The following is a 111,952-nucleotide window of genomic DNA, read 5'->3' as shown; positions in this document are numbered from 1 at the left end:
GGGCAGGGCAGAGACCGGGTGTTTGATCCTCTCGGGAATCCTCAGGTTCTGACTGACCAGTGGGTGTTTCAGCAGGGCCAGAAGCAGGGAGAAGCAGTTGGACGTCAACCAGTACGTAAACACCGCCTGGGAGAGACACACAAATGGGAGATTACTAGACTAGCTCTGATGCTCAGACAGGGTCATACTGCTACAAGCGTGTCTGCTGTTTAAAAATATATACTTTTTAAAATGTTCACTTCGACGGTTTGAAACAGAGGGAGAGAAGAGTAGGAAGGGTGTACATGGGGATAAAACCCAGGTCTTTGGTGGGGAGGAGTAGCTACTGTGCCTTCAGAAAGTATTCACACCCCTGGACTTAGTCCACATTGTTGTGTACAGCCTGAAGTCAAATGGATTAAATATCAACAATTCTCACCTATCTACACACAATACCATAATGACAAAGTTAAAATGCTTTTAGATATTTCTGCTAATGTATTGAAAATGAAATGCAGAAATATCTAATTTCCACCAGTATTCACACTGCTGACTCGATACTTGTTAGAATGACCTTTGGCAGCGATTACAGCTGTGAGTCTATCTGGGTCTCTTAGGAGCTTTCCACACCTGGATTATGCAACATTTGCACATTATTCTTCAAGCTCTGTCAAGTTGGTTGTTAATTATTGCTAGACAACCATTTTCGCATCTTGCCACAGATTTTCAAGTAGATTGAAGTTAACTTTAAACTCAGCCACTCAGGAACATTCACTGTCTTCTTGGTAAGCAACTCCACAGTGTAGATGTGGCCTTGTGTTTTAGGTTATTGTCCTGCTGAAAGGTGAATTCATCTCCCAGTGTCTGGTGGAAATCAGACTGAACCAGGTTTTCCTCTAGTATTTTGCCCGTGGATAGCTCCATTCGGTTTCTTTTTTAATCCTGAAATATAGGTGTTATTCTGTACAGGCTTCCATTTCACTCTGTCAGGGTTAGTATTGTGGAGTAACTACAATGTTGTTAATCTATCCTCAGTTCTATCACAGCCATTCAACTCGGTTTTAAAGTCACCATTGGCCTCATGGTGAAATCCCTGAGCAGCTTCCTTCCTCTCCAGAAACTGAGTTAGGTAGGACGTCTGTATCTTTGTAGTGACTGGGTGTATTGATACACCATCCAAAGTGTAACTAATAACTTCACCCTTGCTCAAAGGGGTAATCAATCTCAGATTTTTTTGTGTGCCATTTACCAACAGGTGCCCTTCTTTGCGAAGCATTGGAAAACCTCCCTGGTCTTTGGGGTTCAATCTGTGTTTGAAGTTCACTGCTGGACTAAGGGACCTTACAGATAATTGTATGTGTGGGGTACAGAGATGAGGTAGTCATCAAAAATCATGCTAAACACCATTATTTCAAACAGAGTGAGTCCATGCAACTTATTATCAAACTTAAGCACATTTTTACTCCGGATAGAACACGGGCCCTGCATAACCCAGCTGTTTTTATCTCAATGAGACTAACCTTGAGGAATAAAGGTTGAATAACAAGGAAATAAAGTTTCCTCATACTGCTGAAAGCATTGTCAACCACACTACCTCGTTATTCTTTTGAGAGAAACAGGTTAACAGACTGGCTCCATAATGCCAAGCCAGACAGATACACTTGTAACATTGCAGTTTTTAATCTCAACACGACTAACCTGGAAAAATATTAAAGATTAACGAAATGAACAGAACTATCCCAGAGCTACTGCACACTTGTTGTTTGCGGAAGACGCATGTCATAATATGATATTGCCACAGGGGGGTGCAAGAAATAAGAGCGCGACCGACCGTGGGGAAGTTGATGGAAGCGCGTAATTCTGAACACTGTCTTCATGGCTTTCAGGTTAGTGTTATCCACACCAGACTCTGCCCCCAACTGAGAAGACAGAGACAGACAGGTGGCTGTTATTCAGGCTCAATACTCAACACTACGCAAATATTATTCATACTATTACATTCAAATATTTCAGTATAACATTTATAAAACAAATGTATAGTTTAATTTAAAAAAAGCTATTCTTCCAGGCTCAACACAGCTGAATAATATTGTCCCCAGACACGTCTTCTTCCCAATAGCCTGGGGACAGAGTTATGACCTGACTAAACTTACCTCCAGGATGGCAAACCTTGTTCCGGTCACAGCGATGGGGAGGATGCAGAAGGGGTCTAAGAACCACAAGCACCCTCCTGTCTGCATACTGGGGACGGGGAGGTAGGACATCTTTCTGAGAGCAATGATGTAAACAAATTTGTGCACAAAATTTAAGATAAATAAGGTTTTGTGCGTATAGAAGATTTCTGGGATCTTTTATTTCAGTTCATGAAACATGGAACCAACACTTTACATGTTGCATTCATATTTTTTGTTCAGTGTACATTGAAAAATAGCTCTGGTAAATATCTCTGGTAGCCTGTCAAATGAAGGACTCGGAGGGATCAAAATAGATTTTAGAATCATTAGGCCTATATTTGTTTAAGTAGGCCTTACACCAATCACAGATGTCAACCAAGATTCTGATGTCATAATGTTTGCAGTGTAGTTTACAATCGTCTGGAATATATTTCAACTTCTGAATGCAAAATGCATTAAGGGGGATATCTACTTAGTTGTACAATTGAATGCCTTCAACTGAAATGTGTCTTTCGCATTTAACCCAACCCCTCTGAATCAGAGAGGTGCAGGGGGCTGCAATTGACATCCACCACGCTTGCTCAGGAGCTGAACAACTTATTTTTACCTGGTCAGCTCTGGGATTCGATCCAGCAACCTTTTGGTTACTGGCCCAACGCTACCTGCAGCCCATTAAGCCATATAGACTAGCCTAATTATGGCACATTCAATGCCGTCTCATAATTTAGATTTTTTTTTTTGCCAACATAAGTACTGCACTGGCTTTAGTTGTTTGTATACTTTTTGGCTTAAGGGAAATTTGAGTGCTGTGTTTCAAGCGCTCATTGACAATGAAAAACATCAACGACTTCGCACCTGGCTGTGCTTCTTATATCAGGTTTCAAGCAAGACATCTGTCAAACATAGACCCAACTGTAAACAGACCGAAGGAAATGAAAGCTGAAGGAAACAAACCATACGTAAACACAATTAAGGATAGGCAACACTATTCATTGGATAGGCAACACTACTCATTGGATAGGCAACACTATTCATTGGATAGGCAACACTATTCATTGGATAGGCAACACTACTCATTGGATAGGCAACACTATTCATTGGATAGGCAACACTACTCATTGGATAGGCAACACTACTCATTTGATAGGCAACACTACTCATTGGATAGGTAACACTACTCATTGGATAGGCAACACTACTCATTGGATAGGCAACACTACTCATTGGATAGGCAACACTACTCATTGGATAGGCAACACTACTCATTGGATAGGCTACACTACTCATTGGATAGGCAACACTACTCATTGGATAGGCAACACTACTCATTGGATAGGCAACACTACTCATTGGATAGGCAACACTACTCATTGGATAGGCAACACTACTCATTGGATAGGCAACACTACTCATTGGATAGGCAACACTACTCATTGGATAGGCAACACTACTCATTGGATAGGCTACACTACTCATTGGATAGGCAACACTACTCATTGGATAGGCAACACTACTCATTGGATAGGCAACACTACTCATTGGATAGGCAACACTACTCATTGGATAGGCAACACTACTCATTGGATAGGCAACACTACTCATTGGATAGGCAACACTACTCATTGGATAGGCAACACTACTCATTGGATAGGCAACACTACTCATTGGATAGGCAACACTACTCATTGGATAGGAAACACTACTCAATGGATAGGCAACACTACTCATTGGATAGGCAACACTACTCATTGGATAGGCAACACTACTCATTGGATAGGCAACACTACTCATTGGATAGGCAACACTACTCATTGGATAGGCAACACTACTCATTGGATAGGCAACACTACTCATTGGATAGGCCACACTACTCATTGGATAGGCTACATTCAATATCCAAAAAGTAATATATATATATTCAGGCTGCAGTCGAACACAGCACAGTAGGTCACAATAAACAATGTCACTGGGCATTCACCGTTTCCCAATAATAAATGTACATGAAGATTCACCAATTGCTCCTTATTTCACTCACCTTTGACAAATCTTGACCAGACCAACAGAGCAATGGCATGGTACTACAAAAGGTATGCAACTCTGAGAGCTGGAGTTTCATTTAATTCCTATAGAAAGGTTGAAAGGTTGAGCTGCGGTTATATTAATGAGGTTATATTAATCTGACTTTACAAATACTTCAGGAAACATGTCAATTTGATTTGATTGTAAAAGGGTTTTAACATACATCTTCCATCAGTTATATTCAACATTGGTTATGGGGTGTGCCTACCATGGGGTGTGAATACCATGGTGTGTGCCTACCATGGGGTCAAATCAAATCAAATTTTACAAATACTTCAGGAAACATGTCAATTTGATTTGATTGTAAAAGGGTTTTAACATACATCTTCCATCAGTTATATTCAACATTGGTTATGGGGTGTGCCTACCATGGGGTGTGAATACCATGGTGTGTGCCTACCATGGGGTCAAATCAAATCAAATTTTATTTGTCACATACACATGGTTAGCAGATGTTAATGCGAGTGTAGCGAAATGCTTGTGCTTCTAGTTCCGACAATGCAGTAATAACCAACAAGCAATCTAACTAACAATTCCTAAACTACTGTCTTATACACAGTGTAAGGGGATAAAGAATATGTACATAAGGATATATGAATGAGTGATGGTACAGAGCAGCATAGGCAAGATACAGTAGATGGTATCGAGTACAGTATATACATATGAGATGAGTATGTAAACAAAGTGGCATAGTTAAAGTGGCTAGTGATACATGTATTACATAAGGATGCAGTCGATGATATAGAGTACAGTATATACGTATGCAAATGAGATGAATAGTGTAGGGTAAGTAACATTATATAAGGTAGCATTGTTTAAAGTGGCTAGTGATATATTTACATCATTTCCCATCAATTCCCATTATTAAAGTGGCTGGAGTTGAGTCAGTGTCAGTGTGTTGGCAGCAGCCACTCAATGTTAGTGGTGGCTGTTTAACAGTCTGATGGCCTTGAGATAGAAGCTGTTTTTCAGTCTCTCGGTCCCAGCTTTGATGCACCTGTACTGACCTCGCCTTCTGGATGATAGCGGGGTGAACAGGCAGTGGCTCGGGTGGTTGATGTCCTTGATGATCTTTATGGCCTTCCTGTAACATCGGGTGGTGTAGGTGTCTTGGAGGGCAGGTAGTTTGCCCCCGGTGATGCGTTGTGCAGACCTCACTACCCTCTGGAGAGCCTTACGGTTGAGGGCGGAGCAGTTGCCGTACCAGGCGGTGATACAGCCCGCCAGGATGCTCTCGATTGTGCATCTATAGAAGTTTGTGAGTGCTTTTGGTGACAAGCCGAATTTCTTCAGCCTCCTGAGGTTGAAGAGGCGCTGCTGCGCCTTCTTCACGATGCTGTCTGTGTGAGTGGACCAATTCAGTTTGTCTGTGATGTGTATGCCGAGGAACTTAAAACTTGCTACTCTCTCCACTACTGTTCCATCGATGTGGATAGGGGGGTGTTCCCTCTGCTGTTTCCTGAAGTCCCGGGTGTGAATACCATGGTGTGTGCCTACCATGGGGTGTGAATACCATGGTGTGTGCCTACCATGACTGGAATGAGAGCTATGTAGCTCTTAGTTTCTGTGCCAGATGGGTGTAAAAGTATTCCTACACTCTTAAAAAAGGGTTCCTCGCCTGTCCCCATAGGAGAACTCTTTATGGTTCCAGGTAGAACCCTCTGGGGAAAGGATTCTGCATTGAACCCAATAGGGTTCTACCTGGAACTAAAGGGGTTCTAACTGGAACCAAAAATGGTTCTTCAAAGGGTTCTCCTATTGGGACAATCGAATAACCCTTTTAGGTTCTAGATAGCACCTTTTTTCTACGAGTGTTGGAGCTACTCCCTCAGAGCAGGTTATGTAATATGAGCTGGAAGTCATCAGGCAATCAGGTTTGAGCATCAGGCACACAAAGCATACTTTTTTAATGCAGAGAACATTCTTGCAGCCGGTCTTGTCGTGCTCCACCCGTTGGCCACAGGTAGGGCAGGCACGAATGGCGGGACAGTCGGAGACCTCCTGTACCTGGTGCAGAGTGGTGGTCTTGCGTTCCAGGTCCTGGTTGATGCAGCCATCGTTGTCAGAGCCGGGGGTGGGACCTTTCCACTGCTTTGCATGGAGATGAATTAATATATAGAGATTAATATTTGGTATGGCTACTGATATAAACTAAGCCTACATAGCTAAAACTATGTAAAAACACTGAAAGACCACTGAATAAAACTAAGCTGAATGTAATGAATCCAAGATTACTTATTTTATTGCAGACTCTCTCTGTCTGCTCTCATGTCCTTAAGCAGTGTTTGGAGATACTTTTTTCTCACTTCACATCATTCTTTCCCATCTCTATTCTCTTTGTAACAGACTGAAACTAGTTGGCTAATGTAGCTGTTAGTGGCCATTGTTGATTTCACTTTCCATGAGATCTAACGTTCCATTGGCAATTCGTTTTGAGTGACTTCGTGTCCCCAATGGGACGTTACAGACTCAGTCACATGTTCAATTCCTCTAATATAATTGACAATGTTTCTTCTATACTCTTGAATTCCTCTTCTACATTATTGAATTCCTATTCTATACTCTCCAATTCCTCTTCTATACTCTCCAATTCCTCTTCTATGATTTTCAATTTCTCTCCTATTGTCATCGCTGCCTCTTCCAATGTTGTCTACCCATGTCTACAATTCCTCATGTACTCTCTTCCATTCCATTTGGATGATTTTCTTCAATTCCTCCTCTATTCTCTTCCATACACTTCAATTCCTCTTCTTTTTTGTTAAATTCCCCTTCTATTGGTTCATCTGGAGCACATGCTTAGGAATACAGGGGAAAGGGATTCATACATTTGACTGTAAATTGGTCAAAAAGAGTAGTAGATGAAGGAAGCATATTTCAATTTAGCCAAGGAGAATAAACATTTAGGGCCACAAATCAACATTGATCAAACTGGAGCTGTTGATGCCAGGATAACTGAAGACATCGATACCAGGATCCTTTAAGATAAGTGATGTTACTGTAAGGGCTGACTGTATGACAGTTATTTTAAAAAGCAAAACATAGTCAACTTACATTTATTGTACATAAGCAGATATGCTCTCTGGGATCTAGTTGAAATTGAAAAAATAATATTAGAATTGTAATTTGACAAAGAAGAGGGCATGGGAGTTTGGCATGCCGTTCTCTGGAAATGTGGTAGGTTTAGCAAAGGAAACACACCCAAACACAACCTGAAGAAATAGAAAAACACCGACATGTTACCTTTCATTATTCCTGAGACTGATTGATTGTGGGTTGGGCTGAAAAGGAGGTGAAGTATATATGACAAATAGTAAACAAATACGGTATATATATATATATGGCCTCGGATGGGTATGGAACTACTGTATATTGAGGAAGTGGGGTCTATGGGTGGTGTTTTATTACATTCTGATCTTACCTGTCTGACTTTAGTATCATCAAAGACATACCAGTTGTGATCATCATGGGACTTGATTGTAGCTGTGTAATAACCATCTATTAGACTCCCCACACGGTCCACAACCGCATAGAGTTCATAGTCACAATTCTGTTCAGAGACATTGGATACATCAAAAGGACCAATAAGAAGGAGAGTAATAACGGAACCTTCTGGTTTCCTTTTATACTGCTGCTGTTCTCTTAGCCTAACCTGAATGAATTAATATACAAATGTGTTGGCTATTTGAGAATGTGTGTTATGAAGGCACGTGTCAAATAAAGAAAGCACCTCTAAATACCTTTTGTCTGTAACGTGTGAGGAATGTCCACACAGCAGTCCTTTTTGACATGTGACTTACTGTGGTCGTCAAACTCCAACCTCTTGAGTAGCGGAGTTCTCTGGGTGATGTACCATCTTACACACCCGCAGACACAAAACAAACACTTACTAGTCCTGATTCATATAACCACTAGAGGGAGACAGTGTTATACAGTACTACTACATTACATAGTGAAAAGTTCTTAGTTAACATAGTTATCTTTTGGTACAATTATTAAGGATATTGAATGAGTATTCCAAATATCACAACTCACAATGTTTGCATGTGTATTCTCATCACATTGGTCACAGTACATCCCACTGATGTTAGAACACTTGAAAAACTCCTCAAATCCTTCCCTCTGAAACACAACACACACAGTTTCCAATCATTCCCTGCTCCATCAAAAACGTTAGAAATGACTAAAATACTTGTAAGTGTATTTACCCTACCACACTGTAGTTCCCTTCCAGTGAAAGGGGCAGTAACCAAAATGGACCAGTTTCATCGCTGGTCATATGACCTTTAAAACACGTGGTAGTTCATCCTAAATGTCCTTTGAAGATCTAAAGCCAAAAATATGTAATATATAACATTTCACCTTGTCATGTCAAACATGTTCGGTTGCAGGTTTTTGTCCAAAATCATCTCAGTATAATACATGATAAAAAGTACCTGAGACACATAAGGATTGACCATGCTTGAAATCTCCAAATCGTCAGCAGCATCACGTTGCTCAAACACTGGGTGGAAAAAGATATGGCGAGTCAAAACACTCTCGCGGTAGGTCATATTACAAAGGATATACGTTTGAATAAATTCATATAATTACTTCAATGCTATGAGAGCACCTGTATATTTATCAACGTTACATACAATACAATTCTCAGCAGGATATCTACAGTGACCTCACCATTTCCAATACCCAGTAAGGATGCCATGTCTTTTGTGTGAGGTTCACTTAAGAGTATAGAGAAAATCAAAATCAAATTTTATTTGTCACATACACATGGTTAGCAGATGTTAATGCGAGTGTAGCGAAATGCTTGTGCTTCTAGTTCCGACAATGCAGTAATAACCAACAAGTAATCTAACTAACAATTCCTAAACTATTGTCTTATACACAGTGTAAGGGGATAAAGAATATGTACATAAGGATATATGAATGAGTGATGGTACAGAGCAGCATAGGCAAGATACAGTAGATGGTATCGAGTACAGTATATACATATGAGATGAGTATGTAAACAAAGTGGCATAGTTAAAGTGGCTAGTGATACATGTATTACATAGGGATGCAGTCGATGATATAGAGTACAGTATATACGTATGCATATGAGATGAATAGTGTAGGGTAAGTAACATTATATAAGGTAGCATTGTTTAAAGTGGCTAGTGATATATTTACATAATTTCCCATCAATTCCCATTATTAAAGTGGCTGGAGTTGAGTCAGTGTCAGTGTGTTGGCAGCAGCCACTCAATGTTAGTGGTGGTTGTTTAACAGTCTGATGGCCTTGAGATAGAAGCTGTTTTTCAGTCTCTCGGTCCCAGCTTTGATGCACCTGTACTGACCTCGCCTTCTGGATGATAGCGGGGTGAACAGGCAGTGGCTCGGGTGGTTGATGTCCTTGATGATCTTTATGGCCTTCCTGTAACATCGGGTGGTGTAGGTGTCCTGGAGGGCAGGTAGTTTGCCCCCGGTGATGCGTTGTGCAGACCTCACTACCCTCTGGAGAGCCTTACGGTTGAGGGCGGAGCAGTTGCCGTACCAGGCGGTGATACAGCCCGCCAGGATGCTCTCGATTGTGCATCTGTAGAAGTTTGTGAGTGCTTTTGGTGACAAGCCGAATTTCTTCAGCCTCCTGAGGTTGAAGAGGCGCTGCTGCGCCTTCTTCACGATGCTGTCTGTGTGAGTGGACCAATTCAGTTTGTCTGTGATGTGTATGCCGAGGAACTTAAAACTTGCTACTCTCTCCACTACTGTTCCATCGATGTGGATAGGGGGTGTTCCCTCTGCTGTTTCCTGAAGTCCACAATCATCTCCTTAGTTTTGTTGACGTTGAGTGTGAGGTTATTTTCCTGACACCACACTCCGAGGGCCCTCACCTCCTCCCTGTAGGCCGTCTCGTCGTTGTTGGTAATCAAGCCTACCACTGTTGTGTCGTCCGCAAACTTGATGATTGAGTTGGAGTCGTGCGTGGCCACGCAGTCGTGGGTGAACAGGGAGTACAGGAGAGGGCTCAGAATGCACCCTTGTGGGGCCCCAGTGTTGAGGATCAGCGGGGAGGAGATGTTGTTACCTACCCTCACCACCTGGGGCGGCCCGTCAGGAAGTCCAGTACCCAGTTGCACAGGGCGGGGTCGAGACCCAGGGTCTCGAGCTTGATGACGAGCTTGGAGGGTACTATGGTGTTGAATGCCGAGCTGTAGTCGATGAACAGCATTCTCACATAGGTATTCCTCTTGTCCAGATGGGTTAGGGCAGTGTGCAGTGTGGTTGAGATTGCATCGTCTGTGGACCTATTTGAGCGGTAAGCAAATTGGAGTGGGTCTAGGGTGTCAGGTAGGGTGGAGGTGATATGGTCCTTGACTAGTCTCTCAAAGCACTTCATGATGACGGAAGTGAGTGCTACGGGGCGGTAGTCGTTTAGCTTAGTTACCTTAGCTTTCTTGGGAAGAGGAACAATGGTGGTCCTCTTGAAGCATGTGGGAACAGCAGACTGGTATAGGGATTGATTGAATATGTCCGTAAACACACCAGCCAGCTGGTCTGTGCATTCTCTGAGGGCGCGGCTGGGGATGCCGTCTGGGCCTGCAGCCTTGCGAGGGTTAACACGTTTAAATGTTTTACTCACCTCGGCTGCAGTGAAGGAGAGACCACATTTTTCCGTTGCAGGCAGTGTCAGTGGCACTGTATTGTCCTCAAAGCGGGCAAAAAAGTTGTTTAGTCTGCCTGGGAGCAAGACATCCTGGTCCGTGACTGGGCTGGATTTCTTCCTGTAGTCCGTGATTGACTGTAGACCCTGCCACATGCCTCTTGTGTCTGAGCCGTTGAATTGGGATTCTACTTTGTCTCTGTACTGACGCTTAGCTTGTTTGATAGCCTTACGGAGGGAATAGCTGCATTGTTTGTATTCAGTCATGTTACCAGACACCTTGCCCTGATTGAAAGCAGTGGTTCGCGCTTTCAGTTTCACGCGAATGCTGCCATCAATCCAAGGTTTCTGGTTAGGGAATGTTTTAATCGTTGCTATGGGAACGACATCTTCAACGCACGTTCTAATGAACTCGCACACCGAATCAGCGTATTCGTCAATGTTGTTATTTGACGCAATACGAAACATGTCCCAGTCCACGTGATGGAAGCAGTCTTGGAGTGTGGAGTCAGCTTGGTCGGACCAGCATTGGACAGACCTCAGCGTGGGAGCTTCTTTTTTTTGCTTTTGTCTGTAGGCAGGTATCAGCAAAATGGAGTCGTGGTCAGCTTTTCCGAAAGGGGGGCGGGGCAGGGCCTTATATGCGTCGCGGAAGTTAGAGTAACAGTGATCCAAGGTTTTTCCACCCCTGGTTGCGCAATCGATATGCTGATAAAATTTAGGGAGTCTTGTTTTCAGATTAGCCTTGTTAAAATCCCCAACAACGATGAATGCAGCCTCCGGATAAATGGTTTCCAGTTTGCAAAGAGTTAAATAAAGTTTGTTCAGAGCCATCGATGTGTCTGCTTGGGGGGGATATATACGGCTGTGATTATAATCGAAGATAATTCTCTTGGTAGATAATGCGGTCTACATTTGATTGTGAGGAATTCTAAATCAGGTGAACAGAAGGATTTGAGTTCCTGTATGTTTCTTTCATCGCACCATGCCTCGTTAGCCATAAGGCATACACCCCCACCCCTCTTCTTACCAGAAAGGTGTTTGTTTCTGTCGGCGCGATGCGTGGAGAAACCCGTTGGCTGCACCGCTTCGGATAGCGTCTCTCCAGTGAGCCATGTTTCCGTGAAGCACAGAACGTTACAGTCTCTGATGTCCCTCTGGAATGCTACCCTTGCTCGGATTTCATCAACCTTGTTGTCAAGAGACTGGACATTGGCAAGAAGAATGCTAGGAAGTGGGGCACGATGTGCCCGTCTCCGTAGTCTGACCAGAAGACCGCCACGTTTCCCTCTTTTTTGGAGTCGTTTTTTGGGTCGCTGCATGCGATCCATTCCGTTGTCCTGTTTGTAAGGCAGAACACAGGATCCGCGTCGTGAAAAACATATTCTTGGTCGTACTGATGGTGAGTTGACTCTGATCTTATATACAGTAGTTCTTCTCGGCTGTATGTAATGAAACCTAAGATGACCTGGGGTACTAATGTAAGAAATAACACGTAAAAAAACAAAAAACTGCATAGTTTCCTAGGAACGCGAAGCGAGGCGGCCATCTCTGTCGGCGCCAGAAGTAACTGTTTGTAGCATGTAGCGAATGCATTGCTGAAAAAAATGTCTGACAAAAAGATAGCTCAGATTAAGTCAAGTCTTGATAAAAATGCATGAAAAATAAAATGACAGAGGAGGAGAGAGAGTAAAGAAAATTCAAATCAGCCTTCTAGTCACTGTAACGACGTTCTTCGTTTGTCGAAAGAGAGTCGGACCAAAATTCAGCGTGTTTGTTACTCATGTTTATTAGTGAAAACAAATATCGAAACTATACATGAAATAACGAATAAATACAAAACAACAAAACGGAACGTGAAACCTATTACAGCTTGACTGGTGAAACTAACACAGAGACAGGAACAATCACCCACGAAATACAAAGCGAAACCCAGGCTACCTAAATACGGTTCCCAATCAGAGACAACGAGAATCACCTGACTCTGATTGAGAACCGCCTCAGGCAGCCAAACCTATGAAACACACACCCCTAATCAGCTACAATCCCAATAACTAAAAAACCCCACTAAATACAACAAACAATAAACCCATGTCACACCATGGCCTGACCAACTAATTAACTAAAACACAAAATACTAAGACCAAGGCATGACAGTCACACACAGTAAATTCCCCATTGTTATTTTGAGAATTACATATAAACAACATTATCTTTTCATCCTTTGGTTTGGAGATCAGAACTAGATTGCAAAATCAACCTTTGGCAGTAGGTCTATATCAGAAATATACATTGGTTATCATCAGAAATCCAGTAGGCTAGGTAGTAGGCTAGGTAGTAGAAGCAGCAGGTGGTTTCATTCTGCCCATTCTTCAGCCCCTCCATCCCCAAGCCAGTTGCCTCATCACCAGCTGAATGACAGATTGGTTCTGGTAGTTTTATGTGCCTTGGGGATGAGCTCTCAGATATATTCTTAGTAATTATGAGATTCAGCTGCAGTACTGTCATGTTGTGTATATGTTATTCTGTGTTGCTCACATCAATCGTAATTTTCTCACCTCCCAGTCCAATCACTGTGACCTGGTAGATCGTCCCCTTGTCACTAAGTGTGGCTGTGAGCTACTGAACTATGTCTTTGTTGATGTTTATATACCTGTAAGGACAGCCAAATGCTTTTACTTTCCCGCCTCATTTGATAAGGGTCCAGTGGCATTGCCATTCTACCTTGTGGATCATACTCTTCATTACCACTCGTGATTTGTGATGAATCTTTATAAACCCACAGGTCTTAAATAATCCCCCTCCTCACCTCAACACGTGTTGTTGATTCATCAGAATGTGACTTAAAACCATCTCATGGACAGTTCATCCACAACATAAAGTTAGATTGCTCTTTACCTTGAAATAAGTTTGTTTTGTTTAAATAGCTTGTTACAAATTGTCTTTCAATTTGTGCAAATAAACTAAACTAATAGCTACCCACTGCTAATTTATGGCCAAATCCTTATCAGTGTCACGACTTCCGCTTGGTCCCCCCTTTGCTGCTATAACACTCTTCCGGGAAGGCTTTCCACTAGATGTTGGAACATTGATGTGGGGACTTGCTTCCATTCATCCACAAGAGCCTTAGTGAGGTTGGGCACTGATGTTGGGCGATTAGGCCTGGCTCGCAGTAGGCGCTCCAAATCATCCCAAAGATGTTCGATGGGGTTGAGGTCAGGGTTCTGCGCAGGTCAGTCAAGTTCCTCCACACGGATCTCGACAAGCCATTTCTGTATGGAACTCGCTTTGTGCACAGGGGCATTGTCATGCTGAAAATAAAAATAAAAGAGAGCCGCACACTCTTGGAGCTCAGATGCAAACATTTAATACCAACGTTTCGACAGCCAAGCTGTCTTCATCAGGGTATAATTAAAACATTGCCATGCTGAAACAGGAAAAAGCTTTCCCAAAACTGTTGCCACGAAGTTGGAAGCACATAATCGTCTAGAATGTCATTGCATGCTGTAGCGATAAAATTTCCCTTCACTGAAAATAAGGGGCCTAGCCCAAACCATGATAAACAGCCCCAGATCATTATTCCTCATCCAACAAACTTTACAGTGGACACTTTGCAATGGGGTAGGTAGCGTTCTCCTGGCATCTGCCAAACCCAGATTTGTCCGTCGAGATTGCCAGATGTTGAAGCGTGATTCATTATTCCAGAGAACGCGTTTCGACTGCTCCAGAGTCCAATGGCGGCGAGCCTAACACCACTCCTGTAGACTCTTGGCATTGTGCGTGGTGATCTTAGGCTTGTGTGATATTGCTTTCAGGGGCAGTTTAGAACTCGGTAGTGAGTGTTGCAACCGAGGACAGACAATTTTTACACGTTACATGCTTCGACAGCCTGGTGGTCCCATTCTGTGGGCATGTATGGCCTTATAGATTATCATAGAAAATGATGCATTACACACAGATTTATACACAAAGCCCACAGACCGCAATAATTTGCTATGTTCGGATAGTATGCATCCCCTTCCCGACAAGAATGGTCTACCATATATCCAGTTATGCAGGGTAAAACGGATCTGTGGCCACCAGACAGACTTTGACAGCAATGCTAAAAAAATACAGATCATTTCAAAATGAGAGGCTACAAGGACAAAACTCTTGATGCTGCAATGCAATCTCAAAAACCAAGAGAGGAATTACTAAAAACTCAACCAAAGAAGAAAAACAACGCAAGCATCTTTTGCACCAAGTACACCAAGTGTTCGGAGAAAATGAAAGCAATTCTGAAAAAGCACTGGCATATTCTGCAAACAGACAAAAACATCGCACACCTCTTCAAGGAACCCCCACTGGTGGTCTTTAAGCGTGGTCGCAATTTTGGAGACAGCTTGGTGAGATCTGACATGCCCCCTGAGCCCACTCAGACACTCTTGACACTCATTCTAAATGAGAACTACAAAATTGGCTCATGCGCACAGTGCAATAGCACTATAAAAACATCCTTCTTCAGACACTCACATACAGGTCAAAAAATCCCTTTTAGGGGTATCATCTCATGCAAGACCAAGGGAGTAATCTATCTCATCACCTGTTTATGTGGAAAAGCCAATGTAGGACAAACGAAAATACAATGAAAACAACACATAGCTGAACACCGCAGCTCAATCAGGTGTAAGAACATTGACTATCCAGTCACTTTGTTGAAGCAAACCATCAAATCTCCTCCCTCAAATACACAGGCATTGAGCATGTTGCTCTACCAATGAGAGGAGGTAACATGGAGATTCTACTACTACAAAGGGAGCGTTACTGGATATCCCATCTTAACACATTGACCCCTAATGGTCTGAATATTACTTTGATCACAGGCCCTTCTTATGAACAATTATCTCTTTTATGAAGTCTTATAAATTGATATATTCTTTCAATAGCTTATTAGCGTACTCCTAATATGTTCCCCCTGTTGATGATGCTTATTATGCATTAAGGTTGAACCAAAATACTACATGTAACAAATATAAATTAATTAGGAAGCAATTAAATATGTGTAATTAAACAATAATGTATGTTGATGCTAATATTATGTTCAATATTCAATTATGTTTGCATATGATAACAATAGCCTAATATATTTAATATGCCATAAACTATTGTTTTTTAACAGTTTCACTCAATTAATTCTAATTAACTTCATTATGACACACTCCTCACTATTGTCATTGGTTGCTCTAATTGCACTGTTTTTCTACATAACCTGGTTCAAGTATTCATGACATTACCCTGAAGAAGGCACATTGATGCCGAAACGTTGGTGATTTACCAAATAAATTACTGGAAGTTTATATATGGAGTGTACGACTCTCTTTATTTTTATAGTTTATTCGCCGTTAGTCAGAACCTCCACACAAAATAATTTTTCTGGGTGTGTTTTTTTTTATTGCTGGTGTGACCTACCATTTCGTGGCTGAGCAGTTGCTCCTAGATGTTTCCTGTCACGACTTCCACCAAAGTTGGTGCCTCTCCTTGTTCGGGCGACGTTCGACGTTCGACATCACCGGCTTTCTAGCCTCCACGATCTATATTTCTTTTTCCATTTGTTTTGTCTTGATTATACACGCCTGGTTCCCACTACGTTTGAATTATTTCCCTATTCAACCCTCTGGAGCCATCATGGTTTCCTGCGTGTTTATTGTTGTCAGTTGTCTCGTTTCTGTGATTCTAGATTTTCATTCTCATTGTTGGAAGATTATTTTTGAGCAAAGTTACTTTTATTACTCATCTCTGTGTCCTGCGCCTGACGCCGCTTTACCCACATCACCTAGACACTACAGCTTCCACAACAAACCATACCGCTGTACACCCCTCCTTCACCTGGATCCAGTGGGATTCGTCCTGCGCTCCCGAGGGTATACGATGGAACGGCTGCCAGGTGCCAGGGGTTCCTACTCCAACTGGGGCTCTACCTGGAAACCATTCACCCAGCTCCTTTGGGACGCTAGAGTGTGAACGCCCTCATCTCCTGTTTGACTGGTAGAGCACTCGAATGGGCCAATGCAGTCTAAGGGAAAGACCGACGTTGGACAATTATGAGGATTTTACCCGCCGCTGGCGCAGGATGGAATGAGCGGGCCCTGATCAACCACTACAGGTGTAGTCAACATGAGGACGTTCGTAGGGAGCTAAACTGCAGGGACACCACGCTACCTTTGACCAGCTGGTGGATCTATCCATCAGGCTGGATAACCTGTTGGCCTCCCGCGGACGTCTGGATCGGGGTCCATCAGTTACATCCCCCAGCACCTCAGAACCGACACCGATGGAGCTAGGAGGTGCTGCTATGAGGGGGACCGGAGGGGGGGACATTCCCTGCACCACCTGTGGCCGCAGAGGGCACACTGCTGGTCGGTGCTGGGGAGGTTCTCCAGGGAGTCGAGGCAGCAGGCAGGGCAGTGGTGGATCATCCCAGGTGAGTAGGCACCCGACTCACCCAGAGCTTCCTGTTTCGCACATGTGTGTATGTATAGAACTTCCTGAGTTTTCCTTGCATTCCCAGCATAAGGCGCTATGGAAATTAGATGAGGGATCCCTATTGTTCCTGTTGATGTGCCCTTCCCTGTACATGCCTTAGATAGTCGTCCTTTAGGGTCGGGACTGATCAGGGAGGTCACAGCTCCACTATGTATGATAACACAGGAAGATCATAAGGATAAATTATTCTCTTTCTGATTGATTCACCTGCGTTTCCTGTGGTGTTGGGGCGTCCCTGGTTGGCCGATCATGACCCCACTATTTTGTGGAAACGGGGCTCTCAAGGGATGGTCTCGTCAGTGCTCAGGGAGGTGTGTAGGTGTTTCCATAGGTGCAACTACGGTGGAGAGTCCAAACCAGGTCTCCACCATGCACATCCCCCTGAATATGCCAATTTGGTATATTCAGTAAAAAGAAGACGACTCAATTACCACCCCATTAACAGGGGGATTGTGCGATAAATCTCATGGTAGACGCAGCACTTCCCAGGACTCACGTGTATCCTTTGTCACAGGAGGAGACGGTGGCTATGGAAACATATGTCTCCGAATCTCTGGGACACATTCGGCCTTCCACTTCACCTGCTTCCTCGAGTTTCTTTTTTTGTGAAGAAGAAGGACGGAGGTTTACGCCAGTCTTTTTCCATTTGTTTTGTCTTGATTGTAAACACCTGGTTCCCATTACGTTTTTTTCCCTATTTTACCCTCTGGAGCCATCATGGTTTTGTGCGTGTTTATTGTTGTCAGTTGTCTTGTTTATGTGATTCTGGATTTTTGTTCTCCGTGTTGGAAGATTATTTTTCATTTAAGTTACTATTATTACTCACCTCTGTGTCCTGCGCCTGACTCCGCCTTACACACATCACCTAGACTCTGATATTTCAACTTCAAAATAGAAGCATTTACAGTTGACCGGGGCAGCTCGAGCAGTGCAGAAATCTGACAAACTGACTTGTTGTAAAGGTGAAATCATACGACAGTGCCACGTTGTAAGTCACTGAACTCTTCAGTAAGGCCATTCTACTGCCAATGTTTGTCTAAATCAAATAACATTTTATTGGTCACATACACATTCAGACGATGTTATTGCGGGTGTAGCGAAATGCTTGTCTATGGAGATTGCATGGCTGTGTGCGCAATTCTATACACCTGTCAGCAATGGGTGTGGCTGAAATAGCCGAATCCACCAACTCACATACTTTTCTATTAATAATGTATAAGCCAGGCTGAGAGATGTTTTGGGAACAATGCTTGATAATGAAATATCTAAGTTCAAGATATTTCATATACCACTGCTTGAAAGCACCAAACTTTTCTACTATAAATGTCTATTTTACAACTAGACAAAGAGTAGAAATGTCAGTGTTTGTCATTCATCAAGGCTGCGAACCAGTCAGTTTAGCTAACACATTCCACTCCTTGTACTCTGTGTCATATGCCAAAGAGCACGACAGGAGTGTCAAGGATGGGAATGATAGCTAACCAGACTGGTAACCATGGTACCACAGTCAGCTGTGCCTGTACGTGTGTAAAGGGACATGAGGGTGTGCCTGTGTGCTGACATGAGGAAGGAATTCCAGTGCCTGGGTACAGGAAAGCAGAAGAGGTTGGACTTCTTGTAAATGCTATAAAGCGAAAGTCAAACGTACTGATGTTGACAAACAAGGCCAAGGGACTTTCCAGTGAAAGCAAGCCTGCCTCCCTTAGTCATATCTCATAGTCTGTCCTGTGTGTATGAGGCAGTGACAGAGAGAGACAAAGAGACGAGAAGAGCTATGACCCGGTGACAGGACACTCAAGTTTGTCAACAGACAGGATGACAATTGTAAGGCTTCTTTATGCCTCTCTTATGATTAAAAGGCAATGCTTTGAAAAATATATGAACTGTATAGTCAACTGTGGCCAGACAGTGTAGATTGTATCTTGAAAGTACCTCATATAAAGGCATTAGGAACATATCTATCATGTTGACTATTATCTAATTAAAATGAAATTAAATGTAATTTATCATCTGGAATGGAATGTTGAAGGGAACATAATCACATACTGTATATGCTTGGTCTCTGTGTCGTAAATAATTTGGCCGCATTCATTGAAACTGGATTCCATTCATGTAGGTTTGTCCCGTTCTGTTCCCGTGTCATTTGTACATTCTCATGCACCACTTGTCCCAAGGATACATTTTTATCACTGTTTTCGTTGTTGTTGTGTCTCAGCTTTGGATGATATTCCTGAAACCTTGAGGGCAGAGATGTCCTTTGGTTACGCGGCCATCCCAAAGTCACTGTCCAAATTGTTTAAAAACCTGAACCAGTTAAAATGTCCGGGGCCACACTCTGACCAGAGGCTGCATCTGCTGCAGAACTGTCCAACTGTTGCCTTGCCTCAGGTACATGGGGTCACTGCCTGCCCCTCCATGCGTGCCTGTCCCACCTGTGGTGCACTATTGGAGCATGACATGACCGCTTGTAAGAATTTACTCTGCCCGCGTTGCGAGAAAGAGTTCTGTTTTGTGTGCCTTAAGCTCAAATCTGAGTGCATGAAGACCAGCTCACCATACAAAGCCTGCTCTGCTGGTGTTGCCCCCAGGCAGACCTCCATACCCACCTGGAGTGGTAATTGAAGACTTTATGCATATATATTTTTCACTTTCCTTCCCATGAGCCATCTGATCCAATACACTTCTCACAAGATATGTTAAGATAGTAATACAGTAATCAACAAAAATCGATTCAAGATATTTCAGAAATGTATTGTTGAGAATGATGAATGAGGTAATTGTATAAGTGGCATAATATTATTTTGTAGTATCTTTATTATCAAATTGTTACTTTACTTTTATCAACGTTCTAAAGTCCTACTGCTAATGTCCATCTATGTCCATCTAAGTCTGTTGGTGTAATAACATTTATATCTTATATTAAATGATGTGTTTATGTCTGAGTATTTGTTAACATTGTACAATGAATATGAATTATAGACCAACTTTGCATTCATAGAAGGAAACAGAAGTTCCTGTTTAACCCCCTGGGCAGATTGACATGCTATGATAAAGTACATGATGCTACCATATGAAACCTGGTTCACTGAGGTCTGGTCCTCACATAGGGATAGATAGAGGACTCTAGTGGCCAAAAGCTTGTTTTAGCATGGGAAGCACCATTGAGGACCTTTCCCATTTTGGAGGAGTCATCTGGGTGGGACTTCTTATGGGTTCAGGAAGGACCCCATGATTCCACCCGGGTCATCAGGTGGGATCAGCCAATTAATTATATTTGTGAGCAAACATTCCATAACCTTGACTTTATACTGTACCTGTTCAAATAACACCCTCCAGGTGGCAGTATGCACCCTTTCAGTTTGTTTACCAACTCATAGAAGTAGTAAAATAAGAAAATGGACTACTTCAAAATGGAGATGGCCTCAATGGCACTGCCCGTGCTCTCACAGATGCTATGAGATACAATGATGCAATGTCCATCTATTAGTCTATTGGTCCTCATAAGACGACACAAGTTCTTTACTAATGGGGCTGAAGTCAGATAAGACTGGGTACAAGGTCATCAAAAGAGTTCATGTTTTTACAAACACATTTAATGAAATATTGATGTTAATGATGCAATAGTTTTGATATACAAAGGGATAAAGTTTTGGTTTGTTCTCAAATTTAGGGGCCCATTTGATTGCTATGGAATCCCGGCATTCTCCATCATGGCTCAGTATGAGGTAAGGATCATTTGTAGATTGTTCGTAAGAGTCATTGTTACTGTAAGATATCTTAATAAAGAGTTGTTTTATTGGTGTGGCAACCAGGTAATGAGCACTATTTCTCTTTGATGTATTTTCATCTGTGTGTAACTCATGATAAATCCGAGAACAAAGAGGACGGATGGAAAGCTAAAATAGGTCAACTGATAGGGGAGGGAGCATGCGCCAACCAGGGAAATGCCAGCTACAGCAGCATATGGCCAGGTATCCGGTGTAGTCAATCACATGATCAGATATTACCCCACTCAGAGATTTTTGTACAATCAGTAACTGATTTCTCTGTAGATTGCCTTTCAGATTTGATCACGTATTTATATATTTTCAACAAGAAAACAGCTTTTAATTTTGATGTTTTGTCTTACCATTTTGTGTTCCATTGTCACACCAGCCTTCGCTTTGGCTCCCCCTCCTGTTCAGCTCAGGCATTTGGAGTCGTCGGCCTACTCGCTGCCGAACCAGCTGCTGGCAAACGCCCTAAACTCATCAACCCTGGACTTGTCTCGTCATCATTACACACACCTGGCTCCAATCCCCACTCTATCACTCTATATATACTCCCTTTGTCATTTGTCTTTGTCTGTCATTGTTGTTTGTTTTCCTGAGATGAATCGCTGCCACTAATTCCTGAGTACCTTGTTATTTTGCACTTTGGGTTTCTTCACACTTTTTATAGAGATATATATATATATATATTAGTGCTGTAATGAATTCAGCAATTCTAAACCTGGGACTACCTCCTGCCTACACTTGTGACATCTATTGCCATGGTGATAGTCAAAGGAATGGGATCCCAGGTCAGTGTACCTTGGTCTCAGCACTCTGTGGTTATAAACCTCTAGTCAGCCTGAGAGAATAGCGATCATTAGTTAGTGCCATTACCATTATTTCATTATAAAAACTGATGCACACTAGTTCTGTTCAAATCTATAAACACAACACAAACAAAATTCCAAGCAATGCCAGCTTGGTGAAATTAGAAGAGTGATGCATCCCAGCTGTCACACATCCCAGCTGTCACACATCCCAGCTGTCACACATCACAACTGTCACACATCCCAGCTGTCACACATCAAAGCTGTCACACTAATCCTTTATTTGGATTAGTGATGACTACATTAAAAGGAATGTCTATCATCTGTGAAAACATATAGAAGATAGTATAGTTTCTGTGAATAGTGTAGACAATATCTAAAACCAACAGGCTAAAATTACACAGTAATACAACCCGTCAGGATGCTCTCAATGGTGCAGCTGTAGAACCTTTTGAGGATCTAAGGACCCATGCCAAATATTTTCAGTCTCCTGAGGGGGAATAGGTTTTGTCGTGCCCTCTTCAAGACTGTCTTGGTGTGCTTGGACCATGTTAGTTTGTTGGTGATGTCTAGACACCAAGGAACTTGAAGCTCTCAACTTGCTCCACTGCAGCACCGTCAATGATAATGGGGGTGTGCTCAATCCTCTTTTTCCTGTAGTCCACAATCATCTCCTTTCTCTTGATCACGTTGAGAGTTGTTGTCCTGGCACCACACGGCCAGGTCTCTGACCTCCTCCCTATAGGCTGTCTCGTCGTTGTCAGTGATCAGGCCTACCAATGTTGTGTCATCTGCAAACTTGATGATGGTGTTGGAGTCATGCCTGGCCGTGTTGTCATGAGTGAACAGGGAGTACAGGAGGGGACTGAGCAAGCACACCTCAGGGGCCCCTGTGTTGAGAATCAGCATGGTGGATGTTTGTTATCTACCCTTACTACCTGGGGTGGCCCATCAGGAAGTCCAGTATACAGTTGCAGAGGGAGGTGTTTAGTTCCATGGTCCTTAGCTTATTGATGAGCTTTGAAGGCACTATTGAATGCTGAGCTGTAGTCAATGAGCAGCATTCTCACATAGGTGTTCCTTTTGTCCAGGTGGGAAAAGGCAGTGTGGAGTGCAATAGAGATTGCATCATCTGTGGATCTGTTGGGGCAGTGTGTATATTGGATCATTAAAGGGTCATTAAAGATCCCATTGCACTTCTCGTAAGAGTAGGGGTGTTAACCCCGGTGTCCTGGCTAAATTCCCTATCTGGCCCTCAAACCATCAATCACGGTCACCTAATAATCCCCAGTTTACAATTGGCTCATTCATCCCCTCCTCTCTCCTGTAACTATTCCGCAGGTCATTGCTGCAAATGAGAATGTGTTCTCAGTCAACTTACCTGGTAAAATAACGGATAAATAAAAACTGGAGTGGGTCTAGGGTTTCTGGGATAATGGTGTTGATGTGAGCCATGACCAGCCTTTCAAAGCACTTCATGGCTACAGACGTGAGTCCTACAGGTTGGTAGTCAATTAGGGAGGTTACCTTAGTTTTATTGGGCACAGTCACTGTGGTGGTCTGCTTAAAACATGTTGGTATTATAGACTCGGACAGGGAGAGGTTGAAAATGTCAGTGAAGACACTTGCCAGTCGGTCAGTGCGTGCACGTCTTGGTTATTGGTTATTTCTTTCCTTCTTAATGTGTTTGAGCCAATCAGTTGTGTTGTGACAAGGTAGGGGTGGTGTTGTTGGTCCATGACAAGTCCTCGGTGATGTGGATGCCGAGGAACTTAGAATTCGTCACTCTCTCTATGGCAGTCCTGTTGATGTGGATTTGGGCATGTTCTCTCCTCTGCTTCCTGAAGTCAAGTTTTGCTGATGTTGAAGGAGAGGTTGTGTTCATAATACCACAATGCCAGTTCACTTACCTCCTTCCTATAGGCTGATTCGTCGTTGTTGGTTATCAGGCCTTCAACCGTGGTGTTGTCAGCAAACTTGTGCAAAGTCATGGGGTGGCGCCAGATATAAATATTTTCAAGGAACACAAATCTACATCTCTTCCAAATTTGGTGCTTTTATCAAAAATGTATGCGCGAACGATACATATCTTGTTGACAGTCTCAACAATTTCTGAGCATGCATGAAATTAATTTTAAGTTCAGACAATAAACAAACAAAAAAATCCCTAATGGATTCTGAATTTCCATCAGCAGTCATTCACATCACATTGAGTCAAGTGCAACTGCACGACACTGGGGGCCTCAGGGACAGCTTGCACCGTGACTCTGGAGGAGTCGTACCTCCTGTAGTCCACCATCAGGGCAGCCAGGAGACAGACAGCAGAATTGACCCTCAGGACTGCAGCCACAGTGGGGTCTGTACTGACCCCTGGTACTGGAGAGGGAGGGGTAGGGTCAAAGGCCAGGCGTTGTCAGGTGTTCTGATGTAAGAGGCAATTACTGACACCTAGCAAGTCATTCAATATGGAGCAGCATTATATATAATCTGGCGACCTCTTCTTCCTTCTGTTGTGGAAAGAGTGTTTCTTATTTACTCAGTGGTAGACTAGCCTGGTACCAGATATGTTTGTGTGTTTAGCCATGTGTTCATTGTCATGTCAAAACTGGTATTTCAGATCAAGGTGTACATCAAATGGCAGTACTGGATGTATGGGATGTAGTAATACTGTAACAGGAAGCTGGCTGAAATGTGTCTCATGCTTAAAGTAGACCTCTAAACAATGTAGAAATACAGAGCCATTGACTGTATGACATTCATATTCTTCTCAGTGATAATAATCAGCTAAAAATTTTAAAGTTTATTAGGAAGTTTAATTAACGTAACAAAAAGGAATTTGTTGCGGCAAACTTTGGTAGGTAGCGTGCTAGATAACTTGGTTTCCATTTTCCAAACTATTTTTGTAAACCCCATGATTGGTCATCAACGATTCCTGGTCTTGGAACTCGTGTGCTCACCCGAAATGGCTTCTGGTAAACTGTTTGCCACTAGTGGCAAGGCAATAAATATTGTTGCCACATGTTTGCCACAGAATCAAATAGAATCTTAAGAGAATTGTTTGCAAGAAAATAAACTGTGGCGAACTGTTTGCTACTAGTGGCAATACATATTACCGGTGCCAAAGGTTTGCCGCAGATTCACCACTAGTGGCAAACATTTCCAAACTTCTGGCAACATTTTGTGTCACATTATTGAGTTTGTCTAAAATTTTCCACAAAACTGCAGAAAGTTTCCCCCAAAAAGACCTCTTATCTTCTCCTCTGTTTCCACCTGACCTCTTATCCTCTTCATTACTGTTTCCACCTGACCTCTAAACCCCTTCTCCCCCATCAGTTTCCACCGGAACTCTTATCACCTTCTTCTCTACTGTTTCCACCTGACATAATATCATCTTCTCCTCTGTTTCCAGCTGACCACTTATCATCTTCTCATCTGTTTCCACCTGACCTCTCATTATCTTCTTCACTGTTTCCACCTGACCTCTTATCCTATGTCTTACTGTTTCCACCGGACCTGTCATCATCCTCACTACTGTTTCCATCTGACCTTGTATCATCTTCTCCTCCGTTTCCACCTGACCTCTTATCATCTCCTCCACTGTTTCCACCTGGCCTCTTATCCTCTTCCTCAGTGTTTCCACCTTACCTCTTATTATCTTCTCCTCTGTTTCCACATGACCTCTAATCCTCTTCCTGACTGTTTCCACCTGACCTCTTATCACCTTCTCCTCTTCTGTGTCCACCGGACCTGTCATCACACCTGTTTCCACCTGACCTTGTATCAACTTCTACACTGTTTCCACCTGACCTCTTACCTTCTCCTCTTAAGTTTCCAGAGGACCTGTCATCATCCTCACTACCGTTTCCACCTGACATTGTATCATCCTCTACACTGTTTCCACCTGACCTCTTATTATCTTCTCCACTGTTTCCACCTGGCCTCTTACCATCTTCTCCACTGTGTCCACCTGGCCTCTTACCATCTTCTCCACTGTTTCCACCTGGCCTCTTACCATCTTATTCACTGTTTCCACCTGACCTCTTATCCTCTACCTCACTGTTTCCACCTGACCTCTTATAACCTTCTCCACTGTTTCCACCTGGCCTCTTATCCTCTACCTCACTGTTTCCACCTGACCTCTTATCACCTTCTCCTCTTCTGTGTCCACCGGACCTGTCATCAACTTCTACACTGTTTCCACCTGACCTCTTACCATTTTCTCAACTGTTTCCACCTTACCTCTTATCCTTTTCCTCACTGTTTCCACCTGGCCTGTTATCCTCTTCCTCACTGTTTCCACCTGGCCTCTTACCATCTTATTCACTGTTTCCACCTGACCTCTTATCCTCTACCTCACTGTTTCCACCTGACCTCTTATAACCTTCTCCACTGTTTCCAACTGGCCTCTTATCCTCTACCTCACTGTTTCCACCTGACCTCTTATCACCTTCTCCTCTTCTGTTTCCACCTCTGTGTCCACTGGACCTGTCATCAACTTCTACACTGTTTCCACCTGAGCTCTTATCACCTTCTCCTCTTATGTTTCCACCGGACCTGTCATCATCCTCACTACTGGTTCCACCTGACCTTGTATCATCCTCTACACTGTTTCCACCTGACCTCTTATTATCTTCTCCACTGTTTCCACCTGGACTCTTATCCTCTACCTTACTGTTTACACCTGACCTCTTATCACCTTCTCCTCTTCTGTATCCACCAGACCTGTAATCAACTTCTACACTGTTTCCACCTGACCTCTTATAACCTTCTCCCTTTCTGTTTCCACCTGACCTCTTACCATCTTCTCCACTGTTTCCACCTGACCTCTTATCCTTTTCCTCACTGTTTCCACCTGGCCTCTTATCCTCCTCCTCACTGTTTCCACCTGACCTCTTATCACCTTCTCCTCTTCTGTGTCCACCGGACCTGTCATCATCCTCACTACTGTTTCCACCTGACCTTGTATCAACTTCTACACTGTTTCCACCTAACCTCTTATCATCTTCTTCTCTGTTTCCACCTGACTTCTTATCCTCTTCCCTACTGTTTCCACCTGGCCTCTTATCCTCTTCCTCACTGTTTCCACCTGGCCTCTTACCATCTTCTCCACTGTTTCCACCTGACCTCTTATCCTTTTACTCACTGTTTCCATCTGGCCTTGTATCATCTTCTCCTCTGTTTCCACTTGGCCTCTTGTCCTCTTCCTCAGTGTTTCCACCTGACCTCTTATCACCTTCTCCACTTCTGTGTCCACCGGACCTGTCATCACACGTGTTTCCACCTGACCTTGTATCAACTTCTACACTGTTTCCACCTGACCTCTTATAACCTTCTCCTCCTCTGTTTCCACCTGACCTCTTACCTCCTCCTCTTATGTTTCCACCGGACCTGTCATCATCCTCACTACTGTTTCCACCTGACCTTGTATCATCCTCTACACTGTTTCCACCTAACCTCTTATCATCTTCTTCTCTGTTTCCACCTGACTTCTTATCCTCTTCCCTACTGTTTCCACCTGGCCTCTTATCCTCTTCCTCACTGTTTCCACCTGGCCTCTTACCATCTTCTCCACTGTTTCCACCTGACCTCTTATCCTTTTTCTCACTGTTTCCATCTGGCCTTGTATCATCTTCTCCTCTGTTTCCACTTGGCCTCTTGTCCTCTTCCTCAGTGTTTCCACCTGACCTCTTATCACCTTCTCCACTTCTGTGTCCACCGGACCTGTCATCACACGTGTTTCCACCTGACCTTGTATCAACTTCTACACTGTTTCCACCTGACCTCTTATAACCTTCTCCTCCTCTGTTTCCACCTGACCTCTTACCTCCTCCTCTTATGTTTCCACCGGACCTGTCATCATCCTCACTACTGTTTCCACCTGACCTTGTATCATCCTCTACACTGTTTCCACCTGACCTCTTATTATCTTCTCCACTGTTTCCACCTGGCCTCTTATCTTCTACCTTACTGTTTCCACCTGACCTCTTATCACCATCTCCTCTTCTGTGTCCACCGGACCTGTCATCAACTTCTACACTGTTTCCACCTGACCTCTTATAACCTTTTCCTCCTCTGTTTCCACCTGACCTTGTATCATTTCTCCCCTGTTTCCACCTGACCTCTGATCCTCTTCTTTACTGTTTCCACCTGACCTCTCAACACCTTCTCCTCCTCTGTTTCCACCGGACCTGTTATCATCCTCTCTACCATTTCCACCGGACCTCTTTTCTTCTTCAATGTTTCCACCAGACCTATTTTCATCCTCACTACTGTTTCCACCTGACCTCTTATCCTTTTCCTCACTGTTTCCACGTGGCCTCTTATCCTCTTCCTCACTGTTTCCACCTGACCTCTTATCACCTTCTCCTTTTCTGTGTCCACCGGGCCTGTCATCATCCTCACTACTGTTTCCACCTGACCTTGTATCAACTTCTACACTGTTTCCACCTAACCTCTTCTCATCTTCGTCTCTGTTTCCACCTGACTTCTTATCCTCTTCCCTACTGTTTCCACCTGGCCTCTTATCCTCTTCCTCACTGTTTCCACCTGACCTCTTACCATCTTCTCCACTGTTTCCACCTGACCTCTTATCCTTTTCCTCACTGTTTACACCTGACCTCTTATCATCTTCTCCTCTTCTGTTTCCACTGGACCTGTCATCATCCTCACTACTGTTTCCATCTGACCTTGTATCATCTTCTCCTCTATTTCCACCTGACCTCTTATCACCTTCTCCACTTCTGTGTCCACCGGACCTGACATCACACCTGTTTCCACCTGACCTTGTATCAACTTCAACACTGTTTCCACCTGACCTCTTACCATCTTCTCCACTGTTTCCACCTGGCCTCTTATCCTCTACCTTACTGTTTCCACCTGACCTCTTATAACCTTCTCCTCCTCTGTTTCCACCTGACCTCTTACCATCTTCTCCACTGTTTCCACCTGATCTCTTATCCTTTTCCCTACTGTTTCCACCTGGCCTCTTATCCTCTTCATCACTGTTTCCACCTGACCTCTTATCCTTTTCCCTACTGTTTCCACCTGGCCTCTTATCCTCTTCCTCACTGTTTCCACCTGACCTCTTATCACCTTCTCCTCTTCTGTGTCCACCGGACCTGTCATCATCCTCACTACTGTTTCCACCTGACCTGTCATCATCCTCACTACTGTTTGCACCTGACCTTGTATCAACTTCTCCTCTGTTTCCACCTGACCTCTTATCATCTTCTCCTCTGTTTCCACCTGACTTCTTATCCTCTTCCTTACTGTTTCCACCTGGCCTCTTATCCTCTTCCTTACTGTTTCCACCTGGCCTCTTATTATATTCTCCGCTGTTTCCACCTGGCCTCTTATCCTCTACCTCACTGTTTCCACCTGACCTCTTATCACCATCTCCTCTTCTGTGTCCACCTGACCTGTCATCATCCTCACTACTGTTTCCACCTGACCTCTTACCATTTTCTCCACTGTTTCCACCTGACCTTGTATCAACTTCTACACTGTTTCCACCTGACCTCTTATAACCTTCTCCTCCTCTGTTTCCACCTGACCTGTCATCATCCTCACTACTGTTTCCACCTGACCTCTTACCATCTTCTACACTGTTTCCACCTGACCTTGTATCAACTTCTACACTGTTTCCACCTGACCTCTTATAACCTTCTCCTCCTCTGTTTCCACCTGACCTGTCATCATCCTCACTACTGTTTCCACCAGACCTGTTATCATCTTCTCCTCTGTTTCCACCCGACTTCTTATCCTCTTCTTTACTGTTTCCACCTGACCTCTGATCCTCTTCCTTACTGTTTCCACCTGACATCTTATCATCTTTTTCTCTGTTTCCACCTGACCTCTCAACACCTTCTTCTCCTCTGTTTCCACCGGACCTGTTATCATCCTCTCTATTGTTTCCACCTGACCTCCGATCCTCTTCCTTACTTTTTCACCTGACATCTTATCATCTTCTCCTCTGTTTCCACCTGACTTCTTATCCTCTTCTTTACTGTTTCCACCTGACCTCTGATCCTCTTCCTTACTGTTTCCACCTGACATCTTATCATCTTTTTCTTTGTTTCCACCTGACCTCTCCTTCCCTCCATCTCCATTCTCTCCATCTGTACTTTTGCCCCCATCTCCTTTCTTTTCATCTGCATCAATTTTATATTCTCCTCTTTTTCTCCATGGTCCAAATGTTGATACGAATGAGTAAATACAATTTACAATCCATGGTCTCTTTTTAGCTGCATCCTTTTCATTTCCTCTTCTCTTTGACCATGAGCTCCCCTCCTCGTCTCCTCTGTTTCCACCTGACAACTTCTTCTCCCCCTCTTTTTCTTTCTTTCCACATACACTCTTTCCATCTTCCTCTCTGTTTCCACCTGACCTCTTATCCTCTTCTTGTCTGTATCCACCTGCAATATGTGTCACAGTTTTACAGTAATTGATACTACAGAACTAGAACTAAAAATGATGTTGTATTTAGGGCTACAGATGTAAATAGATCATGGAAGAATGGGAAGACAACAATAAGAAAATAATTGAAGAATATTGATATTTTAGGTTGTATGACAAGAGGAGTAAAACATATCAAAAAGGTAATATTTGATAACTTACATGTCCTATAAATAAGCAGATAAGCACTTTGTGATCTAAAGTGAGAAAAAATCATATTGGGCATTATTATATGATTTAAGATCATAACTTTGGCAAGTATATCTAATTTTATGGACACACACACGCACACACACACAAAATGATGAAAAGGGGTGCATTTTACCTTAAGTTTGGTTCCAATGCAATCTATATGGAAGAGGGGGGCAGGGCGGGGGAGAAATTAAAAGTGCAGCTGCATTACATATTGAGTGTTGCATTTGTGTTGGTGAATATATTCAACATTAAAATATATTCTATTTTTTCTCATCACACCTGCATTTGGATACATTTGAGTAAATTAACTTCAATAGTTTCATTCCAAAACGCATACAGTGCCTTGCGAGAGTATTCGGCCCCCTAGAACTTTGCGACCTTTTGCCACATTTCAGGCTTCAAACAGAAAGATATAAAACTGTATTTTTTTGTGAAGAATCAACAACAAGTGGGACACAATCATGAAGTGGAACGACATTTATTGGATATTTCAAACTTTTTTAACAAATCAAAAACTGAAAAATTGGGCGTGCAAAATTATTCAGCCCCCTTTAAGTTAATACTTTGTAGCGCCACCTTTTGCTGCGATTACAGCTGTAAGTCGCTTGGAGTATGTCTCTATCAGTTTTGCACATCGAGAGACTGAAATTTTTTCCCATTCCTCCTTGCATAACAGCTCGAGCTCAGTGAGGTTGGATGGAGAGCATTTGTGAACAGCAGTTTTCAGTTCTTTCCACAGATTCTCGATTGGATTCAGGTCTGGACTTTGACTTGGCCATTCTAACACCTGGATATGTTTATTTTTAAACCATTCTATTGTAGATTTTGCTTTATGTTTTGGATCATTGTCTTGTTGGAAGACAAATCTCCGTCCCAGTCTCAGGTCTATGGAGATTGCATGGCTGTGTGCGCAATTCTATACACCTGTCAGCAATGGGTGTGGCTGAAATAGCCGAATCCACCAACTCACATACTTTTCTATTAATAATGTATAAGCCAGGCTGAGAGATGTTTTGGGAACAATGCTTGATAATGAAATATCTAAGTTCAAGATATTTCATATACCACTGCTTGAAAGCACCAAACTTTTCTACTATAAATGTCTATTTTACAACTAGACAAAGAGTAGAAATGTCAGTGTTTGTCATTCATCAAGGCTGCGAACCAGTCAGTTTAGCTAACACATTCCACTCCTTGTACTCTGTGTCATATGCCAAAGAGCACGACAGGAGTGTCAAGGATGGGAATGATAGCTAACCAGACTGGTAACCATGGTACCACAGTCAGCTGTGCCTGTACGTGTGTAAAGGGACATGAGGGTGTGCCTGTGTGCTGACATGAGGAAGGAATTCCAGTGCCTGGGTACAGGAAAGCAGAAGAGGTTGGACTTCTTGTAAATGCTATAAAGCGAAAGTCAAACGTACTGATGTTGACAAACAAGGCCAAGGGACTTTCCAGTGAAAGCAAGCCTGCCTCCCTTAGTCATATCTCATAGTCTGTCCTGTGTGTATGAGGCAGTGACAGAGAGAGACAAAGAGACGAGAAGAGCTATGACCCCGGTGACAGGACACTCAAGTTTGTCAACAGACAGGATGACAATTGTAAGGCTTCTTTATGCCTCTCTTATGATTAAAAGGCAATGCTTTGAAAAATATATGAACTGTATAGTCAACTGTGGCCAGACAGTGTAGATTGTATCTTGAAAGTACCTCATATAAAGGCATTAGGAACATATCTATCATGTTGACTATTATCTAATTAAAATGAAATTAAATGTAATTTATCATCTGGAATGGAATGTTGAAGGGAACATAATCACATACTGTATATGCTTGGTCTCTGTGTCGTAAATAATTTGGCCGCATTCATTGAAACTGGATTCCATTCATGTAGGTTTGTCCCGTTCTGTTCCCGTGTCATTTGTACATTCTCATGCACCACTTGTCCCAAGGATACATTTTTATCACTGTTTTCGTTGTTGTTGTGTCTCAGCTTTGGATGATATTCCTGAAACCTTGAGGGCAGAGATGTCCTTTGGTTACGCGGCCATCCCAAAGTCACTGTCCAAATTGTTTAAAAACCTGAACCAGTTAAAATGTCCGGGGCCACACTCTGACCAGAGGCTGCATCTGCTGCAGAACTGTCCAACTGTTGCCTTGCCTCAGGTACATGGGGTCACTGCCTGCCCCTCCATGCGTGCCTGTCCCACCTGTGGTGCACTATTGGAGCATGACATGACCGCTTGTAAGAATTTACTCTGCCCGCGTTGCGAGAAAGAGTTCTGTTTTGTGTGCCTTAAGCTCAAATCTGAGTGCATGAAGACCAGCTCACCATACAAAGCCTGCTCTGCTGGTGTTGCCCCCAGGCAGACCTCCATACCCACCTGGAGTGGTAATTGAAGACTTTATGCATATATATTTTTCACTTTCCTTCCCATGAGCCATCTGATCCAATACACTTCTCACAAGATATGTTAAGATAGTAATACAGTAATCAACAAAAATCGATTCAAGATATTTCAGAAATGTATTGTTGAGAATGATGAATGAGGTAATTGTATAAGTGGCATAATATTATTTTGTAGTATCTTTATTATCAAATTGTTACTTTACTTTTATCAACGTTCTAAAGTCCTACTGCTAATGTCCATCTATGTCCATCTAAGTCTGTTGGTGTAATAACATTTATATCTTATATTAAATGATGTGTTTATGTCTGAGTATTTGTTAACATTGTACAATGAATATGAATTATAGACCAACTTTGCATTCATAGAAGGAAACAGAAGTTCCTGTTTAACCCCTGGGCAGATTGACATGCTATGATAAAGTACATGATGCTACCATATGAAACCTGGTTCACTGAGGTCTGGTCCTCACATAGGGATAGATAGAGGACTCTAGTGGCCAAAAGCTTGTTTTAGCATGGGAAGCACCATTGAGGACCTTTCCCATTTTGGAGGAGTCATCTGGGTGGGACTTCTTATGGGTTCAGGAAGGACCCCATGATTCCACCCGGGTCATCAGGTGGGATCAGCCAATTAATTATATTTGTGAGCAAACATTCCATAACCTTGACTTTATACTGTACCTGTTCAAATAACACCCTCCAGGTGGCAGTATGCACCCTTTCAGTTTGTTTACCAACTCATAGAAGTAGTAAAATAAGAAAATGGACTACTTCAAAATGGAGATGGCCTCAATGGCACTGCCCGTGCTCTCACAGATGCTATGAGATACAATGATGCAATGTCCATCTATTAGTCTATTGGTCCTCATAAGACGACACAAGTTCTTTACTAATGGGGCTGAAGTCAGATAAGACTGGGTACAAGGTCATCAAAAGAGTTCATGTTTTTACAAACACATTTAATGAAATATTGATGTTAATGATGCAATAGTTTTGATATACAAAGGGATAAAGTTTTGGTTTGTTCTCAAATTTAGGGGCCCATTTGATTGCTATGGAATCCCGGCATTCTCCATCATGGCTCAGTATGAGGTAAGGATCATTTGTAGATTGTTCGTAAGAGTCATTGTTACTGTAAGATATCTTAATAAAGAGTTGTTTTATTGGTGTGGCAACCAGGTAATGAGCACTATTTCTCTTTGATGTATTTTCATCTGTGTGTAACTCATGATAAATCCGAGAACAAAGAGGACGGATGGAAAGCTAAAATAGGTCAACTGATAGGGGAGGGAGCATGCGCCAACCAGGGAAATGCCAGCTACAGCAGCATATGGCCAGGTATCCGGTGTAGTCAATCACATGATCAGATATTACCCCACTCAGAGATTTTTGTACAATCAGTAACTGATTTCTCTGTAGATTGCCTTTCAGATTTGATCACATATTTATATATTTTCAACAAGAAAACAGCTTTTAATTTTGATGTTTTGTCTTACCATTTTGTGTTCCATTGTCACACCAGCCTTCGCTTTGGCTCCCCCTCCTGTTCAGCTCAGGCATTTGGAGTCGTCGGCCTACTCGCTGCCGAACCAGCTGCTGGCAAACGCCCTAAACTCATCAACCCTGGACTTGTCTCGTCATCATTACACACACCTGGCTCCAATCCCCACTCTATCACTCTATATATACTCCCTTTGTCATTTGTCTTTGTCTGTCATTGTTGTTTGTTTTCCTGAGATGAATCGCTGCCACTAATTCCTGAGTACCTTGTTATTTTGCACTTTGGGTTTCTTCACACTTTTTATAGAGATATATATATATATATATATTAGTGCTGTAATGAATTCAGCAATTCTAAACCTGGGACTACCTCCTGCCTACACTTGTGACATCTATTGCCATGGTGATAGTCAAAGGAATGGGATCCCAGGTCAGTGTACCTTGGTCTCAGCACTCTGTGGTTATAAACCTCTAGTCAGCCTGAGAGAATAGCGATCATTAGTTAGTGCCATTACCATTATTTCATTATAAAAACTGATGCACACTAGTTCTGTTCAAATCTATAAACACAACACAAACAAAATTCCAAGCAATGCCAGCTTGGTGAAATTAGAAGAGTGATGCATCCCAGCTGTCACACATCCCAGCTGTCACACATCCCAGCTGTCACACATCACAACTGTCACACATCCCAGCTGTCACACATCAAAGCTGTCACACTAATCCTTTATTTGGATTAGTGATGACTACATTAAAAGGAATGTCTATCATCTGTGAAAACATATAGAAGATAGTATAGTTTCTGTGAATAGTGTAGACAATATCTAAAACCAACAGGCTAAAATTACACAGTAATACAACCCGTCAGGATGCTCTCAATGGTGCAGCTGTAGAACCTTTTGAGGATCTAAGGACCCATGCCAAATATTTTCAGTCTCCTGAGGGGGAATAGGTTTTGTCGTGCCCTCTTCAAGACTGTCTTGGTGTGCTTGGACCATGTTAGTTTGTTGGTGATGTCTAGACACCAAGGAACTTGAAGCTCTCAACTTGCTCCACTGCAGCACCGTCAATGATAATGGGGGTGTGCTCAATCCTCTTTTTCCTGTAGTCCACAATCATCTCCTTTCTCTTGATCACGTTGAGAGTTGTTGTCCTGGCACCACACGGCCAGGTCTCTGACCTCCTCCCTATAGGCTGTCTCGTCGTTGTCAGTGATCAGGCCTACCAATGTTGTGTCATCTGCAAACTTGATGATGGTGTTGGAGTCATGCCTGGCCGTGTTGTCATGAGTGAACAGGGAGTACAGGAGGGGACTGAGCAAGCACACCTCAGGGGCCCCTGTGTTGAGAATCAGCATGGTGGATGTTTGTTAGCTACCCTTACTACCTGGGGTGGCCCATCAGGAAGTCCAGTATACAGTTGCAGAGGGAGGTGTTTAGTTCCATGGTCCTTAGCTTATTGATGAGCTTTGAAGGCACTATTGAATGCTGAGCTGTAGTCAATGAGCAGCATTCTCACATAGGTGTTCCTTTTGTCCAGGTGGGAAAAGGCAGTGTGGAGTGCAATAGAGATTGCATCATCTGTGGATCTGTTGGGGCAGTGTGTATATTGGATCATTAAAGGGTCATTAAAGATCCCATTGCACTTCTCGTAAGAGTAGGGGTGTTAACCCCGGTGTCCTGGCTAAATTCCCTATCTGGCCCTCAAACCATCAATCACGGTCACCTAATAATCCCCAGTTTACAATTGGCTCATTCATCCCCCTCCTCTCTCCTGTAACTATTCCGCAGGTCATTGCTGCAAATGAGAATGTGTTCTCAGTCAACTTACCTGGTAAAATAACGGATAAATAAAAACTGGAGTGGGTCTAGGGTTTCTGGGATAATGGTGTTGATGTGAGCCATGACCAGCCTTTCAAAGCACTTCATGGCTACAGACGTGAGTCCTACAGGTTGGTAGTCAATTAGGGAGGTTACCTTAGTTTTATTGGGCACAGTCACTGTGGTGGTCTGCTTAAAACATGTTGGTATTATAGACTCGGACAGGGAGAGGTTGAAAATGTCAGTGAAGACACTTGCCAGTCGGTCAGTGCGTGCACGTCTTGGTTATTGGTTATTTCTTTCCTTCTTAATGTGTTTGAGCCAATCAGTTGTGTTGTGACAAGGTAGGGGTGGTGTTGTTGGTCCATGACAAGTCCTCGGTGATGTGGATGCCGAGGAACTTAGAATTCGTCACTCTCTCTATGGCAGTCCTGTTGATGTGGATTTGGGCATGTTCTCTCCTCTGCTTCCTGAAGTCAAGTTTTGCTGATGTTGAAGGAGAGGTTGTGTTCATAATACCACAATGCCAGTTCACTTACCTCCTTCCTATAGGCTGATTCGTCGTTGTTGGTTATCAGGCCTTCAACCGTGGTGTTGTCAGCAAACTTGTGCAAAGTCATGGGGTGGCGCCAGATATAAATATTTTCAAGGAACACAAATCTACATCTCTTCCAAATTTGGTGCTTTTATCAAAAATGTATGCGCGAACGATACATATCTTGTTGACAGTCTCAACAATTTCTGAGCATGCATGAAATTAATTTTAAGTTCAGACAATAAACAAACAAAAAAATCCCTAATGGATTCTGAATTTCCATCAGCAGTCATTCACATCACATTGAGTCAAGTGCAACTGCACGACACTGGGGGCCTCAGGGACAGCTTGCACCGTGACTCTGGAGGAGTCGTACCTCCTGTAGTCCACCATCAGGGCAGCCAGGAGACAGACAGCAGAATTGACCCTCAGGACTGCAGCCACAGTGGGGTCTGTACTGACCCCTGGTACTGGAGAGGGAGGGGTAGGGTCAAAGGCCAGGCGTTGTCAGGTGTTCTGATGTAAGAGGCAATTACTGACACCTAGCAAGTCATTCAATATGGAGCAGCATTATATATAATCTGGCGACCTCTTCTTCCTTCTGTTGTGGAAAGAGTGTTTCTTATTTACTCAGTGGTAGACTAGCCTGGTACCAGATATGTTTGTGTGTTTAGCCATGTGTTCATTGTCATGTCAAAACTGGTATTTCAGATCAAGGTGTACATCAAATGGCAGTACTGGATGTATGGGATGTAGTAATACTGTAACAGGAAGCTGGCTGAAATGTGTCTCATGCTTAAAGTAGACCTCTAAACAATGTAGAAATACAGAGCCATTGACTGTATGACATTCATATTCTTCTCAGTGATAATAATCAGCTAAAAATTTTAAAGTTTATTAGGAAGTTTAATTAACGTAACAAAAAGGAATTTGTTGCGGCAAACTTTGGTAGGTAGCGTGCTAGATAACTTGGTTTCCATTTTCCAAACTATTTTTGTAAACCCCATGATTGGTCATCAACGATTCCTGGTCTTGGAACTCGTGTGCTCACCCGAAATGGCTTCTGGTAAACTGTTTGCCACTAGTGGCAAGGCAATAAATATTGTTGCCACATGTTTGCCACAGAATCAAATAGAATCTTAAGAGAATTGTTTGCAAGAAAATAAACTGTGGCGAACTGTTTGCTACTAGTGGCAATACATATTACCGGTGCCAAAGGTTTGCCGCAGATTCACCACTAGTGGCAAACATTTCCAAACTTCTGGCAACATTTTGTGTCACATTATTGAGTTTGTCTAAAATTTTCCACAAAACTGCAGAAAGTTTCCCCCAAAAAGACCTCTTATCTTCTCCTCTGTTTCCACCTGACCTCTTATCCTCTTCATTACTGTTTCCACCTGACCTCTAAACCCCTTCTCCCCCATCAGTTTCCACCGGAACTCTTATCACCTTCTTCTCTACTGTTTCCACCTGACATAATATCATCTTCTCCTCTGTTTCCAGCTGACCACTTATCATCTTCTCATCTGTTTCCACCTGACCTCTCATTATCTTCTTCACTGTTTCCACCTGACCTCTTATCCTATGTCTTACTGTTTCCACCGGACCTGTCATCATCCTCACTACTGTTTCCATCTGACCTTGTATCATCTTCTCCTCCGTTTCCACCTGACCTCTTATCATCTCCTCCACTGTTTCCACCTGGCCTCTTATCCTCTTCCTCAGTGTTTCCACCTTACCTCTTATTATCTTCTCCTCTGTTTCCACATGACCTCTAATCCTCTTCCTGACTGTTTCCACCTGACCTCTTATCACCTTCTCCTCTTCTGTGTCCACCGGACCTGTCATCACACCTGTTTCCACCTGACCTTGTATCAACTTCTACACTGTTTCCACCTGACCTCTTACCTTCTCCTCTTAAGTTTCCAGAGGACCTGTCATCATCCTCACTACCGTTTCCACCTGACATTGTATCATCCTCTACACTGTTTCCACCTGACCTCTTATTATCTTCTCCACTGTTTCCACCTGGCCTCTTACCATCTTCTCCACTGTGTCCACCTGGCCTCTTACCATCTTCTCCACTGTTTCCACCTGGCCTCTTACCATCTTATTCACTGTTTCCACCTGACCTCTTATCCTCTACCTCACTGTTTCCACCTGACCTCTTATAACCTTCTCCACTGTTTCCACCTGGCCTCTTATCCTCTACCTCACTGTTTCCACCTGACCTCTTATCACCTTCTCCTCTTCTGTGTCCACCGGACCTGTCATCAACTTCTACACTGTTTCCACCTGACCTCTTACCATTTTCTCAACTGTTTCCACCTTACCTCTTATCCTTTTCCTCACTGTTTCCACCTGGCCTGTTATCCTCTTCCTCACTGTTTCCACCTGGCCTCTTACCATCTTATTCACTGTTTCCACCTGACCTCTTATCCTCTACCTCACTGTTTCCACCTGACCTCTTATAACCTTCTCCACTGTTTCCAACTGGCCTCTTATCCTCTACCTCACTGTTTCCACCTGACCTCTTATCACCTTCTCCTCTTCTGTTTCCACCTCTGTGTCCACTGGACCTGTCATCAACTTCTACACTGTTTCCACCTGAGCTCTTATCACCTTCTCCTCTTATGTTTCCACCGGACCTGTCATCATCCTCACTACTGGTTCCACCTGACCTTGTATCATCCTCTACACTGTTTCCACCTGACCTCTTATTATCTTCTCCACTGTTTCCACCTGGACTCTTATCCTCTACCTTACTGTTTACACCTGACCTCTTATCACCTTCTCCTCTTCTGTATCCACCAGACCTGTAATCAACTTCTACACTGTTTCCACCTGACCTCTTATAACCTTCTCCCTTTCTGTTTCCACCTGACCTCTTACCATCTTCTCCACTGTTTCCACCTGACCTCTTATCCTTTTCCTCACTGTTTCCACCTGGCCTCTTATCCTCCTCCTCACTGTTTCCACCTGACCTCTTATCACCTTCTCCTCTTCTGTGTCCACCGGACCTGTCATCATCCTCACTACTGTTTCCACCTGACCTTGTATCAACTTCTACACTGTTTCCACCTAACCTCTTATCATCTTCTTCTCTGTTTCCACCTGACTTCTTATCCTCTTCCCTACTGTTTCCACCTGGCCTCTTATCCTCTTCCTCACTGTTTCCACCTGGCCTCTTACCATCTTCTCCACTGTTTCCACCTGACCTCTTATCCTTTTACTCACTGTTTCCATCTGGCCTTGTATCATCTTCTCCTCTGTTTCCACTTGGCCTCTTGTCCTCTTCCTCAGTGTTTCCACCTGACCTCTTATCACCTTCTCCACTTCTGTGTCCACCGGACCTGTCATCACACGTGTTTCCACCTGACCTTGTATCAACTTCTACACTGTTTCCACCTGACCTCTTATAACCTTCTCCTCCTCTGTTTCCACCTGACCTCTTACCTCCTCCTCTTATGTTTCCACCGGACCTGTCATCATCCTCACTACTGTTTCCACCTGACCTTGTATCATCCTCTACACTGTTTCCACCTAACCTCTTATCATCTTCTTCTCTGTTTCCACCTGACTTCTTATCCTCTTCCCTACTGTTTCCACCTGGCCTCTTATCCTCTTCCTCACTGTTTCCACCTGGCCTCTTACCATCTTCTACACTGTTTCCACCTGACCTCTTATCCTTTTTCTCACTGTTTCCATCTGGCCTTGTATCATCTTCTCCTCTGTTTCCACTTGGCCTCTTGTCCTCTTCCTCAGTGTTTCCACCTGACCTCTTATCACCTTCTCCACTTCTGTGTCCACCGGACCTGTCATCACACGTGTTTCCACCTGACCTTGTATCAACTTCTACACTGTTTCCACCTGACCTCTTATAACCTTCTCCTCCTCTGTTTCCACCTGACCTCTTACCTCCTCCTCTTATGTTTCCACCGGACCTGTCATCATCCTCACTACTGTTTCCACCTGACCTTGTATCATCCTCTACACTGTTTCCACCTGACCTCTTATTATCTTCTCCACTGTTTCCACCTGGCCTCTTATCTTCTACCTTACTGTTTCCACCTGACCTCTTATCACCATCTCCTCTTCTGTGTCCACCGGACCTGTCATCAACTTCTACACTGTTTCCACCTGACCTCTTATAACCTTTTCCTCCTCTGTTTCCACCTGACCTTGTATCATTTCTCCCCTGTTTCCACCTGACCTCTGATCCTCTTCTTTACTGTTTCCACCTGACCTCTCAACACCTTCTCCTCCTCTGTTTCCACCGGACCTGTTATCATCCTCTCTACCATTTCCACCGGACCTCTTTTCTTCTTCAATGTTTCCACCAGACCTATTTTCATCCTCACTACTGTTTCCACCTGACCTCTTATCCTTTTCCTCACTGTTTCCACGTGGCCTCTTATCCTCTTCCTCACTGTTTCCACCTGACCTCTTATCACCTTCTCCTTTTCTGTGTCCACCGGGCCTGTCATCATCCTCACTACTGTTTCCACCTGACCTTGTATCAACTTCTACACTGTTTCCACCTAACCTCTTCTCATCTTCGTCTCTGTTTCCACCTGACTTCTTATCCTCTTCCCTACTGTTTCCACCTGGCCTCTTATCCTCTTCCTCACTGTTTCCACCTGACCTCTTACCATCTTCTCCACTGTTTCCACCTGACCTCTTATCCTTTTCCTCACTGTTTACACCTGACCTCTTATCATCTTCTCCTCTTCTGTTTCCACTGGACCTGTCATCATCCTCACTACTGTTTCCATCTGACCTTGTATCATCTTCTCCTCTATTTCCACCTGACCTCTTATCACCTTCTCCACTTCTGTGTCCACCGGACCTGACATCACACCTGTTTCCACCTGACCTTGTATCAACTTCAACACTGTTTCCACCTGACCTCTTACCATCTTCTCCACTGTTTCCACCTGGCCTCTTATCCTCTACCTTACTGTTTCCACCTGACCTCTTATAACCTTCTCCTCCTCTGTTTCCACCTGACCTCTTACCATCTTCTCCACTGTTTCCACCTGATCTCTTATCCTTTTCCCTACTGTTTCCACCTGGCCTCTTATCCTCTTCATCACTGTTTCCACCTGACCTCTTATCCTTTTCCCTACTGTTTCCACCTGGCCTCTTATCCTCTTCCTCACTGTTTCCACCTGACCTCTTATCACCTTCTCCTCTTCTGTGTCCACCGGACCTGTCATCATCCTCACTACTGTTTCCACCTGACCTGTCATCATCCTCACTACTGTTTGCACCTGACCTTGTATCAACTTCTCCTCTGTTTCCACCTGACCTCTTATCATCTTCTCCTCTGTTTCCACCTGACTTCTTATCCTCTTCCTTACTGTTTCCACCTGGCCTCTTATCCTCTTCCTTACTGTTTCCACCTGGCCTCTTATTATATTCTCCGCTGTTTCCACCTGGCCTCTTATCCTCTACCTCACTGTTTCCACCTGACCTCTTATCACCATCTCCTCTTCTGTGTCCACCTGACCTGTCATCATCCTCACTACTGTTTCCACCTGACCTCTTACCATTTTCTCCACTGTTTCCACCTGACCTTGTATCAACTTCTACACTGTTTCCACCTGACCTCTTATAACCTTCTCCTCCTCTGTTTCCACCTGACCTGTCATCATCCTCACTACTGTTTCCACCTGACCTCTTACCATCTTCTACACTGTTTCCACCTGACCTTGTATCAACTTCTACACTGTTTCCACCTGACCTCTTATAACCTTCTCCTCCTCTGTTTCCACCTGACCTGTCATCATCCTCACTACTGTTTCCACCAGACCTGTTATCATCTTCTCCTCTGTTTCCACCCGACTTCTTATCCTCTTCTTTACTGTTTCCACCTGACCTCTGATCCTCTTCCTTACTGTTTCCACCTGACATCTTATCATCTTTTTCTCTGTTTCCACCTGACCTCTCAACACCTTCTTCTCCTCTGTTTCCACCGGACCTGTTATCATCCTCTCTATTGTTTCCACCTGACCTCCGATCCTCTTCCTTACTTTTTTCACCTGACATCTTATCATCTTCTCCTCTGTTTCCACCTGACTTCTTATCCTCTTCTTTACTGTTTCCACCTGACCTCTGATCCTCTTCCTTACTGTTTCCACCTGACATCTTATCATCTTTTTCTTTGTTTCCACCTGACCTCTCCTTCCCTCCATCTCCATTCTCTCCATCTGTACTTTTGCCCCATCTCCTTTCTTTTCATCTGCATCAATTTTATATTCTCCTCTTTTTCTCCATGGTCCAAATGTTGATACGAATGAGTAAATACAATTTACAATCCATGGTCTCTTTTTAGCTGCATCCTTTTCATTTCCTCTTCTCTTTGACCATGAGCTCCCCTCCTCGTCTCCTCTGTTTCCACCTGACAACTTCTTCTCCCCCTCTTTTTCTTTCTTTCCACATACACTCTTTCCATCTTCCTCTCTGTTTCCACCTGACCTCTTATCCTCTTCTTGTCTGTATCCACCTGCAATATGTGTCACAGTTTTACAGTAATTGATACTACAGAACTAGAACTAAAAATGATGTTGTATTTAGGGCTACAGATGTAAATAGATCATGGAAGAATGGGAAGACAACAATAAGAAAATAATTGAAGAATATTGATATTTTAGGTTGTATGACAAGAGGAGTAAAACATATCAAAAAGGTAATATTTGATAACTTACATGTCCTATAAATAAGCAGATAAGCACTTTGTGATCTAAAGTGAGAAAAAATCATATTGGGCATTATTATATGATTTAAGATCATAACTTTGGCAAGTATATCTAATTTTATGGACACACACACGCACACACACACAAAATGATGAAAAGGGGTGCATTTTACCTTAAGTTTGGTTCCAATGCAATCTATATGGAAGAGGGGGGCAGGGCGGGGGAGAAATTAAAAGTGCAGCTGCATTACATATTGAGTGTTGCATTTGTGTTGGTGAATATATTCAACATTAAAATATATTCTATTTTTTCTCATCACACCTGCATTTGGATACATTTGAGTAAATTAACTTCAATAGTTTCATTCCAAAACGCATACAGTGCCTTGCGAGAGTATTCGGCCCCCTAGAACTTTGCGACCTTTTGCCACATTTCAGGCTTCAAACAGAAAGATATAAAACTGTATTTTTTTGTGAAGAATCAACAACAAGTGGGACACAATCATGAAGTGGAACGACATTTATTGGATATTTCAAACTTTTTTAACAAATCAAAAACTGAAAAATTGGGCGTGCAAAATTATTCAGCCCCCTTTAAGTTAATACTTTGTAGCGCCACCTTTTGCTGCGATTACAGCTGTAAGTCGCTTGGAGTATGTCTCTATCAGTTTTGCACATCGAGAGACTGAAATTTTTTCCCATTCCTCCTTGCATAACAGCTCGAGCTCAGTGAGGTTGGATGGAGAGCATTTGTGAACAGCAGTTTTCAGTTCTTTCCACAGATTCTCGATTGGATTCAGGTCTGGACTTTGACTTGGCCATTCTAACACCTGGATATGTTTATTTTTAAACCATTCTATTGTAGATTTTGCTTTATGTTTTGGATCATTGTCTTGTTGGAAGACAAATCTCCGTCCCAGTCTCAGGTCTATGGAGATTGCATGGCTGTGTGCGCAATTCTATACACCTGTCAGCAATGGGTGTGGCTGAAATAGCCGAATCCACCAACTCACATACTTTTCTATTAATAATGTATAAGCCAGGCTGAGAGATGTTTTGGGAACAATGCTTGATAATGAAATATCTAAGTTCAAGATATTTCATATACCACTGCTTGAAAGCACCAAACTTTTCTACTATAAATGTCTATTTTACAACTAGACAAAGAGTAGAAATGTCAGTGTTTGTCATTCATCAAGGCTGCGAACCAGTCAGTTTAGCTAACACATTCCACTCCTTGTACTCTGTGTCATATGCCAAAGAGCACGACAGGAGTGTCAAGGATGGGAATGATAGCTAACCAGACTGGTAACCATGGTACCACAGTCAGCTGTGCCTGTACGTGTGTAAAGGGACATGAGGGTGTGCCTGTGTGCTGACATGAGGAAGGAATTCCAGTGCCTGGGTACAGGAAAGCAGAAGAGGTTGGACTTCTTGTAAATGCTATAAAGCGAAAGTCAAACGTACTGATGTTGACAAACAAGGCCAAGGGACTTTCCAGTGAAAGCAAGCCTGCCTCCCTTAGTCATATCTCATAGTCTGTCCTGTGTGTATGAGGCAGTGACAGAGAGAGACAAAGAGACGAGAAGAGCTATGACCCCGGTGACAGGACACTCAAGTTTGTCAACAGACAGGATGACAATTGTAAGGCTTCTTTATGCCTCTCTTATGATTAAAAGGCAATGCTTTGAAAAATATATGAACTGTATAGTCAACTGTGGCCAGACAGTGTAGATTGTATCTTGAAAGTACCTCATATAAAGGCATTAGGAACATATCTATCATGTTGACTATTATCTAATTAAAATGAAATTAAATGTAATTTATCATCTGGAATGGAATGTTGAAGGGAACATAATCACATACTGTATATGCTTGGTCTCTGTGTCGTAAATAATTTGGCCGCATTCATTGAAACTGGATTCCATTCATGTAGGTTTGTCCCGTTCTGTTCCCGTGTCATTTGTACATTCTCATGCACCACTTGTCCCAAGGATACATTTTTATCACTGTTTTCGTTGTTGTTGTGTCTCAGCTTTGGATGATATTCCTGAAACCTTGAGGGCAGAGATGTCCTTTGGTTACGCGGCCATCCCAAAGTCACTGTCCAAATTGTTTAAAAACCTGAACCAGTTAAAATGTCCGGGGCCACACTCTGACCAGAGGCTGCATCTGCTGCAGAACTGTCCAACTGTTGCCTTGCCTCAGGTACATGGGGTCACTGCCTGCCCCTCCATGCGTGCCTGTCCCACCTGTGGTGCACTATTGGAGCATGACATGACCGCTTGTAAGAATTTACTCTGCCCGCGTTGCGAGAAAGAGTTCTGTTTTGTGTGCCTTAAGCTCAAATCTGAGTGCATGAAGACCAGCTCACCATACAAAGCCTGCTCTGCTGGTGTTGCCCCCAGGCAGACCTCCATACCCACCTGGAGTGGTAATTGAAGACTTTATGCATATATATTTTTCACTTTCCTTCCCATGAGCCATCTGATCCAATACACTTCTCACAAGATATGTTAAGATAGTAATACAGTAATCAACAAAAATCGATTCAAGATATTTCAGAAATGTATTGTTGAGAATGATGAATGAGGTAATTGTATAAGTGGCATAATATTATTTTGTAGTATCTTTATTATCAAATTGTTACTTTACTTTTATCAACGTTCTAAAGTCCTACTGCTAATGTCCATCTATGTCCATCTAAGTCTGTTGGTGTAATAACATTTATATCTTATATTAAATGATGTGTTTATGTCTGAGTATTTGTTAACATTGTACAATGAATATGAATTATAGACCAACTTTGCATTCATAGAAGGAAACAGAAGTTCCTGTTTAACCCCTGGGCAGATTGACATGCTATGATAAAGTACATGATGCTACCATATGAAACCTGGTTCACTGAGGTCTGGTCCTCACATAGGGATAGATAGAGGACTCTAGTGGCCAAAAGCTTGTTTTAGCATGGGAAGCACCATTGAGGACCTTTCCCATTTTGGAGGAGTCATCTGGGTGGGACTTCTTATGGGTTCAGGAAGGACCCCATGATTCCACCCGGGTCATCAGGTGGGATCAGCCAATTAATTATATTTGTGAGCAAACATTCCATAACCTTGACTTTATACTGTACCTGTTCAAATAACACCCTCCAGGTGGCAGTATGCACCCTTTCAGTTTGTTTACCAACTCATAGAAGTAGTAAAATAAGAAAATGGACTACTTCAAAATGGAGATGGCCTCAATGGCACTGCCCGTGCTCTCACAGATGCTATGAGATACAATGATGCAATGTCCATCTATTAGTCTATTGGTCCTCATAAGACGACACAAGTTCTTTACTAATGGGGCTGAAGTCAGATAAGACTGGGTACAAGGTCATCAAAAGAGTTCATGTTTTTACAAACACATTTAATGAAATATTGATGTTAATGATGCAATAGTTTTGATATACAAAGGGATAAAGTTTTGGTTTGTTCTCAAATTTAGGGGCCCATTTGATTGCTATGGAATCCCGGCATTCTCCATCATGGCTCAGTATGAGGTAAGGATCATTTGTAGATTGTTCGTAAGAGTCATTGTTACTGTAAGATATCTTAATAAAGAGTTGTTTTATTGGTGTGGCAACCAGGTAATGAGCACTATTTCTCTTTGATGTATTTTCATCTGTGTGTAACTCATGATAAATCCGAGAACAAAGAGGACGGATGGAAAGCTAAAATAGGTCAACTGATAGGGGAGGGAGCATGCGCCAACCAGGGAAATGCCAGCTACAGCAGCATATGGCCAGGTATCCGGTGTAGTCAATCACATGATCAGATATTACCCCACTCAGAGATTTTTGTACAATCAGTAACTGATTTCTCTGTAGATTGCCTTTCAGATTTGATCACGTATTTATATATTTTCAACAAGAAAACAGCTTTTAATTTTGATGTTTTGTCTTACCATTTTGTGTTCCATTGTCACACCAGCCTTCGCTTTGGCTCCCCCTCCTGTTCAGCTCAGGCATTTGGAGTCGTCGGCCTACTCGCTGCCGAACCAGCTGCTGGCAAACGCCCTAAACTCATCAACCCTGGACTTGTCTCGTCATCATTACACACACCTGGCTCCAATCCCCACTCTATCACTCTATATATACTCCCTTTGTCATTTGTCTTTGTCTGTCATTGTTGTTTGTTTTCCTGAGATGAATCGCTGCCACTAATTCCTGAGTACCTTGTTATTTTGCACTTTGGGTTTCTTCACACTTTTTATAGAGATATATATATATATATATTAGTGCTGTAATGAATTCAGCAATTCTAAACCTGGGACTACCTCCTGCCTACACTTGTGACATCTATTGCCATGGTGATAGTCAAAGGAATGGGATCCCAGGTCAGTGTACCTTGGTCTCAGCACTCTGTGGTTATAAACCTCTAGTCAGCCTGAGAGAATAGCGATCATTAGTTAGTGCCATTACCATTATTTCATTATAAAAACTGATGCACACTAGTTCTGTTCAAATCTATAAACACAACACAAACAAAATTCCAAGCAATGCCAGCTTGGTGAAATTAGAAGAGTGATGCATCCCAGCTGTCACACATCCCAGCTGTCACACATCCCAGCTGTCACACATCACAACTGTCACACATCCCAGCTGTCACACATCAAAGCTGTCACACTAATCCTTTATTTGGATTAGTGATGACTACATTAAAAGGAATGTCTATCATCTGTGAAAACATATAGAAGATAGTATAGTTTCTGTGAATAGTGTAGACAATATCTAAAACCAACAGGCTAAAATTACACAGTAATACAACCCGTCAGGATGCTCTCAATGGTGCAGCTGTAGAACCTTTTGAGGATCTAAGGACCCATGCCAAATATTTTCAGTCTCCTGAGGGGGAATAGGTTTTGTCGTGCCCTCTTCAAGACTGTCTTGGTGTGCTTGGACCATGTTAGTTTGTTGGTGATGTCTAGACACCAAGGAACTTGAAGCTCTCAACTTGCTCCACTGCAGCACCGTCAATGATAATGGGGGTGTGCTCAATCCTCTTTTTCCTGTAGTCCACAATCATCTCCTTTCTCTTGATCACGTTGAGAGTTGTTGTCCTGGCACCACACGGCCAGGTCTCTGACCTCCTCCCTATAGGCTGTCTCGTCGTTGTCAGTGATCAGGCCTACCAATGTTGTGTCATCTGCAAACTTGATGATGGTGTTGGAGTCATGCCTGGCCGTGTTGTCATGAGTGAACAGGGAGTACAGGAGGGGACTGAGCAAGCACACCTCAGGGGCCCCTGTGTTGAGAATCAGCATGGTGGATGTTTGTTAGCTACCCTTACTACCTGGGGTGGCCCATCAGGAAGTCCAGTATACAGTTGCAGAGGGAGGTGTTTAGTTCCATGGTCCTTAGCTTATTGATGAGCTTTGAAGGCACTATTGAATGCTGAGCTGTAGTCAATGAGCAGCATTCTCACATAGGTGTTCCTTTTGTCCAGGTGGGAAAAGGCAGTGTGGAGTGCAATAGAGATTGCATCATCTGTGGATCTGTTGGGGCAGTGTGTATATTGGATCATTAAAGGGTCATTAAAGATCCCATTGCACTTCTCGTAAGAGTAGGGGTGTTAACCCCGGTGTCCTGGCTAAATTCCCTATCTGGCCCTCAAACCATCAATCACGGTCACCTAATAATCCCCAGTTTACAATTGGCTCATTCATCCCCCTCCTCTCTCCTGTAACTATTCCGCAGGTCATTGCTGCAAATGAGAATGTGTTCTCAGTCAACTTACCTGGTAAAATAACGGATAAATAAAAACTGGAGTGGGTCTAGGGTTTCTGGGATAATGGTGTTGATGTGAGCCATGACCAGCCTTTCAAAGCACTTCATGGCTACAGACGTGAGTCCTACAGGTTGGTAGTCAATTAGGGAGGTTACCTTAGTTTTATTGGGCACAGTCACTGTGGTGGTCTGCTTAAAACATGTTGGTATTATAGACTCGGACAGGGAGAGGTTGAAAATGTCAGTGAAGACACTTGCCAGTCGGTCAGTGCGTGCACGTCTTGGTTATTGGTTATTTCTTTCCTTCTTAATGTGTTTGAGCCAATCAGTTGTGTTGTGACAAGGTAGGGGTGGTGTTGTTGGTCCATGACAAGTCCTCGGTGATGTGGATGCCGAGGAACTTAGAATTCGTCACTCTCTCTATGGCAGTCCTGTTGATGTGGATTTGGGCATGTTCTCTCCTCTGCTTCCTGAAGTCAAGTTTTGCTGATGTTGAAGGAGAGGTTGTGTTCATAATACCACAATGCCAGTTCACTTACCTCCTTCCTATAGGCTGATTCGTCGTTGTTGGTTATCAGGCCTTCAACCGTGGTGTTGTCAGCAAACTTGTGCAAAGTCATGGGGTGGCGCCAGATATAAATATTTTCAAGGAACACAAATCTACATCTCTTCCAAATTTGGTGCTTTTATCAAAAATGTATGCGCGAACGATACATATCTTGTTGACAGTCTCAACAATTTCTGAGCATGCATGAAATTAATTTTAAGTTCAGACAATAAACAAACAAAAAAATCCCTAATGGATTCTGAATTTCCATCAGCAGTCATTCACATCACATTGAGTCAAGTGCAACTGCACGACACTGGGGGCCTCAGGGACAGCTTGCACCGTGACTCTGGAGGAGTCGTACCTCCTGTAGTCCACCATCAGGGCAGCCAGGAGACAGACAGCAGAATTGACCCTCAGGACTGCAGCCACAGTGGGGTCTGTACTGACCCCTGGTACTGGAGAGGAGGGGTAGGGTCAAAGGCCAGGCGTTGTCAGGTGTTCTGATGTAAGAGGCAATTACTGACACCTAGCAAGTCATTCAATATGGAGCAGCATTATATATAATCTGGCGACCTCTTCTTCCTTCTGTTGTGGAAAGAGTGTTTCTTATTTACTCAGTGGTAGACTAGCCTGGTACCAGATATGTTTGTGTGTTTAGCCATGTGTTCATTGTCATGTCAAAACTGGTATTTCAGATCAAGGTGTACATCAAATGGCAGTACTGGATGTATGGGATGTAGTAATACTGTAACAGGAAGCTGGCTGAAATGTGTCTCATGCTTAAAGTAGACCTCTAAACAATGTAGAAATACAGAGCCATTGACTGTATGACATTCATATTCTTCTCAGTGATAATAATCAGCTAAAAATTTTAAAGTTTATTAGGAAGTTTAATTAACGTAACAAAAAGGAATTTGTTGCGGCAAACTTTGGTAGGTAGCGTGCTAGATAACTTGGTTTCCATTTTCCAAACTATTTTTGTAAACCCCATGATTGGTCATCAACGATTCCTGGTCTTGGAACTCGTGTGCTCACCCGAAATGGCTTCTGGTAAACTGTTTGCCACTAGTGGCAAGGCAATAAATATTGTTGCCACATGTTTGCCACAGAATCAAATAGAATCTTAAGAGAATTGTTTGCAAGAAAATAAACTGTGGCGAACTGTTTGCTACTAGTGGCAATACATATTACCGGTGCCAAAGGTTTGCCGCAGATTCACCACTAGTGGCAAACATTTCCAAACTTCTGGCAACATTTTGTGTCACATTATTGAGTTTGTCTAAAATTTTCCACAAAACTGCAGAAAGTTTCCCCCAAAAAGACCTCTTATCTTCTCCTCTGTTTCCACCTGACCTCTTATCCTCTTCATTACTGTTTCCACCTGACCTCTAAACCCCTTCTCCCCCATCAGTTTCCACCGGAACTCTTATCACCTTCTTCTCTACTGTTTCCACCTGACATAATATCATCTTCTCCTCTGTTTCCAGCTGACCACTTATCATCTTCTCATCTGTTTCCACCTGACCTCTCATTATCTTCTTCACTGTTTCCACCTGACCTCTTATCCTATGTCTTACTGTTTCCACCGGACCTGTCATCATCCTCACTACTGTTTCCATCTGACCTTGTATCATCTTCTCCTCCGTTTCCACCTGACCTCTTATCATCTCCTCCACTGTTTCCACCTGGCCTCTTATCCTCTTCCTCAGTGTTTCCACCTTACCTCTTATTATCTTCTCCTCTGTTTCCACATGACCTCTAATCCTCTTCCTGACTGTATCCACCTGACCTCTTATCACCTTCTCCTCTTCTGTGTCCACCGGACCTGTCATCACACCTGTTTCCACCTGACCTCTTATAACCTTCTCCACTGTTTCCACCTGGCCTCTTATCCTCTACCTCACTGTTTCCACCTGACCTCTTATCACCTTCTCCTCTTCTGTGTCCACCGGACCTGTCATCAACTTCTACACTGTTTCCACCTGACCTCTTACCATTTTCTCAACTGTTTCCACCTTACCTCTTATCCTTTTCCTCACTGTTTCCACCTGGCCTGTTATCCTCTTCCTCACTGTTTCCACCTGGCCTCTTACCATCTTATTCACTGTTTCCACCTGACCTCTTATCCTCTACCTCACTGTTTCCACCTGACCTCTTATAACCTTCTCCACTGTTTCCAACTGGCCTCTTATCCTCTACCTCACTGTTTCCACCTGACCTCTTATCACCTTCTCCTCTTCTGTTTCCACCTCTGTGTCCACTGGACCTGTCATCAACTTCTACACTGTTTCCACCTGAGCTCTTATCACCTTCTCCTCTTATGTTTCCACCGGACCTGTCATCATCCTCACTACTGGTTCCACCTGACCTTGTATCATCCTCTACACTGTTTCCACCTGACCTCTTATTATCTTCTCCACTGTTTCCACCTGGACTCTTATCCTCTACCTTACTGTTTACACCTGACCTCTTATCACCTTCTCCTCTTCTGTATCCACCAGACCTGTAATCAACTTCTACACTGTTTCCACCTGACCTCTTATAACCTTCTCCCTTTCTGTTTCCACCTGACCTCTTACCATCTTCTCCACTGTTTCCACCTGACCTCTTATCCTTTTCCTCACTGTTTCCACCTGGCCTCTTATCCTCCTCCTCACTGTTTCCACCTGACCTCTTATCACCTTCTCCTCTTCTGTGTCCACCGGACCTGTCATCATCCTCACTACTGTTTCCACCTGACCTTGTATCAACTTCTACACTGTTTCCACCTAACCTCTTATCATCTTCTTCTCTGTTTCCACCTGACTTCTTATCCTCTTCCCTACTGTTTCCACCTGGCCTCTTATCCTCTTCCTCACTGTTTCCACCTGGCCTCTTACCATCTTCTCCACTGTTTCCACCTGACCTCTTATCCTTTTACTCACTGTTTCCATCTGGCCTTGTATCATCTTCTCCTCTGTTTCCACTTGGCCTCTTGTCCTCTTCCTCAGTGTTTCCACCTGACCTCTTATCACCTTCTCCACTTCTGTGTCCACCGGACCTGTCATCACACGTGTTTCCACCTGACCTTGTATCAACTTCTACACTGTTTCCACCTGACCTCTTATAACCTTCTCCTCCTCTGTTTCCACCTGACCTCTTACCTCCTCCTCTTATGTTTCCACCGGACCTGTCATCATCCTCACTACTGTTTCCACCTGACCTTGTATCATCCTCTACACTGTTTCCACCTAACCTCTTATCATCTTCTTCTCTGTTTCCACCTGACTTCTTATCCTCTTCCCTACTGTTTCCACCTGGCCTCTTATCCTCTTCCTCACTGTTTCCACCTGGCCTCTTACCATCTTCTACACTGTTTCCACCTGACCTCTTATCCTTTTTCTCACTGTTTCCATCTGGCCTTGTATCATCTTCTCCTCTGTTTCCACTTGGCCTCTTGTCCTCTTCCTCAGTGTTTCCACCTGACCTCTTATCACCTTCTCCACTTCTGTGTCCACCGGACCTGTCATCACACGTGTTTCCACCTGACCTTGTATCAACTTCTACACTGTTTCCACCTGACCTCTTATAACCTTCTCCTCCTCTGTTTCCACCTGACCTCTTACCTCCTCCTCTTATGTTTCCACCGGACCTGTCATCATCCTCACTACTGTTTCCACCTGACCTTGTATCATCCTCTACACTGTTTCCACCTGACCTCTTATTATCTTCTCCACTGTTTCCACCTGGCCTCTTATCTTCTACCTTACTGTTTCCACCTGACCTCTTATCACCATCTCCTCTTCTGTGTCCACCGGACCTGTCATCAACTTCTACACTGTTTCCACCTGACCTCTTATAACCTTTTCCTCCTCTGTTTCCACCTGACCTTGTATCATTTCTCCCCTGTTTCCACCTGACCTCTGATCCTCTTCTTTACTGTTTCCACCTGACCTCTCAACACCTTCTCCTCCTCTGTTTCCACCGGACCTGTTATCATCCTCTCTACCATTTCCACCGGACCTCTTTTCTTCTTCAATGTTTCCACCAGACCTATTTTCATCCTCACTACTGTTTCCACCTGACCTCTTATCCTTTTCCTCACTGTTTCCACGTGGCCTCTTATCCTCTTCCTCACTGTTTCCACCTGACCTCTTATCACCTTCTCCTTTTCTGTGTCCACCGGGCCTGTCATCATCCTCACTACTGTTTCCACCTGACCTTGTATCAACTTCTACACTGTTTCCACCTAACCTCTTCTCATCTTCGTCTCTGTTTCCACCTGACTTCTTATCCTCTTCCCTACTGTTTCCACCTGGCCTCTTATCCTCTTCCTCACTGTTTCCACCTGACCTCTTACCATCTTCTCCACTGTTTCCACCTGACCTCTTATCCTTTTCCTCACTGTTTACACCTGACCTCTTATCATCTTCTCCTCTTCTGTTTCCACTGGACCTGTCATCATCCTCACTACTGTTTCCATCTGACCTTGTATCATCTTCTCCTCTATTTCCACCTGACCTCTTATCACCTTCTCCACTTCTGTGTCCACCGGACCTGACATCACACCTGTTTCCACCTGACCTTGTATCAACTTCAACACTGTTTCCACCTGACCTCTTACCATCTTCTCCACTGTTTCCACCTGGCCTCTTATCCTCTACCTTACTGTTTCCACCTGACCTCTTATAACCTTCTCCTCCTCTGTTTCCACCTGACCTCTTACCATCTTCTCCACTGTTTCCACCTGATCTCTTATCCTTTTCCCTACTGTTTCCACCTGGCCTCTTATCCTCTTCATCACTGTTTCCACCTGACCTCTTATCCTTTTCCCTACTGTTTCCACCTGGCCTCTTATCCTCTTCCTCACTGTTTCCACCTGACCTCTTATCACCTTCTCCTCTTCTGTGTCCACCGGACCTGTCATCATCCTCACTACTGTTTCCACCTGACCTGTCATCATCCTCACTACTGTTTGCACCTGACCTTGTATCAACTTCTCCTCTGTTTCCACCTGACCTCTTATCATCTTCTCCTCTGTTTCCACCTGACTTCTTATCCTCTTCCTTACTGTTTCCACCTGGCCTCTTATCCTCTTCCTTACTGTTTCCACCTGGCCTCTTATTATATTCTCCGCTGTTTCCACCTGGCCTCTTATCCTCTACCTCACTGTTTCCACCTGACCTCTTATCACCATCTCCTCTTCTGTGTCCACCTGACCTGTCATCATCCTCACTACTGTTTCCACCTGACCTCTTACCATTTTCTCCACTGTTTCCACCTGACCTTGTATCAACTTCTACACTGTTTCCACCTGACCTCTTATAACCTTCTCCTCCTCTGTTTCCACCTGACCTGTCATCATCCTCACTACTGTTTCCACCTGACCTCTTACCATCTTCTACACTGTTTCCACCTGACCTTGTATCAACTTCTACACTGTTTCCACCTGACCTCTTATAACCTTCTCCTCCTCTGTTTCCACCTGACCTGTCATCATCCTCACTACTGTTTCCACCAGACCTGTTATCATCTTCTCCTCTGTTTCCACCCGACTTCTTATCCTCTTCTTTACTGTTTCCACCTGACCTCTGATCCTCTTCCTTACTGTTTCCACCTGACATCTTATCATCTTTTTCTCTGTTTCCACCTGACCTCTCAACACCTTCTTCTCCTCTGTTTCCACCGGACCTGTTATCATCCTCTCTATTGTTTCCACCTGACCTCCGATCCTCTTCCTTACTTTTTTCACCTGACATCTTATCATCTTCTCCTCTGTTTCCACCTGACTTCTTATCCTCTTCTTTACTGTTTCCACCTGACCTCTGATCCTCTTCCTTACTGTTTCCACCTGACATCTTATCATCTTTTTCTTTGTTTCCACCTGACCTCTCCTTCCCTCCATCTCCATTCTCTCCATCTGTACTTTTGCCCCCATCTCCTTTCTTTTCATCTGCATCAATTTTATATTCTCCTCTTTTTCTCCATGGTCCAAATGTTGATACGAATGAGTAAATACAATTTACAATCCATGGTCTCTTTTTAGCTGCATCCTTTTCATTTCCTCTTCTCTTTGACCATGAGCTCCCCTCCTCGTCTCCTCTGTTTCCACCTGACAACTTCTTCTCCCCCTCTTTTCTTTCTTTCCACATACACTCTTTCCATCTTCCTCTCTGTTTCCACCTGACCTCTTATCCTCTTCTTGTCTGTATCCACCTGCAATATGTGTCACAGTTTTACAGTAATTGATACTACAGAACTAGAACTAAAAATGATGTTGTATTTAGGGCTACAGATGTAAATAGATCATGGAAGAATGGGAAGACAACAATAAGAAAATAATTGAAGAATATTGATATTTTAGGTTGTATGACAAGAGGAGTAAAACATATCAAAAAGGTAATATTTGATAACTTACATGTCCTATAAATAAGCAGATAAGCACTTTGTGATCTAAAGTGAGAAAAAATCATATTGGGCATTATTATATGATTTAAGATCATAACTTTGGCAAGTATATCTAATTTTATGGACACACACACGCACACACACACAAAATGATGAAAAGGGGTGCATTTTACCTTAAGTTTGGTTCCAATGCAATCTATATGGAAGAGGGGGCAGGGCGGGGAGAAATTAAAAGTGCAGCTGCATTACATATTGAGTGTTGCATTTGTGTTGGTGAATATATTCAACATTAAAATATATTCTATTTTTTCTCATCACACCTGCATTTGGATACATTTGAGTAAATTAACTTCAATAGTTTCATTCCAAAACGCATACAGTGCCTTGCGAGAGTATTCGGCCCCCTAGAACTTTGCGACCTTTTGCCACATTTCAGGCTTCAAACAGAAAGATATAAAACTGTATTTTTTTGTGAAGAATCAACAACAAGTGGGACACAATCATGAAGTGGAACGACATTTATTGGATATTTCAAACTTTTTAACAAATCAAAAACTGAAAAATTGGGCGTGCAAAATTATTCAGCCCCCTTTAAGTTAATACTTTGTAGCGCCACCTTTTGCTGCGATTACAGCTGTAAGTCGCTTGGAGTATGTCTCTATCAGTTTTGCACATCGAGAGACTGAAATTTTTTCCCATTCCTCCTTGCATAACAGCTCGAGCTCAGTGAGGTTGGATGGAGAGCATTTGTGAACAGCAGTTTTCAGTTCTTTCCACAGATTCTCGATTGGATTCAGGTCTGGACTTTGACTTGGCCATTCTAACACCTGGATATGTTTATTTTTAAACCATTCTATTGTAGATTTTGCTTTATGTTTTGGATCATTGTCTTGTTGGAAGACAAATCTCCGTCCCAGTCTCAGGTCTTTTGCAGACTCCATCAGGTTTTCTTCCAGAATGGTCCTGTATTTGGCTCCATCCATCTTCCCATCAATTTGAACCATCTTCTTTGTCCCTGCTGAAGAAAAGCAGGCCCAAACCATGATGCTGCCACCACCATGTTTGACGGTGGGTATGGTGTGTTCAGGATGATGAGCTGTGTTGCTTTTACCCCAAACATAACGTTTTGCATTGTTGCCAAAAAGTTCAATTTTGGTTTCATCTGACCAGAGCACCTTCTTCCACATGTTTGGTGTGTCTCCCAGGTGGCTTGTGGCAAACTTTAAACGACACGTTTTATGGATATCTTTAAGAAATGGCTTTCTTCTTGCCACTCTTCCATAAAGGCCAGATTTGTGCAATATACGACTGATTGTTGTCCTATGGACAGAGTCTCCCACCTCAGCTGTAGATCTCTGCAGTTCATCCAGAGTGATCATGGGCCTCTTGGCTGCATCTCTGATCAGTCTTCTCCTTGTATGAGCTGAAAGTTTAGAGGGACGGCCAGGTCTTGGTAGATTTGCAGTGGTCTGATACTCCTTCCATTTCAATATTATCGCTTGCACAGTGCTCCTTGGGATGTTTAAAGCTTGGGAAATCTTTTTGTATCCAAATCCGGCTTTAAACTTCTTCACAACAGTATCTCGGACCTGCCTGGTGTGTTCCTTGTTCTTCATGATGCTCTGTGCTTTTAACGGACCTCTGAGACTATCACAGTGCAGGTGCATTTATACGGAGACTTGATTACACACAGGTGGATTGTATTTATCAACATTAGTCATTTAGGTCAACATTGGATCATTCAGAGATCCTCACTGAACTTCTGGAGAGAGTTTGCTGCACTGAAAGTAAAGGGGCTGAATAATTTTGCACGCCCAATTTTTCAGTTTTTGATTTTTATCCAATAAATGTCGTTCCACTTCATGATTTTGTCCCACTTGTTGTTGATTCTCCACACAAAAATACAGTTTTATATCTTTATGTTTGAAGCCTGAAATGTGGCAAAAGGTCGCAAAGTTCAAGGGGGCCGAATACTTTCGCAAGGCACTGTATATTAATTTTCAGAAATGTTTGTAAATGAGCTTTTGTTATTTATAGAAATTAAGAATGAGATTGGTATGTTCTTTCACTATCTAATCATGGCATGGGGTTCTTTAAAATCTGTCACTTGATGGTTTTTCTTTTTCTTTGAGAGACAAATAATCATCTTTTTTTTCTATTTTGCAAAATACTATACATCCAACTCCCACTCAGAGAAATAAGTAGAACTGCTAGGTTTTACACAGTCAAATGTAACTAATACCTACATTTTTATAAAGAAATGTAGAAATAGTAAAATAATTAAATCAGTGTGTAAAACATTTACATTTGTAAATGTATCCATATTGACTTACAGTAAGTGCATTAATCTTAAGATAGCTAGGTAAGACAACAACATATCACAGACAAATATACAAAAATATGAGAACTGTAATATTTTACCCCCCCTTCTTTCCCTGCTGTATTTTTAAATCCCCCTTACCGGGCTTACGTTGCTGTCATTAAACAAATACCACTTCTGATCCTCATAGGACCTGATTGTAGCAGTGTAATGTCCACCTCTTAGACTTCCTTCATGGTCCACAATTGCATAGAGTTCATATGCCCCATTCTGTTCAGAGAAATCAGACAATAACAATATATATTCCATGAACTACAGATGAAAATATAACATTTATGTAGGAGAGAATAAAAATTCTAAAAATTGGTTGTGTCACCTTGTGCTACTTGTCCTTTTGCCTAAATAAAATATTGCAGAAACATTTCAGGAGTACTCCAACTGGGTAGTTGAAGTTCAAACATTTTGGTCTTGAGGTAAGAATGCTAGCCACAGTTCAAGAGATCTATCTAATATAGAAGTGATTGTAGGTCTAACACTTACCAAGGCTTACCTCCATGATACAATCTGTGATAAACAACCTATCAAATAAAGACAGTTTTGTAGTTACCTCTGTCTGTAATTTGTGAGGAACGTCCACAGTGCAGTTGATTTTGACATATGACATCCTATGGTAGTCAAACTCAAACCTCTTGAGTAGCAGAGTCAGAATCTCTGGGTGATGTACCATCTTACATGCCTGGTGGAACAAAACCCACTCTCAGTCATTATTATTACAGTCTCTAAATACAGATACAGTGACATTTGAACCATCAATGTGCTTTGAAAAGCCTGTGACACACTTCCAGAGACTTGTGATACAATCAGTGATTTTAAAAGACAACTTTAAAAGATATTACTCACAGTTGTTGCTTCCACTTCTTCATTGCATTTAGCACAGTACAGCTTGTCCCCAGTGATAGTTGATTTCTCAAAAAACTCCTCAAAACCGTCATTCTGAAAACACATACAAACACATTAGTAAATATTCTCTCTTGCACCTCCTGACATATATTTTCATATTTGCCTTGTTTCCAAACACTGAGCTGCTACAGGTAACTGCAAAAATAATGGAAACACTTTAGTAAATGCGGGATAGCCTACAAAGTATATTGTAAGCAGTTGCTTCCACATAGGTGTGGTTCCCGAGATAATTAAGAAATTAAAATCCCTATTATGCTGAGGGACATGTATAAAAATGCTAGGTAGGCCATTATTCTGGCCATTACTTGGCTACCATGGCTGTGCCCCCATAGAATAACAATGCCCCCATCCACGGGGCACTAGTGGTCAATTAATGGTTGGATGAGCATGAATACTATGTAAACCATATGCCATGGCCATCTCAGTTACCAGTTCTCAACCTGATTGAACACTTATGGGAGATTCTACAGCGACACCCGAGACACCGTTATATAACACCATTAACAAATCACCAAATTATGGAATTTCTTGTGAAAAAAAAAAATGGTGTTGCATCCCTCCAATAGAGTTCCAGACACTTGTAGAATCTATGCCAAGGTGCATTGAAGTTATTCTGGCTGTTCTGGCTCATGGTGGCCCAACACCTGATTAAGACACTTCCTTTATTTTGGCAGTTACCTGTATATCCAGTGTTATATATTTTCCATACCACACTGTAGCTTTGGCCAGGGCCTAGAGTTACGTCCATGGAGAGGGGCAGAACCCAAAATGGACCAGGTTCACTAATGGAAATATGACTATTTGCACAGGTGATAGTGTGCGACAATTGTCCTTCGAAGATCTAAAGTTACAAACATATAATATTCTTATAATGTAAACATTTACATATTTTAATGTTCCCCTTAAAGGTTTTGTACAATATGATCTCAGTAAATGCAGTACCTTAGACACATTATACTTGACCGTGCTTAAAATCTTCTCAAAAAACTCAGCAGCGTCACGTTGCTCATATACTGGGGGAAGAACACAATGATAGATCATGCGATATTCTACAAATAGAACAACGTTTCAATACTCCAGTAATGATATAATTGGAGTTGTGCAATGATGACACCACGACAATTGCAATTGCTCAACCTGTTGTGGACGGATAAAATGCATTTTTTTTCTCAGCAGCTCAGCTTACCGGTTTGAATGTCCAATGTCCAAGAAATGTCCTTTGTGTCAGCTTCTTTTTCTTTTAATTTTTGAAACAGCCTTTTAAGCTTGTGATCAATGGTCTCTTGTTCTTGACTAGTATGAAACACTTGACTGTGGGGAGACAATTGAGATCTGTTACTGACTAATTGTACTATTTTTATTACCATTTATTTAAGATGCATTCATATCAAAGTATAAAAAGTCAGGTTCTGACATTTTCATGGGGAGAAAATATCCTTTGCGCACGAGTGAGCCTAGATCCAAACCTTTCAACAGCCTCTCTGAAGTCCTTGGTCATGAAGAACACCTGCAGCACACTGTTCAAATAACAGGTTGCCCCTTGATTAATCAAACCATGGGGATGGTAGCCTAAATCAAGGACATCAATTAGTCTCATATAAAGCTGAAGGGCTTTTGTGGGATATTGACTTGTTTGTGTTCACAAATTTAACACATTTACTTACAAATATGTAATTTATACCTGTTCAATTAATGATTGTCAGGTATTAGCCAGGTTTTCCTAAGACTCCTCACACCACATATATTTTCAGTAAAATTAAATCTAGGCTATACCAAAGTGTTCTGTTCACAACTTTTAAAATATGGATATTTGCTATACAGTCTTGTCTTGCGTGACTGTACTTTAGAAAAGTGGAAATATTTTGAGAATAAAGTAACAGTATTTATTTTGAGAATAAATTGGAGATATTTTGAGAATAAAGTGGTGTAATGTATATGCAGTGAGGAGAGTTAAATAACAATGATGCAAGGCAAATGAACAAAAGAGGAGATGCGTACTGAACATGTAAACAAACCAATACTGAGGCTACTGAGGGCTAAAGGTAATCAAGGTGATGATAAAGTCCAGGTGTGCTTAATGATGGGGAGTAGGTGTGCTTAATGATGGGGAGTAGGTGTGCTTAATATTGGTTGCCAGGGCCAGTGGTTAGTAGAACGGCGATGTTGAAGGCTGGAGAGAGGGAGCAGGAGTAGAGGTGACAAGTGGCAATGTTTCGGGAATAAATGAAAAATTTGATTGAGAATAAAGTCACAGTTATATTTAAAGATTAAAGTATGGAATTTGGTTAATTGCATGTCTCCCTGGCTCCCTGTCGCTTTGCACGCCACTGTTGAAATGCTTGAGGGAGCTGCCTGGTGAAACTATACTTTAGAATTGTCTTTAATGACAAGGAAATCCTTGCTATTTTAGTACATGATAACCATATTATTATAATTATTAGGACCTGGAGGTTGTGCCACAGATTATTTTCAGGAGGAACAGTGGTTACATACATAGTTAGAGACAAGTTGGTTGTGTGTGTCAAATAAAATAAAATGTTATTTGTCACATACACATGGTTAGCAGATGTTAACGCGAGTGTAGTGAAATGCTTGTGCTTCTAGTTCCGACAGTGCAGTAATATCTAACAAGTAATCTAACAATTTTGTGTATGCAGGTGTGTGTGTGTGTGGGGGGGGGGTGTAAAAGTAGGGGCAAACCAAACAAATGGCCATCAATCTAATGATCTAATACACTAGTTCAAACAGGCGTCACTGTGCACTCACCCTTATCAATCTAATGATCTAACAACTCGCACACACACACCAAATTTTCCCCTGGCAATTTCAACTATGGGCATGCAGTACACTCTTCTAATGGCCTTAGTGCATTATGAGCACAAACTAAAAACTTTCTTGGCACTGTCGCTGAATGAGAGGAGAACTGGGGTTGAGTCCCAGTCAGTCCGCCCTACAAATTCTGCTGCGTAGCTTAAGCGAACACCTAAAAATGGCAACTATTAATGACCTTATCCGTGGTGCTTTACAAACGGTAGTATTTCCCCCATATGGCAACTATCCTTATAATGACCATATGCTAGTAGGCTATGTAAGCATTCTCAAAAAACGAATTATCTTGGGATCCTGGAGACTATGAGTGTGTATGTGTCCCATGTCAAGCTGCTCTCCAAATTCGCAACACTGCAATTTTGCAGCCCATTATAAACCTGTATCGCCCACTAGATTGAGTACCTTAATTGAATACCTTAACCTATAGGCTCATGGTATGGTACAGTGGGCAAGTGAAAGTAAATTATAAGCCTATCCAACGGCTGCGGGAGGAATTAAAAATTAAAATTAAGCAGGGATTTTATGCAAATGTATTTGTGGGATGAGAGACAACTCCTGCTGTGCAAAGCAGCTAATCTGAGGAGCTGTTTGAATACATTCATTTTTAATTTATATTATTTTAATTCAACTTTATTTAACCAGGTGGACTAGTTGAGAACAAGTTCTCATTTACAACTGCGACCTGGCCAAGATAAAGCAAAGCAGTATGACACAAACAACAACAGACTTACACATATAATAAACAAGCATACAGTAAATAAAACAATATAAAAAGTCTATATACAGTGTGTGCAAATGAGGTAGAATAAGGGAGGTAAGCCAATAAATAGGCCATAGTGGCAAAATATTTACAATTTAGCAATTAAACACTGGAGTGATAGATGTGCAGAAGATGTGTGCAAGTTGAGATACTGAGGTGCAAAGGAGCAAAAAAATAAAAATAAAAGAACAGTATGGGGATGAGGTAGTTGGATGGGTTATTTACAGATGGGCTATGTACAGGTGCAGTGATCTGTGAGCTGCTCAGACAGCTGGTGCTCTATCACTCCAGTGCATTCCAGTCATTAGCAGCAAAGAACTGGAAGGAAAGGCGGCCAAAGTAGGATTTGGCTTTGGGGGTGACCAGTGAAATATACCTGCTGGAGCATGTGCTATGGGTGGGTGCTGCTATGGTGACCAGTGAGCTGAGATAAGGCGGGGCTTTACCAAGCAAAGACATATAGATGACCTGGAGCCAGTGGGTTTGACGACGAATATGTAGCGAGGGCCAGTCAACGAGAGCATACAGGTCGCAGTGGTGGGTAGTATATGGGGCTTTGGTGACGAAACGGATGGCACTGTGATAGACTGCATCCAATTTGCTGAGTAGAGTGTTGGAGGCTATTTTGCAAATTACATCACCGAAGTCAAGGATCGGTAGGATAGTAAGTTTTACGAGGGTACAGTGGGGCAAACAAGTATTTAGTCAGCCACCAATTGTGCAAGTTCTCCCAATTAAAAAGATGAGAGAGGCCTGTAATTTTCATCAGAGGCACACTTCAACTATGACAGACAAAATGAGGGAAAAAAAATCCAGAAAATCACATTGTAGGATTTTTTATGAATTTATTTGCAAATTATGGTGGAAAATAAGTATTTGGTCACCTACAAACAAGCAAGATTTTTGGCTCTCACAGACCTGTAACCTCTGTCCTCCACTTACTAACTTAGGCTACCATTTGCTCACCTTAGAGGCTAGAGGCTAGACCTGTTAGGTTATAATAATGGACCGTAAAATTGTGGTCTCAGACGGGGCTTTAGCCTGCCCCGTTGCTATGTAAAGTCCATGACCAGGGTTTACGGGCAGCCCATGAGCCTGACACAGACGCGCTATCCTTCTCCACACAATCTGTGACTTATATTCACAACATAATAAGCATAGACGTATGAGGTTACTTCCTTGTAAGTGTACATAGAACACTATGCCATTACGCACACATTTGTAAGTTAACCTTTCGTTTTAACATATAGGCTGCTGGCCTAGCTGTTACTCTAAAATACTATGCAAGGTGTTGGCCTACGCAGGATATTGAGGATAACATTGTAGCGAATTCGAAGGACACAAAACGAATCTATATTCGCAGTCTAACAACGCACCATGGTGGTTAGAATGGTGTGTATGCACGTACGAATGTAAGTCGCTTTGGTTAAAAACGTCTGCTAAAAATTGCATATATTAGTGCAGTGACGCCTGTTTGAGCGTGTGTGCGTGCGGTGGTGGAAAAAGTACCCACCTGTCATATTTGGGAAAGTCACCCAGTAAAATCATACTTGAGCAAAAGTCTACAAATATTTGGTTTTAATATACTTAAGCATATAAAGTAGAAGTATAAATAATTACAAATTCTTTACGTTAAGCAAAGCAGACGGCACCATGTTCTTGTTTTTTAAATTTACGGATAGCCAGGGGCACACTAACACTCAGACATAATTTACAAACGAAGCATGTGTTTAGTGAGTCCACCAATCAGAGGTAGTAGTGATGACCAGGGATATTCTCTTGATAAATGTGTGAATTAGACAATTGTCAGTTCCTGCTAAGCATTTAAAATGTAACGAGTACTTTTGGGTGCCAGGGAAAACGTATGGAGTAAAAAGTACATCATTTTCTTTAGGAATGTAGGGAAGTAAAAGTTGTCAAAAATATAAATTGTACAGGAAAGTACAGATACCCCCCAAAAACGACTTAAGTAATATTTTCACTTAAGTACTTTACACCACTGCGAGTGTGATACACCTACCAAAGGACACGGATTTGGATGAAATACCTCATCCATGTCTGCGTGGTTCTCCTTCTAAAAAGACCCAAGCTGTGGCACAAACTCTTCCAGGTCTTAATAAAAACATAATAATATGGTTATTATGAGCTAAAAGAGAAAGAAATTCCTTGTTACTAAAGCTAATTCTAAAGTATAGTTTCACCAGTCATCTCTACCTCAGGCATTTCAACAGTGGCATGCACAGCAACAGGGGGCCAGGAGACATGCAATTAATAACCAAATCCCATACTTTAATCTTGAAATATGACGGCAACTTTATATTTTTAAAATGTCGACTTTATTCTCAACATTTTGTCTTTAATCTCGAAAATAATTGTTTTGTTGAATCTCGAAATATTGCTACTTTATTCTCGAAATATTGCAACTATTCTCGAAATAATGTAACTTTTTTAAAGTACATGCAGCAAGTACATGCAACAAATATAAATGTATCGAAGTACCACCAGCAATCGCTGTTTATTTTTTGTTATCTTCACTTGGCACTAATACTCTTAGGTACAAACTATTTCGGCTATTTATATTAATCTAGGACGTTTTCGGTGGTTACAGAGAGAGTGATTAACGTCTTCATTCTATGTTTAGCATAGATTTTCTGCATGTAAAGTGACGCAGGAGGACAGAAGGTAATCTAACGAGGCACAGCTGTTCTACGAGTGGTCTAAGGCAGGCGTTGATTTCAAGTGGTTTTGGGAAACGGCTCGGATATGTAAAGATTCTCTTACGTTCTAATTATGAATTTAGCCTTAAGATGCTTTTGGGAAATCGTGTGCTGGTGTGTCGTATTTAAAGCAGCAGAATTCAGACTAATGTGTGAAACAACGGACTTTGCTGTGTGTGTGTGTGATGTGTTACGGTACCTGTGTCTGTTGTGCATATAGAATCCATGGCATCATAAATCCCTCACTATAAAGTATGTGAAGGAGAGAAATATATTTATATAAAAAATGTCATTTAAATTGTAGACTGGTAGGGTTGGCTACATTAAAATATAAATTTCTAGTAAGTAAATACAATAACGTTTTTAGATATAGGCTAATGCATCGAGCTGAACGCTTCCTAAACAGTGAAAAAAAAATATTCATGAGTTAATCGCCTAACTATATAGACATATCTTGCAGTGGGAAATTAAACACTGAAAGTGAATAATCATATAGGCAAAAATATTTTACTATAATGGGTTGTATCCTTCTTTACAGTTTATTCGAAGCTTACCGTTTTCGTTAACTGTTGAGCAGCTTTCAGTAGAGTGTACATGTATACGAACAGACACTTGACTGCAGAGCTGATACATCTCTCCAAAACTTCACTTTCGATTTAAATAGGCCTAACCTACAAAATAGACACACCTTCAAAATAGACAGAAAGCTGAGTTTTGAAAACCTTGTGAGGTAGACTATTCCGTATGTTGTGTTAGCCTATGCTTCTGTTAAATTTAGGGTTGACGCACAACATCCTGTAAAATAAAGGTAATGCAAAGAAAGAGGTTTTAGAGTTAAAACAGCATATCAAAGTCATTAAAGAACATTGAAAACATATCTAACTACAACATAGTAAAAATTACAGAACATTCATTATGTTTTGTTTAACCAAATGAGATGGCCAATAACAGAGAGATCTGTACTCTATCTTGATTTTGCAAAGTTGCCATTGGCTACACTGGTGTCATAAGGGGGATGGCACCCATGAGGCCATCAGAAAGGTGACTTGGTGTAGTGAAGCATTGGTAGATGCTCTCTCGAACCGAATGGATATTGTAACAGTGTTAATTTTCTTTGTCTTTGTCATTTTGATTCAAATAAAATTCAGTCTTAATCACTTTTTTTATTTGAATAATGATTTTGCCTAGTTATAGTAAAATTACAAAAACATTGAGCCATTTTAGTAAATTAAATGTCCTGTCATGTTAGTCACATCACATTTGCATTGCCTCATTAACCTACAGTAAACATATATCACTGACTTCCATGTGAACAAACATACACATCCTTGTCCTACCAACATATTGTTCTGTATAACATCCTATTCTCTTCGCAACAACAGAAATATGACAAACATACAGTACCAGTCAAAATGTTGGACTCAGGGGCCTCCCGGGTGGCGCACCAGAGATTCTGGGTTCGAGCCCGGGCTCTGTCGCAGCTGGCCGCGACCGGGAGGCCAATGGGGCAACGCACTATTGGCCCAGTGTCGTCCGGGTTAAGGAGGGTTTGGCTGTCAGGGGTATCCTTGTCTCATCGCGCACTAGTGACTCCTGTGGCGGGCCGGGCACAGTGCACGCTGACCAGGTCGCTAGGTGTACGGTGTTTCCTCTGACACATTGGTGCGGCTGAGTTGGATGTGCATTGTGTCAAGAAGCAGTGCGGCTTGTTTGGGTTGTGTTTTGGAGGACGCATGGCTCTCGACCTTTGCCTCTCCCGAGTCCGTACGGGAGTTGCAGCGATGAGACAAGACAGTAACTATAACCATTGGATACCACAAAATTGGGGGTTAAAAAAAAGGCTGTTTTTTTCACCCACTATTTTTGACATTGTAGAAAAATAGTGAAGACATGTTTGGACCATAATAGTTCGTTGGTGATGTGGACAACAAGGAATTTGAAACTCTCGACCCGCTCCACTACAGCCCTGTCGATGTTAATGATAGCCTGTTCGGTCCTCCTCCTGTAGTCCACAATCATCTCCTTTATCTTGATCACGTAGAGGGAATAGGTTGTTATCCTGGCACCACACTGCCAGATCTCTGACCTCCTCCCTATAGGCTGTCTCATCGTTGTCGGTGATCAGGCCTACCACTGTTGTGTATTCAGCAAACTTAATGATGGTGTTGGAGTTGTATTTGGCCATGCAGTCGTGGGTGAACAGGGAGTACAGGAGGGGACTAAGCACACACCCCTGAGGGGCCCGAGTGGGGAGGATCAGCATGGCAGATGTGTTGTTGCCTACTCTCACACCATGGCGGCCCGTCAGGAAGTCCACGATCCAGTTGCAGAGAGAGGTGTTTAGTACCAGGGTCCTTAGCCTAGTGATGAGCTTTGAGGGCACTATGGTGTTGAACGCTGAGCTTCAGTCAATGAACAGCATTCTCACATAGGTGTTCCTTTTGCCGAGGTGGGAAAGGGCAGTGCGGAGTGCGATTGAGATTGCGTCATCTGTTGATCTGTTGTGGCGGTATGCGAATTGGAGTGGGTCTATGGAATCCGGGAGGATGCTGTTGATGTGAGCCGTGACCAGCCTTTCAAAGCACTGCCACCGAGGTGAGTGCTACAGGGCGGTAATCATTTAGGCAGGTTACCTTCACTTCCTTGGGCACAGGGACTATGGTGGTCTGCTTGAAACATGTAGGTATTACAGACTCTGTCAGAGAGAGGTTGAAAATGTCAGTGAAAACACCTGCCAGTTGGTCCACGCATGCTTTGAGTACAAGTCCTGGTAATTAATCTAGCCCTGCGGCTTTGTGAATGTTGACCTGTTTAAAGGTATCCAGCTCTCCCTGGATACAGAGAGCGTTATAACACCGTTGCCTGGAACAGCTTGTGCTCTCATGCATGCTTCAGTGTTGTTTACCTCAAAGCGAGCATAAAAGGCATTTAGCTGGTCTGGTAGGCTCGCGTCAATGGGCAGCTTGCGGTTGGGTTTCCCGTTGCAGTCTGTAATCATTTTCAAGCCCTGCCACATCCGACGAGCGTCAGAGTTGGTGTAATAGGATTCAATCTTAATCCTGTATCGACACTTTGCTTGTTTGATGGTTCGTCTGAGGGCATAGCGGGATTTCTTATAAGCGTCCGGATTAGTTTCCCGCTCCTTGAAAGCGGCAGCTTGATGCGGATGCTATCTGTAATCCATGGCTATGGGGACGACATTGATGAAGCCGATGCCTGAGGTGGTATACTCCTCAATACTATTGAATTAATCCAGGAACATATTCCAGTCTGTGCTAGCAAAACAGTCCTGTAGCGTAGCATCCGTGTTATGTGACCACTTTCGTATAGAGCAAGTCACTGGCACTTCCTGCTTTAGTTGTTGCTTGTAGGCAGGTATCAGGAGGATATAATTATGGCCAGATTTGCCAAATGGAGGGTGAGGGGAGCTCTTTGTATGCATCTCTGTGTGTGGAGTAAAGGTGGTCTAGAGTTTTTTTCCCTGTGGTTGCACATGTGACATGCTGGTGGAAATAAGGTAAAACTGATTTTAGTTTGCCTGCATTAAAGTCCACGGCCACTAGGAGTGCCATTCTGGATGAGCATTTTCTTGTTTGCTTATGGCCTTATACAGCTGGTTGAGTGAGGTCTTAGTACCAGCATCAGTTTGTGGTGGTAAATAGATGGCTACGAATAATAGAGATGAGAACTCTCTTGGTAGATAGTGTGGTCTGCAAGGCACTCTACCTCAGGCGAGCAATACATTGAGACTTCAATCTACCAAGCACTATGATGAAACTGGCTCTCACGAGGACTGCCTCAGGAATGGAAGACCGATGGTTACCTCTGCTGCAGAGGATGCGTTCATTAGAGTTACGTGCACCTCAAATTTCAGCTCAAATATGTGCTTCACGGAGTTCAAGTAGCAGACACATCTCAGCATCAACTGTTCAGAGGAGACAGGCTGAATCAGGCTTTCATGGTCGAATTGCTGCAAAGAAACCACTACTAAAGGACACCAGAAGGAGAATTGCTTGTGCCAAGAAACATGTGCAATGGACATTAGGCCGGTGGAAATCTGTCCTTTGGTTTAATGAGTCCAAATTTGAGATTTTTGGTTCCAACCTCCGTGTCTTTGTGAGACAGAGGTGAACGGATCATCTCTGAATGTGTGGTTCCCACCGTGAAGCATGGATGAGGTGGTGTGGGGGTGCTTTGCTGGTGACACGGTCTGTGATTTATTTACATTTCACGGCACACTTAACCATAAGGGCTACCACAGCATTCTGCAACGATACAACAGGACAATGACCCAAAATGCACCTCCAGGCTGTGAGAGACTATTTGACCAATGACAGTGATGAACTGCTGCGTCAGATGACATGGCCTCCACAATCACTCGACCTCAACCCAATTGAGATGTTTGGGAATAGTTGGACCACAGCTGGTTGAGAGAATGCCAAGAGTGTACAAAGCTGTCATCAAGGCAAAGGGTGGCTACTTTGAAGAATCTGAAATATAAAATATTTTGTGATTTGTTTAACACTTTTTTGGTAACTACATTATTCCATATGTGTTATTTCATTGTTTTGTTGTCTTCACTAATATCCTACAATGTAGAAAATAGTAAAAATAAAGAAAAACCCTTGAATAAGTAGGTGTGTCCAAACTTTTGACTGGTACTGTGTTTAAGAATAATATTATATTATAAACTCAGCAAGAAAATAAACGTCCTCTCACTGTCATCTGCGTTTATTTGCAGCAAACCTATTAACATGTGTAAATATTTGTATGAATATAACAAGATTCAACAACTCAGACATAAACTGAACAAATTCCACAGACATGTGACAAACAGAAATGTAATATTGTGTCCCTGAACAAAAGGGGGTGGGTCAAAATCAAAAGTAACAGTCAGTATCTGGTGTGGCCACCAGCTGCATTAAGTTCTGCAGTGCTTCTCCTCCTCATGGACTGCACCAGATTTGCCAGTTCTTGCTGTGAGATGTTACCCCATTCTTCCACCAAGGCACCTGAAAGTTCCCAGACATTTCTGGGGGGAATAGCCCTCACCCTCCAATCCTACAGGTCTCAGGCGTGCTCAATGGGATTAAGATCCGGGCTCTTTGCTAGCCATGGCAGAACACTGACATTCCTGTCTTGCAGGAAATCACGCACAGCATGAGCAGTATGGCTGGTGGCATTGTCATGCTGTAGGGTCATGTCAAGATGAGCCTACAGGAAGGGTAACCACATGAGGGAGGAGGATGTCTTCCCTGTAACTGTCACGACTTCTGCCGAAGTCGTTGCCTCTCCTTGTTCGGGCGGTGCTCGGCGTTCGACATCACCGGTCTTCTAGCCATCATTGATCCATTTTTCATTTTCCATTGTTTTTGTCTTGTCTTCCCACACACCTTTCAATTCCATTCATTACCTGTTGTGTATTTTACCCTCTGTTTCCCCTCATGTATTTTATTGGCAGTGTAGTTTTATGTTGTATAGGTGCGCGTCGGGTCCTCATACCCATGTTTGTTTATGTATGTACCTTTTAGTGTAAGCATGTTACGTGGACTTTATTTAAAAGACTCAATTTTACACTCCGTTTGACTCTCCTGCGCCTGACTTCCCTGCCGCCTATACACCTATGCTTGACAGTAACGCACAGCATTGAGATTGCCTGCAATGACAACAAACTCAGTCCGATGATGCTGTGACACACCGCCCCAGACCATAACGGACCCTCCACCTCCAAATTGATCCCGCTCCAGAGTACAGGCCTCAACTCTCATTCCTTCCACGTTAAACGCAAATCCAACCATCACCCTTGGTGAGACAAAACCACGACTCGTCAGTGAAGAGGACATTTTGCCAGTTCTGTCTGGTCCAGCGACGGTGGGTTTGTGCCCATAGGTGACGTTGTTGCCGGTGATGTCTGGTGAGGACCTGCCTTACAACAGGCCTACAAGCCCTCAGTCCAGCCTTTCTCAGCCTATTGCAGACAGTCTAGGCACTGATGGAGGGATTGTGCGTTCCTGGTGTAACTTGGGCAGTTGTTACCATCCTGTACCTGTCCTGCAGGTGTGATGTTCTGCTGTACCGATCCTGTGCAGGTGTTATTACACGTGGTCTGCCACTGCGAGGACGATCAGCTGTCCATCCTGTCTCCCTGTAGCACTGTCTTAGGTGTCTCACAGTATGGACATTGCAATTTATTGCCCTGGCCACATCTGCAGTCCTCATGCCTCCTTGCAGCATGCCTAAGGCACGTACACACAGATGAGCAGGGACCCTGGGCATCTTTCTTTTGGTGTTTTTCAGAGTCAGTAGAAAGGCCTCTTTAGTGTCCTAAGTTTTCATAACTGTGACCTTAATTGCCTACCGTCTGTAAGCTGTTAGTGTCTTAACAACTGTTTCACAGGTGCATGGTCATTAATTGTTTATGGTTCATTGAACAAGCATGAGAAAAAGTGTTTAAACCCTTTACAATGAAAGATCTGTGAAGTTATTTGGATTTTTATTAATTATCTTTGAAAGACAGAGTCCTGAAAAAATGATGTTTCTTTTTTTCTGAGTTTATAAGATTTATCTGGCTTTGTAAATTTCTAATTAATTCCACAATTAAAGGTTTTCCTCATCAATCTACACACAATACCCCATAATGACAAAGCAAACGTTTTTTAGAATATTTTACAAATGTATCAACATTTTACAAATGTATCTATTGATCATCCATGTTTCTACAACTTGGTTGGAGTCCACCTGTGGTAAATTCAATTAATTGGACATGATTTGGAACAGCACAAAACTGCCTATATAAGGTCCCACAGTTGACAGTGCATGTCAGAAAAAAACCAAGCCATGAGGTCTTTCTTTGCATGTGTCAGGACCCGGTTACGAACCTGGGTCTCCGGAGTGAGAAACAGTCACTTAACCAACTGAGCCACGAATAGTCAGCAGAACCCAGAAGATGAGGCAGACACAGCAGTACTTAAGACGGTGTATTTAATAAAGTAAAAAGGAGAAGTCCTTCAATACAAAAATGGCAAATCCAAAAGGTGGTAGGAATAGCACAAAAAAGCCTCAAGAGATACTCAAAAACAAAAACAGAATTCCACAAGAGCATCCACCGGAATCGACAAGAATACACAGAACACTGGGGCTGGGTGCTAACATACAAACACAGAGCACAGAACTGAGGGAAACTAAGGGTTTAAATACAATCAGGGGAAACGAGGCACAGGTGCAAATAATAATGGGGAACAAGGGAAAAAACATAAGGTCAAAAAGCACAATGGGGGCATCTAGTGACCAAAACCCGGAACAACCCTGGCCAAATCCTGACAGCATGTCCTTAGAGCTCAGAGACAGGATTGTGTTGAAGCACAGATCTGTGGAAGGGTACCAAAAAAATGTCTTCAGCATTGAAGGTCCCCAAGAAGACCTCCGTTATTCTTAAATGGAAGAAGTTTGGAACCACCAAGACTCTTCCTACAGCTGGCCGACTGGTCAAACTGAGCAATCAGGGGAGAAGGGCCTTGGTCAGGGAGGTGATCAAGAACCCGATGGTCACTCTGACAGAGCTCCATAGTTCCTCTGTGGAGGTGGGAGAACCTTCTGAATTGACAAACATCTCTGCAGCACTCCACCAATCAGGGCTTTATGGTAGTGGCCAGACGGAAGCCACTCCTCAGTAAAACTGCACATGACAGCCCGCTTAGAGTTTGCCAAAAGGCACCTAAAGGACTCTCAGACCATGAGGAACAAGATTCTCTGGTCTGATGAAACCAAGATTAAACTATTTTGCCTGAATGCTAAACATCATGTCTCGAGGAAACCTGGCACCATCCCTATGGTGAAGCATGGTGGTGAGAGCATCATGCTGTGGGGATGTTTTTCAGTGGCAGGGACTTCGTTCGTGAAATTCTATGAATATAACGTTATTTCTTATTCCACATGTCAGAGAGGCATGTTTGTTTACTGTGGCACCAAATGTTTGCATACAGGCTACTAGTAGTTTTACCAGAGCCACATTCAGTTGAAAAACGTTCTTCAGTTTGAAATTCTATGAATATAACGTTATTTCTTATTCCACGTGTCAGAGAGGCATGTTTGTTTAACATGGCATATTTATATCTGAACTTTCCAAAGTGTTCTGTCCTGCTGAACGCGACCCAGGTTATTAGCTATAGCTAGCCAATGAGTTAACGTGATGGAACAAGTTGTAGCCTAAACAAATGGTTAATGGTCCGTTACTCAAATAGCCTGATTTTAGAACTGCCCGCGATATGCTTTATGGATGTAAAATGCAGCCTCCCAATGCAGAAAGAAAGAAATAACGTAGGACTGGTATTTTGGGTCATGACGTTTGAATGGTAGAATCAAGCCGTTTGATTTGGCAAAAGTGGGAGAGTTGAGGGAGATAACATTCAAAGATAGACATATTCTCTATAACCTGCTCAAGGGAGAAAAAAACATTGCTAGACTTTTGTTGTACTATTAAACATAATGCTGCTATTGTTTTTATTTTGAAATAAAATCAGTCAAATTTGATTTGTCACATGCTTTGTAAACAGGTGTAGACAAACAGTGAAATGCTTACTACTGCCCTTCCCAAAAATGCAGAGGGGACATTTAAATAATAGATGTGCAGGTGTACGAGGTAATTCAGGTAGATATGTACATATAGGTTGGGATAAAGTGATAACAACTGGATGGATTATGAAAAGTAACAGCAGCTTACGTGATGAGTGCATAAAGGGTCAATGTAGATAACCTGGGTAGCTATTGCTTAACTATTTAACTATTTAAGCAGTCTCATGGCTTGTGGGTAGAAGCTGTTCAGAGTCCTGTTGGTTCCAGACTTGGTGCATCACACAGCATCTTGTGTTTCTCAACCAGGCCAAGGGTTGCTAACTAAAAGGCTGGTGGTGTAGCAAGAGAGTTGCCTGCACAACGTGTAGGCTATAATTGGAGGCTGAGCCAGAGCAAAGCTTGTCTTCCTGTTTGCCCACTCCAGTCGCTTGTGTCCCTGCAGCTCACCAGCTGATGTAGGCTGTGTTTACCGGACACATCCTTCAGGCTGCTGAGCAGAACTGAAAAGCTCTCAATTTCCCCAAAAAACTATTGTCCAGTCCACGTAGTAGTCAGATTTTAGTCAGAGATAATTTTGTCTCCTCTTGTCTTAGTCAACTGAAACCATGTTTTTCTTACAGTTTCTTTCTGTCTATATAGCTAGTTATAGTCTGGTCAATTGCCAATGAAGAATAGGTGTTTGACTATTATTTTAGTCACTATTTTTGATGATGAAATTAATACTGTAGTGTAATGATCTTTGCCTAGGTAGGCATGTTAGTATCTAATTTCATTGGGTTATTAGTGGATGCTTGATAATAAACTTTGTCAAATTAATCATGAATAAAAATGTCAAAAGGCTAAAAAGCAAGACATTTGTAAAAATGTGCTTGAAATGTCAGTGATAACTATATTGGACTAAGAATAGGTCACGTACATTTTTTATTAAAAGAAGAATCCGATTTAATTTGTTGACAACAATCCATATTATGCAATATACATGTGTCAAACCACATTTCACGCCTCAAGGGGTCAATTAATCAATATTCATACTAAACTTCTTCCACAGTAGTAATAGAAATAGGGCAACTAGCATCCTGAGTTAACTGCCCCCCGTAACTTCGTATTAAGACCACAAATGTGACCGAATTATTTCCCCAAAACTTTCCCTGGCTGCCACTGCTGTTGCTCAACAGAAAATGTCCTCTGTGTCATCACAACTTTTGGAGATATTTCAACAAAAGATTTTGTGGAAAGATGATCGAATTTTTTTACATTAAAAAAAAGTTGAATTCAAATCAAATGAAGTTTAATTGGTCACATACACATGGTTAGCAGATGTTATTGTGAGTGTAGGGAAATGCTTATGCTTCTAGATCCGACAGTGCAGCAGTATCTAACAGGTAATATCTAACAATTCCACAACAAAACCTAATATCTAACAAATTCCACAACAAAACCTAATATACACAATCTAGTAAAGGAATGGGATAAGAATATATGATTATGGATGAGCAATAGATGCAATAGATACTAAAGAATAGAGAGTGAAGGATACAGTATATACATATGAGATGTATCAAGGCACAAGGCGAGACCCAGATGCAGACACAGGAGGCAGATGGTTGGAGTCTTACAATGTTTATTAATCCAAAGGGGTAGGCAAGAGAATGGTTGTGGACAGGCAAAAAGGTCCAAACCAGATCAGAGTCCAGGAGGTACAGAGTGGCAGACAGGCTCGTGGTCAAGGCAGGCAGAATGATCAGGCAGGAGGGTACAGAGTCCAGGAGGTACAGAGTGGCAGACAGGCTCGTGGTCAACGCAGGCAGAATGATCAGGCAGGTGGGTACAGAGTGGCAGACAGGCTCGTGGTCAACGCAGGCAGAATGGTCAGGCAGGCGGGTACAGAGTGGCAGACAGGCTCGTGGTAAACGCAGGCAGAATGGTCAGGCAGGCGGGTACAGAGTGGCAGACAGGCTCGTGGTCAAGGCAGGCAGAATGATCAGGCAGGCGGGTACAAAGTGGCAGTCAGGCTCGTGGTCAAGGCAGGCAGAATGATCAGGCAGGCGGGTACAGAGTCCAGGAGGTACAGAGTGGCAGTCAGGCTCGTGGTCAAGGCAGTCAGAATGGTCAGGCAGGCGGGTACAGAGTGGCAGACAGGCTTGTGGTCAACGCAGGCAGAATGGTCAGGCAGGCGGGTACAGAGTGGCAGTCAGGCTCGTGATCAACGCAGGCAGAAGGATCAGGCAGGCGGGTACAGAGTGGCAGACAGGCTCGTGGTCAACACAGGCAGAATGGTCAGGCAGGCGGGTACAGAGTGGCAGACAGGCTCGTAGTCAACACAGGCAGAATGGTCAGGCAGGCGGGTACAGAGTGGCAGACAGGCTCGTGGTCAACGCAGGCAGAATGGTCAGGCAGGCGGGTACAGAGTGGCAGACAGGCTCGTGGTCAAGGCAGGCAGAATGATCAGGCAGGCGGGTACAGAGTGGCAGACAGGCTCGTGGTCAAGGCAGGCAGAATGGTCAGGCAGGCGGGTACAGAGTGGCAGTCAGGCTCGTGGTCAAGGCAGACAGAATGATCAGGCAGGCGGGTAAAAAGTCCAGAAACAGGCCAGGGTCAAATTCGGGGAGGACTAGAAAAAGGAAAATGTAAAAAGCAGGAGAACGGGGAAACCGCTGGTTGACTTGGAAACATACAAGACGAACTGGCACATAAAGACAGGAAACACAGGGATAAATACAGTGGTGAAAACAAGCGACACCTGGAGGGGGTGGCGACAATAACGAGGACAGGTGAAACAGATCAGGGTGTGACAAGATGAGTAATGCGAGATATGTAAACATTCTTAACGTGTCATTATCAAAGTGACTAGTGTTCCATTTATTAAAGTGGCCAATGATATCAAGACTATAGGTAGGCAGCCACCTCTCTGTGCTAGTGGTGGCTGTTTAACAAGCTCTTTTTCAATCTCTCTGTCTCATTTTTCCCCAAACGTTGCTTTTTTGTGTCAGCAATTAGACATGGTTTTTAAGTGGAGCTAGTTACCCCTTAGTACTCTACTGCACTTAGTCAGATATTATCTCAAAGTGTTGCCTGAACATGTGGGAAACATGGTGGAAGAACCAAGATCATTTGGTATTTAAGAAATCCATTTTGGGGAACATCTTCAGTTCAGAGTTCTGACTGGGAAATGTTTAATTTCCCAAGTCTCAATTACAAGTGGGAAAAATGTTGTTGCCTGAGTTGCCAAGTTGTGACGTCTCACCACTGACCTTTCACATTTTTAATCAACAGATGACAACAAATCAGTTTTCGACAATTACAAACTTATCAATGTGGACAGTGTAGCTAGTGTGACCATATTGTCAATGTTAAGCAAGCTAACTAAGTGCATTATTAGCAACATTTAATATATCAAATTTTATTTGTTGAAGAATTGGTCCGACTTCAAAAGCATGTGGGCACAGTGATGTCTGACTTACCACTTCATCCTTCACACCCTTAAGGAAAAACCACATGAATTTCACATGATCTTATGTGAAGTTAATGTGATAACCAGTGGTGGAAAAAGTACTCAAGTGCCATAATTGAGTTAAAGTAAAGATACCTTAACAGAAAACGACTCAAGTGAAAGTCAACCAGTAAAATACTACTTGCGTAAAAGTCTAAAAGTATTTGCTTTTAAATTTACTCAAGTATCAAAAGTAAATGGAATTGCTAAAAAAGTTAAACTATTAATTTCACATTCCTTATAGGGGCACACTCCAATACAAAGACACTAATTTACAAACAAAGCATTTCAGTTTAGTGAGTCTGCCAGATCAGAGGCAGTAGTGATGACCAGGGATGTTATCTTGATAAGTGTTTGAATTGGACCATTTCCCTGTCAAAAAGTAACTAGTACTTTTGGGTGTCAGGGAAAAATGTATGGAGTTAAAAAGTACATTATTTTCTTTAGGAATGTAGTGAAGTAAAAGTTGGCAAAAATATAAATACTAAAGAAAGGTACAACTTATGTACTTAACAACACTGGTGATAACATGAAAACATGTCAAAACAACACTTGAGAACATGAAACTGCACATGTGAATACATGATCTCTTGGAATACAGTGCCTTGCATAAGTATTCACCCCCCTTAGACGTTTTCACAATGTTTTTGGAAGTAATTTGAAAGTCTTTCCCACATGTGAACAACTGACCTCGCATGTGTCTCTTTTGTTTTCACATGTGAACATTTCAGCTCAACATGTGAAAACAATTATTTCACATGTGAAAATGAAATGCAAGGGAATTAATTAAATTGTGTGTGGGGGGGGGTGATGGCATTACCCTTTTGCTGCAAAACAGCAAGTGAGAGACAAATGATAAGCGTTCATGTAAATACATCACATGTTTTATGCCCATTGGTGAGAATGAGAGCAAGGAGATTATTGATCTGCTATGCCAAGCATATCTCCCACCTCATTTAAAAAAGATTTGTCACGCAATTAAGCTGAAATCAAATCAATGTTGACCGTTCAAAATGGGTAATTCTTGAATTGTGTTGGCGTTTGGGCATGGCATTTTGGTAAAACAATTACATAATTTAAATGTATTTTGGAACATCCTCCCATTCTAAATCAACTAATATGGCAGCTTAATGAGATAATGTTTTCCATTATAATAACATTATGCCACTACTGGGAGTAGTAACTCCAATGATGGTAACACACATGCCTGAATCACTATCACATGCCGAACTCACTATCTCTGGATTTTGGGTATGCTGAAATTCTGTTGCACCACAAATTCTGTAGCATTCTCAGATGTCCCCTACACATTCATTACCAATAATACATCTATGCGCTGCTTTTGTAGTTATCAGTTAACATGATTATTCGCCCATCATTGATTTAATTTTCTTACTTCAGAAATCTGAGAATTTTCTGTATAGTTGTGTAATGTTGGTGTGGGATATCATTATGTTTTTATGTTACTCCTTAATTCCTATTATAAATATAATCGTATTATACAAAGATAAAATGTACTTTAAAGTTCTGAATATGACAAGAGAACACAGCAGAATGGTGAGGAACAGTAGGCCTAGTACTTCAACTGGGGAGAGGCTTAATTGACAGAACAACAGAGTGAATGTAAAGGTGAAAGTTTTATTAAAATATTGAAACATCCCGGAATGGATGATGGTTCTGATGACGGGACCTTCAGCTGGTGGCGGTGGGGAAATTGACGGCGCATGGTGGCACTATCCTTTTGCTGCAAAACAGCAAGTGAGAAACAAAGGGTAAGCATTCATTTAAATACATCACATGTTTTATGCCCATTGGTGAGAAAGAGAGCAAGGTGGCTATTGATCTGCTATGCCAATTGGTATATTAGGAATCCTGGTGGAATTACGTTATTATACTGTGACTCATTGGTTAAAAGGATAAGTAAATCGCTCTCCGCTGTTTAGACTTGACCAGATCTTACAACACCTGGATATATATTTTAATCTGTATTTTAATCGGTGCATTTGTTCTGCGCATGCTGAGCGAGCCTCCCTCTTTAGCACGAGTGAAGTGAGTTCGGATCAACTGAATGTATGCATTTTAGAAGTCGTTTTCACATAGGCCTACGAACGCTTCCCAAAATTAACATGGTGCTGTGGTAGAAGGTTTGCTTAGAATGGCGATTTTCGGCATTTATCAGTGCAATTTCAGATGTGTCCATGCAAATAGTATTATTAGGGGAAATCGTTCTTGCAACGCATATCAACGTTTTAATCGAATATTATATTAATATGACTATCTGGAATAATAGCATTATTGTGTGCTGTAACCGTACGCAATTATGGGCAATTCTAGGCTACTACTGAACCAAAGTTTATGTAAGAGACATTCTGACCATCCTTTCAGATTCAACTTACGCTACACTTCATTTGGATGTCATGATCAGCCAGTCATGTCCCCCAGGCAAGATCAGCACTTGCATAATGATAGACTGATTCTGTATCCCATAGTGGCCGAGCTCGTATGAGTCTTCCAGCTGTTTGTTGGTGAAGATCAGCCGCATTTCCACCGCTAAAAAAAGCCAGTTCAGGGTATAATGTTTATTGTCACAAATCAGGATATTGGTGGCAAATTATCTTCTCATTAGATTATTCTTGTACTTTTCTTCTTCGTGGTGCATTCAATTTAATTGATATGTTCTGTTATTTTCTATGACATGTATACATCTGAGTGAAATGTCTTGCCTACTTGCCTACTACACTACATTTTTGTCAGAGGACTTTCCCAACTGTGACGATGTTATCAGTATATGTAGGCTACACTGTAGGCAATTTGTCCATTTTATTAGTCGTTCTTCAGTTGACTACCTGGAAGTCTTGTTCATGTCTATACTGGAGCTAGACAGATGCAATTGTTGTGTTGCAAAGTTAAAGTAAACAAGCCTAACATCCTGAAAATATCTTCCCAAAAATATTTTGCGGTCAGACAAATTAAGTGGTGAATAGTGATTGCTAATCTGCTACTATGCATTAGGCCTAGTTTACAAGTAACCAAACATAGTATACAAAAGTATGTTTATATTCTACCTCCATACCTTTGGTTGTCGGGTATTTATCAGCAATTATCTTCTTCAGTTGTTTTACAGTCATACTCTTCATCTCTTCTTCTGTATTACCTACATTGTATGCTGTTCTGTCCTTTTTAATACCTATCACTATGACCTGGTAGAGCATTGTGCTGAATATGCCTACGAGTTTCTGAAGTGTATGAGGCTGTGGTAGCGTTATATATTGTCCTACCAAATGTAGCCTATGGGTGTGTTTTGTAAAAGCTAGATGCTTTCACTTTCTTATTTTTATTCAGCTCTAGGCTATATGCCTAACTATGTGTGTTTCTAACTTGTTCTTGGTCATTCCTATAACATGGCAGATGAGAAGACAGAAAACACATTGTTGAAAAAGCATTACTGGTGCAGTGGAGCTTGTTTTGACATGTTTTTACTTTTTGATTGTTCAATTAATAACTAACATTTGGCCTACATTGAACACCATAGAAACCTATAGCTATTTCCACAAGCTGAATTTGCCATATTATCTATTTTTTATTCATTAACTCTGAGTGGTTAGCGGGTTAATTCTGTGTGGTTACATAGTTAGAACTGAAACAACCCAAAGGGTCAAGTTTAGTTATTCATTCAGGCTAATTTCCATGGCATGTGAAAATGTTAATGGATGCATTTGCTCCATTGTTTTTGTTGGTAGGCCTCTCTGATACTATCCTCAAAAAGCCACGGTAGCCTATACTTGGCCACACAACTTGAACTTTAAAGTGGGATACAGTGCTATGTTCACAGTAAACACATGGCGAAAGTTGCACAGAATGTTCACATTGTTCAAGTTTTTGCTCACAAGACTTGTAATTTACTCATTGCCAAACAGGTTTAATATGGGCTATGATGGGACCAGAGTTTTTATAATCAGGTCACACGGTTTTTAAAAAACTGTTGGAAAAACTCCTGGCCTTGGGGAGGATGACAGCCTTGTCAAACTGCAGCAACCTTGTACTTGTTCATATGAATTATATTTGAAAGAAGGGCTTCGCTATACACAGACAGCAATGTGATTGGACAATAAAACTCACAGGGCTGAGCTTGCTTTATGCAGGTTGCATCGTGTAGTCGTGCCCTATGCAACTGTAGCCCCAATTAACAATGAACTCAAAGTCTGTCAGCTGTAGTGTTTATGGATTAATTCCAGTTAATTTCACATTAGGGACAGATCGAAATTGTCTGGGGGGTGTCTGTAAAAGGCTAACTAGCTATCATACCACACATAAAATATATCTTTCCCTCTCCTCCGATGCCAGGTATATTAACCCATAGCCCTCCTTCATTCATATCCATGCCTGGAAAATATGACTTTTCAACTGAGAAATGTCAGGGATTTCTGATGCAATGCAGCAAATACATTGAGCACAACCCCACAAACTTCGCCACAGAGAAGAGCAGGGTGGATTTTGTTGTCTCTACTCACAGGCAAAAGCCCTGGATTGGGCCACCGCCATATGGACTGCCAACAGAACCTGGATCCGAGAACCATTTCCACAACCTCTTCAAAGAGGTATTCGGTCACTCTCCTTCCGGTCGTCCAATAGGAGACCTCCTCATATAACTTCAACAAGGACGCAATTCAGCTGCCGAGTATGCCGTCAAGTTCCGCACCAGGGCTGCAGGGAGTGGATGAAGTGAGGCTGCTTTACTTACTGTCTACCGAAGAGGGCTCAACAGGGAATTTCAGGCGGAGCTGGCCTGTAGAGGTGAACTTCAGGATTTAAATCAATACATTCATGTGTCCATCTCCATCGACCACCTTATTGCTGACCGCCGAAGAACTCTGCCAACCAGGAACCCGAAACCTTCTCTTTCCATGATTTTGTCATCCCGTCCAAGTCTTCCAGAGCCCATGCATTTGGGCCATGCTCCTCTCCCGTGTATCAAACGTCAAAGGCTCTGCCTTTGTGGAGGGAAAGATCATCTACTCAGCCATTGCCTTGTTCGCACCCCACAGAGAGATGAGAAGGGTCCCTCTGCTGCCATGCTGGTAGGCATGTCCTTATTTCTAAATATCTCCCAGAAGCAATTCTCCATCCCAGTATTGATAACCGTGAAGGGGGTTACTAAGTACGTAGAGGGCTTGATAGAGTCGGGAGCAGCAGGTAGTTTTACAAGAGCTTGACATTGAAGACTGCCTTTGAGGAATCAGAGTCCATTGAGGACTCTGCCTCTGCAGTGCCACCCACCATACCATCTGAATACGCCCAGTACAGGAATTTCTTCAGCAAAATCAAGGCCTTCACTTTGCCACCACATCACCCAGAGGACTGTGCTATTGACTTACTCCCTGGAGTGTCCCCACCGAAGGGCCGTGTTTACCCCCTATCTATGCTTGAAAATGAGGCAAAGGAGAACTACATTGATGAAGCACTCAAACTGTTTCATTTGTCCTTCTTCTTCCCCGGCTGCGTCCAGCTTCTTCTTCATTGTTGGAGAAAAGGACGGTGGTCTCAGTCCATGTATTTATTACCGTTCTCTGAATGATGTCACGGTCAAGAACCGTTTCCCCTCTTCCTCTGATCCCAGCGACCCTTGAACAAGAGGCCCCTGCCAATATCTATTAAAAAAACGAACTGCAAAGTGCATATAACCTTGTCCGTATACGTGAAGGCTACAAAGGCGACGTACCAGCAGCTGTTAGACTCCAACTGATGTCCTTGGAGTCAGGACATCCGGGCATTACACAAACCACCGAACTTCTAGCCCGTAAGTTCTGGTGGTCCTCACTGGCATGGATTATGTACTCTCCTGTCCATTCCGCGCCCAAACCAAAAGCCCTCTTCATCTCTCTTCCGGTAAACTTCAACCTTAGCTAATCCCTCACAGACCCTGGTCCCACAGATCCTGTTGACTTCATCACAGACCTTCCTGAATCCTCTGGTAACACCGCCATCCTTGTCATAGTGGACCATTTTTCAAAAGTGTAAATGGTTCCTCTTCCTCACTTACACTCATTCAATTCCATGGCGTTAGGTATGTTCCAGCAGGTGTTCCGTCTGTATGGGATTCCGGAGGACATCGTCTCTGACTGCGGGCCCAGTTTGTCTCCCGGGTGTGGCGAGCCGTCTGTGACCGACTGGGGTCGCCCTCAGCCTCTCATCTCATCTGTCCGCAGTGGCGGCTCTGGACCCCACTCCACCATAGTTTTTGTCCGCCTTATCACCTGCTTCCGTGGCCTCTTTAGAGTGGCGACCCTCGCAGCCGACCTCGAACTGGGGTCCCTAGCCCCGGGTCCCGGATGGACGGGAGATTCCGGCAGCACCGGACAGGCGGAGACTCCGGCAGCTCCAGAGTGATGGGCGATTCCGGCAGCTCCTGGCTGACGGACGGCTCTGGCAGCTCCTGACTGACGGACGGCTCTGGCAGCTCCTGGCTGACGAGCGGCTCTGGCAGCTCAGGACAGACGGGCGGCTCTGGCAGCTCAGGACAGATGGGCGGCTCTGGCAGCTCAGGACAGACAGGCGGCTCTGGCAGCTCTGGGCAGGAGGAAGACTCTGGCAGCACTGGACAGGCAAGGAGACGGAGAGACAGCCTGGAGCGGGGGGGCTGCCACCGGAGGGCTGGTGCGTGGAGGAGGCACCGGATAGACCGGACCACGAAGGCGCACTGGAGGTCTCGAGCACCGAGCCTGCCCAACCCTACCTGGCTGAATGCTCCCCATAGCCAGGCCAGTGTGGCGAGGTGGATTAGCCCACACTGGCCTGTGCTGGCGAACCGAGGACACCATGCGTAGGGCTGGTGCCATGTACCCCGGCCCGAGGAGATGCACTGGAGACCAGATGCGCTGAGCCGGCTTCATGGCACCTGGCTCTATTCCCACTCTAGCCCGGCCGATACGAGGCGCTGCTATGTACCACACCGGGCTATGCCTGCACACCGAGGACACCGTGCGCCTCACGGCATAACACGGTGCCTTTCCGGTCCCCCTCTCTCCACGGTAAACACGGGGAGTTGGCGCAGGTCTCCTACCTGACTTCGCTATACTCCCCGTGCCCCCCCCCCCCAATACATTTTCGGGCTTCCAACCGCACTTCCGTGCTGCCTCCTCATACCACCACAACTCGGCTTTCGCTTCCTCCAGCCTGTGCCCAGGGTCCCTTGCTGTCCAGAATCTCCTCCCATGTCCAGGAGTCCTGAGATCGCTGCTGCTGCCCGTTACCACGCTGCTTGGTCCTTTGGTGGTGTGTGATTCTGTAACGATTGTCCTCTTCTTCTGACGATGAGTAATAGATGTCGGACCAATGTGCATTTTGGTAAATGTCCATTTTAATATACAAAACTGAACACTACAAAAATACAAAATAACAATGTGAATGAACAAACAAAAATCGAAAGAGTCCCGTATGGTACAAACACAGACACAGGAAACAATCACCCACAACTCAAAAGTGAAACCAGGCTACCTAAGTATGGTTCTCAATCAGGGACAATGATTGACAGCTGCCTCTGACTGAGAACCATAGCAGGCCAAACACAGAAAACACAGAAAACCCAAAACATAGAAAAAGGAACATAGACAACCCACCCAACTCACGCCCTGACCATACTAAAACAAAGACAAAACAAAGGAACTAAGGACAGAACGTGACACAGAATACATATACGCTTGTTATCAGAGCCTAATCTCACTTTTGAGAATGCACTCAAACTGGCCCAGGCCATGGAGTCGGCGAATAGAAATGCATTGGATTTGCAGGCAAGGGGCGCAACTGCGTGTCAAAGGGCGCAACTGCGTGAAAGAGACCAGCTCTGAGCTCATTGAATTTAAAAGAACGGAAAGCCGTGTGGCAGCAGCCAATAGAGACTGTTATTGTTGCAAAGGCAAACACGCAGCGTTTGACTGCAAATTCAAACATTAAAAGTGTTATGCATGTGGGATAATAGGACACATTTTAAAAAGCCACGGGCTGCAGAAAAGAGAATGGACAGAAAATCTCTAGAAGCTCCAGCTACCGCTCTAATCAAGTGATAGAAAGTGAAAGTGAGTGCGCAGACACAGAGCAAGCATTCTCAATGCACAGTGTACAGGCGGTGAATATGAAAAAGGTGACGCCTTTCATTGTGGAAATGGAAATAAATGGATTTAAGGTACCTTTTGAAATAGACACAGGATATAGTGTCACGTTGATGAACTGGTCCCAATTCTATAGGAAGTGGAAAAACGTTGAGGTGCCTAAACTGAGAGACACCCCCATTAAACTCAAAACGTACACAGGGGAGAAGATCACTGTGATTGGAGTGGCTGCTGTTCAAGTGTAATATCAAGGAGTAAAGAAAAGTCTGCCTCTCTTAGTAGTGGAAGGTACTGCCACCAGCTTACGAGGAAGAGGGTGGTTGGAGGAAATACAATTGAACTGGGATGAAATCAAACATGTCACCACAGAGACATTGACACTGCAGCAGGTGCTTTCAAAGCATGAGTGTGTTTTCAAAGAAGAGCAAGGAACATTAACTTCTTGCGTCGAGCAATCCCGGATCCGGGATTCTATTTATAGCCTCAAGCTCATTAGCATAACGCAATGTTAACTATTCATGAAAATCGCAAATGAAATTAAATAAATATATTTGCTCTCAAGCTTAGACTTTTGTTAACAACACTGTCATCTCAGATTTTCAAAATATGCTTTTTAACCATAGCTAAACAAGCATTTGTGTAAGAGTGTTGATAGCTAGCATAGCTATAAGCCTAGAATTCAGCCAGCAACATTTTCACAAAAACAAGAAAAGCATTCAAATAAAATCATTTACCTTTGAAGAACTTCAGATGTTTTCAATGAGGAGACTCTCAGTTAGATAGCAAATGTTCAGTTTTTCAAAAAAATATTATTTGTGTAGGACAAATCGCTCCATTTTGTTCACGTTTGGCTATGAAAAAAACCTGTATCCAGTTATAGCCTCAAGCTCATTAGCATAACGTAACGTTAACTATTTATGAAAATCGCAAATGAAATGAATGTGCTAGCTCTCAAGTATGCCTTTTCTTAACAACACTGTCATCTCAGATTTTCAAAATATGCTTTTGAACCATAGCAAAACAAGCATTTGTGATAGCTAGCGTAGCATTTAGCGTAGCATTTAGCGGGCAACATTTGCACAAAAACTAGAAAAGGATTCAAATAAAATCATTTACCTTTGAAGAACTTCGGATGTTTTCAATGAGGAGACTCTCAGTTACATAGCAAATGTTCAGTTTTTCCTGAAAGATTCTTTGTGTAGGAGAAATCGCTCCGTTTTGTACATCACGTTTGGGTACCAAAAAAAAATGAAAAACGGCGAACTGTTTTCCAAATTAACTCCATAATATCGACTGAAACACGCCAAACGCTGTTTAGAATCGATCCTCAATGTGTTTTTCACATATCTCTTCATTGATATATCGTTCGTGGTAGTCTCCTTTCTCAGGTGAATCGCTTGGAAAAATTTCGACGGAGGACACCGGGCGGACACCTGGCAAATGTAGTCTCTTATGGTCAATCTTCCAATGATATGCCTACAAATACGTCACAATGCTGCAGACACCTTGGGGAAACGATAGATATGGCAGGCTCATTCCTGTCGCATTCACAGCCATATAAGGAGAACATGAAAAACAGAGCCTCAAAAATCCTGCTCATTTCCTGGTTGCAGTTTCATCTTGGTTTTGCCTGTAGCTTCTGTTCTGGGGCACTCACAGACAATATCTTTGCAGTTCTGGAAACGTCAGAGTGTTTTCTTTCCAAAGCTATCAATTATATGCATAGTCGAGCATCTTTTTGTGACAAAATATTGCGCTTAAAACGGGCACGTCTTTTTATCCAAAAATGAAATAGCGCCCCCATAGATTTAACAGGTTAAAAGGGGTCCAAGCTACCATTCATATTGCTGCTGATGCTACTCACAGATTCTATAGGCCAAGATCAGTTCCATATGCCATGAAGCCTAAAGTGGATGTGGAAATTAACAGACTCTTAGCAGAGGATAAGAGTGGGCAGCACCAGTTGTTCTCATACTAAAACCAGATGGTTCAATCAGATTATGCGGTGACTATAAACTGACTGTAAATAGAGTTTCCTCTCGGGAGCAGTACGCCATACCCAAAGTGGAGGATTTGCTTTCAACGTTAACCGGAGGGCAACAGTTCACAAAACTGGACATGAGTCACGCATATCAGCAAGTGCTAATGGATAAAGTTCACAGAAGTACCTGACTATAAACACCCATAGAGGGATGTTTAGCTATAAACGCTTACCTTTTAGGGTGTCTCCTGCAGCAGCTATCTTCCAAATAACCATGGAGGGAGTTCTGCAGGGGATACCTAAGGTAGCGGTTTACCTCGACGACATTCTTGTCATGGGAGTCACGAAGGTGGAACATCTCAGAAACTTGGGTGAAGTTTTGAAGAGGATGGAGGATGCCGGTCTCCAGCTGAAGAGGAGCAAGTGCACACTGTTAGCTGATGAAGTGCAGTACCTGGGTCACAAGGTGGATGCCAAGGGGTTACACACTGTCAAAGCTAAAGTGAGGGCTGTTGTGGAAGCTCCAGCTCCGACAAACGTTACAGAGCTGAAAGCCTATCTAGGCTTACTGAATTATTATAATTGCTTCCTCCCTACCCTCTAAGCTCATCTACATCAACTGTTAAGGAAGGATGTGGCCTGGAAATGGTCAGAAAGACAGGAATAAGCTTTTACAAAGTCAAAGGTGTTACTGCAATCAGCTGAAGTGCTAGTGCACTACTCAGCAGACAGAGATCTCATCTTATCGTGTGATGCCTCATCGTATTGTGTGGGGGCGGTGCTATCCCACCGGATGAAAAATGGTGCAGAGAAACCTATCGGGTTCATGTCAAGAACGTTGTCGCCAGCAGAGAAAAAGTACTCTCAGCTGGACATGGAAGGCCTGGCTGCCATATTCGGAATACAGAGATTCCACAAGTTCTTATACGGGAGAACATTCTCTATTATGACCGATCATAAGACTCTGATCTCTCTGTTCCATGAACAAAAGCCAGTACCACAAGTGGTCTCTCCAAGAGTTCAACGATGGGCTGTGTGGCTCAGGGCCTACGAGTACAGAATAATGTACAAACCAGGTAGATACCATGGGAATGCTGATGCTCTGAGTAGGCTGCCCTGAATGAATCATCATTCAGGAAGAAGAAAATGACCAGGTTTTGATGATCGATGTGTTTGATGATGCACCGGTGAACACAGGACAAATCAGGCAATGGACTTCAAAGGATGTGACATTATCACAAGTGCATGAATTTTTCCTGAAAGGATGGCCGACAGTGACTGAGCCTCAGATCATGCCTTACTACACTCACTGCTTGGCATTGAGTGTTCGAGATGGATGTGTTCTGTGGGGTTCAAGAGTAGTTATCCCATCACAAGGGCAGGGTATGTTACTGAAGTTGTTGCATCTGTCGCTGTCATGTCTTATTATGTCTGTTCCTGTCCTTTCTCTTCACTCTGTCTCTCTCTGCTGGTCTTATTAGGTTACCTTCTCTTTCTCTCCTTCTCCAGCTGTTCCTCATCTCCCCTAACTAGCTCGTTCACCCTTTCCCCACCTGTTCCCTTTTTTCCCTCTGATTAGGTCTCTATTTCTCTCTCTGTTCCTGCTACTTTCGGTGTCAGATTCTCGTTTGTGTTTCTCATGCCAGAAGCAAGCTATCGTCTCGTTTGCTTCCTCCTAGTCCTATCCTGTCGGAGTCTGCCTGGCAGGTGCATCCTGTACTCTACTAACTATCTTTTGTTTGCACCGTGTCCAGTTCATCATATGCTACGTGTGATCAGCTACCACCGTTCCTCTGTGACCCGCACCGACCCAGAGCGACCTGCAGCCTGTCGCCGCTACCCAGCTATTCATCAGAGGGACTTTATGTTTCATTTGTCACCCTCTCTGCGGGTATTCTATTGTGCCATTGACAACGTCGGAAGAGGATCTATGCCATTCCTGTTTTTTCATTAAAAGAACTCTGTTTCTGTTAAAACCGCTTTTGGGTCTTCACTCAAGTACATAACAGAAGAATCTGACCGCGAATGGACCCAGCGGCTCCGGACCCTTTTCACTCCGCCGTCGAGATCCAGGGAGCGATGCTAGGCAGACACGAGGAGGAATTGTCTGCTGCTCGACATGCCGTTGAGACCCTGGCCGCCCAAGTCTCCGACCTCACAAGACAGGTTCACCAACTCCACCTCGATCCACCGCCCACTTCCAGGGTTTCCGAGTCTCCGGAGCCCAGGATCAATAACCCGCCGTGTTACTCTGGGGAGCCCACTGAGTGCCGCTCATTCCTCACTCAGTGTGATGTGGTGTTCTCTCTCCAGCCCAACACTTACTCCAGGAGCACAGCCCGCATCGCCTACGTCATTTCTCTCCTTACCGGACGGGCGCGTGAGTGGGGCACGGCAATCTGGGAGGCGAGGGCTGAGTGTATTAACCAGTATCAGGACTTTAAGGAGGAGATGATACGGATTTTTGACCGTTCTGTTTTTGGGGAAGAGGCTTCCAGGGCCCTGTCTTCCCTATGTCAGGGGAATCGATCCATAACGGATTATTCTATTGAGTTTCGCACTCTCGCTGCCTCTAGTGACTGGAACGAGCCGGCTTTGCTCGCTCGTTTTCTGGAGGGTCTCCTCGCCGAGGTTAAGGATGAGATTCTCTCCCGGGAGGTTCCTTCCAGTCTGGACTCCTTAATAGCTCTCGCTATTCGCATAGAGCGACGGTTTGATCTTCGTCGCCGAGCTCGTGGAAAGGAGTTCGCGTTCTCCGTTGCCCCCCTCTCCGCATCACTGCCACCTGCCGCATCACTGCCACCCTCCTCCGCCGGCTCTGATGCTGAGCCTATGCAGCTGGGGGGTATCCGCATCTCGGCCAAAGAGAGGGAACGGAGAATCACCAACCGCCTCTGTCTCTACTGCGGCTCCGCTGGTCATTTTGTCACCTCATGCCCAGTAAAAGCCAGAGCTCATCAGTAAGAGGAGGGCTACTGGTGAGCGCAACTACTCAGGTCTCTCCTTCAAGATCCTGCACTACCTTTCCGGTCCATCTCCGCTGGACCGGTTCATCTGCTTCCTGCAGTGCCTTGATAGACTCTGGGGCGGAGGGCTGTTTTATGGACGAGACCTGGGCTCGGGAACATGACATTCCTCTCAGACAGTTAAGGGATCCCACGGCCTTGTTCGCTTTAGATGGTAGTTCTCTCCCCAAGATTCAGCGTGAGACGCTGCCTTTAACCCTCACTGTCTCTGGTAATCATAGCGAAACCATTTCTTTTTTAATTTTTCGTTCACCTTTTTCACCTGTTGTTTTGGGTCATCCCTGGCTAGTTCGCCATAACCCTTCTATTAATTGGTCTAGTAATACTATCCTATCCTGGAATGTTTCTTGTCATGTGACCTGTTTAATGTCTGCTATCCCTCCTGTTTCCTCTGTCTCTTCTTCACAGGAGGAGCCTGGTGATTTGACAGGGGTGCCGGAGGAGTATCACGATCTGCGCACGGTGTTCAGTCGTTCCAAGGCCACTTCTCTCCCTCCACACCGGTCGTATGACTGTAGTATTGATCTCCTTCCGGGAACTACTCCCCCGGGGTAGATTATACTCTCTGTCGGCTCCCGAACGTAAGGCTCTCGAGGATTATTTGTCTGTATCGCTCGACGCCGGTACCATAGTCTCCTCCTCCTCTCCCGCCGGAGCGGGTTTTTTTTTGTTCAGAAGAAGGACGGGTCCCTGCGCCCATGCGTGGATTATCGAGGGCTGAATGACATAACAGTTAAGAATCGTTATCCGCTTCCTCTTATGTCTTCAGCCTTCGAGATCCTGCAGGGAGCCAGGTTTTTCACCAAATTGGACCTTCGTAACGCCTACCATCTCGTGCGCATCAGGGAGGGGGACGAGTGGAAGACGGCGTTTAACACTCCGTTAGGGCACTTTGAATACCGGGTTCTTCCTTTCGGCCTCGTTAACGCTCCAGCTGTCTTTCAGGCACTAGTTAACGACGTCCTGAGAGACATGCTGAACATTTTTGTTTTCGTTTACATGGACGATATCCTGATTTTTTCACCGTCTCTCCCGATTCATGTTCAGCACGTGCGACGCGTCCTCCAGCGCCTTTTGGAGAACTGTCTTTATGTGAAGGCTGAGAAGTGCACTTTTCATGCCTCCTCTGTCCCTTTTCTCGGTTCCGTTATTTCCGCTGAGGGCATTAAGATGGATCCCGCTAAGGTCCAGGCTGTCATTGATTGGCCCGTTCCTAAGTCACGCGTCGAGCTCCAGCGCTTTCTTGGCTTCGCGAATTTCTATCGTCGTTTCATCCGTAATTTCGGTCAGGTGGCAGCTCCCCTCACAGCCCTTACTTCTGTTAAGACGTGCTTTAAGTGGTCCGTTTCCGCCCAGGGAGCTTTTGATCTTCTCAAGAATCGTTTTACATCCGCACCTATTCTTGTTACACCTGACATCTCTAGACAGTTTGTTGTTGAGGTTGACGCGTCAGAGGTGGGCGTGGGAGCCATTCTTTCTCAGCGCTCCCTCTCTGACGGCAAGGTCCATCCTTGCGCGTTTTTTTCTCATCGCTTATCGCCGTCAGAACGTAATTATGATGTTGGTAATCGCGAACTGCTCGCCATCCGCTTAGCCCTAGGCGAATGGCGACAGTGGTTGGAGGGGGCGACCGTTCCTTTTGTCGTTTGGACTGACCATAGGAACCTTGAGTACATCCGTTCAGCCAAACGACTTAATGCGCGTCAGGCTCGTTGGGCTCTGTTTTTCGCTCGTTTCGAGTTCGTTATTTCTTATCGTCCGGGCTCAAAAAACACCAAGCCTGATGCTTTATCTCGTCTCTTCAGTTCTTCTGAGGTCTCCACCGACCCCGAGGGATTCTCCCTGAGGGGCGTGTTGTCGGGTTGACTGTCTGGGGAATTGAGAGGCAGGTAAAGCAAGCACTCACTCACACTCCGTCGCCGCGAGCTTGTCCTAGGAACCTTCTGTTCGTTCCCGTTCCTACTCGTCTGGCCGTTCTTCAGTGGGCCCACTCTGCCAAGTTAGCCGGCCACCCCGGCGTTCGGGGTACGCTCGCTTCCATTCGCCAGCGTTTCTGGTGGCCCACTCGGGAACGTGACGCGCGTCGATTTGTCGCTGCTTGTTCGGTCTGCGCGCAGACTAAATCTGGGAACTCTCCTCCTGCCGGCCGTCTCAGACCGCTTCCCATTCCCTCTCGACCGTGGTCTCACATCGCTTTAGATTTTATCACCGGACTGCCTTCATCAGCGGGGAAGACAGTTATTCTTACGGTTGTCGATAGATTCTCTAAGGCGGCTCATTTCATTCCTCTCGCTAAGCTCCCTTCTGCTAAGGAGACGGCTCAGATCATTATCGAGAATGTTTTCCGAATTCATGGCCTTCCGTCAGACGTCGTTTCGGACAGAGGCCCGCAGTTCACGTCTCAATTTTGGAGGGAGTTTTGCCGTTTGATTGGGGCTTCCGTCAGTCTCTCGTCCGGCTTCCATCCCCAGTCTAACGGTCAAGCCGAACGGGCCAATCAGACTGTTGGTCGCATCTTACGCAGTCTTTCTTTTCGTAACCCTGCGTCTTGGTCTGAACAGCTCCCCTGGGCAGAGTACGCCCACAACTCGCTTCCTTCGTCTGCCACCGGTCTATCTCCTTTTCAGAGTAGCCTCGGGTACCAACCTCCGCTGTTCTCATCTCAGCTCGCCGAGTCCTGCGTTCCCTCCGCTCAGGCTTTTGTCCAGCGTTGCGAGCGCACCTGGAAGGGGGTCAGGTCGGCACTTTGCCGTTATAGGGCGCAGACTGTGAGGGCCGCTAATAAGCGTAGAACCAAGAGTCCTAGATATTGTTGCGGTCAGAGAGTATGGCTCTCCACTCAGAACCTTCCCCTTAAGACAGCTTCTCGCAAGTTGTCCCCGCGGTTCATTGGTCCGTTCCGTATTTCTCAAGTCATTAATCCTGTCGCAGTGCGACTTCTTCTCCGCGATATCTTCGTCGCGTTCACCCGGTCTTCCATGTCTCCTGTGTTAAGCCCGTTCTTCACGCCCCGCTCGTCCCTCCCCCCCATCCTTGTCGAGGGCGCACCTATCTACAGGATTCGTAAGATTTTGGACATGCGTCCTCGGGGCCGTGGTCATCAGTACCTAGTGGATTGGGAGGGGTACGGTCCTGAGGAGAGGAGTTGGGTTCCCTCTCGGGACGTGCTGGACCGTTCGCTGATCGATGATTTCCTCCGTTGCCGCCAGGTTTCCTCCTCGAGTGCGCCAGGAGGCGCTCGGTGAGTGGGGGGGGGTACTGTCATGTCTTATTATGTCTGTTCCTGTCCTTTCTCTTCACTCTGTCTCTCTCTGCTGGTCTTATTAGGTTACCTTCTCTTTCTCTCCTTCTCCAGCTGTTCCTCATCTCCCCTAACTAGCTCGTTCACCCTTTCCCCACCTGTTCCCTTTTTTCCCTCTGATTAGGTCTCTATTTCTCTCTCTGTTCCTGCTACTTTCGGTGTCAGATTCTCGTTTGTGTTTCTCATGCCAGAAGCAAGCTATCGTCTCGTTTGCTTCCTCCTAGTCCTATCCTGTCGGAGTCTGCCTGGCAGGTGCATCCTGTACTCTACTAACTATCTTTTGTTTGCACCGTGTCCAGTTCATCATATGCTACGTGTGATCAGCTACCACCGTTCCTCTGTGACCCACACCGACCCAGAGCGACCTGCAGCCTGTCGCCGCTACCCAGCTATTCATCAGAGGGACTTTATGTTTCATTTGTCACCCTCTCTGCGGGTATTCTATTGTGCCATTGACAACGTCGGAAGAGGATCTATGCCATTCCTGTTTTTTCATTAAAAGAACTCTGTTTCTGTTAAAACCGCTTTTGGGTCTTCACTCAAGTACATAACAGTCGCATCCAGGTATGTTGAGAATGAAAGAACTAGCGAGGACATGCGTCTGGTGGCCAAAGATGGACCACGATGTGGAAAATGAGGTTAGTCGGTGTGCAGATTGTCAAAGTAACAGGAAGTCACCCCCCACCGTGCCATTACATCCATGGGAATGGGCAGAAAGCCATGGACATGACTACATGTGGACTACCCTGGACCTTTCTATAATTGATTTTCCTTGTGCTGATTGATTCTCCTTCAAAGTGGATGGATGTTTACCCCATGAATACGTCCACATCATACTCTACGATTGAGAAGTTGAGACAAAGCTTCAGTGTTATGGGATTGCCTCAAATGTTGGTTGGCGACAATGCTACTTGTTTTACAAGCAATGAATTCACAAGTTTTATGAAACAAAAACGGAATTCAGCATGTAACGTCGGCCCCTTTTCACCCATCTTCAAACGGATTAGCAGAACGTGCAGCTCAGACCTTGAAGGAGGGGATGAGGAAGATGCAAGGGCCGATCATTGAAACAATGGTGTCAAGATTCTTGTTTAGCTACAGGATTACTCCTCAAGCTACAACTGGATTGTCACCTGCAGAAATGTTGATGTTAAGGTCAACCTTGGATCTCATCAGACCAGATCTGAAAGTGGAAATACAACAAAGGAATGGATGGAATCAATGGAATCAAAAATGGAATCATGACAACCGAGCCAAACTCAGAAGTTTCTCACCTGGAGATGATGTCTATACAAGAAACTATGGGTTTGGTCCTAAACGGATTCCATCTACCATTGAGGATTGCTCAGGACCAGTATCTTATACTGTGATCATCGGAAGTGGACAAAGTCTAAGGAGACACATGGATCAGATCCGAGCTAGAATTCCAGTTCCATCCGGGGATCTGTATCAATGCTTAAACGAGCAGGACAGGACATTGGAATGTTCCCCAGAGTTGCAGTTGGACAAATAACCTGAGACCAACAATGCTCAACTTCCCGAGACCACCAGTCGGGGACAACCTCCTCCTGTGAAGACGCCACAAAAGGACTTTGTTTCACCATCAAGGGGTGAAGATCTGGTGGCACCAGCTACACCACCGCTGAGACGCTCTATTAGAGAGAGACGTTACCAGACTTTTTCAGATACTAAAGGAGATCATGTTTGAAAAAATGTAAATATGAAAATAACATAGCTCAGACAGGAATTAAGTTGGATTATTAGCTTTAAAAGGGGGGAAATGTAGTAACCTGGTACATTTATGTTTACTAATAGATGGCAGTATTGACTCAAGACGGGGGTTTGCTTTCCGCTATCCATAGCCATTTCCTATGTCTGCCTATATAACCGGGATTTAAGAAAGATTCAGGTAGCTTAAGCCAGGTGCATTCGAGAATGTTATTCTAAGTTACATTTACATTTACATTTAAGTCATTTAGCAGACGCTCTTATCCAGAGCGACTTACAAATTGGTGAAATCACCTTCTGACATCCAGTGGAACAGCCACTTTACAATAGTGTATCTAAATCATTAAGGGGGGGGTGGGGGTGGTGAGAAGGATTACTTATCTTATCCTAGGTATTCCTTGAAGAGGTGGGGTTTCAGGTGTCTCCGGAAGGTGGTGATTGACTCCGCTGTCCTGGCGTCGTGAGGGAGTTTGTTCCACCATTGGGGGGCCAGAGCAGCGAACAGTTTTGACTGGGCTGAGCGGGAACTGTACTTCCTCAATGGTAGGGAGGCGAGCAGGCCAGAGGTGGATGAACGCAGTGCCCTTGCTTGGGTGTAGGGCCTGATCAGAGCCTGGAGGTACTGCGGTGCCGTTCCCCTCACAGCTCCGTAGGCAAGCACCATGGTCTTGTAGCGGATGCGAGCTTCAACTGGAAGCCAGTGGAGAGAGCGGAGGAGCGGGGTGACGTGAGAGAACTTGGGAAGGTTGAACACCAGACGGGCTGCGGCGTTCTGGATGAGTTGTAGGGGTTTAATGGCACAGGCAGGGAGCCCAGCCAACAGCGAGTTGCAGTAATCCAGACGGGAGATGACAAGTGCCTGGATTAGGACCTGCGCCGCTTCCTGTGTGAGGCAGGGTCGTACTCTGCGGATGTTGTAGAGCATGAACCTACAGGAACGGGCCACCGCCATGATGTTGGTTGAGAACGACAGGGTGTTGTCCAGGATCACGCCAAGGTTCTTAGCGCTCTGGGAGGAGGACACAATGGAGTTGTCAACCGTGATGGCGAGATCATGGAACGGGCAGTCCTTCCCCGGGAGGAAGAGCAGCTCCGTCTTGCCGAGGTTCAGCTTGAGGTGGTGATCCGTCATCCACACTGATATGTCTGCCAGACATGCAGAGATGCGATTCGCCACCTGGTCATCAGAAGGGGGAAAGGAGAAGATTAATTGTGTGTCGTCTGCATAGCAATGATAGGAGAGACCATGTGAGGTTATGACAGAGCCAAGTGACTTGGTGTATAGCGAGAATAGGAGAGGGCCTAGAACAGAGCCCTGGGGGACACCAGTGGTGAGAGCGCGTGGCGAGGAGACAGATTCTCGCCACGCCACCTGGTAGGAGCGACCTGTCAGGTAGGACGCAATCCAAGCGTGGGCCGCGCCGGAGATGCCCAACTCGGAGAGGGTGGAGAGGAGGATCTGATGGTTCACAGTATCGAAGGCAGCCGATAGGTCTAGAAGGATGAGAGCAGAGGAGAGAGAGTTAGCTTTAGCAGTGCGGAGCGCCTCCGTGATACAGAGAAGAGCAGTCTCAGTTGAATGACTAGTCTTGAAACCTGACTGATTTGGATCAAGAAGGTCATTCTGAGAGAGATAGTGGGAGAGCTGGCCAAGGACGGCACGTTCAAGAGTTTTGGAGAGAAAAGAAAGAAGGGATACTGGTCTGTAGTTGTTGACATCGGAGGGATCGAGTGTAGGTTTTTTCAGAAGGGGTGCAACTCTCGCTCTCTTGAAGACGGAAGGGACGTAGCCAGCGGTCAGGGATGAGTTGATGAGCGAGGTGAGGTAAGGGAGAAGGTCCCCGGAAATGGTCTGGAGAAGAGAGGAGGGGATAGGGTCAAGCGGGCAGGTTGTTGGGCGGCCGGCCGTCACAAGAAGCGAGATTTCATCTGGAGAGAGAGGGGAGAAAGAGGTCAGAGCACAGGGTAGGGCAGTGTGAGCAGAACCAGCGGTGTCGTTTGACTTAGCAAACGAGGATCGGATGTCGTCGACCTTCTTTTCAAAATGGTTGACGAAGTCATCTGCAGAGAGGGAGGAGGGGGGGGGGGAGGAGGATTCAGGAGGGAGGAGAAGGTGGCAAAGAGCTTCCTAGGGTTAGAGGCAGATGCTTGGAATTTAGAGTGGTAGAAAGTGGCTTTAGCAGCAGAGACAGAGGAGGAAAATGTAGAGAGGAGGGAGTGAAAGGATGCCAGGTCCGCAGGGAGGCGAGTTTTCCTCCATTTCCGCTCGGCTGCCCGGAGCTCTGTTCTGTGAGCTCGCAATGAGTCATCGAGCCACGGAGCGGGAGGGGAGGACCGAGCCGGCCTGGAGGATAGGGGACATAGAGAGTCAAAGGATGCAGAAAGGGAAGAGAGGAGGGTTGAGGAGGCAGACTCAGGAGAAAGGTTGGAGAAGGTATGAGCAGAGGGAAGAGATGATAGGATGGAAGAGGAGAGAGTAGCGGGGGAGAGAGAGCGAAGGTTGGGATGGCGCGATACCATCCGAGTAGGGGCAGTGTGGGAAGTGTTGGATGAGAGCGAGAGGGAAAAGGATACAAGGTAGTGGTCAGAGACTTGGAGGGGAGTTGCAATGAGGTTAGTGGAAGAACAGCATCTAGTAAAGATGAGGTCGAGCGTATTGCCTGCCTTGTGAGTAGGGGGAAGGTGAGAGGGTGAGGTCAAAAGAGGAGAGGAGTGGAAAGAAGGAGGCAGAGAGGAATGAGTCAAAGGTAGACGTGGGGAGGTTAAAGTCGCCCAGGACTGTGAGAGGTGAGCCGTCCTCAGGAAAGGAGCTTATCAAGGCATCAAGCTCATTGATGAACTCTCCGAGGGAACCTGGAGGGCGATAAATGATAAGGATGTTAAGCTTGAAAGGGCTGGTAACTGTGACAGCATGGAATTCAAAGGAGGCGATGGATAGATGGGTAAGGGGGAGAGAGAGAATGACCACTTGGGAGAGATGAGGATCCCGGTGCCACCACCCCGCTGACCAGAAGCTCTCGGGTGTGCGAGAACACGTGGGCGGACGAAGAGAGAGCAGTAGGAGTAGCAGTGTTATCTGTGGTGATCCATGTTTCCGTCAGTGCCAGGAAGTCGAGGGACTGGAGGGAGGCATAGGCTGAGATGAACTCTGCCTTGTTGGCCGCAGATCGGCAGTTCCAGAGGCTACCGGAGACCAGGAACTCCACGTGGGTCGTGCGCGCTGGGACCACCAGATTAGGGTGGCCGCGGCCACGCGGTGTGGAGCGTTTGTATGGTCTGTGCAGAGAGGAGAGAACAGGGATAGATAGACACATAGTTGACAGGGTACAGAAGAGGCTACGCTAATGCAAAGGAGATTGGAATTAAATCTTAATTAAATAATAAACCGTATTTATTACGTGTCATGAGTCATCAATCTAAGAAGCCCCTAAGGATACTACAGCGTCCAACTGCTCTTAAATGAAAGTAAAACTAAATGCATGCTCTTCAACTGATCGCTGCCCACACCTGCCCGCCCGTCCAGCATCACTACTCTGGACAGTTCTGACTTAGAATATGTGGACATCTACAAATACCTATGTGTCTGGTTAGACTGTAAACTCTCCTTCCAGACTCACATGAAGCATCTCCAATGCAAAAATAAATCTAGAATCGGCTTCCTATTTCGCAACAAAGCCTACTTCACTCATGCTGCCAAGCCCTGCCTTTTCTCACTGGTCACCATAGCAGCACCCACCCGTAGCACGTGCTCCAGCAGGTATATTTCACTGGTCACCCCCAAAGCCAATTCCTCCTTTGGCTGCCTTTCCTTCCAGTTCTCTGCTGCCAATGACTGGAATGAATTGCAAAAATCACTGAAGATGGAGACTCATATCTCCCTCACTAACTTTAAGCATCAGTTGTCAGAGCAGCTCACAGATCACTGCACCTGTACATAGCCCATCTGAAAATAGCCCATTCAACTACCTCATCCCCATACTGTTATTTGTTTTTGCTCCTTTGGACCCAATATCTCTACTTGCACATTCATCTTCTGCACATCTATCACTCCAGTGTTTAAATGCTAAATTGTAAGTATTTCACCACGGCCTATTTATTGCCTTACCTCCCTTATCTTACCTCATTTGCACATAGACATTTGTATTGTGTTATTGACTGTATGTTTGTTTATTCCATGTGTAACTCTGTTGTTGTTTGTGTTGCACTGCTTTGCTTTATCTCGGCCAGGTCGCAGTTGTAAATGAGAACTTGTTCTCAACTGGCCTACCTGGTTCAATAAAGGTGAAAAAAATACATAAATCCTTCAGGCGTTTGGAAATTGCTCCCAAGGATGAACCAGAATTGTCCCTAGAATTTCTAAGCAAACAGCTGGAGGCAGGGCATTCTCCTATAGAGCTCAATTTCTATGGAATGGTCTGCCTACCCATGTGAGAGACGCAGACTCGGTCTCAACCTTTAAGTCTTTACTGAAGACTCATCTCTTCAGTGGGTCATATAATTGAGTGTAGTCTGGCCCAGGAATGTGAAGGTGAACGGAAAGGCTCTGAGGCAAGAACCGCCCTTGCTGTCTCTGCCTGGTCGGTTCCCCTCTCTCCACTGGGATTCTCTGCCTCTAACCCTATTACAGGGGCTGAGTCACTGGCTTACTGGTGCTCTTTCATGCCGTCCCTAGGAGTGGTGCGTCACTTGAGTGGGTTGAGTCACTGACGTGATCTTCCTGTCTGGGTTGGCGCCCCCCTTTGGTTGTGCCGTGGCGGAGATCTTTGTGAGCTATACTCGGCCTTGTCTCAGGATGGTAAATTGGTGGTTGAAGATATCCCTCTAGTGGTGTGAGGGCTGTGCTTTAGCAAAGTGGGTGGGGTTATATCCTTCCTGTTTGGCCCTGTCCGGGGGTATCATCGGATGGGGCCACAGTGTCTCCTGACACCTCCTGTCTCAGCCTCCATTATTTATGCTGCAGTAGTTTATGTGTCAGGGGGCTAGGGTCAGTTTGTTATATCTGCAGTACTTCTCCTGTCTTATCCGGTGTCCTGTGTGAATTTAAGTATGCTCTCTCTAATTCTCTCTTTCTATCTTTCTTTCTCTCTCTCGGAGGACCTGAGCCCTAGGACCATGCCTCAGGACTACCTGGCATGATGACTCCTTGCTGTCCCCAGTCCCCCTGGCTGTGCTGCTGCTCCAGTTTCAACTGTTCTGCCTGTGGCTATGGAATCCTGACCTGTTCACCGACTGTGCTACCTGTCCCAGACCTGCTGTTTTCAACCCTCTAGAGACAGCAGGAGCGGTAGAGATACTCTTAATGATCGGCTATGAAAAGCCAACTGACATTTACTCCTGAGGTCCTGACTTGCTGCACCCTCGACTGTGATTATTATTATTTGACCATGCTGGTCATTTATGAACATTTGAACATCTTGGCCATGTTCTGTTATAATCTCCACCCGGCAAAGCCAGAAGAGGACTGGCCACCCCTCATAGCCTGGTACCTCTCTAGGTTTCTTCCTAGGTTTTGGCCTTTCTAGGGAGTTTTTCCGAGCCACCGTGCTTCTGCACCTGCATTGCTTGCTTTTTGGGGTTTTAGGCTGGGTTTCTGTACAGCACTTTGATATATCAGCTGATGTAAGAAGGGCTATATAAATACATTTATTTTGATTTGATTTTGGAGGTCTACAATTTGTTTTCTGAGGTCTTGGCTGAGGTCATTTGCCCATGATGTCAATCAAAGAGACTCTGAGTTGGAAGGTAGGCCTTGAAATACATCCACAGGTACACCTCCAATTGACTGAAATTATGTCAATTAGCCTATCAGAAGCTTCTAAAGCCATGACATAATTTTGATATTTTCCAAGCTGTTTAAAGGCACAGTCAACTTAGTGTATGTAAACTTCTGACCACTAGAATTGTGATACAGTGAATTAAAAGTGAAATAATCTGTCTGTAAACAATTGTTGGAAAAATGACTTGTGTCATGCACAAAGTAGATGTCCTAACCGACTTGCCAAAACGATAGTTTGTTAGAAATTTGTGGAGTGGTTGAAAAACGAGTTTTAATGACTTCAACCTAACTGTATGTAAACTTCCGACTTCAAATTTACATGACATCAGAGCTCTTGCTCTGCGCTTCACAAAGCTTTATCAGTTTTGACTGAGAGCTGTTCTGAACTTGAACACCTTGCACGACAAGGCGTTTTCCCCACCCCTCCTGCTTAATTGGGCAACTTTTGCAAATAATGTTGAGGAAGGGAAATGCTGTAAATTAAGAGTGTCGTAGAAATGTTCTGTATTATCAAATGAGGAGACACAAACTAATCACACAAGTCAGAGTTTTCCTTAAACTAAATATCTATTTACTTAAATGATGTGAGTGCTTTGCAATAATGATGATGGCTTGCCGACGGACCACCCTTAGGTGATTCGTTGGGAGCCCCGACACTAAGAATACACAGACCTTTTATAGCAAACATACCATCCTGAATGTTCATTACAAACAACAGATGTATGGAATGGGTCACAAGGTTGGGATTCGTATGAAAGATAATAATCATTCTCAACTGACAGTATCTGCTGTACAGACTGTTCTCATTGTACAGAGTATAACCCTCAGCCTTCTCTCAGCAATCATCTCCCTCTCTCAGCAATCATCTGGTGCTCTCTTGAGCAACAGAACACTGGCTTATATTGCTTCAGAAGGAGTCTGTGATTGAAGACAGTTGTGTCCTGACGAGGGGGCGGGGTCAGCTCTCCAATCATCAATTGGGGCCGACCAATCAGCTGCTTGGGGAGAATTTCAGGAAGCCATTTCCTGAAACACACTCACAAATACACAAACTACAACATAGAAACTGGGGAACGTAACACCAGAAAGCTGTAATTGAACGGGCACAGTACTATTGGTGACTTCCCCTATAGAGAGACCATCCAGTGTCCTAGTATCCATGAGCACAGAGAGAGGCTGAGTAGGAATACCAAGCTCTGAAGCTATCGTGGCATCCATAAGATTTTCATCAGCCCCAGAGTCAATGAGCACTCGGAGAGACTTAGATTGGTCTCCCCACAGCACAAGAGCAAAAAGGGGTGTGCGGGTGATGGGAATTAGGGAACTCCCAGTCTGACTCACCATAGTACTGGTACCCACTAGAGACAAGGGTTTCCTAATAGGGCAGGTAGCTATAAAACGTCCTGCACCTCCACAGTACAGACAACAGTTACTGTTCATCCTCCATGAGCGCTCCCAAACTGATAGACTAGTTCTTCCCAACTTCATAGGCTCAGGAGTATCCAACTCACCCGTCGTAGATTCACGAGAGACCTCGGGTGGCTTCGACTCCTCTCGGAAGAGCTGCCTTCGGAAACTTCCGGATTCCGGGAATCGAAGGCACGTCATATCGAAGGCACGAGTGTGCCTGAGACCAGACCTCCTTTCACTCTTGCGTTCCTTTAGGTGTCCATCAATTATAATGGTTAAAGCGATAAGGGAGTCGAGGTCCACCGGCAGTTCCCGAGCAGCTAGCTCATCCTTTACCTCTTCAGATAATTGGTGCAGAAAAGTATCGAAAAGAGACTCCGGATTCCAGGCACTCTCGGCGGCCAACGTGCCGCGTAGTCTGCCACACTACAGGAGTTTTGACGTAAGTCAAGCAGTTTGCTTGCCGCCTTTCTCACGGATACTGGAGACTCAAACACTTCTCACCTCTGCCATGACTTCCTCCAAATGACCACAAATGGCTGATTGTTGTTCCCAAACTGCCGTAGCCCAGGAGAGCGCCCTTCCCGACATTAGCGTATTTATATACGCTGTCTTCGATCAGGTCTGAAGAAAACGAAGATGGCTGTAGCTCAAACATAAGCGAGCGCTGAGAAAGAATACCCCGGCAGGTACCAGGATTCCCCGAATGTTGCTCTGGAGCAGTTAACCTTTCTTGCACAGGCGTTCCGCTAGCGGAACCCCTCGACAACATTCCGCTGAAAATGCAGCGCACAACATTCAAAAATATTTTTGGGAAATATGTAACTTTCACAAATTAACAATTCCAATACAGCAACTGAAAGATAAACTTCTTGTTAATCTACCCATCGAGTCTGATTTCAAAAAGGCTTTACAGCAAAAGCACAACATATGATTATGTTAGTTCAGAGCCAAGTCAAAAAAACACACAGCGATTTTTCCAGCCAAAGATAGGAGTCACAAAAATCAGAAATATGGATAAAATGAATCACTAACCTTTGATGATCTTCATCAGATGACACTCATAGGACATCATGTTACACAATAAATGTATGTTTTGTTCGATAATGTTCATATTTATATCCAAAAACCTGAGTTTACATTGGCACGTTACGTGCAGTAATGTTTTGATTCCAAAACATCCGGTGATTTTGCAGATAGCCACAGTAATCCCAGAAATACTCATAATAAACATTGATAAAAGATACAAGTGTTATTCACAGAATTAAAGATAGACTTCTCCTTAATGCAACCACTGTGTCTGATTTCAAAAAGACTTTACGGAAAAAAGCATAATCTGAGTACGGCTCTCAGAGCCCAATCCAGCCAAAGAAATATCCGCCATGTTGGAGTCAACAGAAGTTAGAAATAACATTATAAATATTCACTTACCTTTGATGATCTTCATCAGAATGCACTCTCAGGAATCCCAGTTCGACAATAAATGACTTATTTGTTCCATAAAGTCCATAATTTATGTCCAAATAGCCACTAGTTGTTAGCGTGTTCAGCCCAGCAGTCCATCTTCATGAGCACTACGTTCAGACAAAAACTCAAAGTTCCATTACAGGTCGTAGAAACATGTCAAACTATGTATGGAATCAATCTTTAGGATGGTTTTAACATAAATTATCAATAATGTTCCAACTGGAGAATTCCATTGTCTGTAGCAAAGCACTGGAACGAGACCTAACTCTGTCGGGAGCGCACGTCACGAGCCTGAGACACTCTGCCAGACCCATGACTCATTCAATTCCCATTCCCCCCTCCTTTATAGCAGAAGCCTGAAACAAGTTTCTAAAGACAGATGACATCTAGTGGAAGATGTAGGAAGTGCAACTTGACCCCATAGACACTGTGTATTTGGTAGGCCAAGCTTTGAAAATCTACAAACCTCAGATTTCCCACTTCCTGGTTGGATTTTTTGCAGTTTTTCGCCTGCTATATGAGTTCTGTTATACTCACAGACATCATTCAAACGGTTTTAAAAACTTCAGAGTGTTTTCTATCCAATACTACTAATAATATGCATATAGTAGCATCTGGGACAGAGTAGCAGGCAGTTTACTTTGGGCACGCATTTCATGCAAAAGTGAAAATGCTGCCCCCTATCCCAAACAGGATTCACAGGGAGTCGGGATAGGCTTGTACAAACTCACCACAGATAGGGAAAAACTTACTGGGTGATTGGGGTTTTTCAGAGGTGGCAGACAGTCTCTGAGCTAACTCCCTGATTTGCTCCATAATAGCCTTTAACCCATGGTTGTGGCATTCCTTCAAGGAACTGAGCCCTTCCAAAAGGCCGTGGAGCAACTCCTGATGTATCCCAATGGTGGCTCCCTGTAGGGAGACAGCGTAGCGGAGCTGGTCCAAGTCTACTGGGTCTGTCATAGCCAGTTCGTACTATCATGACACTAGGCGAGACCCAAATGCAGACACAGGAGGCAGATGGTTGGAGTTTAAGATGTTTAATAAATCCAAAGGGAATAGGCAAGAGAATGGTCGTGGACAGGCAAAAGGTCATAACCAGATCAAAGTCCAGGAGGTACAGAGTGGCAGGCAGGCTCGAGGTCAGGGCAGGCAGAATGGTCAGGCAGGCGGGTATAGAGTCCAGAACAAGCAAGGGTCAAAATCGGGAGGACTAGATAAAGGAGAAAAGACAAAGCAGGAAAATGGGAAAAAACGCTGGTAGGCTTGTACATACAAGCCGAACTGGCACAGAGAGACAGGAAACACAGGGAGAAATACAGTGGAGAAAAGAAGCGAAACCTGGAGGGAGGGGGTGGAGACAATAACGAGGACAGGTGAAACAGATCAGGGTGTGACAGTGAAAGCCTAACACTCTCATATGGTATGTTATAACTTAGCTAGTCATGTTGGTAATAGAACACGCCTTCAAATGATAGCCCCCAAACGCAGACAGTGCCTTAAGAAAGTATTGACACCCCGTGACTTTGTCCACATTTTGTTGTGTTACAAAGAGGGATTAAATTGATTAAATTGTCATTTTATGTCAACAATCTACACAAAATACTCAAAGTGTAAGAAATATTCACACAAGAAAAAACACTAATATATCTTGTTTAGATAAGTATTCAACCTCGAGATAATACATGTTTGAAACAACTTTGGCAGCGATTACAGCTGTGAGCCTTCTGGGTAGGTCGCACACCTGGATTGTACAATATTTGCACACTATTGCTTTTCTGATTATTTTTAGCTCTGTAAAGTTGGTTGTTGATTATTTTCAAGGGGAGACTCTCACAAACATAATGGTGTTCTCTCCCCCCCACTTCAAAACCTTGTTTCTTATGATTTATTTTTGGCCAATTATGAATGTGTTATTTAATGTATTTCTATGGGCTTTAGTACTCAAGGCCAGAATAAATATTTTATCAAATCATTTTTAAGTATATTTTTTGTTTACCTAAAGGGGTCCTAAAATTCACAATCAAATACCTAAATGGTCCATAGTATGACCATCTTAAAACAATTCCAGAGGTCAGCTTAGCACCCCTCCTTCCCCAACATCTTACTCTAAAGAATTAAGCACATTTCTACTCCTTATTTAGACTTGCCATAATATAGGTGTAAAATACTTATTGACTCAAGACATTTCAGCTTTTCATTTTTTATTAATTTGCAAACATTTCTAGAAAAAAATAATTAATTTGACGTGGGGTATTTTGTGTAGGTAGGCCAGTGACACAAGATCTCAATTTAATCAATTTTGGGGACAATGCCTACTTAAATGTTATATTCTAGCAACAGTTGAATAAAGCTATATGCTTCTCATAATTCATTATATTATAATACATATTGATCTGACCTTATGGCAATTTGAATGATAGCGTAATTCAAATTCATGGCGCGAGAATGGATATCAATATTCACACTTGCTGCTAAGGCATTGTTTATGGACTAGAGTTTTGAAAACAGAATAAGCAATAATATGTAAACTTCTTCACTGCATTGTGTTGTTGTAGCCTATGTAGGAAAATGTTCTTGTTCCTAAAAACATAATCAATAGGGGAGCTACAAGATGTTTGCCCAGGGGCTGTGAGCGCGGCATCAGGAGCGCACACACTGTAAACTACCTGTCATTTTAACATCTGATTTTTAAAAAATCTTCAGAGTGGCTGTGGATCCGACTTTTCTTCCTGGGGGCTAAAGGTCCCTAAGCTTCTGCTCATGTGTGGTATTCTCTACTGTGCAGTATTCTCTACTTACTCACAGGGAAGATCTCAATCTCATAGTCCGCACGTCCTCTCTCCTTGTCTCCTCAAAGATCATAGGATGACAAAGCTAAAGGGGCCTTCCCTCTGACCAATGGGTTTTGAGAAGGAGATGAGGAGTATGCAGTTGAGATCTTGCCATTGTCTCTGCTCCAGCCTACTTTATTTTGTACAGTCTTTTTTGCTAATCTTTATCCAAGGTTCAAATCATTTTAGGGGTGACTGTATACACCCACTGATTCTTGAAGAATATAACACAACTGCCTCATGAGCTTAGTTCAACTGTCATATCCAATCAGCTGAGACCCAGAGTTCAAAATGACTTTTTAGGAAAGGGTGTGCACCCGACGCATGCAAGCACACACAAACAAACACACAAACAAGCACATACACACACCCCAATATATATATTTGATTTAAAATGGTTTAATTATGAATTATCTTATCTACAACTACAGAAATTGTATCTGCATTTTATTGTGAATTGAATTGTTGTAAATCTATTGATGTACTATCTCTGTCAATCAGATGATAGAATAACATATACTTATATGAATTTCACAAAATATTATAAGGATTATACATGTTTTCTTCTAATGAGCTGTATACTTTGACAAAACTTTGCATAATGCTTTTTTATATAAAAAAATGTATACACCAGATATCATGTGTGCTTATAATTATTATTTTTTTTTTTTTACAGTAAATGGATGTTGTCATTTTGGTCAACTCTTCCATACAACCAACCTACTTTGGTTAGCTCCCCTTTCAGCCTAATAGAGTTCTTGGGCTCCTCAATGTGTGAGATAAAGTGCGTTTAAATGTGTTGACCTTTAAATTAATAATATATACCAATTTAATCTTGAAGAACATAATTTAAAAATGCCTTTATGTCTCCGTTCTGCAGCAGTTCTGAAGAGCTGGTCAGTACTGGTACAGTGTGTATCATTTCGTCTTTAGCATTACAGAAAAAGTGCTAGGACGGCAACATTGCAGCGTTTCAACCACAGTGCTGACAGCAACACTCTAGAATTGAATGTCAGACTTGTGGTTGTCTGACTCTCACTGCTATTTTCAGTGTTCCTGCATGGTTGATAAGGCCACTGTTCCAGTTAGGGGGGTTCTGTATCTATGTGTTTATGTCTATGTGGACAGACAGACAGACAGACAGACAGACAGACAGACAGACAGACAGACAGACAGACAGACAGACAGACAGACAGACAGACAGCAGGTCCTCACGGAGACCACCAGACACAGGAAGTGACATCACCACAAGATGTTACCTGAAACAGGGTTTTGACTAGAGGGAGTACAGCTACGGACGGAAGTGACTTTTTCGTTGCAGGCTAGGATATCATTTGTTTTTTACAGTAAATGGATGTTGTCATCATGGTCAACTCTTCCATACAACCAATCTATTTTGGTCAGCTCTCCTTTCAGTCTAATAAAGTTCTTGGGCTCCTCAATGTGTAATTTGAAGTGTTAATCCTTGATTGTTAAATCAAATGTGTTGACTTTTAAATTAATAACATTGAAATTAATTTCATATTGATGAAAATAACTTATACATGTCTTTATGTCTCCCCTCTGCAGCAGTTCTGAAGAGCTGGTCAGTACTGGTACCGTGTATCACTTCCTCTAGGACATTTCAGTGTTTCAACCACATTGCTGACAGCAAAACTCTAGAATTGAATGTCAGGCTTGTGGTTGTCTGACCCTGACTGCGATTTTCTGTGTATCTGACCAACCATCTGGTAAGGCCACTGTTCCAGTTAGACAGACAGCAGGTCCTCATGGAGACCACCACACACAGGAAGTGACACGAACAAAAGATGTTACCTGAAACCAGTGACGACCGGTCATTCAGACAACCACAAGACTGACTTACAATTCTAGAGCTTAGAGCTCCACATTGTTAGCTAAAAAAAAGAAGATATACACTACCGGTAAAAGGTTTTAGAACACCTACTCATTCAAGGGTTTTTCTTTCTATTTACTATTTTCTACATTGTGAAATAATAGCAAAGACATCACCACTATGAAATAACCCATATGGAATCATGTAATAACCAAAAAAGTGTTAAACAAATGAAAATATATTTGAGATTCTTCAAATAGCCACCATTTGCCTTGATGACAGCTTTGCATACTCTAAGCTTTCATTCTTGCTGAGAATTTTGTTTCTCATGGTCTGAGAGTCTTTAAGTGCCTTTTGGCAAACTCCAAGCGGGCTGTCATGGGCCTTTTACTGAGGAGTAGCCACTCTACCATAAACCATAAAGGCCTGATTGGTGGAGTGCTGCAGAGAATGTTGTCCTTCTGGAAGGTTCTCCCATCTCCACAGAGGAACTCTAGAGCTCTGTCAGAGTGACCATTGGGTTCTTGGTCGCCTCCCTGACCAAGGCTCTCCCGCAACTGTTCAGGTTGGCCGGGCAGCCACCTTTAGAAAGAGTCTTGGTGGTTCCAAATTTCTTCTGTTTAAGAATGATGGAGACCACTTTGTTCTTGGGGACTTTCAATGCTGCACAATTGTTTTGGTACCCTTCCCCAGATCACAACTGATTGGCTCAAATGCATTAAGAAGGAAAGGAATTACACAAATTAACTTTTAAGAAGGCACACAAATGAACTTTTAAGAAGAAGATGTGCACAGTGGGAGTCTAGTGATGCGTTAGCTAGCTAGCAGCTACCCTTGCTAAGGTGCGCTGTAGTGAGCACTGTGTTGGGCGGAGGGAACAGAGTGTGGGTAGGTATTCTCCCACAACCATAGAGCCATGAGGCAGATAAGAGAAGAGAACTACCATAGGTTTGAAGCAGATAAGAGAAGAGAGCTAGCAATAGTACTGTGTTGCAGGTAGTATTGCTGGTGTGGCTAGCTTGCTTGTAGCTATCTCGCCAGGTTAGATAAACCCTTGCGGCATGTGTTAACTTAGTCAGCCGAAGCCTTGAGGCGAGGGCTAACCGAGCTGTTGTCTGTGCCTAACAATGTTCGTGCTACTTCCATATTGTGCCGCTGTCATGTTGCTGCTGTGTCTAAGATCTCTCTTTTCATAGTGTTGTGGTGTCTCTCTTGTCGTGATGTGTTTTGTCCAACATGTTATTTTTAATCCCCGTCCCCGCAGGATGCCTTTTGCCTCTTGGTATGCTGTCATTGTAAATAAGAGTTTGTTCTTAATTGACTTAATTGTAAGTCCTGCGCTTTGCAGCATTAACCTAACGGTTCGCCTAGGAACGCTTCAGTAGGTCAGAAATCTAGTCGTACTGAGGAGAGCTTTATTGGACGTTGTCAACTTCAGCAAGGAAGAGAGGAGACAATGACCCGTTGGCAGGCCAGTGGCTCCTTTATGAAGGAGATGGGCTCACTAGACCTGTGTCTCCAACAGACACCGTGTGATTGGTTGCTTTGAGCATGCGGTCACACCCTTGCATTTCCCATAGTGAGACATCGAAACAAGTATATGAAATAGAACATAAGTCTCTCATGTCACAAACTCAGACATGAGAGAGCACACCAAGCGCTTAGGTGAAACTCTCCAAAACCGTCCGAGAATGTATGCGTCAATGAAACATTTTGTACACAATGTTATCACATTGAAGAAGGAACTAGAAAAGGAATTCACTAAACAAGAACATTTGTTTTGTTTAGCATTCTGGCCGCTACATGCTAACAGTCCAAGTCAAGCAGACAATTTGAATCATTGATCAAGTTTCTTTATGCTACATACTGTACAGTACCTGTCAAAAGTTTGGACACACCTACTCATTCCAGGGTTTTTCGTTATTTTTAATATTTTCTACATTGTAGAATAGTAGTGAAGACATCAAAACTATGAAATAACACATATGGAGTCATGTAGTAACCAAAAAATTATTGAGACCCCTTGACTTGTATTGTATTGTTACAGTCTGAATGTAAAATGTATTACATTTTACATTCAGATTTTGTGTCCAAACTTTTGACTGGTACTGTACAGTATGTAGTGTAAAGAAAACTGACCAGAGATTTTGTGTCACTGGTCTACACACAACCCATAATGTCAAAGTGGAATTATGCTTTCAGATTTATTTATTTTTTAATAAAAAATAAAAAGCTGAAATGTCTTGAGTACGTAAGTATTCAATCCCTTTAATGGCAAGTCTAAATACGTTTAGGAGTACAAATGTGCTTAACAAGTCATATATTAAGTTGCATGGATGAACTCCATATGCAATAATAATATTTAACATGATTTTTAAATGACTACCTCATCTCTGTACCCCACACATACAATTATATGTAAAGTCCTCAGTCGAGCAGTGAATTTTAAACACAGATTCAACCACAAAGACCAGGGAGGTTTTCCAATGCCTCGTAAAGAAGGGCACCTATTGGTAGATGTTTACCAATTTAAAAAAGCAGACATTGAATATC

The 111,952-nt window shown here is 43.5% G+C and overlaps 4 protein-coding genes and 4 long non-coding RNA genes across 12 annotated transcripts; 3 read left to right on the top strand and 5 right to left on the bottom strand.

The window, feature by feature from the left end:
* Nucleotides 1–19,169: 19,169 nt before the first annotated feature.
* On the top strand, nucleotides 19,170–20,333 carry LOC135509933 (uncharacterized). The gene is made up of 2 exons (XR_010451023.1): nucleotides 19,170–19,215; nucleotides 19,607–20,333. It is a non-coding gene; the product is annotated as an uncharacterized LOC135509933 (long non-coding RNA).
* Nucleotides 20,334–24,750: 4,417 nt separating this feature from the next.
* Nucleotides 24,751–29,910, bottom strand: LOC135510505 (uncharacterized transmembrane protein DDB_G0289901-like). Its single transcript, XM_064931499.1, has 2 exons — nucleotides 29,122–29,910; nucleotides 24,751–29,088 (listed from the first exon to the last, which is right to left on the bottom strand). Exons 1-2 carry the CDS (start codon nucleotides 29,790–29,792, stop codon nucleotides 28,002–28,004), a joined length of 1,758 nt encoding a protein of 585 aa, XP_064787571.1. The 5' UTR covers nucleotides 29,793–29,910; the 3' UTR covers nucleotides 24,751–28,001.
* LOC135510502 (uncharacterized transmembrane protein DDB_G0289901-like) lies at nucleotides 24,751–43,104 on the bottom strand. Of its 4 annotated transcripts, XM_064931496.1 has the most exons (3): nucleotides 40,102–43,104; nucleotides 26,042–27,655; nucleotides 24,751–25,744 (listed from the first exon to the last, which is right to left on the bottom strand). In XM_064931496.1, the coding sequence occupies exon 1, from the start codon at nucleotides 43,031–43,033 to the stop codon at nucleotides 41,009–41,011; it is 2,025 nt and encodes a 674-aa protein (XP_064787568.1). In that variant the 5' UTR covers nucleotides 43,034–43,104; the 3' UTR covers nucleotides 24,751–25,744; nucleotides 26,042–27,655; nucleotides 40,102–41,008. The 4 variants fall into 4 exon arrangements, with proteins under 4 accessions (XP_064787568.1, XP_064787567.1, XP_064787566.1 ...); XM_064931495.1 differs by having other exon boundaries at nucleotides 24,751–27,655; XM_064931494.1 differs by lacking the exons at nucleotides 24,751–25,744; nucleotides 26,042–27,655 and adding an exon at nucleotides 37,758–38,751 and having other exon boundaries at nucleotides 39,049–43,104.
* Nucleotides 32,070–33,338, top strand: LOC135509932 (uncharacterized). The gene is made up of 2 exons (XR_010451022.1): nucleotides 32,070–32,220; nucleotides 32,612–33,338. It is a non-coding gene; the product is annotated as an uncharacterized LOC135509932 (long non-coding RNA).
* LOC135510503 (uncharacterized transmembrane protein DDB_G0289901-like) lies at nucleotides 37,758–55,740 on the bottom strand. Its single transcript, XM_064931498.1, has 2 exons — nucleotides 52,809–55,740; nucleotides 37,758–40,662 (listed from the first exon to the last, which is right to left on the bottom strand). Exon 1 carries the CDS (start codon nucleotides 55,738–55,740, stop codon nucleotides 53,716–53,718), a length of 2,025 nt encoding a protein of 674 aa, XP_064787570.1. The 3' UTR covers nucleotides 37,758–40,662; nucleotides 52,809–53,715.
* LOC135509931 (uncharacterized) lies at nucleotides 45,077–46,345 on the top strand. Its single transcript, XR_010451021.1, has 2 exons — nucleotides 45,077–45,227; nucleotides 45,619–46,345. It is a non-coding gene; the product is annotated as an uncharacterized LOC135509931 (long non-coding RNA).
* A 164-nt stretch (nucleotides 55,741–55,904) lies between the features above and the next one.
* Nucleotides 55,905–66,489, bottom strand: LOC135510506 (ubiquitin carboxyl-terminal hydrolase 47-like). Of its 2 annotated transcripts, none has more exons than XM_064931500.1 (12): nucleotides 66,431–66,489; nucleotides 66,076–66,121; nucleotides 61,037–61,139; nucleotides 60,757–60,881; nucleotides 60,513–60,583; nucleotides 60,280–60,411; nucleotides 59,511–59,603; nucleotides 59,218–59,346; nucleotides 58,752–58,880; nucleotides 56,464–56,486; nucleotides 56,301–56,335; nucleotides 55,905–56,098 (listed from the first exon to the last, which is right to left on the bottom strand). In XM_064931500.1, exons 2-12 carry the CDS (start codon nucleotides 66,101–66,103, stop codon nucleotides 55,905–55,907), a joined length of 1,062 nt encoding a protein of 353 aa, XP_064787572.1. In that variant the 5' UTR covers nucleotides 66,104–66,121; nucleotides 66,431–66,489. The 2 variants fall into 2 exon arrangements, with proteins under 2 accessions (XP_064787572.1, XP_064787573.1); XM_064931501.1 differs by having other exon boundaries at nucleotides 61,037–61,087.
* A 13,066-nt stretch (nucleotides 66,490–79,555) lies between these two features.
* On the bottom strand, nucleotides 79,556–81,200 carry LOC135510501 (uncharacterized). The gene is made up of 3 exons (XR_010451127.1): nucleotides 81,011–81,200; nucleotides 80,334–80,487; nucleotides 79,556–79,681 (listed from the first exon to the last, which is right to left on the bottom strand). It is a non-coding gene; the product is annotated as an uncharacterized LOC135510501 (long non-coding RNA).
* Nucleotides 81,201–111,952: the final 30,752 nt, after the last annotated feature.

This window comes from Oncorhynchus masou, chromosome 23 (genome assembly GCF_036934945.1).
Source record: "Oncorhynchus masou masou isolate Uvic2021 chromosome 23, UVic_Omas_1.1, whole genome shotgun sequence".
NCBI classification, from domain to species: Eukaryota; Metazoa; Chordata; class Actinopteri; order Salmoniformes; family Salmonidae; genus Oncorhynchus; species Oncorhynchus masou.
The sequence above is the reverse complement of the archived record's forward strand: the minus strand, read 5'-3'. Positions and strand labels throughout refer to the sequence as shown.

Bases quoted from the DNA above. Each gene is read 5' to 3' on its own strand.
- LOC135510502 (XM_064931495.1), bottom strand. From the start codon at position 43,033: ATGTCAGGTGGAAACAGTAAGGAAGAGGATCAGAGGTCAGGTGGAAAC.
- LOC135510505 (XM_064931499.1), bottom strand. From the start codon at position 29,792: ATGTCAGGTGGAAACAGTAAGGAAGAGGATCAGAGGTCAGGTGGAAAC. The intron at 29,089-29,121 runs GTCAGGTGGAAA...GGATGATGACAG, and splicing joins AGTAGTGAGGATGATGACAG to GTCCGGTGGACACAGAAGAG.
- LOC135510506 (XM_064931500.1), bottom strand. From the start codon at position 66,103: ATGGATTCTATATGCACAACAGACACAG. The intron at 59,347-59,510 runs GTGAGTAATATC...TTGTTCCACCAG, and splicing joins AAGAAGTGGAAGCAACAACT to GCATGTAAGATGGTACATCA. The intron at 56,099-56,300 runs GTAAGTTATCAA...CACATATTGCAG, and splicing joins TCTGCTTATTTATAGGACAT to GTGGATACAGACAAGAAGAG.
- LOC135510503 (XM_064931498.1), bottom strand. From the start codon at position 55,740: ATGTCAGGTGGAAACAGTAAGGAAGAGGATCAGAGGTCAGGTGGAAAC.